We start from the raw sequence: 119,494 nt of genomic DNA on the forward strand, positions 1-119,494 counted from the left end.
AAAAATATTTTGCTAAATGAATGAATTAGTTACTAAATCAGGAATGAATGAAGGGAAGAGAAGCTCATGATCTGGAAATGTCAAAGGATTAAATGCTGAAACTTGTTTATGATCGCCAAACGTGATTTCTTTGACAACAGAAATAATTGTTTTCCTAGTTGCCAACTAAAGACTTTCAACACATGGAAATGTGTCCTAGATGGATATAGTACTTGATCCCAGGAAAGACAAGTCCTACTGCGAGCAGCTGCCTGGGCTGGTCTGGACTAGAATGAAGTGAGATGAGCCGCAAAACAGCCTATGCACACCAGCCTTCCCTGGAGGGGAACAAAGCTCCTGCCTTGGGGTTCTGAGTCTGTTTCAGAGTTGTCAAAGGAGTCATCGTAGAGCCAGATCTGGAAGTCTGTGATACTATTACTTCCTGATTTTCTTCTTTACTCTCCATCTCTGCACTCTTCTTCCCCTAGCATATAACAAACACACAATCATGGCCACTGCTGATGTCTCTTAGGCCAGATTCAAACCATGAGTCATCTCCAGGACTGTCCCCGTTCCCATGGAACACAGGAGTCGAATTGGAAACTCTTACAAAGATAGCATGGAACTAAGTCCTTGGCTCTGAAACATTAGACTAGTTTTTGGAAGTGGCTTAAAGGAAAGAAACAAATGAATTTCATTCCAAACTTCTATTTTTTATATGTCTTTGGGTGGGGTGTATGGTGAAAACTCAATTAATGGGCATTGTCAAACGGAGTAGAACTCCCACTCTGGTCAGCTCACAAATGGAGAGCACAAGTGCATAATGTGTGATCGCTCAGATAGGTTGCTTTGCCTGGGTATTTGAAGGCTACTCAAGGAATTTCAATAAAAGTAAATTGCTTGCTCTAAAAATGGAAGTGTTAAATTTTTAATGTTATGAAAGAAACAATTGAATGACTCAGAGCCTTCAGTTTTAGGATGATTAAGAAACCCCAAATTGTTAAGAAACACTAACCTTTAAATGAAGCAGAATCCTCTGAGCAAGTTAAAATGTTCGTTGCTTGTGCTCCCAGGGCCCCAAGAAAACAGAGTGAAAATAATTAAAGCACAGTTGTTGCAACTTTGGCAGCACTCATGATTTTGGAGATGATCTTCAGCTTCAGAGAGCTCAGAACGCTTCAGTTATGCACTGGTTTAATTAAATAGAATATTAAGTCAAAATGTGTCACTTTGGAGGGGCTGCTGTTTCCTAGGGGTGTATTCAATGAATAGAGTTTTTAGTAATTAGAATGAGATTTTCCTTCTGAAGTGGCTTTTCTCAGCCAGACGATGATGCAAGTTCCTACTATCAGAAAAGGAGAGTATAGTAACATGTTATGCTAAAATGGAAGAATCAGTATGACTTTAGGGTTTAAAAAAAGACACATTTTCTAGTACTGACACTATTAACTCTGCTTCCACTGCAACAGCAGCAGCAGCACATTTACTCATCACAACTTTTGGTCCCTTATTACTTACTATTCTCTACCCAAAGGAGAAAGGACTCATGCAGGGTGCCTACTTCCACATCTTGAGACAAGAAAAATTGGGATGATTTTAGAACATCACATCTTGCCAAAAAGCAAGAATGCTTCTAAGGATTCCAGAAGCAGAGGGGAAAGGGCACGGCAATGTGCTTGATGGTCTCCTGCTGTAAAATAGAGCTTCAGTGAACAAGAAATGTTATTGGGAATATAATTAGGACAAGTTGGATCTATGAAAGGCCATGAATTTACAATACCCCAAAAGAAATATTGACATAAATCATACAAAAGATAATCGTAGTACATAAACAGGTAGAAGAGGATATGGTTTATTTGTATCGATTTTAATAAATGAAAGCGTGTGTTTCATTTCATTAAATTTATGAATATTTATAAAGTATGGATATATAGTTGCTTCTATGTGAGTGAAAACAGGGACGTCTGGGTGGCTCAGAGGTTGAGTGTCTGCCTTTGGCTTAGGTCATCATCCTGGAGTCCTGGGATCAAGTTCCACATTTGACTTCCCGCAGGGAGACTGCTTGTCCCTCTGCCTGTGTCTCTGCCTCTCTGTGTCTCTCATGAATAAATAAATAAAACATTCAAAAAATGAAAAACAAACAGAAAAACAACAGCAACAACAAAAAACCCCAGTGAATACAAGCAACTGTGAAAAGTCTCAGAAATTGTGGAGCCTGTACAAAGGACAGGAAAGATTACTCATTTATAGCAGTCACAGTAAAAACGGGGAAGAAAGCGGTTTAACATCAAATCATTACAGGTAGTCATACATAAGACGGAAAAAAAAGTTCAACTTTTTTTTAGTGATAAATGAGCCATATGTCCTAAAGGAAAGGTAACTATGCCTCTAGGTATCTAAGCCTCTTGATGGTCCCAACTAGTTATAATGAAATAATAAAAAGGAATAAATATGGTTTTAATAATAGTACCAGACGAGTGGATCTATCATCACAGAAAAACATGTTACTTAATACTAGCCAAGCAGGACTTTAAAAGTAAACCATTTTGAAGGAAGATACCGAGTTGTAAAATAAAACAAAACAAAAAAACTAAAACACATGCTAAAAATGATCTTGGAAAGTTTTACTAGCAAGTGGAGCTGATAAATGGATCTAGACTGTCAGCAAGAACCTCTGTCCTGTTGCCCGGGGGCTCAGGTGTGACTCACATCAGGTCTCACGCTCAGACCAAGAATTAATTGACAAGCCCCATCTTATAAATGGTCTGGCCTGGGGAATATTCTTTTGGGTCTGCGAAGATCACTGCAAAATCCTGGGAAAGTGTCCAAATAATGAAATAAAAAACCCTAGAAGGATATTGAAATAAAAAATAGCTATGACCTGACAACAGTATGAAACCAAGTAAAGGGAAAAAAATGAAGAAATAAGATAGGGCCATTTGTTGATGTCTCAGAAATAATTTCAGTGTGATAATACATTTTATAATTGTGTGTATGTTTCATCAACTGTTTGAAGGATTCAAATGTTTTTTAAAATCAGCATTAGTAATACATACACCCATAATTATAGTTTAAAATGTTTAAGAGAATTAATTAAATTGATTTTTTAAACAGATTTATTTATTTATTTTAGAAAGAGGGAGAGAGAGAGAGAGAGAGAGAGAATGAACAAGGGGAAGGCCCAAGGTAGAGGAAAAGAGAATCTCAAGCACACTCCATGCTGAGCAAGGAGCCTGATGCGGGGCTCCATCTCATAACCCTGAGATCCTGACCTGAGCCGAAACCAAGAGCTGGACATTTACCTGACTGTGCCACCCAGGCACCCCATTTTTAAATGCTCAAAAAATTTAGTTTTCAGTGATACTTAATTAGATATATAAGTTTTAACAATCTGAGCGTTAAACAAAGTTTAAATAGTTATGAGTATTCCTTCCATGTCCCAAAGCTCCTGGGCATTAAAGAATATAAACATAATGAGAGGGACATGTGGCAGGAGTCACTTAGACTGATGACAATGCTCAGTGGGCAATGGGATGAGGAAGAGGACAGGAGGTCTTCCTTGTGCCACATTTATTACTTCAACTGGGCTCATGGGTGAAGAGGTGTTTACAACATTATACTCCATACATTCTTCTGTGCTGAAATATTTCATAAAAAAACAAATTTGCAATTGTACTTGAAGGAAGAGAAACTCTCCCTGATAAGAAAGATGGTCTTAATCCAAAAAGAATGACTAGACTGATTCAAATTACACTGAAAAATGTTCACACCTTGTAATCCTAACTCCAAAGGCAGAATTTTACAAGTTCAAAGCTATTTTAAGATATTGTAATAGCTATGTACGGTGACAGATGGTAGCTCCACCTGTGGTGAACCCAGCATAATGTATAAACTTGTCAAGTCACTATGTTGAACACCTGAAACTAATGAAACTGTGTCAACCAGATGCCAAAAAAAAAAGCCATTTTAACAACTGGCCAAGTTGGATAACTCCATTGCAATTAGCTATATCATTTGGTTCTAATGGCATTAACCATTACATATACATTAACCTATTACACATCTTAGATTTTCATGAGTTTGTTTAATATAATTTCCAGAAATTAAGTCACAGTCCTCTGCAGACTCTCTGTGCTTCAAAAACTATATGTATCTGTGGGAAAACATTTGCTGTGCTAACAATGTTTCATTTGCTGGATTAAACAAGCAAGTTACCAATAAGTCATTTTTAACTTTTAAAATTCCAGTATTGTTAATGTCCAGTGTTCTATTCGTTGCAGGTGTACAATATAGTGATTCAACAATTCTACATATTACCCAGTGCTCACATCATGCTAAATGTACTCTTAATTTCCGTTGTCTATTTCACTTGTCCCTCCCGCTCCCCTGTGGCAACCAGCAGTTTGTGCTCTATAGTGAAGAGTCTGGTTTTTTGTTTGTCTCCCTTTTTCTTTACGCATTTGTTTTGTTTTGTAAATACCACTATAGTATTTGTCTTTCTCTGACTGACTTAATTTCACTTAGCATTATACTGTCTAGACCCATCCGTGTTGTTGTAAATGGCAAGATTTCATTCTTTTTTTATGGCTGAGTAATACTCTATACACCTATTGTTGGACACCTGGATTGCCTTCATACCTTAGCTATTGTTGACAATGCTGCAATAAACACAGGGTTGCTTATATCTTTTCAAATTAGTGCTTCTGCTTTCTTTGGGTAAATACCCAGTAGTGGAATTGCTGGATCCTATGGTAACTCTATTTTTAATTTTCTGAGGATCCTCCATACTGTTTTCCACAATGAATGCACTCACTTCCATTCCTACCAATAGTGCACAGTCCACATCCTCGCTGACACTTCTTGTTTCTTGTGTTTTTTATTCGGGCCATTCTGACAGGTGTGAGGTGCTATCTCATTGTGGTTTTGACTTGCATTTCCCTGATGATATAAGTTGTTTTTATATTAATTTTGGGATGCAATAGCCATCATGGAAAACAAAAATACAGCTACTTCACAGCAATAACCTATTAGTGCAATATAATAGATTAACTTTACAAGAGAAGAAAAATATGAAAAATGTAGATCTAGTGACATTCCATACCTTTGCAATGGGCCAAAGCTATCATTTCATGGGCTCAAAATTGTGGTCCACCTGGGTCACTGAGTGGACTATTGTCAGCACCAGGAGTTTTGTTACTAAGAGCCACTTAAAATGGGTTCTTCTATAGCAGCCTTCAGAGAGAAGCTCTGTCTAGAAGGCATTGGTGGGGCTCATGTCTGAAAGCACAGAGTCGGAGTCTTTCTTTACTTAAAAAAAATAAGACTTTATAGAGTTGATATTTAGAGGGCACCTAGGTGACTCATTTGGTTAAATGGACAACTCTTGATTTTGGCTTAGGTCATGATCTCAGGGTCATGGGATGGAGCCTCGCATCTGCGCTCAGGAGGTAGTGTGCCTAAAGATTCTTTCTCTCCCTCTCAGTCTGCCCCTCCCCACCCTGCTCCCAGGCTTGTGCTCTCTCTATTTCTCTCTCTTTAAAATAAATAAATATTTATTTAAATTGTTGCTATTTGGTTTAGCATGGATTTCTTTGCATTAATTTGGATTTTTAAAATAGTGCACTAAAATGTATTATTATTTATTTGATTACTGAGTTTTTGTGAATCCCCCTCCATTTATGCCTGAGACAAGTGCCTCACTTTCTCACTCCGGACTCAGCACTGGTTGCATTTGCTCTTTCTACAATTTGCATCATTATCCAAAGGGGGATCCTGGGAATATTCCTAGATCCCTCATTCTGAACCATCTCTCACATCTAAACAATTTTCAAACTTCATAGATTCTACTCTCCCTCTCTCTCATTGCTCTTCTGTTCTGCATTCCCACAGTCCTGTTTTATGTCTCCTCTCTTCCCTCCAAGATGACTGCAAAAGCATCTTAACTAGTTTATCCTAACTAGCCTACCTGTCTTCCTCTGAATCACTGCCAGTAATATCTTTCTAGAAGGCAAATGTGTTCACATCACTCTCCTGCTTCAAAGAGGGACGCCTGGGTAGCTCGGCAGTTGGGCATCTGCCTTTGGCTCAGGATGTGATCCTGGGGACCGGGATCAAGTCCCACATCAGGCTCCTTTCGGATACCCTGCTTCTCCCTCTTCCTGTGTCTCTACCTCTCTCTGTCTCTCATGAATAAATAAATAATTTTTTTTAAATTAAGCCTTCAAAGATTTCCTCCAGCTTTCAGAACATCCTGAGCTCATTTGCAGACCTTCATAGACTGGCCCCTGCCTTGTTCTGCAGCTCATTTCCTGCCCTAGACTACAAACACTCCCCATTGCATCGTGCTGCTGCATGTCACCTGGCATACTGTTTGTACATACTGCTCCTTGTCTCTGGAATGCCCTTACCAACTCTTTATCCAGCTGACTCCCTATGTTTTGAAACTCACCTGAAGAATATTTCCTCTGTGCCTGGGTGGCTTAGTCAGGTAAGTGTCTGCCTGTGGCTCAGGCCATGATCCTGAGGTCCTGGGATTGAGCCCTGCATGGGGCTCCCTGCTCAGTGGGAAGCCTGCTTCTCCCTCTCCCTCTGCCTCTGCTGTTCCCCCTGCTTGTGCTCTCTTTCTCTTGCTCACTCTCTCTCACTCAAATAAATAAATAAAATCTTAAAAAAAGAGAGAGTATTTCCTCTGGAAAGAATTGGCTGCCAACGTCATTGAATTTATTTACCTAGTTTCTGCATTTCCAAAGTACTTCATATGTCCATTTACCATGTCTTTCATCATGTTATGCTGAATTCATTGATGTACTTGCTGTAATTAGACTGTTAGGTCCTTATGAACAGAAATCATGACTTTCTATCTTTGTTTCCCATCTACTAGCAGAGTGCTGGGTACTCAGTAAATATCTGTTTGAGTAAAAGAATGATATAAAAGACATAATAATGTATGGTATACAGTAGTTACTCAAAGTATTGGTCTTCCTTTTTCTTTTTTTGTTTTTGTGCTCAACTACCCTAATAATAAGTTTAGAGTTATCATTCTCAATTACCAGGTACTTTCAAGAACTGACACTGAAGTAAAGAATCTCAAGGCCTTTGTTGATGCTATCACAATGGGTTGAAGGCTTTGTTTGAAGGTATTCAACTTAACTGAACAAACTGGGTAATGCAGTGTGCTGGTCCCTGCAAGCTAAAGGTTGGATAAAAAATTATTGCAGATCTCAAAGAGTTTTCAATCAAATATAACCAAGTATGACAAATACTCACTTTATGCTACTATAAAGCATACTGCAGCAAAGTACCACAGGGTGCCATCCAGAAACTATGGGAGTCACATAACCCGTACTTGTAGAATCAGCGGAGTGAGATGCTGGGGAAGAGCACACCACACGGAGGGCACAGACATGCAGGCGGGAAGCCACCGAACATTTGGAAGCAGAAAGCAGGCCCAATGGGGGTACATATAAGAGTGGAAGGAGCAAAACCTACAAAAGTGGTTGGGAATATATTGCAGAGGGTCTGGGGTCTGAGGGTTTTTTTTTTTTTTTTCAGAGTCCACTTTATTGAGTGCTGTAGCATTTACACAGGTCAAGGGAGGCAGGCGATGGGCCATGGCTAAATAGACCCCCTCTCCAGGGTTTCTGCTTGAGCGGGATGAGGACTAGTTGGTTCAGGATGGTACAAGCCACCCCTTCTCCTCCCCCAGGAGAGGCCCCCTCCCTCCCACAGAGCTACAGCAGCCTGGGCTTTTTTTTTTTTTTTTTCCATTAATAGTTGGGTTTATTTCACCAGTGGGTTTGAAACTCTTGCCTTAGGCAAGAATACTACAGTAATTATACCAGAAATAGACAATTTCCTACACTGTCAAATATATAAAAGTTCCTCTTGCACTTTTCTCAACACTGATCAACAAGCAGATGCAGTCCACATTTGCTTTGATCAATCTACTGAGTTAACCCAAGCTTCTTCTTCAGAGACTCTGGCATTTCAGGTGGAGGTGGGCGAGGGAGCCTGAAGTAGACCTTCACAGAGTCATAGATGAACCACTGTAGTGCAGTCAGAGTGCCAATCATGATGATATGGGCAAAGAGTCCCTTCCATACACCTTTAAATCCGAGTCTCTGAAGGACTTGAGAAGCACTGCTACCTTTCTCTTTATTCAACACCAATACCACAGAATCAGCAGGATGAGAAACAACTGCACAGAAGACTCCAGCTATATAACCTGCTACAAATGTTACAACCAGTTGCTCTGCCTTTGAACATTCACTTCTGGGCTTGGGAACCACAAACTTATATAATGCTTCAACAGTACGTTCAAAGCAGGCAAATTTCATCATGGTGTATGGTATCTGTCTCATCCAGAGAGGAGCAACCCCCTTGTAGAATGCTTTTAAGCCTTCTTCCTTATACATTTTGGGAGCTGCATCCCTCAAGATGTTGGCATAACCTGGTTGGGTTTGAATTCTAACCTTAGCAGCTTCCATAGGAGCCAGGGCAATGTCAGCAAAGAATTCAGCACTGGCAGAGGCAGCCAAATACAGTGATGTGCGCCAGAGATAGGCATTCTCCTCTCCATGTGAGGAATCTGTGCTTGACCTAAGGCAACAAGAAACCACAGAAGGTTTTTGAGCAAGGGAGTGTGATAACCAAAGATTTCCCTAAGACAGGTTGCTCTGGTGGTAGTACTATCATGGATGTTTACTATCTAAAAGGGGTCAAGCCATTGCAAATTACTTCAAAAAAAATCTTACAAATACACTGAAAACTGTTCCTCTCATCGAAAGACTAAGTTAATGTGAGAGCTCACACTTTTTTTAAAAAAGGAACTATATACTATACTAAAAGCTTTTAAATTTAGGAATATTTCTTGGGCAACATATGAGTTTTCTTGAGTTAGAAGGAAAGGTTGATGGAAAACTGTTGCCTCTTGTCTACCGAGCTGGTGACTTTCCATTCCTCCTACCCAGGAACAGTCTGGGGTCTAGAGGCCTTACCAGTCATCCACCTAAATCCAACAGTCAACACAGAAACTGGCTAGAATTTGCCTCTCCTTTTCCACTTCTACCAAGATCCTAAATGTGGCAATCTCTGTGAAGAGACATGAAGGTGAATCCATTCCTAGAACCCAGAGTCACCGTTTCTGTAGAGCGTGATGTGTTCAAAGTAAAGCACCAGTGGTGTGCACAAACTATTTGAAAATACATGCATGTGGGCTTCACCTTAGGAAAATCTGATGTAGAAATCTGTTTGTAGAAATCTGAAGACATAGTTAAATAAAGATGTGATTCTTCATCCTTGTTTACCTTTGCATTTAAGACAATTAGATAAATATACAGCTTTTCGAGAACAAATGAGAATGAAAAACTTGGTTTTTCTTTACTTCAGCTGTCTTAAAAATCTCAGGTTACAAAGGATCAGGTGACACAAGGATAAGGAGACACAACAGTAAAAGGAAGAGGGAAAACTGGTCAGAAGCTTTTGAATTATTATTACTCCCAGGAAAAGAACTTCTGGAGCAACAGAGAAGCAGTGTTCAATGATTCTCAAACACCGCTGTAAGTTAGAATCATGAAGAAGTTCTGTGAGGGGCACTTGGCGGGCTCAGTCAGTAGAGGGTGCGACTCTTGGTCTCAACGTTGTGGGTTCGGGCCCCATATTGGGTATAAAGATTGTTTAAAAATAAAATCTTAAAAAAAAAAAAGAAGTTCTGATGAAGATTCCTAACTCTGGGAAGCGAACTGGGGGTGGTGAAAGGGGAGGAGGGCGGGGGATTGGGGTGACTGGGTGGCGGGCACTGAGGGGTCACTTGACGGGATGAGCACTGGGTGTTGTTCTGTATGTTGGCAAATTGAACACCAATAAAAAATAAATTTATTATTAAAAAAAATAAGTTCTGTAAAAAGTGAGTGTTCCTGGGCCCCATCTCTGGAGATTGTTTCCATAGATCTTGTGGAGTGGAGGAGAGGAACCAGTTATCTGCATTAAACACACGCACGTTGTTTTGATACCAACATAGTATGGGAACTGCTAAAAAAAAAAAAAAACAAAAAAAACCCCACTCATCTCCATGTTTCCCAAATCTCTAAGCACGCAGCTGTCTTTTTATATTTGTCTTAATAAAAATATTTGTCTTTTTATATTTGTAGTATTTTCTAATGGGAGTGCTTGCTTCAAACCCTTTATGATTAGAGTAAAATCCTTCCAGATGGTTGAAACTCCAAAATCTTCACATTCTTTCCAGTTTTATAATGGGCTGACATAGGCTCATGGAAAATTAAGAGAATAGAAATGAAAATGGAAATAGAAATGCCATTAGGAAGATGTGTCAGTCTAGATGCACTGAGCAGCAGATGCCAAGATGGGATGAAATGTGTAAGGTTTTTATTAAGGAAAATGATGTTGTACGGGAAAGTGGGGAGGGGGCTTAGGAAATCTTAGGATCACTCACTCACCAGACACACAAATCTGACCCTAAGCAAAGAAGAGAGAGAGAAAGTTTCAAAGAGGCATCTTACACCACTATATAGTGCAAGGAAGCTTCTACAGAGCTGTCAAGGAGTCCTCAAGGCAAAATAGACCTAAGTTTTTTTTAAAAGGATTTAGATTTTATTTATAGATTCTTCCTGCCTGTGTGATACACAAAATCTTCCTAGACAAAGACCTTGAGAAATTAGTGGCTTTGAAGTTAATTATATTTCCTAAAGAAAATTTCCAACTAACACTGAGATCTTGCAGTATTTTTTTAATTAATAATTAAAACCTCACCCCTGGAGAAGGGAGAATAATCATCATTCCATTAGAGATGCTATACCATTCATTCATTACATTAACAGAGCAAACAAGATTCTAGAAATGGCTCCTTAAATACACAGTGTTGTGATGTTAAGCGCTTTCCACTCTTCTGGCTATCTAATATCTAGATATTCCTGGATATGTCACGGTCTTTGGTTCTCAGATAAATTGAAAAAAGACAGGTAGCATCAATAACAATAATTACTGGTAGCAGTTCCACGGAGTAGATCTGTCTTGTTTCAATTGTTCCATGAGCACCCAGCAACATACTAGGATCTGCCTAAACACTGCCATTTTATAGCTTCTTTTCCTTATATGTCCTCTATTTATCCTCACTGACATGGTGCTTAATGTTTCAGTGTGACGTTTCCAAAGCACTCTATAAAGTGGCTAAATATAACTTGTGTCTAAGAGGAAGGCTTCCCCATAGTAGTCTCTACAACCAGCCCCCACTTTGTGGTTCCAACGTGCATGAATTTCGGTTACCATGGTTTAGGTAAGTAACACCAGTTCTCCAGCAACATAATTCAAATTGCAGTTACCATACTTTATAGTGTGGAGCAATTGCATGCAGTGACTACTACCAGGTGTTCAGTCCACAGATCTCTATGCACGTAGCAGATGTGTGATACAACTGGTGGTCATGACACCACTTTGCTCCGAGTCTATCAGTTATCAGTCCTTGCACATCTGTTGTTCAGTTCTTGCACAAACAGCAAAGTATGGAGTTGTGTAATCCTTTCGTCTCCCAGCAATCAAACTCATATGTCATTTTACAAAAATGGGCAACAGAGGGGTGCCCGGGTGGCTCAGTCAGTAAGACCATCGACTCTTAATTTCACCTCAGGGTGGTGATCTCAGGGTCATGAGACTGAGGCCTGTGTGGGGCTCCACCCTCAGCGGAGAGTCTGCTTGAGATTCTCTCCCTCTCCCTCTGCCCTCTCCCTCCCAGCACACTGCACATTCTTTATCTCTGTGTCTCAAATAAATAAATCCTTTAAAAAAAAATGAGTACTAGAAGGAATTGGCCAACAAAGACGAAAGTGTAACAAAGAAGCAATAAGTGATAAAGCTAAAAGTGAAACTTGGATTGAGCACATGAGTTACAGAAGAAGAGCTAGCAGCAGGAATGGTGACTGTGTTCTCACGGATGCCTCCAGAGATACAGCCAGAGGACTTCAGTGAAGACAACTAAATGGGGAAAGAGGTCGCGATGAAAAAGATAAAGAGGTCCCAGAGGAAGTGAGGCTAGCAAAAAATTCACAGTAAAGGAATTCATAGAGGCGCTACACCACATTAAAAGCACAAAGCATAAAATGTTGCATATTGATTCTAGCTTAGGGATGTGGCAGTTCACCCAGGCTTGCAAGTTCATGACAAGAAGGCAAACACTATCTAAATTATTCTTGATAAATTTTCATAAAGAAATAAAACACTTTAATCTTTAATATTTCTCATGTGCTAAATGTTAGTTTTACTATTCTTAAATTTGTGTATATTTATTTATTTTTTAAGCAGGCTCTGTGCCCAGTGTGGGGCTTGGCCTCACAACCCTGAGATAGAGAGTTGCAGGTTCTACCCACTGAGCCAGCCAGTGCCCCAGTTTTACTGTTTTTTTGTTTGTTTGTTTGCTATACACATTTTTTTGAAGATTTTATTTATTTATTTGACAGAGAGAGAGCACCAGCAGAGGGAAAGGCAGAGGGAGACAGAGAGGCCAACTCCCCACTGAGCAGGGAGCCCTATGTGTGATGCTCTATCAGAGGACTCTGGGATCATGACTTGAGCCAAAGGCAGAGCTTAATCAACTGAGCCACCCAGGCACCCCCACCCGATATACATTTAAAGTGTCAAAATATCAAGTAACAAAAATCACAGAATCTTGTATTCCATTAACGGTTTTCTCTAGTACTAAAACACACTACTTCATTCTATCAATTGCAAACTGTTATTTATTAAGTTTTTATTCAAAGAAGCAACTGTTTAAAAATGTTTCTTGAGAGCAAAATACATCGCAAACCATGTTTGACAGAAAACCACAACTGTTTATAGACCCTCAGAAAAGTCGCACTTGAATATGTTTACCACACACACCATTGTAAGAGTTACTGCATTATACCAAATTTCCAACTGCTTTTTCTCTAGTAAAGTTTAACATTTATGTTGAATACCGCAAATCTGATGCAACCAGGAAGATATTTTTTTTTTCTTTTTTAGAGAGCGAGAGAGCACATGCATGTGTGTGTGGCGGGGGTGCGGGGGGAGGGAGGGACTAGGAGGGAGGGACAGAGGGAGAGGGAGAGAGCATCTCAGGCTGACTCCCCACAGTACAGAGCCCCATGTGGGGCTGAATCTCATGACCCTGAGATCATGATCCCAGTGGAAACCAGGGGTCAGTCATCTAACCTACTGAGCCACCCAGGCAACCAGGAGGATAGTTTCTTAATCAACTAGTTTGGAAGTAGCAACCTTCAAATTTCTGCTCTTTGCTCCATATATTTTCTGTCTTCTGCTGTACCTCCTCTGGAACCCAACTTCCCAAATTCCATTTCTAGCCATGGGTACTCACCGGACCAACATTACTATACCAGCTGTACTGAGGACACCACTGTACTAGTGAGAGGTACATATCTTTTACATGTGCATACAGATAAACAAATGAATGAATGAATGAAGCTATGAGAAGTTTTTTTTATGATAGAGAATATCCACCTTATTTTTTTTTAAGATTTTATTTATTTATTCATTAGACACACAGAGAGAGGCAGAGAAATAGGCAGAGGGAGAAACAGGCTCCATGGAGGGAGCCCGATGCGGGACTTGATCCCAGGACTCCAGCATCACGACCTGAGCCAAAGGCAGATGCTCAACTGCTGAGCCACCCAGGCGTCCCAAACTATGAGAAGTTGATTAAGGATTGTGCTTCTGGACTTCAGGATGGGTGAATTAAAGAGTAAATCTTGAGGCTGAAGGTTGGAGGAAGGTGATCAAAAGGTAAGAAAAGGTGAAAGTTATGAGACAAACAAGCACTGGGGACGGAGTGTACGCCATGATAGTGTAGCTAATACTGCTGTGTGACATGTAGGAAAGTTCTTAAGAGAGGTGATCCGAAGAATTCCATCACAAAGAGAAATTTTTCCCCCTTTATTCTCTTTATCTTTCTAAAAAGAAATTTTATTATATCTATAGAAGATGGATGCTAGCTGAACCTATTATGGTAATCACTTCACAGTATATGTAAACTGAACCATCATGCTGTATGCCTTAAACCTATAAAGTGATATACCAATTATTTCTCAATAAAACTTGAAAAAAAATAAAGAGAAAAGCTTCCCGCTGGGCATGACCCTTGTGCTGTCAAAGCAGCCAATCCTTGGCCAGGATGGAATTCCCATGAGGCATCTGGGACAGTGGCCCTGGGGTAAAACCAGAAAGGGGTGCCAGGAATGAGTCAAAGGGAAAACTGAGAATTTGTCTTTCCCAGTCCCTCCTCTAAAGCATGGAATTTTGAATGATATTCAGCAAGGTATGTTACCCAGGGTTGCCAGGGTGTGTGTGGCCATGAAAATGTGTAACCATGTCTATGTCACTGCCCTGATCTCCCACCATGGACATCACCCACTCCTAGAAAGTGCCCCAAATCTTCCCTTCCTCCTACTTCCCACGCAGCTTCATACTCTTCTCTGTTCTGGAGGCAGACTGAGAAGTTAACACTTTCAAGGGAATAGTTGGTTACATTTCCATGGCTTGGCAAACTAGAAGAATGGTAATTCTATATACAGAAGTTCCTCTTCTTACAAAGAGATAAATAAAGCCATTTCTTAAGCAGTCCTAAGTGACAACGCACCACTGACTAGTGGCTGGGACAGGGCATAAGTGACATGTTTTCCCCATCAGTCATCTTTATTGGTTTCTAAGATGATTGAAGAGCTGCTGAAACATGGGACATTTGGAGAGACTGCTGGGAAGGGGAGTGAGGAATGTGGGCTGTGGCTTGAAGAGGAGTGAAAGATAAGACCACCAGAGGCTAAAATGTGCTCCTTCAAATTCACACAGGAAGCCTCAACCCTCCTACCTTGGAATGTGACTGCATTGGAGATAGGGTCTCTAAAGAGGTGATTAAGTTCAAGCGAGGCCATTAGAGTGGTCTCTTAATACAATTTGACTGGTATCCTTATAAGAAGAGAACACTTGGACCCAGAGAGAGACACCAGGCCTGTGCACAACCAGAGCGAAGACCATGTGAAGATACATGGAGAAAGTGGCCATCTGCAAGCCAAGGAGAGAGGCCTTAGAAGAAACCAGTTCATTAATCTAGAGCTTCTAATCTCCAGATCATGATAAAATAAATTTCTGTTGTTTAACCCACCCAGTCTATGGTATGTTGTTACAACAGCCCTAGCAAGCTAATACAGGTAGGATGGCGCTATTAGAGGCTTGGTAGACCCTAATTAAAATTAAGATGTACCTGACAATTTTTTTTTAAGGGAATTGCTGTCAAGGTCCCCTCCCAAAAAGGAAAGTCTGAGAGGAATTGTCACAGCCAATGGAAGCCTAAGGAATATAATAATTAGCTGTAAGGTAGTATTTAGACGAGATCCTAGAAAGAAAAAAAGATATTAGGTAGAAACTAAGAAGATCTAAAAAGAAAGAAGAAAGAAAGAAAGAAAGAAAGAAAGAAAGAAAGAAAGAAAGAAAGAAGAAGAAAGGAAGGAAGGAAGGAAGGAAGGAAGGAAGGAAGGAAGGAAGGAAGAAAAAAAGAAAGAAAGAAAGAAAGAAAGAAAGAAAGAAAGAAAGAAAGAAAGAAAGAAAGAAACTAAGAAGATCTGAATAAAGTGTGGAATTTAGTTAGTAATAATGTATCAATATTGGTTTGTTAATTATAACCAATACACTATAGAAATGATAGACATTAGTAATAGGGGAAAATGGGGGATGGGAGCAGGATACACAAAAATACTTTGTATTAGCTTCACAATTTTTCTGTAAACCTAAAATTTTGAAGTTTAATTTTTGAAAAAGAATGGGAAGAAATATATAAAATTCTAAGATACTATAATGACAGAAATCTCCATGGTTACCTAGAGGTGGGGATGGAGAGAGCAAATCACCTGCAAAGGAGCAGTTGGGGGGGGGGAGGGGGGGAAGAAACCCTTGTGGTGGAGGTTACAGGATTGCCCACAATGACCAAAATTCATCAAACATTTTAAAAGTGTGAATGTCATTGTATGTAAATGATACCTTCATAAAAGAGGTAATGGGAAGATGTTGAAAGTCTCTTAAGTTGTTGTGTAAGTAGTTTTGGAAAATCATTTTAGCAGCAGGGTAGAGAATGGTTTGGAGATGAGATCAGCACAGAGACAATTGCAGAAGTCCAGGCAAGAACAGGCCAGAGTTTGAACAAAGAGCTAGTGGGTTGACAGGGGTGATTTCAAACTACACTGGAGAAAGACAATGACAATTTAAATAGCTAGTGCTCACACCCATCATCTCTTTTAATTCCTCCAGTCTCTGAGAAGGAGAGGATATTATCCTTGCTTACAGAGAAGAATTGAGTTGGACAAGTTAAGAAAACTCTAAGAGGGGTGCCTGGGTGGTTCTATTGGTTAAGCATCTGCCTTCAGCTCAGGTTATGATCTCAGGGACCTGGGATTGAATCCCACATCAAGTTCTTGCTTAGTGGGAAGCCTGCTTCTCCCTCTACCTCTACCCTCCCTCCCCTTTAACCCTGCCCCCTGCCTCATGCACTCTCTCACTCTCTCTTAAATAAGTACAATCAAAGAAAGAAAGAAAGAAAGAAAGAAAGAAAGAAAGAAAGAAAGAAAGAAAGAAACCATAGGAGCCTGGAGAGATGTCACAAATGAGCTACTGGTGGGTACCCTTCTCTTCCTGTTAGAATTCATTCCAATTGGTTTTCATAATAACCATAGAAGTTATTTTGTTTTTAAAGATTTATTTATTCATGAGAGAGAGAGAGAAAGAGAGAGAGAGAACATAGGAGTAGAGGGAGAGAATCTTCAAGCAAACCCCCTGCTGAGCACAGAACCCAGCACGGGGCTCAATCTCATGCATGACCCGTGAGATGATGACCTGAACAGAAACCAAGAGGTGGAAGCCCCACCGACAAAGCCTCCCAGGCACCCTGAAGTTATTTTTTTTTAATAGATGCCACTGTAAGAATGAAACATCTCAAGGGAAGTGGAGTTTATTTTCATTCACATGTGTTGACAAATAAAATGTGTCTGTGCACACACATGATTGAGGTGACCACATATTATATGGGATGCTTCCTTATCTAAGCATTTGTTTTAAAGCCTGCATCCCACATTAAAAGGTGAAATGTATGTGCTATTTACTATGGTTACTGACAAGTTTAGGAATCAACAAACAACCATTGATTAAACGTGCTGGGTACTACCTAATGTGGCAGACATTTTACATGTTATCTCATTAAACCCTCTCAATAGCCCAAAGGGTAAGAATCAGTCTCATTAGACAGATGAGTAAATTGCAGAGCTTCAGTGACTTACTTGCTCAAGATTCTGCAGCAAGGAAGTGGCTACACCCCATAGGAATTTGAAACCAGAGGTACATGGTCTTGCAAACGTGGGCTTTTCCCAGTGATTAAGAGTAGGGAACCACAAAGAACCACGTGTGTACCTGGAAAAACCATTAAGCCCTTTGCTTTTGCTACCCTTTCCCTTTCGTCACTGCCCCCTCCACACACACACACACACACACACACACACACACACACACACTAAAAAGAAAGAAAGAAAGAAAGAAGAAAGAAAGAAAGAAAGAAAGAAAGAAAGAAAGCCCCACATACATACTATTTTCAGCCTCCCACCAGATAATAATTATAATTTTACAGAATTTCTTTTAACTAATGAGTTATAAACCAGCAGGCTACCAACTGAATCTGATCCTCCGACATGTTTTATTTAGCAAATAATTTTTTAAAAATTGAATTTTTACACAGTCTCCACCAGACCCTATGGTCCAAGATCTGGCTGTTTTGTTCATTTATGTTACCAACCTAGTCCCTTGCAAACATCCCTAGAGAGGTTAAATTAAAACTGAAGCCCAGTGAAAATGCTAGTATCCCTGGCAGAGGCTAATACTTCCAACTGTCTAAAGTAGTTTGTACCTCATTGTGACTAAGTTTAAAAGCTCTCCTAAGGAGAGATTTTGAGATGGAAAGCTAGAGCATCTAAGTAAGGAAAGCAGAGGAGATATTGGGAGCTGGAAGAGTGGGAAATCAGGGGTTTTCCATATTTTTCCCATAATCCTCTATCCACCCCTCAAAGCTTTCCTTTGTCCATTTGCTTAACCTCAAGTAGGAATCCCTAACCAATGATATCCTGCTAGTTAGCGTTCACTATTTTGGAAAATTAAATAACCATAAACATTACCCAGGGCAATAATGCCCTGTAGTAATCTGTAACTAAGAGGTCTAATGTTTCAGGCTTGCAAGAGCTCACTTCTTTTTATATCAAAATATGAAGAGTCTGAGCTTCCATTCTGTATGGAAGGCCAGTATTTTTATTAATAATAATTAACTTTTATTGAGTACAATATTGTATGCCAGGTACTTTGATTTCAAACAAGAACACATCTTGTTTATATATATCTGCATAAATAATCAATAATTTTCAAGGACAGAAGAAGCAAATCCATATTTAGGAAAGAGACATTATTCTGATGAAATAATAATTTTCAGGGTCATAACTCCCACAATGAAGACAAGTGTTGGAAATATTAGTGAGAACAGGATTGCTCCTCATTTTCTTTGATCTTTTTATTACAAAATAGCATCTTTAATAAAATGTCCATCAACCTATTTTTCTAAAAGTAGGAGAACAAGGGAATTGTCTACTCTCAGAGATGTTTAAATTTTCTCCTCTGACAACATGAAGCTAAATCTTTGAAATTATAAGTATTCCACAGTTTTAAAGACCCAGGGCCCAGATAATTAGGGTGAAGTTATCTGAGCTCCCCTCCTTGGATTGGTCTAGAATTAAGACCCTAGGTTTGAGAGGGGCATAAGCTCCATTTACACCTGGCTAAGCAAGTCTTTGAGGTTCTATCTTTTTCATTTTTCATAGTTTTAATAGGAAATTACTTTAAATATCAAAATTCTTGAGATATACAATTGAGAAATTCAGTTGCGATAACAGTGAAACTATTTTTAAAGCATAGTGTTGTAGGGCAGCCCGGGTGGCTTCAGACCAGGGCCTGATCCTGGAGACCTGGGATTGAGTCCCATGTCAGGCTCCCTGCATGGAGCCTGCTTCTCCCTCTGCCTGTGTCTCTGCCTCTCTCTCTCTCTCTCTCTCTGTGTGTGTGTCTCAAGAATAAATAAATAAAATCTTTAAAAAAATAAAATAAAGCATAGTGTTGTACTTAGGTTTGTACTGATATCTGCAATTTAATTGGAAACATACCAAAAAGAAGATGGAACAATGGAGAGATAGAGTAATGGATATGGTGGATACATGACAAAAAAAGTATAGTGAAATGTTAGTGAATGTAAAATCTAGATGATAGTTACACAGGTGTTTGCTACAAAATTTTGACTTTGCTCTAAGTTTAAAATTTTATTTGTATTTTTTAAAACTCTCTGTAAATTTAAAAACTAAAGGTGAAGGAATACACAAATAGGTCAATAGAATCCTTAACCATAGAAAGCCCAGAAACATACCTGTGAATGTATAGGAATGACAGTAGTAATATACAGCAGGGGGGAATAATTGATCATTTATACATAGTGCTGGGAAAAGAAGTTGTCCATAAAAAAAAATTTGATTTCTACCTCAGTAAATTCTATAGTCCAGTCCTTTATAGTGAACTAATCTAATTCTGCTTTTTCTCTCTATTGTAACCCCAGGGCCTGGTTCTTACAGGGTGGTCAACAAATATTTGTTGCATGCATAATATAGGAATGAAGACCTCAGACCTAGAAGATATACTGCAGGTTGTGGGATTCCTGTAAGCTGTGCTGAGCCTGGGGTTGGTAGCAGGAACCAGGGAGCTGAGTCTTGAGGCCTATTTGTCATAAGCTGGGCTAAAACACTATCATACTGACTCCTGATTGCAAAAAAGCAAGTTCAAGGATGAGTTCTGAGGTTGTCCTAGACTTCTTCAGTGGCTGATAGAGCTCCCTGCAAGACTTGCAAGAACAGGGTACTAGAAGATGGCGGAGTAGTAGGGCATCTCAACTCACCTGGTCCCACCAACTTCCCAAGATAACTTTCAAAACATCCTGAACACCTACAAATTCAACCTGATATTTAAAGAGAAAACAGCCAGGAAAGCTACAGAGAGAAGGGTTTTCACTTCTAGCAAGAATCTTCTAGGGTGAAATTTACTTAGGTTGTTGTTGATATCCTTGACTCAGCCTGTTCATGCAGCCACTCTGCCCTGAGAAAAATGACAAGAAGGAAGAATTCACCACAAAAGAAAGAAGCAGAAACAGTACTCTCTGCCACAGAGCTACACAATATGGATTACAATTTTATGACACAAAGCCAATTCAGAACCACAATTATAAAGCTACTGGTGGCTCTGAAAAAAAAAGCATAAAGGATTATAGAGGTTTCTTACTGTAGAATTTGGGTATAATCAGGCTGAAATTAAAAATCAATTAAATGAGATGCAATCCAAACTGGAGGTCCTAACGACTAGGGTTAAGGAGGTGTAAGAAAGACTGAGCAACATAGAAGACAAGTTGATGGCAAGGAAGGAAGCTGAGGAAAAAAGACAAAAACAATGAAGAGACCACGAGAAAAGGTTACGGGAAATGAATGGTAGCCTCAGAAGGAAAAATTTATGTATAATTGGGGTTCCAGAATATGCCAAGAGGGAGAGAGGGTCAGAAAGTATATTTGAACAAATCATAGCTGAGAATTTTCCTAATTTGGGGGGAGAAACAGGCATTCAGATCCAGGAGATAGAGAGGTCCCCCCCTCAAACCAATAAAAACCATTCAACACCTCGACATTTAATACTGAAACTTACAAATTTCAAAGATAAAAAGAAAATCCTTAAAGCAGCGAGAGACAAGAGATCCTTAACTTATACGGGGAGAAATATTAGATTAACAGCACACCTCTCCACAGAGACCTGCAGGCCAGAAAGGGCTGGCAGGATATAGTCAGGGTCCTCAATGAGAAGAACATGCACCCAAGAATACTTTATCCAGCAAGGCTCTCATTCAGAATAGAAGGAGAGATAAAGAGCTTCCAAGATGGCCAGAAACTGGAAAAATACGTGGCCAACAAAGCAACTCTGCAAGAAATATTAAGGGAGACCCTATAAAAGAAAGAGGAAGCCCAACAAAACAATCCACAAAAACAAGGACTGAATAGGTATTACAATGACACTAAATTCATATCTTTCAATATTTACTATGAATGTGAATGGGCTAAATGATCCCATCAAAAGACACAGGGTATCAGACTGGATAAAAAAGCAAGACTCATCTATTTTCTGTCTACAAGAGAGTCATTTTAGACCTAAAGACACCTCCAGCCTGAAAATGAAAGGGCAGAGAACCATTTACCCTTCAAATGGTCCTCAAAAGAAAGTTGGGGTGGCAATCCTCATATCAGATAAGTTAAAGTTTATCCCAAAGACTGTAGTAAGAGATGAAGAGGGACACTATATCATACTTAAAGGGTCTATCCAACAAGAGGACCTAACAATCATGAATATTTATGTCCTTAATGTGGGAGCTGTCAAGTATATCAATTATAACCAAAGTAAAGACATACTTAGATAATAATACACTAATAGTAGTAGACTTCAACATGGCCCTTTCTGCAAATGACAGATATCCTAACACAACATTACCAAAGAAACAAGGGCTTTAAATTATGCACTGGACCAGATGGACTTCACAGATATATACAGAACTTTGCATCTGAACGCAACTGAATCCACATTCTTCTCAAGTGCACATGGACAAATCCGATCTCAGATGATACCAAAAGATTAGGGTTGTCCCCTGCATATTTTTAAACCACAATGCTTTGAAACTAGAAGTTAATCACAAGAAGAAATTTGGAAGAAACTCAAACACGTGGAGGGTAAAGAACATCCTACTAAAAGATGAATGGGTCAACCAGGAAATTACAGGTGAATTAAAAAGATTCATGGAAACTAGTGAAAACGAAGATACAACCATTTAAAATCTTTGGGATAAAAAAAGAAATCTTTGGGATACAGCAAAAGCAGTCCTGAGAGGGAAATATATCGCAATACAAGCATCCCTCAAAAAATTGGAAAAACCTCAAATACACAAGCTAACCTCGCACCTAAAGGAAATGGAGACAGAACAGCAAATAAAACCTGCACCAAGCAGAAGAAGAGAGCTAATAAAGATTTGAGCAGAACTCAATAAAATAGAAACCAGAAGAACTGTAGAACAGATCAACAAAACCAGGAGTTGGTTCTTTGAAAGAATTAATACGAAAGATAAACCATTAGCCAGCTTTATTAAAAAGACAAAAGACTCAAATTAATAAAATCATGAATGAAAGAGGAGGATCACAACCAATACAAAGGTAACACACATGATATTAAAAACATATTATGAATAGCTATACGCCAATATTTGGCAAGCTAGAAGAAATGGATGCATTTCTGGAAAACCACAAATCACCAAAACTGGAACAGGAAGAAATAGAAAACCTTAACAGGTCAACAACCAGCGAGGAAATTGAAGCAGTCATCAAAAACCTCCCAAGACACAAATGTCCAGGGTCAGATGACTTCCCAGGGGAATTCTATCAAACATTTAAAGAAGAAACAACACTATTCAACTAAAGCTGTTCCAAAAGATAGAAAGGGATGGAATACCTCCAAACTCGTTCTATGAGGCCAGCATCACCTTAATTCCAAAACCAGATAAAGACCCCACCAAAAAGGAGAATTATAGACCAATATCCCTGATGTATGCAGATGCAAAAATTCTCAACAAGATACTGGCCAATAGGATCCAACAGTACATTAAGTAGATTATTCACCATGACCAGGTGGGATTTATCCCTGGGATGCAAGGCTGGTTCGACACTCATAAAACAATCAACGTGATAGATCATATGAACAAGAGAAAGAAACAAGAACCATATGATCCTCTAAATAGATGCAGAGAAAGCATTGGACAAAATCAGCATCCATTCCTGATCAAAACTCTTCAGAGTGTAGGGATAGAGGGAACATGCCTCAGCATCTTAAAAGCCATCTATGAAAAGCCCACAGCATATATAATTCTCAATGGGGAAACACTCAGAGCTTTCCCCTAAGATCAGGAACAAGACAGGGATGTCCACTCTCACCACTGCTATTCAACATAGCACTAGAAGTCCTAGCCTCAGCAATCAGACAACAAAAAGACATTAAAGGCATTCACAATGGCAAAGAAGAAGTCACTCTCTCCGTCTTAGCAGATGACATGATACTCTACATAGAAAACCCAAAAGCCTCCACCCCAAGATTGGTAGAACTCACACAGCAATTTGGGAATGTGGCAGGATACAAAATAAATGCCCAGAAATCAGTGGCATTTCTATACACTAACAATGAGACTGAAGAAAGAGGAATTAAGGTATCAATACCATTTATAATTGCACCCAAAAGCATAAGATACTTGGGAATAAACCTAACCGAAGAGGTAAAGGATCTGTCCCCTAAAAACTACAGAACACTTCTGAAAGAAATTGAGGAAGACACAAAGAGATGGAAAAATATTCCATGCTCATGGATTGGAAGAATTTATATTGTAAAATGTCAATGCTACCCAGGGCATATTACATGTCCAATGCAATCCTTATTAAAACACCATGGACTTTCTTCAAAGAAAGTTGGAATAATCATGTTAAGATTTGTGTGGAATCAGAAAAGACCCTGAATCCCAGGAGAATATTGAAAAAGAAAACCATAGCTGGGGGCATTACAAAGCTGGATTTCAGGTTGTACTATAAATCTGTGATCATCAAGACAGTGTGGTACTAGTACAAAAACAGACACATAGATCAATGGAACAGAATACAGAACCCAGAAATGAGCCCTCAACTCTATGGTCAACTAATATTTGACAAAGCAGGAAAGAATATCCACTGCAAAAAAGGACAGTCTCTTCATAAAATGCTGCTGGGAAAATTGGATGTGCAGAAGAAAGAGACTAGACCATTCTCTTACACCATTTACATGGATACACTCAAAATGGATGAAACAGACAAAATGTGAGACAAGAATCCATCAAAATCCTAGAGGAGAGACTAATGTGAGACTAATGTGAGACTACATGTGAGACTAAATATGAGACAAGAATCCATCAAAATCCTAGAGGAGAACACAGGCAACACCCTTTTTGAACTTGGCCACAGCAACTTCTTGCAAGATACATCTGTGAAGGCAAGGAAATGAAAAGCAAAAATGAACTATAGGGACTTAATCAAGATAAAAAGCTTCAGCACAGCAAAAGAAAAAGTCAACAAAACTAAAAAAAATCTACAGAATGGGAGAAATTATTTGCAAATGATATATCAGATAAATGGCTAGTATCCAATATCTATAAAATACCTACCAAACTCAACACCCAAGAAATAAACAATCCAATCATGAAATGGCAAAAGACATGAACAGAAATTTCACAGAGGAAGACATAGATATTGCCAACAAGCACATGAGAAAATGTTCTGCATCACTTGCCATCAGGGAAATACAAATCAAAACCACAGTGAGACACCACCTCACTTCAGTGAGAATAGTGATAATTAACAAGACGGGAAACAAATTTTAGAGAGGATGTGGAGAAAGGGGAACACTTTGCACTGTTGGTGGGAATGCGAACTGGTGCAGCCACTCTGGAAAACTGTGTGGAGGTTCCTCAAGAAGTTAAAAATAGAACTGCCCTACGATCCAGCAATTGCACTGCTGGGGATTTACCCCAAAGATACAGTTGCAGTGAAATGGCAGGACACCTGCACTTCAATGTTTAAGCAGTGATGTCCATAATAGCCAATCTGTGGAAAGAGCCTCGGTGTCCATCCAAAAATGAATGGATAAAGAAGCTGTGGTCTATATATACAATGGAATATTACTCAGCCATTAGAAACTACGAATACAAAAAAAAAAAAAAAAAGAAACTACGAATACCCACCATTTGCTCCAATATGGATGGAACTGGAGGGTATTATGCTCAGTGAAGTAATTCAATTGGAGAAGGACAATCATTATATGGTTTCACTAATATGGGGAATATAAAAAATATTGAAAGGGATTAAAGGGAAAAGGAGAGAAAATGAGTGGCAAATATCAGTGAGGGTGACAGAACATGAGAGACTCCTAACTCTGGAAAACGAACCAGGGGTAGTGGAAGGGATGGGTGGAGGGTGGGGTGACTGGGTGACAGGTACTGAGGGGGGCACTTGGTGGGATGAGCACTGGATGTTATACTATATGTTGGCAAATCGAACTCCAATAAAAAATATATATATTTTTATATATGTATTTATATATATTATATATATATATATATATATATATATATATAAAAGACTTGGAAGAAAATAATTTGTCACTATTTACTCCTCCTTAAGGCTATAGATAAGTGAGATAGGGTAGTAGGATTTGGGTTGAGGGGAGTGAGGATGAAATAATAATAATTTAGACATAAATGATGTAATATGAAAATTATAGATTACATATACATAAAATATGTATTACAGATATATGTATTACAGATGTACAGACATATGCTGCATTGTGTGTGTAAGCGTGTATGTGTGTATGTAAAGAGATAGTATTCTTAAAAAAAAAAAAGAATTCTATTATGAACTTAGCCAGATCTTATATTTTCTTTATAGTCCCAAAAAAGGAGAGCAAGTTATTTTACAGTGAGTCATATTTGGCAAAAGATACTTTAAACTACTTTCCTATATTGATTTGAAGATTTTTGTAGTCAGGATACGCATTGTACTCTGATGCTAGTAAATCATGTGCTCACTGTCAGCACACCAGTGATAAAATGGAAAAGCTGCATGTGAATTATAGATAAATACTTAGAGTTTCCACTTGACTTGCTAAATCAATCAAAGTGTATTTTATTCCATTTTATCAAAAACATTAGTATTTACATTTCAATACAGTCTGACATTTTTATAAGTCTACTAAATCTTAAAAAGCAGAGAAATAACCCAAATAAAAGTACTCTAAAGAACTTCAGTTTTTCCCCAACATAACAACACATTTTCTTTCTAGTGATTTCCTCACCTATCAATAGAAAGCTCTTTATTTTCATAAGCCTTAGAACTACCAAAGGCAAATGTGCAGAGTACAAATCACTTTTAGAAACATCAAACAAACATATCCATTCTAGTGTTGTGAATGCGGTTTGGTGCCTAATAGGTTCATCTAGCAGAAAAGTTATTGTAACACTATTTTACTGCCAGCACTATTTAATTACTACCCATAAATGATATATTTACAGTTCCAGGGTCTTGAAAAAAAAAGGCCACAATTCTTATAAGGATTGCATTTACACAGCTTTGCCATACTCAATTATGTTGTGTATTTGTACAGCTGAAACCTAAAGGTGATGATGCCATTGTCTTGATTAAAGTAGCATGCTCCTGCAGGCTTCCCTGGAAGAGACGTGTTATGACATGATTGGGATTAGGATGACAGAAACTCACCTTGACTGAAAGAGTCTTCCACTTTAATCCTGTCCTTAACTGAGATGTGTATGATAAAATATCAGATTATATCACTAACAATTATATTATCAACAATATTCCAGGTACTCCAAAGTAAGAGAGAATTTTTCATGACACTTCTTAAAAAAAGATTTTATTTGTTTATTCATGAGAGGCAGAGACACAGGCAGAGGGAGAAGCAGGCTCCCTGTGGGGGAGTCTGACGCAGGACTCAATCCCAGGACCTGAGCCAAAGGCAAACACTCAACTGCTGAGCCACCCAGGAGTCCCTTTCATGACATTTCTAAATAAGATTTGCCCTGACTTCAGATCTCATGGAGTGGTAGTAATGAAAAGAGCTGAAAGGCAGGTGGGCAGTAATGACACACATCAAGGTTCAAGCTTTCAATGTTTCTTTAATATTGAGAATCACATTTAGAAGGAATCTTTTATGCCTATCAGTTAGAAAAGCTGGAAATACCTGAACCCTGGGAAAGTATTCACTGAAAATGAATTTTAAGTTGTCTGCTTTTCAATTCAGCTATTTAGACATTTGATTTTCATTTTGTTTTTGGTAAAGAAAACAGCAGTTCCTACTATATTAAAAATCAAGTCTTTGAGGGGTCTGGGTGGCTCAATTAGTTAAGCATCTTCCTTTTGGCTCAGGTCATGACCTGGAGGTCCTGGGACAGAGCCCCACATTGGCCTTCCTGCTCAGTGGGGAGCCTGCTTCTCCCTCTCCCACTGCCTGCTGCTTCCCCTGTTTGTTCTCGCTTTCCCTCTCTGTCAAATAAATCTTTAAAAAAAAAATCAAGTCTTTGCAGAGACACACAATAAAAAGACTTCTTAAATGCCCTGCAACATTGGTGTAGTGGATCTTGCGATATGCCACCCAAAGCCTCAAATTCCCCATTTATGATGAAGTCTGGTGGTGATTCCCAGCCTCCCTGGGAACTGCCCTCCACAAAAGAGAGCTGCCTCACCTAGGATCATGACTCTTCATCAAGGGTAACCAACATTCAATGACTAGACTTTTGTCTCAATTAGAAGAACTCTGATGGGCCATCCCTCCTCCACAGCTTTTCCCATTTGAGGTTTTCGTTGCAACTGCATCATGATTCAAATTCTCTGCTTAATGCACTTTGCTCCTTTTCTTGCAGGTGGCTTTCCCGAGAGTACACTCCAATTAACCTCCTGAAAGCAAATTTCTGCCTTAAAGACTTTTCCCCATCAAACCCGACCTAAGACATACGGCAAAAATTTTTGGCAGATTTAAAAAGAACTATTTTTATACCATTGTAGATTATTGCTCTATTAATTTGGTTTCAGCAGATGGACTGGCTGCAGTAAAATTCTTGTTGGTTTTCCTGTGGCCCAGGCTGCTTATTCCTAGGGATGGAGACCTGGTTGCATATATGTTTATTTAAGAAGGAATCTGAAAAAATTAAAAAATTACAGAATATGGGATCCCTGGGTGGCTCAGCGGTTTAGCGCCTGCCTTTGGCCTAGGGCACGATCCTGGAGTCCCGAGATGAGTCCCGCGTCGGGCTCCCGACATGGAGCCTGCTTTTCCCTCTGTCTGTGTCTCTCTGCCTCTCTCTCTCTCTCTCTCTCTATCATGAATAAATAAATAAAATCTTTTTTAAAAATTGCAGAATATATACAAGACTTTTAAAAAAAAGAATTAACAAGCTTGTCAAATCACTGTAAATACATGAATATGAGACTCTTCAATTATGTGAATTCTCCTTACAGTTGTTATAATTACATGTTATAATAGATATTTAATACTAACATATTAATTTTATATATTTAATATATGTTAATATATATTCAATACTTCACATGTTAAATATATATTATCACATATAATTGTTAATATTAGCTGAATAAGAATGAAACCTAGGGCATTGAAGACATGACCAGGATATACCTGGTCAAACCACAATACATCCGGGATCCCTGGGTGGCTCAGCGTTTTAGCGTCTGCTTTTGGCCCAGGGCATGATCCTGGAGTCCTGGGATCAAGTTCAGCATCAGGCTCCCTGCATGGAGCCTGCTTCTCCCCTGCCTGTGTCCCTGCTTCTCTTTGTCTCTCATGAATAAATAAACATTTTTAAAACCCCACAGTACATCCACCCTAACGTTGTGTAGATGAGAGGCAGATTTTGGACAAGATCTTCACTGTCATCTGATTTCATTTTCAAAATGTTGGGAAATTTCTCCAAAACATCTGTTCTTTGTGTTCTCATGGCACTGCTTTTACAGAATCTATACCTATGATTTGTATTTAATTTTAACTCCTCCACTAGACTAGGACTTCCTCAGTGAGAAATTATTCACATTTGTATCCCACCACCTCTTGAGCAGAAGACCATAATTAATAGTCATTCACTGAATTCCAATTTTAATCAGTATAGGATTTATTAGCACTTATGAGATTCTGAGCACTGAGCTAAAAACATTGTTAGAGAAAATGAGTCACACTTACTGCTCTCAAGGAATTTATTATATTCTTGAGGTTAAATATACTTAAACATCTAGAGTGGCCAATTAAGTATGGCAAGTTGAATATTCACTTTTATCTTTGATTCCCCTGATGCTCCACTAAAATAACAGTAAAGAAATATAAAAGTCTCAACACCACAAGTGAATAAGAAAACTTGAAAGAAAATCATCAGTAAACAGGATTTCAACAAAATGTTGAAAATCTGTAATAGCCTGGGTGGCTCAGTCCGTTAAGCTTCTGCCTTCGTCTCAGGTCATGATCCCAGGATCCTCAGATTGAGTCCCATGTCTTCGGGCTCCCTACTCAGCTGGAAGTTTGCATCTTCCTCTCCCTGGAGAATGCTAAATAAGCAGAATGCTCCCTCTGCTTGTGTCTCTGCCTCTCTCTCTCTCTCTCTCTGTCTTTCATGTCTTTCTCTCACTCAAATAAATAAATAAAATCTAAAAGAAGAAGAAGAAGAAGAAGAAGAAGAAGAAGAAGAAGAAGAAGAAGAAGAAGAAGTATAACTTCCTAAATAAGCTGGAGAATGCTAAAACCTAAGCTTGCAGGGCAGAAAGCCAAAAAGTAAGTCAATTCTGCACACAGAATACAGAAAGCCTCAGGAATTGTAGACGCCAGGAGGCAGGGATGCAGCATAGAGCTGAAAAATAGGAAGAATTAGTTGAAAGATTATATAGGGAGTGTTAAAATGCAACTACTGTTAAAATGCCCAGCACAACAGAAGGAAGAAAACTCACTTTCAGAAGAAATTGAGCCAGAGAGGCCATGGACTCAGAGACACCAGACACAGCTCATGTGGTAAGTGAACTGTCTTGCTGAAAACAGGGAGATGAAAGTATACAAACTGAAGGTTGCAATCACCCAATTCTATCCATTTCAAAGAAAACTGGCCACCAGACTTATGTTCACCTTGCAAGAAATTGGAGAATTCCTCTGTGGAGAAACTAACCAGTTCAAAGGGGTTGTCTATGTAAAATGGCATTCATCATTTCCCTGATGAAGTTGCTAGATCCTGCCCAATCACAGGGTGGTGAGACCCATTGATCTACAAACACAATCTGCATGCACAGAGCTTCCAGTAAGTGTTTTAGATTTCTACTCAAAGATGTTAGAACACCAAGGGTCACACACATTTGAGAAAATGCTCTAACATGAGTGAGAGAGAGAAAAAAAAACAGAAAATTTAGAAAATGGAAAAAGACTAAAGCAAAAACAAAATAACAAAATAGTTCCTCAGAATAAGAATATATTGCTCTACGAAGCAAGGACAAATTTAAATAAAAACATTTGTTTAGAAAATACAAATTTAGAAAATGTATATGTATATATATGTATATGTATATGTGTGTATATGTATGTGTATATATGTATATATATGTATATATACATATACACATTTCAGTTTGGGATCAACATACCAAAAACATTAGGATATCAAAGAAATTTAATCACATATATGTGTACACATACACACACACACACACATACAAAACCTAAGAGTTAAAAAAAAGATTTAAAAATAAATGTGAGAGAATCTTCCAAAAAGAACAAAAACCAGAGATGGCAAATAAGAAAGACAAGAGAAGAATAGATAAAAGGAAACTAAAAGCTGCTTGGAAGAAAAATGCAGATCACATACAGAAGATCAGGACCAGAAGGAATCAGACTTCTCAACAACAACAAAAGTAAGAAGACAGTTTAAAAAAAAAGCTGTACTAGATAAACAATGTAATTATAAAGCACAATTTAGCTAAGCTATGAATAAAAATTACTTAGAATGTAAACAGTGGGGGTATTTGGTAGTCAGTTAAGTGACTGACTCTTGATTTCAGCTCAGTTCATGATCTTGGGGTCATGGGATGGAGACCCGAGTTGCGCTCCATGCTTAGTGTGGAGTCTGCTTTATATTCTCTCCCTCTGCCCCTTCTCTCTCTCTCTCTCTCTCTCTCTCTCAAAATAAATAAATTAAATCTTCTAAAAAGTAAAAGAATGTAACTGTATGCTAATTAACTAAAACTGGTGATGGAAATATATTGGGAAGGTAAGGGAAGAAATTATGTGTATTGATTCAGATAAGGGGCAGTAAAGAGTTAAAATTTCATTTAATAAGAATAATAAATCAAAAAGCAGTAATAAAAGAATGCTATTTAGGACATGGAGGTAAATACCAGAAAAACTGCTATGAGAGTTAAAGTGATCACTCTGAAGAACAGAAATGAGGATTGGAGTGGGTGGAGCAAGAAACTTCTGTTTTTTATTGTTGTAATTTTACTTTTAAACTATGGGCATGTGGGGCAGCCCAGGTGGCTCAGCGGTTTAGTGCTGCCTCTGGCCCAGGGTGTGATCCTGGAGACCAGGGATCGAGTCCCACATCAGGCTCCCTGCATGCAGCCTGCTTCTCCCTCTGCTTGTGTCTCTGCCTCTCTCTCTCTCTCTCTCTGTCTTTCATGAATAAATAAATAAAATCTTAAAAATCATAAAATAAACTATGGGCATGTGTTGTTTTGATCAAAACATTTTTAAAATATGTTCTAAAGAATTAAGATATGGCATCAAATAGAATGCAGGGTTTTTCTGTCTGATTTTTGAAAAAAATCTATTCTGAAAAAACAATTGTAGAAGGTGGCACTTAGCTTTGCACAGTGGCAGTATTGTAGCCAATGAGGTTTATCTGAGGTGCGATTATTGCTAATTGCAGAAGGTGGCACTTGGAGAAGGATGAATAGGATTTGGGTAAGCATAAGGTAGAGAAATTCAGAGTGAAATCGCAGGACTTTGAAATTAGCAAAATATAAGAGGCAGTGAAAAGGCCAGTTGCCAGGAGTCAAAAAAGTAAGATATTGAACAGTGTGAAAATCCTATTTAAATAAGTGAAGTCAGATGGTAGAAGGCTTTGGACACTTCTAAGCAGAAGAATTTGAACTTGATTAAGTAAGAGAAAAGAGAGTTGCTATAGGTTCTTAAATAATGAAATGATGTAATAAAAGCAAGGTTTTAGGAAATTTAATGTGAAAATTATTGTATGTGAAATAGTGGACATGGGAAGAAATTGTCTAGTCTCTTTTACCATTGTATCCTCGGCATGTATCTCAGTGTCTACCTCAAAGTACAAGTTCAATCCATAGTTACTGAATGATCCAATGGGAAAGAGCTGGGCACTGTCACAGTCATCCAGGCATGCAGGAGTAAAGCCTGAGAGTAAAAAAACATAATAGAAATGGAAAGGAACAAGTGTCTCTTGTGCACATTTCCCCCCTTTTTTCAGAGATAGAGTGTGCATGCGTGTGTGAGCATGCATACACGAGCTAGAGAGAGAGGCAGGGGCAGAGGGAGAGAGAGAGAGAGAGAGAATCTCAAGCAGGCTTCTCACCCAGCATAGGCTGATGGGGGGGGGCTCGATGTCACCACCCTGAAATCATGACCTGAGTGGAAATCAAGAGTCAGACACTTAACTGACTGAACCACCCAGGTGCCCCCCACCCCCACCCCACCCCCTGTTGTGCACATTAAAAAAAAAAAGAAATACAAAGAAATACTGTAATTTCCCATTCTAAATGTCCATTTAAAAAGTCATTTCACATTAAATAAAAAACAAGTTTTCCTATAGTAATAGTGCTATAAACAATGGTTATATTCTTAGGCCCCCTCCAACTATAATTAATCTAAAATATAGTCTAATCTAAGTATATATATATTATGCAAAAGTAATATTTTATAGAATTTTTTTCAGAAGATAAATTTTAAGTTCCAAGTTGTGAATTTTTATGCCAGTTGTCTATTTTCCATGTAACAAAATTTTCAAAATTGAGTAATTATTTTTATGACATCTCATGATTTTATGGGAGGAATTTGGGCAGGCTGGGTGATTCTTATGTTCCAAGGATGTCAATTGAGATTACTCACTGATATTCATCTGCTGGATGTGCTGGTCAGAACAGTTCAAGGTGGCCTCCCTTACAAGTCTGGTGCCTGTTAGGGATAGTTGGAAGAGTGGGATCAGCTAGGACTATTGGTTAGAGTGCCTACATAAATATGGCCCGTCTAACATGGTGTTCTCAGGATAGTTGGTCTTTTTTTATGTGGTGGTTCAGACCTCTCTGAAAGAGATATAAGTGGAAGTTACACTACTTCTTCTCACCTAGTCTCAGATAGCATGCAGTGTGTCTACAGTTCTGTCACATTATATGGTTATAAGTAAATCAAAGGGCCAGCTATCAAGAAGAGAGGCCTAAATCCAGTTATGCATGGTGTACTGGAGGACCTGTTTTGTGGCTATCTTCCACAATGGAGATTCAGTCTTCTAAATCTGTGCTTACTTAATTCCTAGTCTTCTCTAACTATTCCAAAAAACACAAGAGGAAGGAAAACTTCCAAATTCATTCTATGAACCCAGTATCACCCTGATGCCAAAACCAGTAAAGACACCACAAAAAAAGAACTACAGGCCAATTTCTCTCATGAATATAGATGGAAAAATCCTCAATAAAATACTAGCAGATTGAATCCAACAATACATTAAAAAATCATACACCACGATCAAGTGGGATTTATTCCCGGGATGCAAGATGGTTCAATATTCCCAAAACAATCAATGTGATACATCACATCAATACAAGAAAGGATAAAAACCATATGATCACTTCAATGGATGCAGAAAAATCATTTAACAAAGTTCAACATCCATCTTGATAAAAACCCTCTGCAAAGTAGGTCTAGAGGGAACGTACTTCAGCATAATAAAGGCCTTAAATGAAAAATCCATAGCAAACACCAAACTCAAACATCAAACTGAGAATTTCCCCTAAAGCCAGGAACAAGAAAGGATACCCACTCTAACCACTTTTTTAAAAAATATATTTGTTCACTTTAGAGAGAGAGAGAGAGAGAGAGAGAGAGACAGAGAACGTGACAGAAGGAAAGGAAGTGGGAGAGAATCTCAAGCAGATTCCCTGATGAGCATGGAGCCCAACATCAGGCTTGGTCTCATGACCCTGAGGTGATGTCCTAAGCTGAAATCAAGAGTTGGAAGCTCAGCCAGCCGAGCCACTAAGGCACTCCTCTCACTACTTTTATTCAACATAGTACTGGAAGTCCTAGCCACAACAATCACACACCAAAAAGAAATAAAAGGCATCTAAAATTGGTAAAGAAGAATCAAGCTCTCAATATTGGCAGATGACATAATACTATATAAAAAACCTGAAAGACTCTACCAAAAAACTACAAGAACTGATACATGAATTCAGTAAAGTCACAGGATACAAAACCAAGTGTACAGAAGATATCTGTTGCATTCCTGGGCACCTGCCTGGTCAGTTGGAAGAGCACGTGACTCTTGGTCTTGGGGTTGTTAAAGCCCCATGCTGGGTGTAGAGATTACTTGAAAATAAAATCTTCAAAAAAAATCTTTTTGGCATTAAATCAAAATAAAAAGTTTCTGCACAGTGAAGGAATCAATAAACAAAACTAAAAGGGAACTTACTGAATTGAAGAAGATATTCGTAAATGGCATAGCTGATATAAGGTTAGTATCCAAAATATTTTTTAGATTTTATTTATTTATTCATTATATATATATATATATATATATATATATATATATAGAGAGAGAGAGAGAGAGAGAGAGAGAGAGGCAGAGACACAGGCAGAGGGATAAGCAGGCTCCATGAAGGGAGCCTGACATGGGACTCGATCCCGGTCTCCAGGGTCACACCCTGGGCTGAAGGCGGCGCCAAACCGCTGAGCCACCTGGGCTGCCCCAAAATATGTTTTTTAAAGATTTTATTTATTTATTTGATGGAGAGAGAGAGAAAGAGAGAGAGCAAGCATGAGCAGGGAGAGGGAGAAGTAGACTCCCTGATGAGCAGAGAGCCCAATGTGGGGCTCCATCTCAGGACCCTGAAATCATGACCTGAGGTGAATGTAGATGCTTAACCAACTGAGCCACCCACCTCCCCCAGTATCCAAAATATTTAAAGAACTTATACAACTCAACACCCAAAAAGCAAACAATCGAATTTAAAAATGGGTCAAGGGACGCTGAGGTGGCTGAGTGGTTGAGCATCTGCCTTTGGCTCAGGTTGTGATCCCAGGGTCCTGGGATCGAGTCCTGCCTTGGGTTCCCCGCAGGGAACCTGCTCCCCCTTCTGCCTGTGTCTCTGCCTCTCTCTATGTGTCTCTCATGAATAAATAAATAAATAATGTTTTTAAATTAAAAATGGGCAAAAAACAAGAACAGACATTTCTTCAAAGAAGACATATAGATGGCCAACAGACACATGAAAAGATGTTCAACATCACTCATCATCAGGGAAATGCCAATCAAAACTACAATGAGATGTCACCTCATACCTGTCAGAATGGCTAAAACAAATATGTAAAAAATAACAAGTGTTGGGGAGGATCTGGAGAAAAAGGAACCCTCATGCTCTGTTGGTGGGAATGCAAACTGGTGTAGCCACTGTGGAAAACAGGAGGTTTGTCAAAAAGTTAAAAGTAGAAGTATCCTGTGACCCAGTAATTGTACTACTGAGTATTTACCTCCAAAATATGGAAACACTAATCCTTTTTTAAAAAAAGATTTATTCATTTATTTTAGAGAAAGAGTGTAAGGGCACATATGCTCATGTCCACATCAGTAGTGGGGGATTATGGGAGGGCAGAAGGAGAAGAGAGAGAGTCTTAAGCAGATTCCACCCTGAGCTTGGAGCCTGACCTAGGGTGATCTCATGATCCTGAGATCATGATCTGAGCTGAAACCAAGAGGTGGATGCCGCCCAGGTGCCCCAAAAACACTAATTCAAAGGGATATCCCCTATGTTTACTCCAGCATTATTTACTATAGCCAAACTATGGAAGCCCAGTGTCCACAGATAGACGACTGGATAAGGAAGATGTGAGATATATATGGAATATTATTCAGCCATAAAAAAGAATAAAATCTTGCTATTTTTAACAACATGGACAGAGTTAGAGACTATTATGCTAAGTGAAATAAGTCAGACGAAGACAAGTACCATATGATCTCACTCATATGTGGAATTTAAGAAACAAAAGAGCAAAGGGAGAAAAAAATGAGAGAGACAAACCAAGAAAAAGACTCTTAATTATAGCTAACAAACTGATGGCTATCAGAGGAGGGGATAGAGGGTGGGGGTAGGGAATTAGGGGATGAGGATTAAAGAGTACATTTAATATGATTTTTTAAAAAAGAATGTCTCTGTCTCCACTGTGCCAACATTGGGGTTTTTCTTTTTTTAAAACTTAAGCATTAGTAAACAAAAAAATTAAATCTCAATAAATAATCTGTATCAGTACAAGTACCACTGACATTTTCATAAAAAAGAAGTTGGACTAATGAGTCTCAAACTATACACTCAAGGAAACCTGCTTCATTGCTAATGTTGAATAATGGCAATCTTTCCTATATTTGGAAGAAAAACTGGGATTAACCATTTTTTTTGGTAATCAATCTTTTGTTTCACTATGAAAATAATTTTTTTTGAAAATAATTCTTAAAGCCTGCTTGATATCACTATTCCTAATGTGACAGGAGAATTTTTAGAAATACTTTGTTTTTCACATAGCATTTTTCTCCTTCCTGGTCCTGTGCAGGGTCAGACTCTTTACCTTCCCTTGCCCAGAAAAAAAGTATATATGTCAGATCTGAAAGCAGAAGGTTCTTGCAGACACTTCCTTTTCTGGATTTTGTTTTCATAAAGTCTGAGTTTCCAGAATCTGCTGTGCAGAAGGAAGGAAGAGGCAAGAGTTGCAACTGAAGTGCCTTGAATAGCAGATGTTTCCAGAACTTAATTCCTTGGCCCTTCCATCAACCTCCTTTCCATCACCATACCCATGAAATCTCCTGAGTCACCTTTTTGGAATGTCTACTCCATGGAGAAGAATTTGAAAATCACTGCCCAGACCAATCATTCCCCAGATCTTCTGAGGTAAAAACACATGGGAACGGTGGAGTGGAAGTTGAGGAATGCCAGATACAGACTACCATATTTTTCTTCTTCATATATAGAGGATAAAGGGTGGAGTTATAGGTGATTGGGACTTTTTAAATCTGGGAGTATGGAAGAATGCTGATACTGGTAATCAGCAGAGGGCTAAGATTGGAGGGCTATGGACCGGGTGGCCCACCTGCCACAACCTCCTTCTTTGAGTGACAGTTATTCTATTGTTCACTGAAAACTTTGTTCTCTAAAATTATATACTGTAAGAATCACTGTTTGAAACTATATAAGTAGAAATAAAACATCCTACTCTTGCCTGGCAGATCTAAGACATAGAGAAGCAACCTTGATTGACTTCCAAGACAGGTGCAGAGTTTTGGGACAGGGGGTTTCTGAAGACACCATTCCACATCTATCTTAACTTTGTAGTTCCCAAGGAAACAGGACCTTGGGTCCACTTGTAATCTAGACCTGATGTCAAAGATCTGCTTTGTTTGGAGCCTATTGAAGCACAACTTCATTAAAACTTTACCCCAACTCGAAATACATCACAATACAAGCAGCCATCCAAAAACTGAAAAGAACTCAAATACAAAAGCTAACCTTACACCTAAAGGAGCAAGAGAAAAAACAGCAGCAGAAGAAGAGAGTTAATAAAGATTTGAGCATAACTCAACGAAATCGAGACCAGAAGAACTGCGGAACAGATCAACAAAACCAGGAGTTGGTTCTTTGAAAGAATTAATAAGATAGATAAACCATTAGCCAGCCTTATTCAAAAGAACAGAGAGAAGACTCAAATTAATAAAATCATGAATGAGAAAGGAGAGATCACTACCAACACCAAGGAAATACAAACGATTTTAAAGACATATTATGAACAGCTATACGCCAATACATTAGGCAATCTAGAAGAAATGGACGCATTTCTGGAAAGCCACAAACTACCAAAACTGGAACAGGAAGAAATAGAAAACCTGAACAGGCCAATAACCAGGGAGGAAATTGAAGCAGTCATCAGAAACTTAACAAGACACAAAAGTCCAGGGCCAGAGGGCTTCCCTGGGGAATTCTATCAAACGTTTAAAGAAGAAACCATACCTATTCTACTAAAGCTGTTTGGAAAGATAGAAAGAGATGGAGTACTTCCAAATTCATTCTATGAGGCCAGCATCACCTTAATTCCAAAACCAGACAAAGACCCCACCAAAAAGGAGAATTATAGACCAATATCCCTGATGTATGCAGATGCAAAAATTCTCAACAAGATACTGGCCAATAGGATCCAAGAGTACATTAAGAAAATTATTCACCATGACCAAGTAGGATTTATTCCTGGGACACAAGGCTGGTTCAACACACGTAAAACAATCAATGTGATTCATCATATCAGCAAGAGAAAAACCAAGAATCATATGATCCTCTCAATAGATGCAGAGAAAGCATTGGACAAAATACAGCATCCATTCCTGATCACAACTCTTCAGAGTGTAGGGATAGAGGGAACATTCCTCAACATCTTAAAAGCCATCTACAAAAAGCCCACAGCAAATATCATTGTCAATGGGGAAGCACTGGGAGCCTTTCCCCTAAGATCAGGAACAAGACAGGGATGTCCACTCTCACCACTGCTATTCAACATAGTACTAGAAGTCCTAGCCTCAGCAATCAGACAACAAAAAGACATTAAAGGCATTCAAATTGGCAAAGAAGTCAAACTCTCCCTCTTCGCCGATGACATGATACTCTACGTAGAAAACCCAAAAGCCTCCACCCCAAGATTGCTAGAACTCATACAGCAATTCGGCAGTGTAACAGGATACAAAATCAATGCCCAGAAGTCAGTGGCATTTCTATACACTAACAATGAGACTGAAGAAAGAGAAATTAAGGAGTCAATCCCATTTACAATTGCACCTAAAAGTATAAGATACCTAGGAATAAACCTAACCAAAGAGGTAAAGGATCTATACCCTCAAAACTATAGAACACTTCTGAAAGAAATTGAGGAAGACAAAAAGAGATGGAAAAATATTCCTTGCTCATGGATTGGAAGAATTAATATTGTGAAAATGTCAATGTTACCCGGGCAATTTACATGTTTAATGCAATCCCTATCAAAATACCATGGACTTTCTTCAGAGAGTTAGAACAAATTATTTTAAGATTTGTGTGGAATCAGAAAAGACCCCGAATAGCCAGGGGAATTTTAAAAAAGAAAACCATAGCTGGGGGCATCACAATGCCAGATTTCAGGTTGTACTACCAAGCTGTGGTCATCAAGACAGTGTGGTACTGGCACAAAAACAGACACATAGATCAATGGAACAGAATAGAGAATCCAGAAGTGGACCCTCAACTTTATGGTCAACTAATATTCGATAAAGGAGGAAAGACTATCCATTGGAAGAAAGACAGTCTCTTCAATAAATGGTGCTGGGAAAATTGGACATCCACATGCAGAAGAATGAAACTAGACCACTCTATTGCACCAGACACAAAGATAAAATGGATGGATGAAAGATCTAAATGTGAGACAAGAGTCCATCAAAATCCTAGAGGAGAACACAGGCAACACCCTTTTTGAACTCGGCCACAGTAACTTCTTGCAAGATCCATCCACGAAGGCAAAAGAAACAAAAGCAAAAATGAATTATTGGGACTTCATCAAGATAAAGAAGCTTTTGCACAGCAAAGGATACAGTCAGCAAAACTAAAAGACGACCTACAGAATGGGAGAAGATATTTGCAAATGATGTATCAGATAAAGGGCTGGTTTCTGAGATCTATAAAGAACTTCTTAAAGTTAACACCAAAGAAACAAACAATCCAATCATGAAATGGGCGAAAGACATGAAGAGAAATCTCACAGAGGAAGACATAGACATGGCCAACACGCACAGGAGAAAATGCTCTGCATCACTTGCCATCAGGGAAATACAAATCAAAACCACAATGAGATACCACCTCACACCAGTGAGAATGGGGAAAATTAACAAGGCAGGAAACCACAAATGTTGGAGAGGATGCGGAGAAAAGGGAACCCTCTTGCACTGTTGGTGGGAATGTGAACTGGTGCAGCCACTCTGGAAAACTGTGTGGTTCCTCAAAGAATTAAAAATTGACCTGCCCTACGACTCAGCAATTGCACTGCTGGGGATTTACCCCAAAGATACAGATGGAGTGAAATGCCAGGACACCTGCACCCCGATGTTTCTAGCGCAATGTCCACAATAGCCAAACTGTGGAAGGAGCCTCGGTGTCCATCGAACGATGAATGGATAAAGAAGATGGGGTTTATGTATCCAGCGGAATATTCCTCAGCCATTAGAAACGACAAATACCCACCATTTGCTTCGACGTGGATGGAAGTGGAGGGTGTTATGCTGAGTGAAATAAGTCAATCAGAGAAGGACAAACATTATATGGTCTCATTCATTTGGGGAATATAAATAATAGTAAAAGGAAATAGAGGGGAAGGGAGAAGAAATGGGTAGGAAATATCAGAAAGGGAGACAGAACATGGAAGACTCCTAACTCTGGGAAATGTTCTAGGGGTGGTGGAAGGGGAGGAGGGCGGGGGGTAGGGGTGACTGGGTGGCGGGCACTGAGGGGGGCACTTGACGGGATGAGCAGTGGGTGTTATTCTGTATGTTGGCAAATTGAACACCAATGAAAAATATATTTATTATTAAAAAAAAAAAAACTTTACCCCAACTCCACAGTCCCCTACCCCCCCAGAGCTGTGTAACTCCATCTTCTCCTTTGTTTGGTGAGATGCCCCACAGTTCCTCAGTTGTGAGCTGTTGGTTGCAATGGATCAACAAATCTGTAACTGGTGGAGTATGGATTAATTTCTGGAGGTATGTGGATAACTGGGTGAAGACAGAGAGCACTGTTTGTTTTTAGAATACATTCATTTTGCAAACTAAAATTGAGAACCAGACAAAGGGTTCCTGATTGTCCCTGCAGTTCTCCTTTCCCAGCACTTCAGAGTGACCTCCAGTTGAGAGTCATTATGGTATCCACCTTCCTAAAAAACCACTTCAACTGTGGAGTGGTTTTCCTGAGACATGTCATCCACAAATCGATCTGCCTTTTAAGACCATCTTAAACTCAGATCAGTCGTTCCTTTGGGGTTGAGATGGATGAATCCCACACATTTATTACCAGGCAAGTGGGACTTCCCACTGACGGGGGCCTTACCCCAGCTCACCGTATTTTTCCATATTTGTTCAGTAATCTTCATTCCTTTTTTAAAATATTTTATTTATTTATTCATGAGAGACACACACAGGCAAAGGCACAGGCAGAGGGAGAAGCAGGGAGCCTGAAGTGGGACTCGATCCAGGGACCCTGGGATCACAACCTGAGCCAAAGGCAGACACTCTTTTCTCCGCATCCCCTTCAACATTTGTTCTTTCCTGTCTTGTTAATTTTCACCATTCTCACGGGTGTGAGGTGGTATCTCATTGTGGTTTTGATTTGTATTTCCCTGATGGTAAATGACGCAAAGCATTTTCTCATGTGCTTGTTGGCCATGTGTGTGTCTTCCTCCCTGAGATTTCTGTTCATGTCTTTTGCCCATTTCATGATTGGATTGTTTGTTTCTTTGCTGTTGAGTTTAATAAGCTCCTTATAGATCTTGGATACTAGCCCTTTATCTGATACGTCATTTGCAAATATCTTCTCCCATTCTATAGGTTGTCTTTTAGTTTTGTTGACTGTTTCTTTTGCTGTGCAGAAGCTTTTTATCTTAAGTCCCAATAGGTCATTTTTGCTTTTGTTTCACTTGCCTTCATAGATGTCTTGCAAAAAGCTGTTGTCGCCAAGTTCAAAAAGGGGAGCCCTGCAGCAGTCCGGACGGCTCAGAGGTTTAGTGCGGCCTTCAGCCCAGTGTGTGATCCTGGAGACCGTGGATCGGTCCGCGTGGGCTCCCTGCATGAAGCCTGCTTCTCCCTCTGCGTCTCTATATATATATGACTCTCATGAATAAATAAATAAAATCTTTAAAAAGGGGGAACCCTTTTGCACTGTTGGTGGGAATGTGAACTGGGGCGCTGCAGGAACCGTCCGGGGAGTGAGTCCACTCTGGAAAACTGTGTGGAGGTTCCCCAAAGAGTTAAAAATAGAGCTACCCTACTACCCGGCAATTGCACTGCTGGGGGTTTACCCCAAAGATACAGATGCAGTGAAATGGCAGGACACCTGCACCCCGATGTTTGTAGCAGCAACGTCCACAATAGCCAAGCTGTGGAAGGAGCCTCGGTGTCCACCGAAAAATGAATGGATAAAGAATCTGTGATATATATATGATATATATATATATATATATCATATATATATACACAATGGAATATTGCTCAGCCATTAGAAACGATGAATACCCACCATTTGCTTCAACGTGGATGGAACTGGAGGGTATTATGCTGAGTGAAGTAAGTCAATTGGAGGAGAATCATTATATGGTTTCACTAATATGGGGAATATAAAATATAGTGAAAGGGATTAAAGGGGAAACGAGAGAAAATGATTGGGAAAAATTCGAGAGGATGACAAAACATGAGACTCCTAACTCTGGGAAACAAACAAGGGGTGGTGGAAGGGGAGGTGGGGGGGGTGACCAGCACTGAGGGGGGCACTTGGCGGGATGAGCACTGGGTGTTATACTATATGTTGGCAAATTGAACTCCAATAAAAAATACATATATACAAAACAAAGGCAGACGCTCAACCACTGAGCCACCCGGGCGCTCAATCTTCTTCATTCCTTAACAGAAACTTCCTTTATCTTTCTTGATCCCCTTCCCACGCACTTCGAACGACAGCTTCAACCGCAGAGCCGGGCCTCGCCCTAGGTTCAAATCTTCCCTTCTCTGGCAAAGCGCCCTGAGAACTAGGAACCAATTTTATCTGCCGACCAAACACTTCCTTATTAGGAATACAGCACTGCATTTAAGTTGACTACAACATAAGGTAGTTTTCACAAACCCCGTGACCCCTGTAGAAAGGAAAGCCAAGCGCGTGTGCCCTGGCTCCGAGACACCTCGCAGCCGGCGGAGCCCAAGTTAGGTCCGTAAGGAGCCGCGGGTAAAACTCGGCTCGGCGGCTCCGGGCGGAGAGCGGCGGCAAGGCGGCTGCGCGGCAGGCGGGCGCGGATTGGTCGGCACCGGCCGGGACCGTCGCGCGTGCGCCCTGCTCCTCGCGCACCGCCCATCCCGCCGCCCGGTCGCCGGTCTACGGCCTCAGGAGTGGTCGGGCAGCTGCCGGCGAGCCGGCGAGCGCACTGCCGGGCGGGCGAACGGCGTGCCCGGCCTGCCTTCTCCGAGGAAGGAGGGAGCGATTTCCCCGTGCTCTAGACCCCCTTCGAGCCACAGCAGCGGGCCCGAGCCGAGAGGGAGAAGCTGAGGAGCCGCCGCCTCTCCCCGCCGCGCCGCCGCCGCCGCCGCCATAGCTGCCATGATGGATCGGAAGTGAGCCTCCGGGCGACGGCTACCGGCGCCGGCGCTCCCAGTCCGGGCTCCCCGGCAGCTGCCGCGGGGCGAAGCACGACGCGGAGACCCCGGTCTCTCTCGGCCTCCGCGACCCTTCCCGTCAGCGCGGGCCCGCTCGCTTCCAGACTGAGCGGCGGGGAGTGGCTCCCGGCCTCCCGCCCCGGCAGTGAGGAAGATGGCGGACCCGGCCGAGTGCAACATCAAAGTGATGTGTCGCTTCAGACCGCTCAACGAGTCTGAGGTCAACCGCGGCGATAAGTACATCGCCAAGTTTCAGGGAGAAGACACGGTCATGATCGCGGTGAGTGCCCCCGGCCCGCCCCTCCGTCCAGCTCCTCTGGGCCAGGCTGGACGCGGGGTTCAAAGAGTGGGTGGCGGGGTGTAACATGGAGAGCGGACAGGGGTATCCGCAGCCCGGCCCCCGGCAGCATTTGCAGGTTCAGAGGGCGGTGGGGAGGGATGCTCCTGGATCGCCCCCACCCCGGCCCCAAGTGCCGGGAGAAGGGAGGCTCCCGGTCCGGGTCTGGACACTCCCCCACCTGGGGCGCTGCAGGAACCGTCCGGGGAGTGAGTGGGGTGCACGTCTGCCTGTGTTTGCGCGTGTGCGCGGTTACTGTTGCTTTGGACTACCTCCAAGTTTACTATTTGTAACACGTGCAAGATGGAAGTTCAGCTAGGAATGCTGAGCTTTAATGATCGGCTTTCCTGTACCTTAAATAGTAAAGATACTTAGTTGTATGGAAATGAAAGATTAGCTACTTATGGACTATATTTGCCTCTCGGGAGGAAGAAAATTATCAAACAACTACAAATATGCATGTATTTCCTGAGTTCACCCACCTGCCCTTTGAGTGATGAATGAACGTTCTATGAAGTACTACAAGCGGCGAATCGAGGACTGTTAAAAGACCTGAGTTTTCTTGTGAAATGGGAGTGAGCAGTTTTGTTCAGGTTTCTAGCACATCTAGCCAACTCAGATTGGGTCAAGTAAGTGCCCAGAATTATATAATCTCTTAGTGGGTTTTATGGGGTAACAGTATAGCGAAGAGTGTTAACTTATTGTGTGTGTATCAAAGTATCATAAACCAGGCTTTTAAAAAAATAAAATTTAATCAGTAAACTGGATTTCTTGTTTAGTATTCGATCCCTAGTTCTATCTTGAAGAGAAATTGATTTTGATAATCTCGAGGATGGAGAAATAGTGTCGTTTGGAGTATAAAACATAGCCAGAGTTGGCTGATTGTTGTCAGGGAAACCTAGATGTAAGGTTTATTTTTTATTTTTATTGGTTTTTTTTTTTTGAGGTTTGATATCTGGTATTGAAAGGTCTCTGAAAATATTTTGCATTCCTAATTCAAGATTAAAATGGGTTGTAGGACACTGCCTACAGAATACTGAATTGTGACTAAAAATTAAATTTATATTTCTTGGTAATGCCATTGTGGCAGAACTTTTTTCTACATGGCTATCCTGGTACAAAATCTAAATGTTAATTTTTTTTTCTCCCATGGCATTCCATATTTAGCATATTGTTTGCACAGTTTAGTTTGGAAATAGGACAAAGAAGGTCACAGGAGAAGGGACTTTGATAATTAAAAGCATTGATCTATAAAACAAGACTGAAGTTCTTTAAAAGTTTTTGTGTGACAGTTTGCAAAGTTCAGCTTTAGAAAAATGAATGTTATAGCTCTTTGTTGCTGGGTAGGCTTTTGGCAACAAGTCATTAAATTGCATACGAATAACTGCCAGCTACTGTGTGAAGACTGGGGGGGCTGGTTTTTTGTTAACAAGTTCTTGGGAGAAACTATAAATGACGTGTTAACACTAAGAAGCACAGAAGTAGTCACCTTTTCCTTTAGAATGCTCTCTGACGTGGAATCAGGAAGCTTGCAAGGGCTGGGTTAGTTGGCAAACTGGATACTAGTTTCTCATAGAATTTTTGTGATTATTGAACTATGGCAGTAATTGACACAAAACAATTTTCCTTTTAGACTTGTATTAAGAATGTATTATTTTTTGCAGATTTGCGTCGGTGTTCAAACAAATCTATAAGTATTATCAAGATTCATTTGTAGGAATGATAAGATTTAGGATTCACAAACTATGTTGAGAAAGCAACTTTCTGCCCAAATACGACATATGAGGAGTTAAAAGAAAAAAATTAATTACCACAGGAAGCACACTTGTATACTAGGTTATTTCCTTTGGATAAAGTTCTTAAAAGTTCCTTATTTAAGTTTCTTAACAATGTAAATAAATTTAAATGATAATAGAAATAAAGGATAGGTGATTGAATTGTGAATCAGTAATACACACTTGGCCTTTAGGTAAACTGGTAACCATTTTTAGTCTTTTTTCTTTTTTAAGTTTAAGCAGAAATACAACGAAGTCACATGGCCCTAAAGGGGCCATGTTTAGTTCATATTTTCAAGAACTGGTCTTTTGATATACAAAGTCATTGATTACTCTGAGGTCTCAATTTTTTTAATGAATTTTTTAAGGCTGTTTGAAAATTTATAAGGGATAGCTGGGAGAGTGAAATTTGAAAATCTTTAGGTAAAGTCATGTCTTGGTTTGTTTTGTTCATTTTACTAAATCCTGATTCAAAATCAACAGTTTTAAGAAGGAATTGCTGCAATGCGGCATTTAAAACTAAATTATTTTAAACATGTTTTTAAAACACTTGTACACGATCTTCTGGTTAAATTAAAGGACAGCTATTTTAGCTTATAATGTTACTGAATGAGAGATATAATCTGTGCTCCTATAGAAAATAATTTTTAAGGATTCTTATTTTCATCTAAGTTCAGTTTCCAGTATTTTTTCCAAGCTTTTTTTCCTGTTATGTCAGTGGTTTTAATAAAATATGATCCCGTGGCAGGCAAATCTTGTAATCCTATAGTGTTTCTCTGTGTGTACAGCCTTTTATAAAGATTTTTTGGGTAATAAAGTGCTTGTTGAAGAGGTATAAATATCATATATTGAATGAAATAAATAGATTATTAAAGGAAAACCTTGACTTGATAAAGATAGAATTTGCTTTAAATAAGATAATTTATCCACAGCAGGACAAGAGAAACACCTTATGTAGTTGAAATAAGCCTGCTGAAAACTCCAGAAAAAAATCAATGGAAAAAAATTACTTTTTTGCATCGTAAAAGTGAAACATGCCTTTTTGTATTGCTAAGTGTCTTAACTAATCATCCTTCCTTATATGGTATACTGTAGAAGCTGTCAGAACCCAAAACAGGCTGTTGTAGTTAATTGAAATTGGAGGAAAGTAAAATCTAATTAAATCATCTTGTCCAGTTCCTTGCCTACAGCTCAATACAATTTCTCTTTTCAAATGAATTATGATACAGTGTTTGATCCTGATTACCTTAAGAGTGAAAATTAAAAGAAGAAGCGAGGGTGCCTGGGTGGTTGTTTTTGGCTCAGGTCATGATCTCATGGGTCCGGAGAGTGAGCCCTGCCTCAGGCTCAGTGGGAAGTCTGCTTGAAGATTCTCTCCCTATGACCCTTGCCCGCCCAGGTGAGCACCTTGCATACAAGCACGTGGGTGCTCTCTCTCTCTCTCTTTCTCAAATAAATATTTTAAAAAGAGAGAAGAAGCAGCTCTCCTATCTGTACAATTGTGGAATGTTAGCTAACAATCGTAGTCAAACTAAGGAAAATCTGATGTGATCTGATGATCATTGTATTCAGTATTCCAGAGAAAGGTATATTCCTGCTAAGAGAGTGTCCTTTATAACCAGATTTGGTGTTTGGTCCAGTCTCTGCAGATATAAACAGGAACCATTTCACTTAAGAAATCTAATGGATGAATTGCCTGGCTGGCTCAGTCAATGGAATGGATCCTGGGACTTGTGAACTTAGGGTTGTGAATTCCAGCCCTACATTGGGTACAGAGATTATTAAAAATAAAATCTTAGGGGATCCCTGGATGGCGCAGCGGTTTGGCGCCTGCCTTTGGCCCAGGGCATGATCATGGAGACCCGGTGCATGGAGCCTGCTTCTCCCTCTGCCTGTGTCTCTGCCTCTCTCTCTCTCTCTCTCTCTCTCTCTCTGTGACTATCATAAAAAAATAAATAAATAAATAAATAAATAAATGAATGAATGAATTAAATCTTAAAGAAAAATTTAAGTTATAGTTGCAGTTCAGATATAAGCTTATTTGTATTTGGTTTTGTCTCCTTGAAGCCTGAGTCAGATGTGAATGCATCTTATGACTTGGAGTATCTTTGAAGTCTCATAAAAATAAGACTACATAATGTACATTTCAAGGCCAAGAACCAGGTTTTTAAGATATGGACATCCAGATCATGAATTTTCCTTGGCTTATTTTATTTGGAAGATTTTTAAGTTAAGAGATGGCCCTTCATTGTAGACCATTACAAGTAGTAGTTACGTTTCACGAGTCTTGTTTTTCATTCCAGGGAGTCATGATCAGTTAGTAACTTCATGGTTAGATCTCTAATTAAAACATTTACCTTACTTAACAGAATTAAAGTTTAGTTTTGGAATTAAAGTAAGATTTTTGTCAACTTAATGCTTAGCACTTAAGTTAATTTTTGATTTAGCAATGATGTAACATCTAAAAAAAAATCTCTGAATCCAGCTTATTTTTTAGTTTGCATATTTGCCATAAGGAATGCTATAGTAAACAGCTGCATAAAGCACTTTTTAGGCAGGTTTTACTATTATCCACTGGTTTTGGTATATCTATTTCTAAATGGTTTATAACAAACTTTTTATTGATGACTTAAAAATGGCAGTGACTTCTATAAAGCTCAGTATTGTTTGTTCTTTATATTTTTAAATGTTTATTTTAACAAAATTTTATTCTTTTTTTTTTTTAACAAAATTTTATTCTTTTGGAGGGATGCAGTGGTCTTCATAATATTACCTATCTTCTATTGGTTACTTTGTTTCATGCAAGCAAAATTTGCATTAATCATTATTTAATTTTTGTTTTCATAGTACTTTTATACATTTTTTATTTTTATTTTTATTTATTTATTTATTTTTTTACATTTTTTATTAAATGTATATTTTAGCTACTTTCAGTCTGTTCTTGACTCCTTTACCAACTTACGAGTTCCTTAATGCTAGAGATTGTCTCCATTTCAATTCAGTGAATATTACTTGACCATTTATATTAGATCCTAGCATACAGTTTCTTAGTTTTGTTTCAAGATTCTACCCAGCCTTATTCTCTGTTCTTTGAACCCTACAGTCTGTATAAATTAAATAACATTTTTAAAATTCTTTTTTTTTCCATTTTTAAAATTCTTTTACTCATTTATAATATCTGATACCTTACAGATAATACATGTTTGCTGGATACATGAAGAGGAAAATTTACTTTGCATGTAGAAAAAAAATAGTGTGGTTTATCTTTGGCTGGTGATTGTTATTTGATTGTACTTGTGTTTTCAAAATTGTCACAAATACATCTTGTACAATCAGTAAAAGATTGTCTCTTTTTTAGTTGTACCTGTAAAATTGAATGTTAATGTCTTTGTAGAATCTTAGCAAAAGGACACTTTTATGTATCCCATAGTCAAAGAATAATCAGACATTAAGATGCCTCCTTTCGGGCAGCCCCGGTGGCCCAGTGGTTTAGTGCTGCCTTCGGCCCAGTGTATAATCCTGGAGACCCAGGATTGAGTCCCACGTCTGGCTCCTTGCATGGAGCATGCTTCTCCCTCTGCCTGTGTCTCTGCCCCCCCCCCCCCCTCTCTCTCTGTATGTGTGTCTCTCTCATGAGTAAATAAATAAAATCTTAAAAAAAAAAAAAAGATGCCTCCTTTTAATTGATACTAAAGTAAAGTTATAGTATATTCTTTAGGAATGCTTTCAGCTGCAGAGGGTAGACAATAGTGGTTTAAATAAATAAACAACAACAAAAAAAAACTCTTTAGACCCACAGCCACATTTCTGCTCTACTTTGTCATTGGTTGTCTTTCAGTTTTGCCTTGACCTCACAGCTCAATGTGACACAATCACTCCCTTCTTGATAATTTTTCCTTGACTTGCATGGACACTGTACACTGATTTTTTTTTTTTTCATTCCATTCCTCTGGTTCATTCTTCAGACTATGTTATTTTTCTAAATGAATCCTCAGGATCCCCCTGAAAAGGGGACCCACAAGGTCAAAACTTTTCAAAATAACACTAAGATATTATTTATCTTTTCACTATGTTGTCATTTGCGTTGAATCTTTGCTCCTTTTACTTTCAAATTATTTTGCTTTCTTGCATCCTGCAGGTTCCTTTCTGTCTTAGGATCTTTAGGTATCCAATACCTAAGCTACTTCCTGCACTCACCCTCCCATGACTAGTATTGAAGAGACAGGCAGTGAGTTAGGTGCTACTCTTTTTCACTTCTTAAACATCCCTTCTCCAGAGTGGTTCCCTGGCATTCTTCTGCCCTCTCCCAGATGCAGGTTCTTCTCTTATATGCTCCCATGGCACTCTGTTGCATGAGTCAGAATTCTAGTCGTTTAATTATTTGATGTTTGCCCCACTATTACCTTCCACTAAAGCAGGGGGTATGTCTGTCTTGGTCATCATTCTAGCAAGATGTATATCTAGTATATCATACATTCCATAAATATTTGTTAAATGAATGAAATGATTGAAAAATTTGGTGTAAGATGGAAAGCTTAATGAGAATAGTAGAAGGAGCTCTGAACTGACAGGAGATTTGAATTTAAATTTAAATTTTGTCATTAACACCTTTTCTACCTTTCAGGATTCTAGTTTTCTTACCTGCAAGATGATATTATTGAAATTAGAGTCTAAGTACTTGCCAGAGTAGACACTCATTAAATAAAAATTCATTCAGCAATATTTGAGTGCCTGTTGTAATAGACCTAGGCCCTGGAAATATAACAAAGACTAAAATAGACATTTTTGATTTTGTGGAGTTTATTCTAGTGGATTTATATTTGGTGATCCCTAGGGTCCTTTCCGCAAGATTCTATGACATGAAGTAATGCATAGAAGGTACCCTATTTAGAAAGTTAAATATATGATGACATCTTTAAAGGGACTTTCAAGAAGTGTCCATTCACCTTTAATTTCTGTAGTTGAAACCCTTTCTTTCTGTTTTTCAGTCCAAGCCTTATGCATTTGACCGAGTATTCCAGTCAAACACCTCTCAAGAGCAAGTGTATAATGACTGTGCAAAGAAGATTGTTAAAGGTAAGGATACTTAACCTGTTGTAGTCTCAACAATAAATGAAGTTTTGTTTGGGATCTTTGCCATTTGCACTTTTTTTTTTTCTTTTCATTTTAATGCCCCCTCTTTTTAGTTAATTGTAGAAGACAGTTTAAGTAATACAAAGATCAAATCCAATTAGTAAATACATTATTGCTCAGATTCCATGATCTAATTTATATACAGTACCTAGTGAAGGCTATTATAAGAGTGTTAGTGTTACATATTTGTTCTTGGAAGATGCAGTTTTATTAGATATTCCCAGGAGAGTTTCTAAAGTTAGCAGTTCTGGCAATACACCAGCATGAGAATGAATACAAAACGGTTAGGCGGGTTTCTAAAAAGTAGTAGAAAATAATAGAAGTCTATCATTCTTCCATTTCCATTGTTCTTCTCCAAAGACTCCTCTTGTGTTCAACAGTAAAACACTTGAGGAATTTACTAGAGGTTACCAAGGGTGAGAAAAGTGTGTACATTCCAGTTAATACTATTAATTTATATTAACATTTTTCTGGGTTTATATTTTCCAAACCCGTAGAACCCTAGAGCTGAGAGGGTATGAGTGATTTTCTGGACTTCGAGTTACTACAGAAATCCCTTTTGTCAAAAGGATCTTATAGTTAAATAGCATTTACTTTGTGATATAATTTACTCTATCTCTGGTCAGCTCTAATTGTTAAAAAGTACTTCTTAGATTGAGGCAAAAGCCTGTCTTCTTAGAGCATTCACTAGGGTAGAGGGGATGGGATTCAGTATAAAGGTGGACAGGTTAGGGTTAAGTAGGAGCATAAACAGTTCATCCAGTAAGTGGAGAAAAGGTAGAGATTTTGAATGCACTAAATCTCTAAGTGTGATGGAAGAAAATGTAGGTGTTCTCTTCATACTAATTTTGTTTTGTCTCTGATACAGGGTGCAAAGTTACTCCAGCATGAGGATGGGATAGGGGGTTCTAGGAAAAGGAACGAAGTTGTCTGGCAGTAGAAGTGAGTGAATTAGGGAAATGTGGCAGTATTGCCTGGCAGCATTGCCAAGGATCCATTTTGAGGTTAGCTGCCAGAAGAGTCAAATTGACCTAGTTGCGGTTTTGCTAGGCAGTTACAAAAGAGGGAGAGAAGGGCAAGACAATTGAGGATGGGGTCAAGAGAATGATGGTACAAGTGAACTATAGAATCTAAGGTGAATGAGGGGAAGGAGAATATAGGTGGGGGGAATGGGTTTGAGGGACAGTAAAAAGAAGTAAGATTAGTGTGTTACAGTCTGAGTGGGGTCAAAGGTTTGTTGGATTCTGGGTACTAGAAGGAATAATAGGAGGTAGTACATAATTGACATTAGGGAGGCAGTGTCAGTAGTAATGAAAAGGTCTAGAGTATGATTATGGAGTTGGCATCTGAAAGAGTAAAGGACAAGATCATGGAGATAGCTGGATCCAGGAACTGAGAGACCAGGGTATTTTAGTAGGATTGTCTACTACATGGACTTTGCAACCACCAAGAATTACAACATGAGTGGTATTAGTGAGAGACCATGGACTGGATACTGAAATAGTCATGGAAGGTGATGGAAAATTAACTTGATTCTATAAATGATTGTAACAAAGAGGAACAGGGAGTGTCATCTTTTGTTTGTAGGCATCAAATAGTTTTCCAGGTAGATCTGTTCTAGAACGTAATTATATTCTTTGATTTTGACATACTTTTTTCATCAGTTCAACCTAAGATTTTACATTAGTTTTTTAAATAATATTAAGGTATTGATTCATGAACTCATCGGCAATTTAAGTGTACAGGTAGGTATTTTTCTCATCTGCTGTAGCCAGCATTAAACCCCATTCCACACTTAAATATTGGAGTTTTTTAATTTGAATATAAGCTTTTAAGCTGGGTTCCATCTTATTCATTTTAGCTCTTGATTATATTTTGAATTTTGTTTTTACAGTTATCTTATTAGATATGTATGTTGGCTATCAGTGTATTTGATACACCTAATATGGTGTCAAGGACTTTGAAATTATGTTAAACTCTTTATTTATAGACGTTGTTATTTGAAAACTATTACTTCACATCATTTATAAAATGCTTAATGGGATGGTCCTTAGCCTGGTCTTCTAAAAACTGAATAAGGTTTTTGGCTGTTAATTAAGTCACACGAGGTATTCAGCTGACTTCACATTCTCTTATGCAGTTACCTAGTTTTTAGTTTGTCAACATATGAACAAGGATATGATGGAAAACTTGGATCTCTTTATGAAGTCATGATACACCAGGCTGGTGTTTCCCCTAAGTATTAGTTGGGTGACCCTATCCAAGCAGGAAATGAGGTTAGTTCAACCATAGCTTTTTTTTTTAGTGAAATTTTGGTGACCAAAAATTACCTTACCATTTTTCCTTTTTGAAAATGAGTATAACATTTACCAAGTTAGTCATTTTCTATTGTTTTTGTTCTCCATGGCTTTTAAAAATCAGCTGTGGTAGCTGAAATTTTTATCCATGGAATGTGATTCTCTTGTGACTACAAACTTGAGCTCATTTAAAATCGTTCTTTTGCTCTTACCCACCTCAGTCTTAAAGTCTGTCTTTACAGTGGTTATTATGTTCCATTTTGAAGATAATATTGTAGAAGGTGGTAATAAAATGATCATTGCTTTGTCTTATATTGTTTATTAACATTTTATTCTCTGGGCAGTGCAAGTCTAGTCAGACATTAGTCTTTTTCTGAATATTTTAAAAGCTCTTTTTAGGAGCTTAGTTTTTGTTTTGTTTTGGTTAGACTTACTTAATCTGGGCTTTCGTTTTTCTCATACTATTCTAGGGATTTTTATCTCACACATCCTTGGCCATATAGTGGGTTTTCTTTTTCTTTTTTTTTTTTTTAAGATTTTATTTATTTATTTATTTATTTATTTATTTATTGAGAGAGAGAGAGAGAGAGGCAGAGACACAGGCAGAGGAAGAAGCAGGCTCCATGCACTGGGAGCCCGACGTGAGATTCGATCCTGGGTCTCCAGGATCGCGCCCTGGGCCAAAGGCAGGCGCCAAACCGCTGCGCCACCCAGGGATCCCGATGACATCATTCTTTTAGTGAAATTTCCCTTCTCTTCTCAAAACTTAGGTCCCTTAGATTTCACAGCAAATTCCTGCTTTACTGTTTGGAACTGAATTCTGAATAGCAGTTCTTTTATCTTCAGTGTGGATAAGAACGTGGGCTTTGAGTCAGACAAACCTAGATTGAAACTTAGACCCTGCTACTTTTAGCTGTGTGACTTTTAGCAAATTACCTAACCTTTCTACATCTGTTTCTTGTTTTGCAAAATAAAGGTGCTATGAAGATTTTAAAAGGTGATGCATGAAAAAGAACTTTCATCCAGGGCCTGGTATAGAGAAGCAAGCACACAACAGTTATCAATTGCTGTTTGTTTCCTCTCTTCTAAGAAAATTAATTTTTCTCTTGATTTAATCAACCATGTTGTGCTTGGGATAATTCATAGCCTATAGTATTTTCACTACAAAATTAGGCTTCAAGCAACTATTACAATGGGAAGTTCTATCAATGTGTCTTTCCAGCTTCTTTGCTAGATTTATAATTTATGTAAGAAAAGTATCACCTGGCTATGACTTACTCCTTTTATCTTTACCCAAATGCTCTCTACCCCTTTTGAGGAGACTAGATATAGTAGGTAATGAGAGTCGTCCTGGAGAAGATTATGAATGTGGAGAAGTTACCATTAAATACATAGATTTAAGGAAAGAGATGAGGTGGGGATAGGTCGTGGGTGCTTGGTGAGATAGGACAGAAAACCAATTAAATACATCACAGGGTATACTTGGGACAGTCACTGGCAAACACATCCAGTGAAAGGCCATAGTTAGAAACTTCTGGTAGGCAGCAATTAGCAAAATGATGGGTGAGTTGGTATTTCTTCTGAAACAGATTTGAAGAGCAGGCTGCCAAGGATGACCTGAAGCAGCTAGTATTCTCTGGGCTCCTCCTGACAGTTGGCTAAAGTACTGTTTCTTTCTTTCTTTCATTCATTCATTCATTCATTCATTCATTCATTCATTCATTTTGATTGATTGATTGATTGATTGATTCATGAGAGACACAGAAAGAGGCAAAGACATAGGCAGAGGGAGAAGCAGATTCCCTGCAGGGAGCCCAAGGTAGGACTCAATCCTGGGACTCCGGGACCACGCCCTGAGCCAAAGGCAGATGCTCAACTGCTGAGCCACCTAGGCAGGCATCCCTGTTTCATAAATTTCTATACAAGTTTATATATATATATATAAAACTTGATTTTGTACAAAGCTATTTCCCCTTTCTGTAGATTCATTAGATAGGTTTTCTTTATTTTTTTTTTTAATTTTTTTTTAGGTTTTCTTTATTTTGAACGAGGCTTACCCACTTGTATTCTCTAGTGAATTCCAAATCTGAGTGATGTCTTTTCACTTCCCTGTATGAAGTAGTTGGCATTTATTCAATACTTGCTATATGCTATGCATCATAACAGGCATTCATAGATTTCCTACCATAGCTTCCTGACCTGAACTGTCTGCCACTATATTAACTTACAATTTTTGCAGATGTGGCTTGCCATGTATTTATTTTAGTTTCTGTGTTTTATATAATACAGTGCAGTGGTTAAGAGTATGTCTTTAGAACCAAGACTGTCTGGGTTTGCATCCCAGCTCCATCTTGCCAACTGTGGAAGTAGAGGCAAATTAATCTCTTTGTTCTTAGTTTCAGTGTAGTGGGACTAAAAATAGTACCTTTCACAGGGTTTTTGTGAGGATTATATATTAGTATATGAAAAATTATTATAGCCTGGCACAATGTATACTCTCAAATGTTAGCAATAATAATTCCATATGAGGACTTTCAATTCTTGTAGCCTTCTAAGCCTTCCCCTTTGCCAGTGAGGAACTGAAGTTCAAAGAGATAAGTGACTTTTAGACAGTGTTATGCTATTGTCTTGCTTACTAAATAATGTTTTTCTTTTTTACAAAGTATGAGAGAAGTGATACTTGTCCATAGTTGTTCTTCTCTGTTTCTCACAAGAACAGCAAATGTATGTTTTTTTTAATTTTTTTTAAATTTTTTTTTTTATTTATGATAGTCACAGAGAGAGAGAGAGAGGCAGAGACATAGGCAGAGGGAGAAGCAGGCTCCATGCACCGGGAGCCCGACGTGGGATTCGATCCCCGGTCTCCAGGATCGCGCCCTGGGCCAAAGGCAGGCGCTAAACTGCTGTGCCACCCAGGGATCCCGCAAATGTATGTTTTATAGAAGGAGGGAGGCTTTAGAAAAATGCTGTGTGTTAGTAATGGTAATAATCATTCAGTAAGCATTTGAGTTCTTACTAAGTGCCAGGCACTGTAAGGAGTTGAGCACAGTCCTGGCCTCAAGGAGTTTAAAAGTTGCTAAAGACGGCATATAAATCTATTGGCAGTTGCACTATGCAGTGATATGTATAATGTTTAAATGTAGATGTTACAAGAACACATAGGATGAGACTCCTCCAAATTTATTTGGGAGTAGTTGTATAGTTAGGTTTGAGAAAAAAAGTAAAGCCTAAGCTAGTCTTAAAGGATGCACAAAGAGTAGGAAGGAGGAGGGATCCCTTTCAGGCAGAGATGGTACATGTGCCAAGACATACCCACATGAGAAGAGTGTCACAATGTGTGGGGAACAACATACATTATGGTGTGACTGAAATTGAACCATCTGAAATTGTCAGATTTGATCATTTTGACTGACACAGAACAGCAGTATGAGAGGAAGGGTGGTGGAAGGTAGAGCTGAGAAAAGCAAACAAGAGCCAGGTCGAAAAATGCCTAATTTTTTCTCATTACAGATGTATGCTTTCTAGGATTTTCAAATAGATGAGTGTTGCTTTTGTTTTTTTATTTTTTATTTTATTTTATTTTAAAGATTTTATTTATTTATTCATGAGAGGCACACAGAAAGAGAGAGAGAGAGAGGGAGAGACACAGGCAGAGGGAGAAGCAGGCTCCATGCATGGAGCCCAATGTGGGACTCAATCCCTGCTCTCCAGGATCACGCCCCGGGCCAAAGGCTGCACTAAACCACTGAGCCACTCGGGCTGCCCTGCTTTTGTTTTTTTAAATATCCATGCTTAAGATAAAGACATTTCATTGTATATAAATTTTAACTCAGGAATAAAACTAAAAAATGAATCCTAATTAACGATACATATATGGTAAAGTATTTAGGTGAAAGTGTGTTGAAGTCTGCAGTCTACTTTGCAATGCATTAAAACAGATGTATGGTTATATACATGATTAAACATTAAAATTACAAAATGTTAAGATAGAATCTTGGTGATGGTTATAGGGTGTTCACTGTAAAATATATTATCTTTATTTGTATGTTTAGATTTGTTGGGGATAAGTCACTATAGAAAGCAGAGGCAGGGCTGGATTTGAAGGTAGGCAAAAATACTTTCCTAATTGATAAAAACGTTTATTAAACTACTTCAGTGATAATGTGGCATGTCTAGAAAACACCTCATCAGTCATTGTTAATATCCCTTGCACCAAGTGCAGAGGATAGATCATAGCAGGTGCTCAGTAAATATTTGAATGTTGTATATTCCGTAATATCTGTAATCATATGAAATTTTTAAAGTTACGCTTGAAGTCTCCAAAACAAATGTATTGCATATGTTTATTATCCTGGGTCCCCTCATGTTAGAATACAGTTTCACATAACCACAAATATTCTGTAATTCCCTATGGACATATGCTACTTAATGTGATCTTGAGAAAGTCATGTGTTAATTCACTTACCAATATTTATAGCTATAGCAAACCTTGGATTTTATCCTTAGGTTTTACTTGACTGATTAAAAGATCTTAAGCAGAAGGTATGATATAGGTATACTCAGAACAATTATATGTAAAAGAAGTAAATTGGAAAAGATCCAGTACTTTTTTTCTCAAGATGATTTCTTGTTCAGAAATACTGCAATGCCATCTATATTTTTGAAGGTGGTGAAGGGGACAGCAGGAAAGATAGAATCTAAAGCCAATGTGGGGCTTGATCTCACGACCCAAAATCATGATCCTGAGCCTAAATCAAGAGGTTGAATGCTTAACCATCAGAGCCACCCAGGTGCCTCCAGTGTCATCTGTTTTAAATGTGATTTGAGAGCTCTTAAAATTTAAGTACCTTCTTTTTCCCATTAATAAATGTTTCTGTAGGAAATCTGTTAATATCTAGTACCCAATGTTGGGATTGTTCTTATTCTTTTTTAAATAATCAATTTAAGAAAAAGAACCAGGATTGTCCTGCTTTCTCATTTACTTAGCTTCTACTATTTCCAATAGAGGCTTCTCTTTTTACTTTGGCTTCCTTCTAGAATAAATTGTAGAAAAAAGATAAATCTTGGAGTATACACAAAGCTAGAAAAAAGATTTATTTTTAATTTCACAGAGAATTTATTTTTGAGGTACAACTGGGCTTGTTATGCTTGTATAGGGAAGACTGTTCTTTGGATTTGTAAGCTTTAACCACCACTTAACCGCTAATCACTAGTCCTGTTTATAAAAGTGAATTCATATCTGTATGTAAATTTGCAGAACAATTTTTTCTTTCAGGTCACATAAAGGTTTGGAATACAGGTGTAAAGGCATTTGAGATCTACACTTCCATAAAAGGTTATAAACAATGGAATTTAAAATTTGTGTTTTATTGACCACAGAAAGTAATCTGGGCTGGAGAGAAAATAATTGCTCAGGTGGATCATCACTAAGAAAATACTACTGATGTATTCTTATTTTTTTCTTCAGTATCTTTATAATAAATCTTTCATGAATTGAACTTCGACTTTGACGGAATCTTTCATGTTAGTGTAAAAAAAGTCCATCTTCCTCACCATTCTTCCCACAAATATTTTGTTTTGCAGATTTGATTATGCTGAGGAACAGGGTTAATATCTATATTAATTTTTTCAGAATGTTTTCTAACATTCTTAAGTAATTTCTTAAATATCTCGCTTAAGGAAAAAAAATCCCCTGAGGTATAAAATTTCTTATTCTGTCATAGATGTACTTGAGGGATACAATGGAACAATATTTGCATATGGACAAACATCCTCTGGGAAGACACACACAATGGAGGTAACATTTCATAACTATACTTGCATGTGGTTTGCAAAATAGTATATTCAGTTATTATTTGGTAAATGATTTTACCATGCTTAAACATCTTTATTTACTCTTTATTACTTTCTCCAGTACAAATAATATACAGGTAACATCACTATTGGAATTTAATCAGTTCTGGAGTTTGAATAATGAAGTTATATACTTGAAATCATATTTAGCTTTGTTTTATCAGCATAACCACAATATATAGCATTTTAGAATTAGGGAATTTTCTACTACCTTATAATAATGAGGAATTTGAAATTTTGAATGTTTTAATGTTTTCATTTCTGTTCAGAGCAATTAATTCTCTTCAAATACCTACTACTCTTCTTTAATATGAATGTCTCCACAGTTATCAGTGCTGCTATTAATAAGATGTGAACCTGTCCAAACTTTGCATCTAGAAAACAGTGTATTTGTTATCTTATGCTGTTGCTACATCTTTTATCATTTATCTGAGCATTCTGTATAAATGCTTATTTTATTGTAATAAATTCATATTACTCATTTCCATAAAGTTACAGAGAACAAAAACATTTCTTGTATTTACGTGGATTTGACCTGAAGGAACAATAAAGACTTACATGAGTAGAAACAAACCTTTCAAAAATATGTTCGTTGCACAAGCATGGATAATCTAAATCTAGTGATTAAATAAAAGGCTAAGATCAGTTGATAACCCTTGTTGACCTGCAGTATTTATGTGTAACTTACTAATACATAATAGTTGAATTGGATTTTTTTAGATACCTTGTAGAGTTGTTTTCACCAAAAAATGGCAACAATTACAATTACTATTCTCTATTGACTACAAATTATAGGTTGAAAGTTTTTACTTTTAATTCATACTTCTTAAAGTCTCATTTTGTTTTCTGTTTAGGGTAAACTTCATGATCCAGAAGGCATGGGGATTATTCCAAGAATAGTGCAAGATATTTTTAATTACATTTACTCCATGGATGAAAATTTGGAATTTCATATTAAGGTAGAATCCTTGGGGAAAGATTGTATTTTGTTTTATAGCTAGAATAATTTTATTCCAAGAAATAATAAATGCTCTTCCTTTTTAAAAACTATTTTATGGAAATTATAGTAGAAAAATCATTAGAATTAGTAAACTGGGGTTCTTCTGCCTTTAGATGACCTTAAACAAGATCACAAACTCTCTTTTGTCTTAGCCTCCTTCTCTATAAAATGAAGGAGTTTATTACTGAACTCAAAGGTTCTTACTCTTCTCATGAGTCTAACTCATTTTAGATGAGGATATGTAATGGAAATTGCTTTTAGTTACATGAGCAGTTTAGATAATTCAGATTATGCCATTAGAACATAAGCTGTGACTGAGTTGTTGATAACTCTGCCTTCTTGTCTAGATCGTGTTTAGCCCTCAGACCCCAATAAATTTAATGAACAAATGAATGAATTTAAAATTTTAATTGATTTTTTTTTCCCTTTATTTCTTTGCCCTTCAGGTTTCATATTTTGAAATTTATTTGGATAAGATAAGGGACCTGTTAGATGGTAAGTTAAATTCTTTTATCATTTTAAAAAGCACATTACTTTTTTAATAACAGATATAAGGCCATTTTTAAGTAACCAAATGAACTGGACTTAAATTATAAGAAACAGGTGTATTTTAAAGTTAGTTGAATGCCTTTGACACGCTGAATAACTTCTTTAAAAAGCACATATTTATGGTTGCTTATGTTTAAGTAGTAAGTAGAAAATTAGATTATAATTAGAAGTCCTGAGTCCTCGTCTTCTCTCAGCAGCTGTCAGTTAGATTCATTGCCCTGGGAAACTATTAAACTACTCTGGTATAATGTTATTTTCAAAATGTAGGTAATAGAGGTTACCCTGGACCTCAAATTTTATATTGCTGCATTAGTTTCTGTTTAAATCTCCTACTGTTTCTACAGAGTCTTTTCTTTAATAGTGATGTGTCATTTTAAAAATTTACCTATTGTTATTAGGCCACTTGGGAAGAGAAATAATCAACAATTAGCTCTTTCATAACTAGTTTTAGAGTTTAGGAGAATGTTACTGATACTTTTTTTTTTTTCAGTTTCAAAGACCAACCTTTCAGTTCATGAAGATAAAAATCGAGTTCCTTATGTAAAGGTATTTATAAAATAATACAGAATGCTTGTTTAAAAAGTAATAAATTGTCAATTGTCAATATGGCTATTGACATACTTTAAAAAATTATTTTATAGGGGTGCACAGAACGTTTTGTATGTAGTCCAGATGAAGTTATGGATACCATTGACGAAGGAAAATCCAACAGACATGTAGCAGTTACAAGTAAGTAAAATGTCTTAACACTAGTTAGGCACAAAACTGCCTTAAAATACCTTTATCAACTTGATTAATTATATTGGATTTTTATGTAAATAACGCTTTAGAAATTATTAGTAGGGAAAGCCGTGTTTGTTTATAGTTGTTTGTGTAATTTCATTGCAGATATGAATGAACATAGCTCTAGGAGTCACAGTATATTTCTTATTAATGTAAAACAAGAGAACACGCAAACGGAACAAAAGCTGAGTGGAAAACTTTATCTGGTTGATTTAGCTGGTAGTGAAAAGGTAAAATCTTTATATTCTAGTAGATACTTAAGCATTTTTATAAACTTTAGTTTGAATTTGGACTTCAGCATTGTTGTTAACATGTTAAAAACTATTAAATCAGATTTGAGAGATTAAAAAAAAAGAAAAGCTTTGATGCCAGTGCTTACGATTACTTAAACTGAAAAACTGGTTCCAAATTACTGTTATTTGTGCCATAGTCCAGTTCAACCCCAATAGGTGTTACCTTTGACTTCAAGTGTGTTTTTATTGAGACTTTTGTTCAGTATATGTAGTTATAAATTTTATTAGGTACCATCTTCCAATTTTTGATATCTATTTTACCATACTGACAGTGGGGCTCCCTGTGAAAACTGGTAACTATCCATTAGTCTTCTGGTTTGGATGTACCTACTTCTTTTCCTTTCAGTGATTATTTAACTATCATAGACTATACAGTAAACTAATCTGATTCTAGTTTATGTGAAAATCAAAATAAGTTCAAATGTTTTAATGTTGATCTCTGTAACTATTTTTGCTGTTTTGCTAATTTTGTTTCTTCTGATTGAAGTAACATATCAATTCCCTTTTACTTAAGTCTTAAACACATCCTTCAAAGCCTGTCTTTAATTTTGTGAATTCTGAGAGGCTGTTTCTTCAGTCAACAATGCTAAAATATTACTTTTATCCTATTTTTAATACATATATTTCACATTTTTAAAAGAAGTGAATTTGCTTATGTATTTAAAATCAGTAACAGTTAAAATATCAAGAATAAGCTTTAGCAAATTTTAAAAGGTTCCTCTCTTAATGAAGCAGAGGAGGTTAACAAATAGTATATTGTAAATGTATCCGTAAACTTATTATTTTCAGGAACATAAACTAAAAATAAAATTTGGTATCTCCTTAATCACATTCTTCTCATGCACCTAGTTACTTGACCAAGTTCTCAGACGATTAATACTTAAGAAATAGTGATAGCTTAGAGTAAATAATTGGTGAATAAAATCATGAAGCTTTTCATTTTATTGTTTGCTGGTTATTGGTGACCTCTGAACTTTTTTAGAAAATCATTTAAACTTAAAATTCTGTTTCATTCTTTTGGAATCTTAATGTGTATGTAGGTTAGTAAAACTGGAGCTGAAGGTGCTGTACTAGATGAAGCTAAGAACATCAACAAGTCACTTTCTGCTCTTGGCAATGTCATTTCTGCTTTGGCTGAGGGAAGTGTAAGTATACATGTCTTCTCTTTCCCTATTGTTATCTTATGGGGGATTATTCAAATATCAATATATGTGTATGCATGGATGTTTGAGTGAAAGATTTGGTGTGTTTCAATCAGTATATGTGAATTAGTTGTCTTTTGGGAATTTATAGTATTTGTATGTAGATTTTAGTTCCCATTTTAATATTAATCAGTTAAAATAACCAAAATTCCTTTGTAACTTAAAGTCCAACATATTTATATAACAAATTTTTATACATAAATTTATTTTTTTATTGGTGTTCAATTTGCCAACATATAGAATAACACCCAGTGCTCATCCCATCAAGTGCCCCCCTCAGGGCCCGTCACCCATATATAACAAATTTTATTGCATAGAAACCCATTGGTCTTTTTTTTTTTTTTCATAGACATATGTTCCATATCGAGATAGTAAGATGACGAGAATCCTTCAAGACTCATTAGGTGGAAACTGTAGAACCACTATTGTAATTTGCTGTTCTCCATCGTCATACAATGAATCTGAAACAAAATCTACACTCCTGTTTGGTCAAAGGTTTGTTAAGAGAATACAAAGTCTAGGGGCACCAGAGTGGCTCAGGTCATGATCTCTGGATCCTGAGATTGAGCCCCAAGTCAGGCTTCCTGCTCAGCGGGGAGTTTCCTTCTCTCTCTGTGCTTCTCTCTTTCTCAAATAAAATCTTTAAAAAAAAAAAAAAAAACCAGTCTAAATGATAGATAGGTCTTTTGTTTATTAAGTCTAGGAAAAGTAGGTAGATATTCAAATCAGTGCATATTGTTAGTATGCCAGACACAACTTTTTAATTGAGAGATAATACAAACAAGGTCCATTTTTAAAGGTGCTTAGATTTGAATTATGAAAGTCAGATGTTAACTTTACTCAAATTTATTTGAGAAGCTTTAATTTAGCATTAAAGAAAATAAGTATTTGCATCAGATAATAAAAACTTGACAAATATAATTCTGTATTAGTCTGTAGACATATGTGACAGGTTCATATAATGAGATAACCATTTATGAATTGGTTAACCTAGGAGAGTCAAAGATGATTTTATTTTTGACCTTCAACAGTAATTGTTTTTATATTAATTTAGCCTTCCAAATGAATTGGGGAAATATGGGCCCTTGTTCTTTATCCTTATCAGGTTGATTTTTAAATTTTAAGATAATCACCAATTTGTGACTGACCCAAATTTATTAAGCTTGTGAATAAGCACTATAGTAATTATGGTTCTTTGTATTTAGTCATAGAGATAATTTAACAAGAATTGTCAAGTTAAATTACTTAGCCAAAAATGCCATATGTGTGTATATATAACAGAGATCTGTAGGTATCAATTGAAAATAATTAATTTTAGTCAAAAATTTTTTTCTGCAATTACTTCTCTTAGGGCTAAAACAATTAAGAACACAGTTTGTGTAAATGTAGAATTAACTGCAGAACAGTGGAAAAAGAAATATGAAAGAGAAAAGGAAAAAAATAAGACCCTGCGGAACACCATTCAGTGGCTTGAAAATGAACTCAACCGGTGGCGTAATGGTAATAATTTATGAATGTGTCATTTTGAGTTTGTTGAGTATGAATATAAAGCTATTTTACAAACTTGAGACTCTGTTATGAATATAAACTATATCCGTTTTTACTTTTTAAGCATTAAGGATCATCAATTAAAAATGATGAAAATCTTTTAAATTCTGATTTTACCTGACATAATAAATAGAGGCACAGAGGCCATCTTAGAAGCTATAAAAGTCAAGATGGAAAGGTTCCACAGTGGGGTAGAAGCAATAAAATTTACAAGATTTGGTGACTGGATTTAGAAGATAGGGATGAGTCAAAAGTAATTGTAGCTTCTCAAATCTTGGACTGAGCAGATAAAGTTGGCGAGAGCTCCTGAAATTGAATAAAATTATAATTTGTTTTAGACAGGTAGATGTTTATTAACCATGTTATTGCCTTATTTTAGGAGAGACAGTGCCTGTTGATGAACAGTTTGACAAAGAGAAAGCCAACTTGGAAGCTTTTGCAGTAGATAAGGATGTTACTATTACCAATGATAAACCAGCAGCCACAATTGGAGTTACTGGAAACTTTACTGATGCTGAAAGAAGAAAGTGTGAAGAAGAAATTGCGAAATTGTACAAACAGCTTGATGACAAGGTAGCTTGTTGTTCATGTTTTGTTTTGGAATGTTATGACATAGGTATTTTTATTTTTAATTTTAATGTTATGGATCCAGGGAACCTATATATATCTACCTTAGTTTCTTTTGAAAATGATTGTTAGGTTGACCCTCAGATACATTGGTTTGAACTGCATGGGTGAATTTTTAAAACAAATATAGTACAATAATATAAACAAACTTTCCTTAGGATTTTAATAACATTTTTTCTCTAGCTTACTGTACTTGTAAAAATGCCTTATGTAACCCAGTAACGTAAAAATGTGTGCTAATATGTGTTAATTATCTTTATTGGTAAGCCTTCCATTCAACAGCAGGCTAGCAACAGTTAAGTTTTTGGGAAGTCAGAGGTTATATATATGTGGATCTTCAACTCCATGGTGGGGGCGGTTAGCACCCCTAACTCTCACATTGTTTTAAGGGTCATGGTATTGATAAAAAATACAAAATCACAGTTTCTGTTTCTGTGCAGGAACTGTGTATGAGACATACTTGTGTTTTCTTCTCTTCTTTAAAAGAATTTTCGAAAGAGAATTAGACCTTGGGTCATTGGAGAATCTTAATGAAATGATTTCTCTAAGAATCAGGGATCTTAGACTCAATAATAAAGGTGATGCAGGAGATTAGGGAACAAAATAAAGTGGAAATAATGTTTTCCTGCTTTAATTATCTCAGCTTTATTGTGAAAAATAACAAATTATGAATCAAGAAAGGGAAAAACGAGAGCAGTAAAGAGACTAGAAGTAAATAGTTCTTGTTTTGTTTTTATTTTTAGGTGGTGTTTTATGTGTATTTTAAGCAAATATGGCAGGTTTGAAGTAACTGCATTGCCATTATTTCAATAATAAATTTAAACATGTTTATTATTTCTTAGCATTTAAACAAATGACTAGCCTTCAGCATTTTTTTAGGAGATTGAAATAAGCTATGTTTAATTTGGAGAAACAGTTTTGAAGTATTTTGGTCAGGGAAATAATAATCTTACAATGACTTGTTACTTTAAAATTCTAGGATGAAGAAATTAATCAACAGAGCCAATTGGTAGAGAAACTGAAGACACAAATGTTGGATCAAGAAGAGGTAAGGTGAATATTGTACATATTGCTGTCAGAAAAGCTTACAGTTTGTCATGACTATTTAAACATAAGAGATGGAAAAAATAAACATAAAAGATGAACCAACAGAGAGCTCAGAATATCCTGGAGTACATTTGCAATATGGGAGTACCTTTAATATGCCCATGCTTCACTGTGGATATGATACATCATGAGTGAAGCAAAGATTGACTTCCTCTTAAGGTTTTTCTTTTTTTAAGTTTGAGTTCTATCTAACTGGAGAGGAGAGGATAACTTTTCAGTACTATTCTTTAATATAGTTCTACTGTACTTTTTAACTGTCTTCTACTCTCCTTGTTTTATATATAGTGCTGTTTTATCTCCTTATTCTCCCCAAAACCTGTCTTACTAATCCTTGAGATGGACTTAACTATACTTTTAAACTGTCAGTTCCTTTATGAAGAGTATTTCCACATGGAAATGAAGAAATGTAAAAAACAGTGTTTTATTGTTACTTGTTCACTTAAACACTCAGAAACAGGTTTCAAGGGATGATTGAAGAAAAAATAACTGAATTGCTTTGACCTATCTTTAATAATTATATAATTTGAGGTATGACCTACTGTGGGAATAAGGATGTCAGTGAATGAAATCTTTTTTTACTCCTCTTTTACCATGTCTGCCCTCATCGAACCAGCTGATTTTTGCCTTCTTTACTTTCATCTTAGTTCTTTCAAGTTCTCTAGTTTGTCACCTGGTTTAGGACCCTCAATTTATCTTACCTGGCAGAACAGAGGGGTAATTTAAAAATGATACTTCATTTAAGATTTGGTTTGGATATGGAGGCAAAGGTTACACAGCTTCAATAAGGAAGAGATAGCCACCATCAGTCAACATGATCCTGGTCACATCACCTTTGTACTTCAATTATAGCATGTTTTCTCAAAGAGGGCACTAGTAACATTTACACAATTCTTCATTATATTATTCTGTGCTGTGTGTTACATACAGGACCTTTAGCATCCATGGCCCCTGCTTCTAGGTGTCCTTAGCATTCTGCCCCATTAGAAATACTCCTACAAATTTCTAGATGCTCCTACTTGACAGCCACTGACCCTCTTCTCCTAACTAGTCTGTTGGCTTCTCTGCAGTCAAATTATATATGTTGATACTAAGTTTTCCTGAGGCATAGGTCAGGTGCCACCCTTGTTGACCAAAGAAGATCTGAACTTTTAAGCATGTCTTCTAGACAGCTACTAATTTTTTTGTTCTGTACTCACTGTTCATGAACCTAGTATGCATTTTGTTTTCTAATACATGAATTTGCACATAACTAAAAATCTGCCAATTCTAGCCTTCTTCATGAATAACTCTCTTGTTTTAAATATTACCAAGCACTTTGTCATGTCCTGTCCCTCCTTTTTGGCTCTTAGTTAACATTCCATCCTGTATTACATTTATTTATGTGTCTTTGTTTCTTCTATTAGAGTCCTCAAAGCAAAGTCTTTATTTTTTTATTTTTTATTTTTTTGCTGTCATCCACAGTGCCTGCACATAGTAGATAGTCTATTGAATGAATAAACGTTCACACAGTTAATAGCATCCACATTTTATTCCCTTTTTGTTTAGCACATGGTGAAGCAAATAGATTTTTTAAGCCTTTATACCTTTTTAAAACCTCTGTATACTTCTATTCTTGTATGTAGCTTTTGGCATCTACCAGAAGGGATCAAGATAATATGCAAGCTGAACTGAATCGCCTGCAAGCAGAAAACGATGCCTCTAAAGAAGAAGTAAAAGAAGTTTTACAAGCCTTAGAGGAACTTGCTGTCAATTATGATCAGAAGTCTCAGGAAGTGGAAGATAAAACTAAGGAGTATGAATTGCTTAGTGATGAACTAAATCAGAAATCGGTAGGATATAATTCTGTTTTCTTAATACTTTAGTACAAATATTCTTCATTGAAATTAAGTAACTTCTTTTTATCTAAGCTCAGTGCTGATAGTATCCATTCTTAAGCATTTCCAAGCCTCAAATTCAGTTTCTCCTTTATATAAATCCTTAGAGGTGAAGGAAGAAGGTTATCCTTTTAGGTCCTGACGGTCTGTTAAAAGGTAATTAAAATGCCATTTGAAGACTTGTTGGCTATTTTTAATATTCTAAAGTTAAAGAGAAAATAAGTTAGCTCCTAGTTACTCAATAAAATTATTAGATGATTGTTCAAACTGTAAATTAAGAAATGTGCACATAAAAATAAGAGGATATATAAGCTCATATAATTTTTTTAAATATTTTACTTATTCATGAGAGACACAGAAAAAGAGAGAGAGAGGCAGAGACACAGGCAGAGGGAGAAGCAGGCTCCATGCAGGGAGCCCGATGTGGGACTTGATCCTGGGTCTCCAGAATCATGGCCTGAGCTGAAGGTGGTGTTAAACCGTTGAGCCACCCGGGCTGCCCTATAATTTGGTTTTTGTTTTCTGTTACATTCCTAGCTCCTGGAGTAAAGCCTACCTAGCACAATATAGAAGGCTCTTCTTGTAATTCTGCCATAGATAAGGGTCTTTATTTGTTATTGCTATAAAGCAGGATTTGCCACCTTCCTAGAATGATGCTAAAGGTAGTATCTAACTGTGGGATTGTGATTGCTATACTTGCAGCATCACCACAGATGAGCTGTCTTATTATTAATGTTTTATTATTGTCAGTACCAACTTCTTGTCCAGAAATTGCATCTAGAGTTGGACTCAGGATCCGTGTTCACTACTATTTACCTATCCATGTTCACCTATCTAAAGGAAAGCAGTCAAGAACTATTTTTAAAGGTTTCATGCCCCTGATGCAAAATTCATTTTCCCCTTTTAATCTCCAAAGGTACAGTTTAATAGCATGGAGATCAAAGTGCCTTTATAATTCTTACTATTAAGAATTATTGAGTTGTATTAGCAAACCTAATTGCTATTTGGAGAACAATAGGAGTTTTTTAAAACTCCACAAGCTGTAAGTTGGTCTTCAGTCACCGATTTTAGTCTTTAAGACAGTTGTGGGTGTGTCCCAGTTATGAAGCTGAGTCTGTCAACGCTATGTTGGTAATAGAAGTTGGGAAAACCTTACAGCATTCCGCATCTTTTTATTTTTTTATTTTTATTTATATTTTTTTAAAGATTTTATTTATTTATTCATAGAAACAGAGAGAATGAGAGGCAGAGATACAGGCAGAGGGAGAAGCAGGCCCCATGCAGAGAGCCCGACGCGGGACTCGATCCAGGGTCTCCAGGATCACGCCCTGGGCTGCAGGCAGTGCTAAACCGCTGCGCCACCAGGGCTGCCCTCTGCATCTTTTTATATGTGTACAATATTGTTACTCACTTGTTAGAGAAGATACATAATGATTTAGACTTTAAAGCATGCTATCTTCTGGGACTTGAAAGATATCTGGTATTTTAGATTAAACTGGATAAGCATACAACTAATATTCAGAAACTTAGGGAAATGACCAGAAGAAACAATAAACTGAAATGATATCTTTACAAAAAGCTACTGTATTCTTAATACAACTTCCTGACTTTTAATATCTGACTGTGTTATAATGGTAAGATTTATTTTATTTATTTTTTAAGTTTTTTTTTTTTTTTTAAGATTTTATTTATTTATTCATGAGACACACACACACACACACACAGAGAGAGAGAGAGAGGCAGAGACTCCGGCAGAGGGAGAAGCAGGCTCCATGCAGGGAGCCCAACATGGGACTTGATCCTGGGTCTGCAGGATCACGTCCTGGGCTGAAGGCAGGTGCCAAACTGCTGAGCCACCCAGGCTGCCCTAATGGTAAGTTTTAATGTGGCCAAATTGGGTTGGACTTCTCAAAATTGTGGTGACTTTGTTGCTGGTCAATTAGCTATTATTATAAACTTAGAGTAGTTAACACTCAATAACACTACTTCATCACTATCTCCTAAATAATTGCTTTTATATCATAGTATCAAAGTAGTAGTAATTATCAGGTAGACTATTTTCAATGACTATGTATATAGAAAGGAGATAAAACATACAAACCATCTAGAAAGTTCATTACTATTCTAACATTATTTTGTTTGGACTCCGTTTCAAAAGATAAGCCATACTATGGTAATGAAAGAAAATTCAGGCTAATTACCTTAGAAGTTTCTCCCTTCTAGGCAGGAAACATTACCCAGTCTCAAATATTAGGGAAATGGTACAAATGACGTGCTCTTCATAGAGCATAATATGGCTACTTTACAGACTCTCTTAGATCTAAAATATTTTCTAAGTTTGAGCTAGGAGCTATCCCGGAACTCTGTAGATGAGATAGTTCAGAAACTGAAAGTAGAAAATAATGCATTTTTTTGAGTCCTAGGTAAACTGAAATACCTGTCAATATTCAAAGTAATCTTTCATTTAATAGGTTTAACTGTATCTTTTGTTTTGGATTCTGTTAGGCAACTTTAGCAAGTATAGATGCTGAACTTCAGAAACTTAAGGAAATGACCAACCACCAGAAAAAACGAGCAGCTGAGATGATGGCATCTTTACTAAAAGACCTTGCAGAAATAGGAATTGCTGTGGGAAATAATGATGTAAAGGTAAATAAAATAGCCAAATGCTACGTATAAGTATCAGTAGACAACTCATACTTCTGTTTACTGCTTACTTTTTACAAAGTTCTTTTCACATCCATTATCTCATTCACAACAGCAATGTGTTATAAATGGTATTTAACTTCATTTTAAATCAGGGAGGAAAGAAGAAAAGAGGCACTCAAAAGGCATAATCAATAAATATCATTTATCTGGATCCCATGTTTGGTTCTTTTCTCCATCATGTAAAGATTTTACATTTAGAGGTTATGTTAATAAATTACTGTACATGAAAGTGTATAACTGGGACAACAGCAGAGATTAGCTCAGGGAGTAAAATCATGAATGAATGAGTCTGGTTGCCTTTAAATGTTTGAAAAGATGAAAGATGAGCACTGCTTGTTAATGTTTTTAAAGTTTTATTATGAAAAATTTCAGACATAAAACAGTAGAATAATAGCATGAAAGAGTTAGTAGTCAATATTTTGCTATACCTGTTTTAACTGTGCCTGTTTTTCTTCTCAGTCTTTTTTAGAATACTAGCATTGGTTATTTTAACATTGGGCATGTGATAAAAAGGAAAGATAGTGACCTGGTAAATTAAATGAAAACTTAGACCAAAAAAAGCAAACTAAGACTCTCAATTGCAAGCATATGTACGTAACATGAAAGATTGAATGTCAGAGTAGGTATTTGTGTGGACTTTATCTTCTTTATTTTTTTTTTTTTAAAGATTTTATTTATTTATTCATGACACAGAGAGAGAGAGAGGCAGAGACACAGGCAGAGGGAGAAGCAGGCTCTAAGCAAGGAGCCTGACATGGGACTCAATCCCAGGTCTCCAAGATCACACCCGGACTGAAGGCGACCCTAAACCGCTGAGCCACCGGGGCTGCCCTATCTATCTTCTTTTTAATTTTTTTTATTTATTTTTGATAGTCACAGAGAGAGAAAGAGAGGCAGAGACACAGGCAGAGAGAAGCAGGCTCCATGCACCGGGAGCCCGACGTGGGAATCGATCCTGGTTCTCCAGGATCGCGCCTTAGGCCAAAGGCAGGCGCCAAACCGCTGCGCCACCCAGGGATCCCCCTATCTATCTTCTTTATTAAAGCTTAGTTAGGTAATAATGAGAACAAACTTATACTTGGCTTTTTTTTTTTTTTTTTAAGATTTTATTTATTCATCAGAGACACACATACACAGAGGCAGAGACATAGGCAGAGGGAGAAGCAGGCTCCCTGCAGGAACCCTGATGGGGGACTCGATCCCAGGACCCCGGGATTACGACCTGAGCCAAAGGCAAATGCTCAACCACTGAGCCACCCAGGTTGCCCCTATACTAGGATTTATAGTTGACAGTCTACAAAGAATGAGAAGCCCAGTTTAACAAGATATGAAATCAAAGTTTTCAATACAGAGCATGCATTCCTTCTGTCACTTATTCAAAGCTGCTGTGTGTTGATGGCAGCAAGGATTCATTTTCCTCATACATCATTTCTTAATGTTGGCTCATGCCATTGAGACAAAGGAAAAATGTTAAATACTGGGTGACTCGACCTGTTCTCTCTTCAGTCTCTTCTCTCTTCAGAATGTTCCATCTGTACATTCTGCCCTATTCTGTTGAGAGTAAACTAATATGATAGATCTGTGTGGGGTTTTCTTTGGGGGATGGAAAAGTAAATTTACTTCATAGCATTAAACACTAAAGAGGTGTTCAAAATTTACTCTGTAGATTTGCACTTTCTTTTTAGAAAAATCTTTTCCATTTTATGTTCAACTAGCCTTAATTTAAGTGAAAAAGTGGTAAAGATAGAGAAAAGAGTAGAAATGGCTTATGCTTATGTTCAGTGGCAAGAACCAGTGATAGAATGCAGGTTCCTTGACTCTTATTACTGCTTTTTTCACTTTACCGTTAGAGCATTTTGAGAACAAATCGGCCTTACAAATAGGTTTAAAAACAAAACAAAACAAAACACCAAAACTGGATTCTCGATATTTTTTCATTTGTATGTAATTCTTTCCTCTTAACATCATCATTAAGCACTGCTTGAGTTTTATTAACTTTGTTTTTTTTTTTTACATTATGGTTCACTCTGTATTGTATGATTTCATGCATTTTGACAATTGCATTTATATAGATCCACCCTTACAGTATAGTTACATATCTAAAACAGTTTCATCTCTGTTTAAATAAATAAAATAAGATTTTATTTATTCATGAGAGACAGAGAGAGAGAGAGAGGCAGAATCACAGGCAAAGAGAGCCCGATGCAGGACTTGATCCTGGGACTCTAGGATCACACCCTGGGCTGAAGGAAGGCACCAAACTGCTGAGCCACCCAGAATCCCTAAAAAATCCTTCTTGCTTTTTGTTCTGTTCATCCCTCTCCCCTGAACAGCAGCCATGGTCTTTTGAATATTTGTATAGTTTTGCCTTTTCCAAAATATCATATAGTTGGAATCATATAGTGTATGTCCTTTTCAAACTGGCTTCTTTTTCTTAGCAACATTTAAGTCATTTTGTGACTTGATTGCTCTTTTTTTTTTTTTTTTCCCCACCAAATACTCTACTGTATAGATGTACCAGTTTGTTTATCTGTTCATCTATCAAGGACCATCTTGGTTCCTTACAATCTTTGGCAATTATACATAAAGCCACTGTAAACATTCATGGGCGAATTTTCTTGTGGACATAACTTTTCAATTCAGTTAGTGGAAAAATACTTAGGAGCATGATTGCTAGGTCATATGTTAAGAGTTAGCTTTGTAAGAAACCCCCCAAGGTGGCTATAGCACTTTGTATTCCAACAATCTAACAATGTTACTCCACATCCTCACAAGTATTTGATGTCATCAGTTTTGTTTTTGTTTTTTTTTGTTTTTTTTGTTTTTTTTGGTTTGAGTTGTATAGCATTGTCTCATTTTAATTTGCAGTGGGTTTTTCTTATCTAGAGTTTTAAAGAATTCTTTGTCTGTTTTAGGTAGCATCCTTTATCAGATACATGTTTTACAAATATTCCAATTTGTGGCCTATCTTATCATTCTCAACATTGTACTTGTACAGAGCAGAGGTCTTTAAATTTTAATGAAGTTCAACTTACAGATTTTTTCTCTCAGCATTGTGTTTTTGGCATTGTATCTAAAAACTCATGATCAAACACAAGGTCACCTAGATTTTCTCCTTTATTTTGGAGGTTGTTGGTTTTATATTTACATTTAGATCTATGATTCATTTGAAGTTCATTTTTCTGCAAGGTAGAAGGTCTGTCAAGCTTCATTATTTTACTTGTGGATAGATAGTTTTTCTATTACAGCTTATTGAAAAAACTATCTTTATCCATTGAATTGCCTTTGCCCTCTTGTCAGAGGTCAGTTGTCTGTGTATGTGTCTGTACCTGGGCTCTCTGTTCTGTTCCAGTTACCTGTCTGTCCTTTTGCCAGTATCACACCATCTTGATTACTGTAGCTTTAGAGAAAGTCTTGAAGTCTCTGACTTTGTTGTTGCTTAGTAGTGTTTGGCTATTTAAAGTCTTTTGCCTCTCCATTTAAACTTTAGAGTCAGTTTTGTTGATATCCATAAAATAAATTTGCAGGGATTTTAATTAAGATTATATTTAAATTTGTAGATCACGTTGGGAAGAACTGAGATCTTAATATGGAGTCTTTCTATTCATGCATGTAGAATATCTCCCGTTTATTTAGTTCTTCATTGGTTTGTCATATTGATTTTATACCTATTTTATTACATTTATGACTAAGTATTTCTTTTTTCTTTTCATTCTAATGTCCGTACCATTGGGTTTTAAATTTCACTTTCCCTTGTTTGTTGCTGGGATATAGGACAGTTACTTTTTTATGTTAATCTTAAATTCTGCAGTGTTAACTTTGATGGCTTATTCTAGGAGTTTGTTTGCTTAAACAATCGTATCTTCTGCAAACAAAGACAGTCTTATTTCTTCTCAAGCTCCCCTTAATTTTGACACTGAATATTGTACTGGAATTTTGTAATGAAATCCATGAAACTTACGGAATGTACAGTCACCATGATATTTTTCCTTGTCAAGCTTGAAAGTTGTCCTTTCCCTCTCCCTAAACATTATTTAAGTTTAAACTGAGCTTGCATATGATTAGCTTGCATATGAAGAGAAAATCCAGAAATTGAAAGAGGCAGATGCCATCAGTTTTGCTTTTGTTTAGGCTGCATTTGTTTCCCTTGTAAACATGTATTCAAGTTTTAGAAAATAAGAAAAGCAAAAATTAAGTTTTATTAAAAATAATGTTTAATGAAAGAATACTCCATACTTTTTATTTTTTTTTTCCATACTTTTTATGAATATCAAGTAATATTTATTTGTTTAAAAGATGCCAGTAACCACAAACTGGGCATTTTTGTTTTTAACTTTTTATTTTACTTTTTTCTTATAGCAACCTGAGGGAACTGGCATGATAGACGAAGAGTTCACTGTTGCAAGGCTCTACATTAGCAAAATGAAGTCAGAAGTAAAAACAATGGTAAAACGCTGCAAACAGTTAGAAAGCACACAAACTGAGAGCAACAAAAAAATGGAAGAAAATGAAAAGGAGTTAGCAGCATGCCAGCTTCGTATCTCTCAAGTATGTGTTACAGAACAAAGTTCCTTTGTTGTTTGAATAGCCATGTGTAAATTGTAAAAATTTTAAGAGAAATGACTTTTCTATATGTTATTTTGGGTAACAATAAAAAGGTTAGTTGATCTAAAAAAGTTAATTTTCCTACTTTGTGCAATGAGATGAATGAATTTAACTGGGTTATATTTACTTAAAATGTTACATGTAGAAATTTACTTAGAAAGATGACTGATTTGGCTATTAAAAATCTAGATGAATTCTAGGGTAGACAAGTGCAGGACCAGTTTTCTGGCTTTGGCAACTGAATGGATGAGGCCATTCACCAAGGTAGGAGTTGTAGTAGAGAAAGAAAGAAACATTAGAATAGTAAGAATACATCATACTTCAGCCTTCATTACCTTAGTTTTGCAAGTGTTACAAGCTATACAGTGGATTGTTTCATTAATCAAATACTTTATCATTGTATTATTATATATTTAAATATATAGAGAAAACTTGGTTACTTTCAAGTTATCCTTAACAATAAAATTTGTGCATGAGTTATTTTTGTACTTCATATTAATATGTTTTTCCCAAAAGCATGAAGCCAAAATCAAATCATTGACTGAATACCTTCAAAATGTGGAACAAAAGAAAAGACAGCTAGAGGAATCTGTCGATTCCCTCAGTGAAGAGTTAGTCCAGCTTCGAGCACAAGGTATTAGCTTTTGAATTTTTGAGTTCTACCTATATTAATTCTTTTAGTATAATTGTAGTAAACTTACATTCACACTGATAGAGAATAAGAATATGGATAACTTAGAATGTAAACAAATAATACATTTTAACGTTGGCTTTGAAACCCACTTTTCAAATTGTGTTTGAATATTGAAGTGGCCAATCTAGGAATTTCCCACAAAGTTATCAGGGGGTGTGTGCATGTGTGTATAAATCTTAACATAGGGGATGTAGAAAGCTATTTTAGTCCCTACCATGCCCTAACCCATCTGTTCCAGGATTAGGCAAAGAAAATAAAGGCAACCATAATAGCAATATAAAGGATATAGCTATATTATTAGTCAACATGAGCTGAGAGCAAGATTTACTATGTAGCATTTAGATAATTTAAAGTCAAGTACTATTAAGAAACAGATCCCTCATAAAACCTATTTGCTCCTTGGTTTATTGGAAGAACGTTAAGGCTTATTTCTTCTGTTTTTTTCTCTCTACCCAAACAGAGAAAGTGCATGAAATGGAAAAGGAGCACTTAAATAAGGTTCAGACTGCAAATGAAGTTAAGGCAAGTTTCATGTAACATTGGCTACTAATGACTTAAGCCCATTATTCTTAATCTTGGTTACTTGACTTAAATCCTTTTCCCCCCAATAACTTTAGCAAGCGGTTGAACAGCAGATCCAAAGCCACAGAGAAACACATCAAAAACAAATAAGTAGTTTGAGAGATGAAGTTGAGGCAAAAGAAAAACTTATCACTGATCTTCAAGAGTAAGTATACTTTTTCTTCACTCTTAAGTTATTAGAAGCTAATTCAGAAAGATTGACTATTTAATAAGAAGAAATAATAGATTACTGACAGGTAATATATTCTTACTAGAAACATGCATTTTTTCATTGAAATTACTATTTTGACTTGAATGTAAAGAATCTTTTCATTTATTAGCAAAACCTCTAAGTTCCAGATGAAATTTTTAAAGTTAATTTCCTTTTTAGAAATTTCTTAACAGAGAAAAACATTACTAGAAATTAATGGAGTTTAAAAGGTTGAGATTTTTTTAAAGCTTTTATTTTAATTCGATAATTTTTTATTTCTTTAATATTTGTCTTAGTTTTTCTGAAAGACTTTCGCAATTTCCATAGCCATATGCATACATAGCCTAGAATTTATAGAAATTGGAGGTCTATAACTAATCATGATTTGAGTAGGAACCAGAGGAGAGTAACAAAAAATGATGACAAATTGTGGTATATGGGTCTTAATACCTTAATGATACAGAATGAGATTCATGGTTTCAAACCAAAATATGAAAAACACTATATATAACCAGAAGTAGCCAGATCTTCTTCCTTTCTTTTATCCCCTTATGGGGATAGGATAACAAGTCATCCTCAGTATTTCAGTAGTGAAATTACAGAATTTAAGGATCTGAAAAAATTTTAATGGTGCCATTCAGAAAATGACATTGATATTATGTTTTTTTCTTTTGTCAGCCAAAACCAGAAAATGATGTTAGAGCAGGAACGTCTGAGAGTAGAGCATGAGAAGTTGAAAGCTACAGATCAGGAAAAGAGCAGAAAACTACATGAACTTACGTGAGTAAATGTTTTAATTCAAGTTTAAAAATAAAAATTAAAGGTGCCTGGGTGGCTTCAGTTAGTTGAATATCTGCCTTCAGCTGAGGTCATGATTCCAGGGTCCTGGGATTGAGCCCCACATTAGGCTTCTTACTCAGCAGGGAGCCTGCTTCTCCCTCTCTCTGTCTCATGCTGCTGCTTGTGCGTGCATGTGTGCGCACTGTCTCTCTCAAATAAAATCTAAAATAAAAGTAAAAACTGGGACGCCTGGGTGGCTCAGCGGTTTAGCGTCTGCCTTTGGCTCAGGGTGTGATCCTGGAGACCTGGGATCGAATCCCACGTCTGGCTCCCCGCATGGAGCCTGCTTCTCCCTCTGCCTGTGTCTCTGCCTCTCTCTCTCTCTCTCTCTCATGAATAAATAAATTAAAATAAAAACTAGAGGATTACAGGCATTGCTCTTGGTTGTATTCAGTAGACGTATTTTTAAGTTTGTATAGGCTGAAGTGTATTTTTCTTAAGCCTTCTGAGTTGATTTAATATATACCTTAAAATTTGCAATATATTGTACTTTAACAAAAGCAGGATCCTGTATTTTTTACTGATGGTTGAGATTCAGATTTCTGTGTATTAACCTGCTTGCTATTTCTGTGCCACCATAATATTTCAAGATTCACTATAAAAATATACTTTAAATGACACTAAGTTATTTAGAAGGTTTTGGGATCTGCCATACAGACTGACTTTTTTGTCACCTTTGATCTTGGATAAAAGAACATTATTGTTCCAGCCTTGTCTTTTGAACAGAAACTTTCAACCATTTACTTTTCCTAACGTGCTGACAGTTTAGTCAGTACTCAGTTTTCTAGAATCTGAGCAGGTAGAAAACTCATGATTATAAGTTTTCACATCGTGAATTTATGAGTTATGATTTAAAAAAATTTTTTTTAAAGATTTTTAGTTTATTCATGAGAGACACAGGCAGAGGGAGAAGCAGGCTCCCCATGGGGAACCTGATGCGGGACTCAGTCCTAGGACCATGGGATCATGCCCTGACCAGAAGACAGATGCTCAAACACTGAGCCACCCAGGGCGTCCCATGAGATAGGATTTATAAATTAAACTGTTACTATTAGGATGGTCACATGTCAGGATCAGCTTATAGTTGATTTTATACAAACTCTGCTGAATCTGCTGAATACCAAAGTTCTATTTAGAATAATTTTAATTAAAATACGTAAAGTGTTTTAGTCTTCAATAATTTATAATTCTCAGTTAATCAGAATTATTTTGGATAAACAGTAATGTGTCCTGCTATATGGCATATTCTAAGAACCACTTCTTCTTGTTTGAATTTTGCTACATTTTATTCCATCTCATCCACTGCTATAATAGGAGTTTTTTTTCCCTAATAAACTATAGATCTAGAATAAGATTATTAGAATTCAAAATAGATGTATATTCTGTTTAGGGTCATGCAAGATAGACGAGAACAAGCAAGACAAGACTTGAAGGGTTTGGAAGAGACGGTGGTAAGAAAAACTTAAAAATAAATAAGATAGTGGGATGTTGAATGGGTTTCCCCTTGGTTACATTAAATACTTAAAGACTACATTTCAAAAACATTGCTGTTCTTATTTAAGGCCAAAGAACTTCAAACTTTACACAACCTGCGGAAGCTCTTTGTTCAGGACCTGGCCACCAGAGTTAAGAAGGTAATAAAATAATACTGAAGAGGTTAGTTACATAAATGGTGCTTACTATGTTTAATTGCTTATATCTGTAGTAGAAGTAATTTTACGTTGTCACAATGATTTTTGTGTAGTTAAGGTTAGATTTTTTTTTTTAATCTTTAAATGTTTTCTTAGTATTTATTGACTTTCTTTTCTTAGAGTGCCGAGATTGATTCTGATGACACTGGAGGCAGTGCTGCTCAAAAGCAGAAGATCTCTTTTCTTGAAAATAACCTTGAACAACTCACAAAAGTGCACAAACAGGTAATAAAGAGTCTATTTTATGGTAGCTGCAACATTGTAAGACAAAAAATTGAGGAATAGCAAGTGTTTGAAGATTTCAGAGGCCTAAGGATTTTTCATACCTGAGCCGTTGTATTAATTATATAAATAAATCACTAGCAGTTTTTAGGACAGTTAATATTTTAACAACCCTTTTATCAAGAAGTCAATGAAAATGGGTGTTATTATTTATTTCTCCTAGGATTTCCGGTTTGTCAGTTTTTCTCATTTTTTTATTCATGGTGATTTTTAAATCTTCAGTAGATAGGACTTTGCAGTTAAAGTACAATCTTTTTTCTTTTGTCATTCATTGCCCCAGAATGTGTATTTGTATGAAATGTATAAAATAACGAGGCAGTTTGTTTTTTTAAAAAATTGTGCTTACTGTGTGGATCTTTGTTTTTGTTGTTTTGCTTTTTTGTGGCTTGATACATGATTTGATTATTTTTAATGTTTCTCAGCATATTCAGTTGTACATCTTTTGTAATTGTAAATACGATGTTTGCACTAGAGTAAAGGGAATTTTAGGCCTTTTTGCTTTCTAGACTTATTTTAACACTTAAAATGATACTTACCAGTTAGTACCTTACTGAAGAGATCTAACACTGTGTTATAGCTTATTGTCATTGCCTAATGGAGAGACCAAATAATCTTCGCCTAGACCCCCCAAAAATTGAGGGAAATTATATCTTTGTGAGAAACATATATGGATGTATGTACTCTTTGCATGTTGCTGCCTAAGTTAAATTCGCTAAATGGTAAATGTTAATATTAAATGTAGTTTTACTTTTTTACTAAAGAGAAATTATGAAATGTTGATATTTTTTCAAATCATCCTGTTAAAGCTAAAATCCTTATTGTCTTAATGTACCTTTAGTTGGTACGTGATAATGCAGATCTTCGCTGTGAACTTCCTAAGTTGGAAAAGCGACTTAGAGCTACTGCTGAAAGAGTGAAAGCTTTGGAGTCAGCACTGAAGGAAGCCAAAGAAAATGCATCTCGTGATCGCAAACGCTATCAGCAAGAAGTAGATCGTATAAAGGAAGCAGTCAGGTCAAAGAATATGGCCAGAAGAGGACATTCTGCACAAATTGGTTAGTAGAATACCTTAAAACCATTTAAACTTTGCTTGGTTTGAATGTTTTTACTTACTTGAAAACAATCTAATTGGTTGATTATGTGTTGTCAAGTTGGTATTTGTCTTTATTTCTAACTTACCAAAGAGTGGCATTGTTGCGAATAACAAGCAAAATGAGGAATAGCCACATTTACAGGACAAGAAGATAAGTAAGAACTAGACAAGCATGCAAGAGTGATCAGAAGAGGTGAAACTATAGAGATGAGTATTCTTAAAGACTGACTTGCAAGAAAATAAGTTGCCAGGAGTAATATGACATGCTTCAGAATAAATCATTCATACAGGAATAAGGTTTTTAAGAGAATAGGGATTATATAGGTCCTGGAGAAAAAGATACAACAGAAAAGAGAAGACTTAGTAACAGAAAGGCAAAAGGAAAACCACATTTGGGAATTCTTGTGAATCGAGAAGAGACGTCTCCTAAAACATCACTACAATCATGTGTTAAGATTTATCCTAAAGTCACTTTTTGTTCTTCATGTTAGCTAAACCTATTCGTCCCGGGCAACATCCAGCAGCTTCTCCAACTCATCCAAGTGCAATTCGTGGAGGAGGCGCATTTGTCCAGAATAGCCAGCCAGTAGCAGTTCGAGGTGGAGGAGGCAAACAAGTATAATCTTTACACGTTACCCACAGGTTCGTAGTTTATATCTGGCTTTTGAATCATAGTTCTACATGGAAATGTTCAGCCATTGGTTGTTAAATACTACTTTTTTTTTGGATTCTCATATTAACTGGGTTCTTTTTTAATGTATGTGATTATAAAAATAACTTGGCATGATTTCTTTTGGTCTTTTTTCATAGTTCAGATCATACTCTATTTTCAAATTTGTGTTAACATTTGTAAACTAACCTACTGGATTATTTTTCAGAGCTCTTATAGTTAATCTAATAGATATACACCATGGATAATTATTCCCTTTTATTAGACATAGGATTAATTTATGTCAATTTTTTCTCTACTTAATATAAAATGTCTCACATTTCAAATTTCATATATGGAAATTTCAGTTTGGAAAATTTCAAGTGTGAAATATCTTTGTGTCCCCTCACCTTTTAGGTTATTTTTAGATTCCCAGAAGTGAAATTACAAGAAAGCAGAACATTTCTAAGGCTCTTGATACATGTTAATACACTGCTCTCCAGCAAGATTAGGACAGATTGCCTCTTAGACAAGGATACTGTCCATTTTTATTGTATCATTGCCAGCAATTAATATTGATTGATAGTTCTTAAGCTTCTGTTTTAATGGTCCAAAATAAGTATCTCTTTGATTTATTAATAAGAACTTGAATTTTTTTTCAAAAAACTTACCACAAAGTATGAGATATATATCATCCAGAAATACCACCCAATATATTATGTATATCTTTCAGGTGCTTTCTTTGCATATTATGATTTTTAAATTAATCTTAAATTATTGAATACTCTAATAATATACTATTTTAGTACATATGTTTCTTTGTAGCCTGCTTTTTAATTTTTATTTATTTTCTTAAAGATTTATTTATTCATGAGAGACAGAGAAAGAGGCAGAGACATAGGCAGAGGGAGAAACAGGCTCCTCACAAGGAGCCCAATGCAGAACTTGATCTCAGATCCCAGGATCAGTCTTTTTTTTTTTTTTTTTTTCCAGGATCAGTCTTTAAACCAAAAAGGCAGACACTCAACCACTGAGCCACCCAGACGTCCCTAGCCTGCTTGTGTGTTCTGAACATTTTCTTAAGCAGCACAACTAGTTAATTAATAAGCTGCCTAGTATTTCATCATAGAGCAGAAACTCTGGTTTTTGTGGTTTAGAAAAGTCCCAGATACTGTGCTTTGGATACTAAAAATACTAAAATAATTATGATGGTTAACTGTTTCAGACAAATACTAAAGCAAGATGCAAATAAACTGACTTTTTTTACTTTGACATATTGAGTAAGATTGGCTCTAAGTTTGAGTAGAGAATTAAGCGATATTCTGAAGGAATCACATTTCCCAACAATCTAATGAAATTTTTTGTCCACACAGCATAGGATTTTAAAAGAGAGTGACATTGTGAAAAGAATATAGACACTGGAGTTCCATCTAAGTTTGAATCCTAACTTTTCTACCTCCAGCAAGTTACTTTTTTAATATTTAATTTCTTTCTTGTTTTGACTCCTTTTAAATTAAGCATGAAAACAAATTATGTATTTATGGTCTAAAACTAATAATTTCTATAAAACAACTTTTTTTCCATAACCACAATAACAGTATTGTACCTGATATTATAATAATATTTTATCTAATTAGATAATTAGTATTATCTTAATACATACTCAGATTTCTCTAATTTTTCCCTCCCAGTCCTTAACAGCTGGTTTACCTAAAACCAGCGTATAATCCGCAACCACTGTTTACATTCTGTTAGATCTCCTAGTTCTCTTTTAATTTAGAAAAATTCCCCTTTTTAATGACATTGACTTACTGAAGAGACTAGGCCAGTTATCTTGAGCATGTGCTTCCTCTGGATGTATGTTGTGTGGTAGCCTTGTTCCTCTGTTTCCCATATAAGGAAAGCATTTATTAGATGGAGCATATCATTTTTAACAAGACTGTCAAAGTAATAGGTGTTTAATCTTGTGTTACATATAGTAGATAGTTTTCCTGCCAATTAGAGATGGCCTCTGTTTTTCCCCATTTGAAGTAATGGCTTGTTGAGCCCCTTTGTGAAATAAAAGTTACTCTTGAGAATTATACAAGCTAAAATGTTGTTACCTAGGACAGAGCAGGTGTTCAGTAGAGGCAAGCTGTCTTTTCTGGAAGTGTAAGTGAGCAAAGGGATTTTTAAAGCGTAAATATAGGTACAGATAAAAGTTTATTCTTTTGGGGTATTGTCCTCACCTCACATTAGAATTCATGTGTGGGGGCACCTGGATGGCTCATTTGGCTAAGCATCCAATTCTTGATTTCAGCTCATTGTCATGATCTCAGGGTCATGAGATCAAGCCCCACATTAGGCTTCATGCTCAGTACAGAGTCAGATTGAAATTCTTTCTCTCCCTCTCCTACTCCCTCCACTTTACTTGTGTGTGCGCTCGCTCTTTCTCTCTCTCTCTCTCAAAATCTAAAAAAAGGGAGGTGGGGATTCATGTGTAACCTTTGAACTCCTATCTCATTTGCAGAGAGGATAGACCAGGGCCTTTTGTTAAATATAACTAAGTTGTAGCATTTCACTGATCCCAGTGTAGTGACACTGTTCAGCACATGAGGGAGATAGCTAACCTAGCCAGACTAGGTTTTTAAGACTTGAAGTAATTAACTATAAAAGTATAATTAATTACAGGTTTGTTTCATTGCTGATCCAAAGGATTGTGGTTTTTAGTTTTTAAAGCCTTACATCAGTCAGTCTTAAACCATGATTGAGGAGTATATAAGCCTCATTAGTTATAAGTTGTTGGAAAATTAAATAATATGTAGAGAAACTTTTAAATTATTTTTTAATTATCAAGCAAAACATTTCAAAAACACTGGGTTTGTTTCTGGGAAGATAAAAATGTATGAATAATATTGATTCTTTTAGAACCCAGTTTTATATGGCTGGTCTTCTGGCTTGCATAATACCTTGACAAGTTGAGTTTTCCTAAACACATAGGTAAATAGTTTAATACAAGGTTGCCCCTGGGTAACAAGAGCTGGAATTGCTTATTTCACTGTTACTTTTCTTACTACGTGTACCTCTTATTTATACTATCCCTCTCCCCCTCCCCCACCCCGACTTTTGTTTTTTACAGCTATCAGGAATATAACATTGCTAGATCATGGTCTTTGGCTTAAGAATGTCACTGACTGTTGACTTTCATTTTATTAACCGTCCTTTTTTTTTTTTTTTTTTTAAACAAAATGTAGGGATGCCTGGGTGGCTGAGCAGTTGAGCATCTGCCTTTGGCTCAGGCCGTGATCCTGGAGACTCGGGATCGAGTCCCATGTCGGGCTCCCTTCAGGGAGCCTGCTTCTCCCTCTGCCTGTGTCTCTGCCTCTCTCTCTCTCTCTCTCTCTCTCTGGGTCTCATAAATGAATAAAATCTTAAAAAGAAAAATGTAATTCCTACATAGGCTCACTCATAACTCTCTTGGGGAGAATAAAAACAAAGGACTGACGTTTTAAGCATTATACTGTTCATAACTCTACTCAGAAGCTAAATATAAGGAAAAGGGATCAAATCATTTAATATTGGCATCTTTTTAATTTGAGAGAAGTGGCTTAAGCTGTTGGCTAAAGTGTCTCTAAATATATTGGTATATTTGTTTCATTCTCATTATTTCAAACCAGTTTTGTATAAAAATATTTTCTCTGTTTCACCTATTTTCAGGCATTGAAAATAATTGAAGTATGAAGAGGATGTAATATCAAGCAGAGTCATTCAGTGACTATAACCTCTACCCCCTTGAGAATTGTAGAATTGTAACTTTTTTTAAATGTATAAATTATACCTGGCCTGTACAGCCGTTTCCTACCCACTCTTCTTGTAAACTCTGCTGCTTCCAAACACAACTAGAGTGCAATTTTGGCGTCTTAGGAGGGGGGAAAATGACAGTTTACAACTGTGGTCCTATTTATTACACAGTTTGTCTTTCGTGTCTTAAATTTAGTCTTCACTGTGCCAAGCTAACTGTACCATATAGGATTGTGCTTTTTGTACTTTTTGTCTGTTTGTGTTTATTTTTTAATCTCAGTTTAAGTTACCTAGCTGCTACTGCATGTTTTTCTTTTCTTAGTAAAATGTCTTCCTTACTTTAGGGAAAATGGAACATTTAGATTAAATCTCTTAAATTTCACCACTTACAACACTACATGCCCACAAATATATCAGGTCAGTACTGTACTTTAAAAATCCCTTGAAATGATTTCAGAGTTAAAATTATTTGTATTGTGTCTAAAGTTTGCTTCTGAAAACTACTGTTTGAGCACTGAAACCTTAAAACTGCATAACGAGGCGTTTGAGACTGAGCACGGCTACTTAATTTTCTTCATGAAATGCCTGTTGCCGAATTATCTTGAATAGAAATATTTTATAATGTCACAAGCAAATCTGTCTAAGAAAGGGTTTGGAGAAGGACTTCCATTTCTCTTCCCAATTCTGTAATCAAAATGGTGTGATGGAATGAAAATACTCTGCTTCATCCTGGTGATCCTGTTAATTAATATAAGAGTTGGACAGATGTTTATTTGTCATCTTAATATGGTGAAATGAATTAAGATACTACAGCATTAAACAGCATTTATATTGTTAGTACTGTATTGGTTGATTTAAATTGATAGCCTATGGAAATTGAGAAAAGTGTGGAAGAACTTAACAGTGAACTTAAGAATCTATAGGTGAATTTTGGTCTGAAATCCCTGAGGTGTTTTTAACCTGCTACACTAAGTCATACACTATAATTTATGCTTGTTTAGTCTAGAAATAGCAAATTGCAAGTCACTGATTAATTATCTTCAAAGAAATTTTGTTGGCTATACCCATAATTTTGTAATTCGTACTAGGTGTACCTGTTTTTGCCACTACTTCCTCAGCTGATTAAATGACGTCAAAACTTTATTTTCGAAAGCTCTAAACGTAATAGGGAGATAGATTTCAATATTTGCTTTATCTGTGTGTGGGGTGACTGCACCTATATGAGCAGAAATTTGCAGAGAATGATGATTTAAGGTGATTCAGTAGAGAAAGTTGGAAAGTTCTGTGTTAGGATCTGGCTGGCAGAATTAACTTTTTGAAAAAGTTTTATACACAGATATTTGTATTAAATTTGGAGCCATAGTCAGAAGACTCAGATCATAATTGGCTTATTTTTCTATTTAACTATTGTAATTTCCACTTTTATAATAGTTTTGATTTAAAAGATAAATTTATTTATTTATTTTTTTAACAGTCAAAAATCCTTGCTGTTGCAGTCTGCGACCTTTAAAATGATTGTGTTGCTTTTAGGATTGGTCAAAAAGAAACACTCCAGAAATTGAGATGAAACCTTGGTATGCAGCAAGATTGAAGTAATACAGTTAACTTAAAAAAATAAAAAAAGTGCTATAGCCTATTTATGGGGATAGTTTTCTAAATGGAGAAATACTGGGCTGCATTCACATAGACATTTATATTTTGTTTTCAAAAGAAAGCTTGCTCCTTTGGCAGTATTCTTAAATGAAGCAGAATTTTTTTTCTCTTTTATCTGAATATGGTAGTTTCATTGTAAGATGTATCACGGGTATTGGTGCTGTGTAACAAACAAATGTAATTAGCATGTGGTTCCGAATACACATTGTTAGGGTTTTTTAAATATCGAAATGGTTCTTTTCTATTTATAATTTCAAACTTTCACAAGTGTACAGAGAATTTCATAAATTACTTTTCAGTGAACTGCTCTTTTTGCTATGGTAGGTCATTAAACACAGCATTTACTCTTAGAAATGAAAATTTCTGATCCTCTAGAACATTGACGCTTATTTCAATTTGCAGTCATTTTTTTTTTTTTACTATTAACGTTCCTCTGAATGGTATTGATAAATGGTTCAGAAGAGAAACTCAGTGAAATAAAAGTAATATTTATTCATGGTGATCAATTAAATTATTTGCCTAACTTAAGCAAGCTACTGTTCATAACTTTTCCATTTGACATGATGTGACAGAAAAGAATCTGAGTATACCTGTGGAATATGTTGGTTTATTTCCAGTGCTTGAAGATACACTCAAAGCTAATTGGTTTGGGAAGACGCCATATAATTTTTAAGTTAACCTGCATGCTGTAAATGTGTTTCATGTTTAAATAAAGTGGAAAAATTTTTTGAAATGTAATAACTTTCTTAAAACTTATTTGATGAAGTATTAGGTTGATTTTATATGACTAAATGGCCTCTTGTCTTGCAGATAGTGACTTAATAAGTTGTTATATTCATGTGTATTTTGTTTCCTGATGTATTGCTTATTCTTTGGACAGTGGGTATTAAATATGTAGGCTGAAAATTAAGAGCCAGAAATGAATCCTCTGTCTCACCTACATTATTTTAGTGTAGCCTCCCTGCTACACGATTCTGTTCACCTGAGCTTGATTGTTATTCACCTTTATAAGAAGTGTTTGTTTTTCAATACTTACTCAGTGGTCCTGAATGGTCATTCAGGCCTAGCTGGAGAAAACTAAAGAAAGATTGTTCATGAATTCTAGTGGTGATTTGGCTTTTTGTTGGGGCAGGGCGGGAGGGTAATCTTAAATTCTTAATTATAGAAATGTTTAATCATATATAAAAGTATGTGATAAATGAAGATTCAAGTACCTACCACTCCATTTCAACAATTAATCAGCTCGTGGCTGATTTGATCTATAACCCCACTTATGTGTCCCCTTCCCCATTATTTTAAAGCAATCCTAGATACCATTTGCATTTTATTCATAAGTATTTCAGCATATATATTAAAATACATGCTCCTTAAAACATACCATTATAAAAAAAAACCATACCATTATCGCACCAAAAAAATTTCAACGTTTATAAACTGAATCAAGATCCAGTTAAAATCCATGTATTACAGTAGTGTCCCCTCCATTTCTTTCTCATTTTTTTCAAATGAGGAAAACAAGTTATTCAACCTGTAGAATCCCAATTTTTTCTGATTGCATTCCTTTGATATTAACTCCTCTGTCTCTTGTATTTCCTGTCAATTTGTTCTGAATCCAAATACTTCATCAGATTCAGAGTTTTTGCTTTGTTGGGAGGGGGCAGCATTAATTCATAGGTGGTGGTATTCTTCCATCTGGTGGCACATAATGTTGAGTCTCTTACTGGATTATTAGCTGCCATTGATGATCAGTCCCTTTATCCATCAATTTATTAGGGGTTACAGAATAGCAATATTCTAATTTGATAATTCCTTCATTTGCTAGTTGGGATAGAGAACTTGGCCCTCATCTACTATTTGGTTACCCAGTGGTATAGTTTGTGTAGGAAAATCAGAATAAATGATTCTTTTCCTTTACTTACAAGTTTCAAAATGTTCATTTCATTGTCCTCTTCCAATGGTGACCAGTTGTGCATTTTTTCCTTGTTTTTGTATGTTATTTGGTTATTATCCTTAAGTGTGCTCCATGAGCCTCCAAGTCGTTTCTGCTTCCCCCACTACCACCCTTTTTGGAGAGATTTAAGTGGAAACAGACACTGGACCCTGGTGCAGTCTCTCTTATCCAGGCCTCCAGTGTGCTAGCCACTTCTGTCTCATCTAACTCAATAAGCTTAACAGTCGATGTGATGTTCTGTGGAGTGAGCAGACATTCAGAGCTCTTCAGACTTAGGACCAAGGGTAAGAGAGTTTACATGGCCCCGGAGCAAAGTTGTACATGCATGTTGTCTGCTACATGTAAATGTACGCTGTTCTTGGTCCTCTTGGAATCTGAAAGGAACACATTATATATTGATTTGGCTGGAAGTTGTGCGAAGGGAGGGCACAGTAGTTTCAGAGGCTTCTGTTTGGCCACTGGCATAGCCTGTATCCCACAGGCCAAAGTAGCATGGAGGGAGTCCTGCCACTAAGTATGTCAATTCTAGTTACACATGCAGGGACAGGGAAATGACTCGTGAGTCTGCAGAACATATGCAATTTTTTAAAAACTATTTTATACATTGCTCATCATGATAAGTGTACTCTTAAATCCCCATCACCCCTTTTCACCCACCTCCCCTCTGGTAACCATCAGTTCTCTATAGTTGAGTATTTCTTAGTTGGTCTCACTCATATTTCCTTGGTTCATTTTCTTAAGTAACACAGATAAGTGAAATCCTATGGTATTTGTCTTTTTCTGACTTTGCTTAACATTACACTCCCTAGCTCCATCCATGTTGCATATGGCAACATTTCATTCTTTTCTATGGATAAGTAATATTCTATTATATATATACATATGCATATGTACACACACACTACATCTTTACCCATTCATCTATCATTGGACGTGGGATGTTTTCATAGTTTGGCCATTGTAAATAGTGCTGCAGTAAACAGGGGTGCATGTGTCCCTTTCAATTAATGTGTTTGTATTTTGTGGGTAAATACTCATTTGTTAGTACAGTTACTAGGTCATAGGATAGTTCAATTTTTAATTTTTTGAGGAACCTCCGTACTTTCTTCTATAGTGACTGCACCAGTTTGCATCCCTACCTGTAGTTCAAGAGGGTTCCTTTTCTCCACATCCTGACCAATACCTGTTTTCTTGTGTTGAATTTAGCCATTCTGATAGGTGTGAGGTGATCCTTCATTGTGGTTTTGATTTTTATTTCCCTGACAATGAGTGATGTTGAGCATCTTTTTATGTGTCTGTTGGCCATCTGTATGTCTTCTTTGGAGAATTGTCTTCTGCATATTTTTAAATTGGATTATTTTTTAAGTGTTGGGTTGTCTCTTTTTTTTAAGACTTATTTTTAGAAAGAAAATGGGCAAGTTAGGGGAGGGGCAGAGGGAAAGAATCTCAAGCAGATTCCCCAATGAGTGCAGAGTCTGATGCAGTGTTCTCAACGATCCTGAGATCATCATCTGAGCTAAAATAAGAGTCAAGCACTCAACTGAGGCACCCAGGTGCCCCATATCAGTTCTTTTTTTTTTTTTTTTCTTTATATTTTGGATGCTAACCCTTTTAGATGTCACTTGTCTCCCATTCATTGTGCTGTCTTTTAGTTTTGTTAACTGTTTCCTGTGCAGAAGTTTTTTATTTTGATGTACTGCCAAAAGTTTATTTTTTTCTTTTATTTCCCTTGCCTTAAAGCACTTAATTAGAAAGATGTTACTGCCAATGTCAAAAGAAAAACTGGCTGCTCTCTTCCACAGTTTTTATGGTTTCATGTCTCACATTTAGGTCCTTAATCCATTATGAGTTTCTTTTTTGTGTATGGTGAAAGAAAGTGTCCACTTTCATTTTTTGCATGTAGCTGTCCAGTTTTCCCAACACTATTTGTTGAAGAGACTTTTTCCCATTGCATATTCTTTCCTCCTTCTGGGTTTTCTGTTCCATTGATCTGTGTGTCTATTTTTGTACCAGTACCATACTGTTTGATTACTATAGCTTTGTAATATAATTTGAAGTCTGGAATTGTAATATCTCCAGTTTTGTTTTTCTTTTTCGAGATTGCTTTGGCTATTCAAGGTCTTTTGTGGTTCCATACAAATTTCAGGATTGTTCTAGCTCTGTGAATAATGCTTTTGGTATTTTGATAGGGATTCCAATACATTTGTACATTGCTTTGGGTAGCAGATGTTTTAACAATATTCTTCCAATCCATGAGCATATGCAGTTGTAATATGTGCACTTACATATACATTTATAACTTGGCCAGCACTTCTGTATTACTGTACCTATATATGCTCTCCTCCCCTGCACTCTTCCCTCCCATCGTGATGCTTCAGATTTCTGGGTGTCAGTGTCAGGCCCAACCTCTGTCCAACAGCCCTCCCTCAAAACATTTGGGTATCCCTCTTTCTACATTATACAGTGCTAAGTAGATGGCCTTAATTCCTTTGGGGGCCAGATAGGCAATTGCTTTAGTCTGTGCATGATGTGTTGTTGCCAGGTTCTTCCTTCTGGATACTCAACCTCTTCATTGTGTGTTTTGAGTTGGAAAACTGGCTTGGCTAACTGGGGAAGGGATTGTGACGTTATTAGGGCAACTGGCCTCAGCTTCTTTGTTGTCTTCCATCATTAATATTCTGATGGTAAAAAAAAAACTGAATACTATTTTTATTGGCTGCCCAGATATGTTGCCCCTAGACATACTGTGTTCCATTAGTCCTATCCATAAGTTCTCTGTGAGTCCAGCTCCCTTGACTTCCAGGTCAGCCCTGCTGCACAGTATGATAATGGTATCCATCTGTCTTCTGATAGTTAGGCACCACCACCCGGCCTTTATATTGGCGAGGGTGGGGAGAATTTCATCCTTTCCACTGCTATCAGTGAATCTAGTTCTATAACCGCCTTATTTACCATAATGCATCAGGCCTGCCTTACAGAAGAGAGCTACCACTGAACTTTTTTACTTTAACAAAGTGCATGTGGGCATCTTGTATCCCTCATGTGAGAACACTTCACTGCCTTATTCTCCCACAAAACTCCTAACTCCAGAGAAATCAAATAGAGGACCACTGTACAAGATGCCTAAACAGTCCTCTTCCAAAGTGTCATGGTCATAAAAAACAAGGAAAGGCAAACTCAAGTCACCAGAGACCAAGATTTGACAACTAAATGCAGTGTGTGATATCCTAGATTGGATCCTGGAACAAAAAGACATCAGTGGTGAATAACATACCAGTTAATTACTTGGTTTTGATGCAGTGGTGATGGAAAATGTTAACATCAGGAGAAACTGGGTAAAGGGCATAAGGGAATTCCCTCTATTACCTTTATGACTTTGTAGTCTAAAATTATTCTGAGATAAAAAGTTTATTTAATAATTTATAAAGCCACAAGAAATGGAGGTGACAGCAATAACATCCTGGATTCTGGAAAGCAAAACTTAGCAGACCCCAGAAACCTGACTCCTAAGCCAACATTGAGGAATGCCAAGAAGCAAACCAATATCCCCCCATAGAACTGCCAAATGTTCATGAATATGACCTCAGGTACCAGCAGAAGGAGCCCGAATATAGGACTGACTGATTGCCAGATGGGGTCTTCAATACTACACAACTTGGCATTGCTTCTCCAACATCCTTGTGTAAGCCTATGTGTCTCCTTAGAAGGAATAAAACAGAAGGTCTTTATGCTAGTAAACACCAGGAAGAGTTGAAGGTAAGGTGACCTACTGAGGAGGAGTAAGGAGCATGACAATTATCAACTTACTGCCTTTCATCCCCAAGTTCACTTTAATTGCTATTAGGAATTGAATTGTGCCCCCTTCTTCAATTCCTATATTAAAGAACTAACCCCTAGTACCTTAGAATGTGACCTTAGTTAGACAATGGGGTCTTTTCAGAGGTAATCAAGTTAACGGCCACCAGGATGGCTCTAGTCCAATGTGTCTGGGGTCCTTATAAAAGACGAACTTGACACAAAGACAGGGAAGATGGTGTGAGGAGACACAGGAAGAACGCGGCCATCTACGACCCAAGGAGAGACCTGGCATGATCCTTCCCTCACCCCTCAGAAGGAATCAACTCTACCAACACCCTGATTTTGGATTTCCAGCCTTGTCAGTTGTGATACCTTAAGTTTCTGTTAAGTAAGTTTGGCTGTGGTACTTGGGTATGGCAGCCCTAGCAGACTAATACAATTGCTACACTGCAATATTGAGCTGGACCCTCTAAGCATATGTCCTTTTCTCCTTTCTTAGCTACCATACTTTCGTTTGCTTTTTCTTGTTAATACCATACCGTTGTCGGTGGTGTGTTTGTTGTGGTTTCGGGTGGAGACATCCAGTGGCTCTTAGCCTCCGGGTAGACAATCTTTAAGTGACCTTGCAGCCCTGGCCCTGTGACCGCCTCTCTGGCCAGCAAATGGACTGACAAAAGCCCTGACTTCCTCTGTGAGCCTGCCCTTCCGCCTGTGGAGAGGCATATCCTGCCCAGCCATCTTGTATCCCAGTGACATGGATTCTTTCCAGTCCCAGTCATGGTTCCCTGCTTGCCAGCCTTGTCCTGACTGCAATCCAGGGAGATGGTTTCTACTTGCCTGGGAGCCCTAGCAAACTTCACCATCAGGTGAGCTGCAGGTGAGCTGCAGTCACACCTTCACCAATGAGATCTGAATCCCAGACATGGGGAGAGGGGGCCCCCTTCCAAGTTTGTTCCTTTCTCAGGTACTCTGCTTTTAGCCCTAGAGTGTTCTTTATAGTTGTCTGTACCCATGTACACTTAGTGCCTTTGGGCTGTGACTGATACAGAAAGTAATACGAAAGTCTATAATCAGAATATTTAGAACTTCAAGCCTGTCCCCCTCACTTGGCTACCTGAATGCTGGCAGCCAGGCTATGTTGCCCATCCAGGAGATAAGAAGATTACTCTGAAAAACTGGACAACTGTAATGGCGGTACCCAAGGAAAAGGTTTCAGAAATGTCAGTCAACAAATCCTATTTATACGAAACGGTTGCTTCCAGTCAGTTTCTTTGTGTCTCCTTAAATATATACAAACAACCAAGGATCATCAAGCATTTGAGGAAAGCCTTTAAAGTTAAAGGATCAAAACAAAAATGTTTTAAAGAATAATAGAAAAATAAGTCTACAAGGAGAGAACACTTTAAAGAGCTAGCACTAATTTCTCAGGTTGTGAAATAGTGGTGAAAAACTCAGTGGAAGGGTTAGAAGATGAAGTTGAAGAAATTGCTTACAAAATAGTACCCAAAAGAAGTTGGAAAATAAGTTTGAAGACTAGAACAAAAGGACTCAGATGTGAATAATAAACATTCCACAAGGATGAAACAGATAATCAATGAAATCATTGAAAATTGAAGAAAATTTAACTGAAGGCCATCAGTTTCTAATGCACAGCACAATGGGTACAAATAGACCCACCCTAAGGTACACATTGTGATATCCCAGTACAGAGAAGACCTTTAAAAAAAAAACAAAACCCCAAGATTTCACACAAAGGATTGAAATCTGAATGCATCAACACTGGAAATTAGAAGAAAATGTATTACTACCTTCAAAATTCTCAGGGAAAATTATCTTAATTTGTGTAAGGGTAAGTTTAAAAAAAAAAAAAAAAAAAAAAGGCTTCCAGACACACAGTTCTCAAAATTTTACTTCTTAGTACCCTCTATTGGGAAACTATTGGTCAGCCAAAATGAGAGATTAGACTAAGAAGATGTGGGACATACAGAAGTGAATCATGAGGTGACAGATAAAGAGCAACCAGTCCAGATCGGAGCCAGTCAGAAAGCTACCAGAGAGAAGTTTCCAAAACAAAACAGAATAGCTAGTGTGTTTGAAGATTCGGAGAGGAAATTTATATAACTGAAGAGTAGTTGAAGGTTGACTAAATGATTGATACATAGAACATCGTGAAAATAAAATTACTGATTCAAAAAAGAATCCTGAGAAAGGAGAAGTCAGCACCGTATATTACATAACTCAGCCGTGATTGGCATGTTTCATTGTCATAGTAATGTAAACATGGATTATTAACTAAATTCATGATAGGACCTCACTGAGAGGAAGAGGGGCTAGAGGGTGTGCGTGCGCTTAACCATGAATAATCACGTAGGGATTTGGAGATGAAAAAAATGAAAGTGGCTACTTCTGGAGAGTGGGAAACAGGTAAGGTAGGGCAGGGGACCACTTTTTTGCTTTGTTTTATTTTGATTTGGGGGTTTTTGAAGCAAGTTTTCTAGAGCATGTTTGACTTTTCAGGGCTCCACTTTATCTTCTGTCTTCAGTGGCTTTCCTTTGAAGATGGCTTTGTATGCTAGCCCCAGGTTCTGGACCTAACAGAATTTAACTTGCTCATTTAAAAAACAATTGTCATTTGAAAACCTCAAGGTGACTCTTCCATCTCTTGTCACTCTATCATTCTTTGATGCCAAGTAACCTTTTCTAGAGTTATAAATATAACATCTGGTGCCGCCTTCAGCAGCACATATACTAAAAATTGGAATGATACACAGAAGATTAACATGACCCCCTGCACAAAGATGACAGGCAAATTCATGAAGCATTCCATATTTTTAAGTAAAATGTTTCTGAGTTCAAATATATTAAACAAATACAGATAAATATATCTAAAGAGTTTATTTTAAATTAAGCCTTCATAATCACTGACTACATATGAAAATAAATCCACAAGTTCTCTCAAATTAAACAATTATTGAAAGTACTTTTTTTTAAAAGTACTTCTTTATTAAAGAAATGCTTCCAAATATTGAAAATTAGAAGTTTTCTTACTGTGGTAAAAGGCACATAAAATAAAATTTACCACTAATTACTTTTAGGTGTACAATTCAGTAGTGTTGGGGAAGAAGTGCTTTTTAAAGAAAATGTAAGCAGAAATTAGCTCAGGGTTGGAACTATTTGTATCATGATCTATATCAATGTATTTATTTAATGTTCCTCATTTCATATTAGCTTGAAGAAATGATGTTAACATTATAAACTTTCAAATGTCTCCACTGTAGGTAAGATCGAAGCCTATGAAAACTATTTAAAATATTCGAGAAATTAACTCATTTTTTCACCCACTTAACAGTTGGGAGCCATTTGAAATAAAAAAAAAAAAAAAACAGTAGTGTAACCAAATCTAAGCAATCCAAAATAAATGCCCATTGTTTCTTGAGAGAGAGACAAGACATCACCAGTATGAGCTACAGAAAACACCCACGTTAACATCTTGGATATATTATTTTCTTGCTGAATAAAAAGTTAGGCACACAGCTTTTCTATACAATAACTGGAATTGTGCACAGTCTCCCTCCACACTGCTCTGAAAATGAACTTTTGTTTTATGCAGATGTAGGCGAATTAGAATGAACAAAAGGCACACATGAAGGCTGAGAACATTTAACTGAAAAGGAAAAACAGCTTTTTCTTCCATTACACAGGAGACCAGATGTAAATTGTTTACAGGCTGTTTTGCAGTGGGCAGGTTAGAAGGTTCCAGCTGTCCTGTCTTTGAAAGTGGCTATCCCTGGCAAGTATTTTCTGACCGCTCCTGCCAAGGTTCCTAACACAGCCTTTCTGAAAGGATAAGCAGGAAGAACCCCCTTCTGGAATCCTCTGGTCCTGTATCAGTGTCGAGGACCAACTTATTCCCACACCCACTATTGCAATAGTTTGCTCATTTCAAGGTCTGAGTCACTTGCTAGAGGATGGGTCCACAGGTTGCTGATGGGGCTGGGAAACTCCTGCAGATCCTCTAACAGAGCTTTTATGGGAGAAGAACACTGCATGACCCTTCTTTAAGAAGGCTGTTGGAGGGGCAGCGGGGTGACTCAGCAGCTGAGCGTCTGCCTTCGGCTCAGGTCGTGATCCTGGGGTCCTGGTTTCAAGTCCCGTGTTGGGCTCCCTGCATGGAGCCTGCTTCTCCCTCTGCCTGTGTCTCTGCCTCTCTCTGTGTCTCTAATGAATAAATAAATAAAAACTTTGAAAAAAGTAAAGATAACATTTTTAAATCAACCATATTAGCTGCATGTTGCAAAGATAGGCAACCTGAAATTGTAAGATATTTTCTGCTTATCAAATAAGCAGGAATAAATAATAATTCAGCGAAGGTATAGAGAAATAGGCATTCACATATACTATTAGTTAATATTTGTAAAAACCTTAGAACAGTTGCCTAGCACATAGTATACTTTACATAAGTGCTTGTTAAATAAATATTGGTAGGTATTTATTGGTAAAAAATTTGGGGAAGACAACTTACCAACAATGGATATTAAAATTTTGTATGTGTATATTCTGATATCCAGCACATTTGATTCTAAGACATTCCACCAAAATTCTCAAAGATGTATTATGTAGAAAGATGTTCAGGGAATTACTGTAATCATGAAATTTGAAAACATCACTGCCATCTTTCATGGTGTGTTTCTCCTCAGGTGGGTAGGAGGGTGGCCACAGCAGTTCCAGGGAGCACATTCAGATCATCAACATCCAAGGGAAGAAGACAGTGTCTTCCTGGGGCTCACTCCTAGGACTAGAAAAACCCTTCCCAGAAGCTTCCCGGTAGACTTCCTCTCTGTTCTCACTGGACATTTCTGGGATCCATGAACACTCCCATGCCAATTTCCAGCAAAGGGAATGGCATTACTCTAGCCCAGTGGTTCTTTTTTTTTTTTTTTTAATAATAATAAATTTATTTTTTATTGGTGTTGAATTTGCCAACATATAGAATAACACCCAGTGCTCATCCTGTCAAGTGCCCCCCTCAGTGCCCGCCACCCACTCACCCCCACCCCCCGCCCACCTCCCTTTCCACCACCCCCAGTTCATTTCCCAGAGTTAGGAGTCTTCATGTTCCGTCTCCCTTTCTGACATTTCCCACCCGTTTCTTCTCCCTCCCCTTCTATTCCCTTTCATATTGTTTATATTCCCCAAATGAATGAGAACATATGTTTGTCCTTCTCTGATTGACTTATTTCACTCAGCATAATACCCTCCAGTTCCATCCACGTTGAAGCAAATGGTGGGTATTTGTCGTTTCTAATGGCTGAGTTATATTCCATTGGATACATAGACCACATCGTCTTTATCCATTCATCTGTCGATGGACACCGAGGCCCCTTCCACAGTTTGGCTACTGTGGACATTGCTGCTAGAAACATCAGGGTGCAGGTGTCCCAGCGTTTCACTGCATCTGTATCTTTGGGGTAAATCCCCAACAGTGCAATTGCTGGGTCGTAGGGCAGGTCTATTTTTAACTCTTTGAGGAACCTCCACACAGTTTTCCAGAGTGGCTGCCCCAGTTCACATTCCCACCAACAGTGCAAGAGGGTTCCCTTTTCTCCGCATCCTCTCCAACATTTGTGGTTTCCTGCCTTGTTAATTTTCCCCATTCTCACTGGTGTGAGGTGGTATCTCATTGTGGTTTTGATTTGTATTTCCCTGATGGCAAGTGATGCAGAGCATTTTCTCATGTGCATGTTGGCCATGTCTATGTCTTCGTCTGTGAGATTTCTCTTCATGTCTTTTGCCCATTTCATGATTGGATTGTTTGTTTCTTTGGTGTTGAGTTTAATAAGTTCTTTATAGATCTTGGAAACTAGCCCTTTATCTGATACGTCATTTGCCAATATCTTCTCCCATTCTGTAGGTTGTCTTTTAGTTTTGTTGACTGTATCCTTTGCTGTGCAAAAGCTTCTTATCTTGATGAAGTCCCAATAGTTCATTTTTGCTTTTGTTTCTTTTGCCTTCGTGGATGTATCTTGCAAGAAGTTACTGTTAGCCCAGTGGTTCTTAAACTTTTTTATTGAGACCAGTCCGGTGCTTAAAAATTAAGGATTCCAAAGGGCTTTTGTTAATATGAGTTATATTTATTATTAAAATTTATAAATAATTATTTATTAAAAAATAACAACAATAAACCCATTAAGGGTAGCCCTGGTTGCCCAGCAGTTTAACGCCAATTTCAGCCCAGGGCACGATCCTGAAGACTCGGGATCAAGACCCACGTCAGGCTCCCTGACGCTTCTCCCTCTGCCCGTGTCTCTGCCTCTCTCTCTCTCTCTCTCTCTCTCTCTCTCTCTCTGTGTGTGTCTCTCATGAATAAATAAATAAAATATTTTTTTAAATGATGTATTTTTTAAAAATAAATAAAAATAAAAATGATTTATTTTAAAATAAATAAACCCATTAAATGTTAACATAAGTTAACATAGCTATATTTTCCAAAGGAAAAGCATTTTTATTTTTATTTTTTTAAAGATCTTATTCATGAGAGAGAGGCAGAGACACAGGCAGAGGGCGAAGCAGGCTTCCTGTGGGGAGCCCAATGCAGGACTTGATCCCAGACCCCAGGATCACAACCTGAGCCAAAGGCGGACGCTCAACCACTGCACCACCCAGGGTTCCTAAGGAAAAGTGTTTTTAAAATAAAAATTGGATGTATTTAAGGTATATATGATGATTCGATATACATACAAGTGGTGAAATGATTATGACGAACAAGCTCAGAACATACCTGTCCTCACATAGTTACCATGTGTGTGTGATGAGAGCACCTGCTATCTGTTCTACCAGCACATTTGCAGCATTCAATAGTTTTATTAACTGTAGTCATTTGCAAGTTAGATCTTTAGACTTACTCATCCTACATCCAACTGCAACTTTGCACCCTCTGACCAACATCTCCCCATTGCCCCCACTCTAGCCCCAGGAAACCACTTCCCTCCTCTCTGCTTCTATGTATTTGGCTTTTTCAGAGTCAAAATACAAGTGAGATCATGCAGTTTTGTTTTGTTTTTTTCTGTGTCTGGCTTATCTCACTTGGCATAATGTCCTCCCGGTTCATTCATGTTGTCACAAATGGAAGCATTTCCTTCTTTTTTTTTTTTTTTTTTTTTTTTTTTTTTTTTTTTTTTAAATTTTTTTTTATTTATTTATGATAGTCACAGAGAGAGAGAGAGAGAGAGAGGCAGAGACACAGGCAGAGGGAGAAGCAGGCTCCATGCACCGGGAGCCCGACGTGGGATTCGATCCCGGGTCTCCAGGATCGCGCCCTGGGCCAAAGGCAGGCACTAAACCGCTGCGCCACCCAGGGATCCCCATTTCCTTCTTTTTTAAGGCTAGAGAATATTCCATCACATGTATGTACCACAATTTCTTTATCACTTCATCCGTCCACAAAAACCTAGGTTGTTTCCATGTCTTGGCTCTTGTGAATAACGCAGCAATGAACACGAGAGTGCATATGCTTTCATGGGCGGGGTGGGGGGCAGTTTATACCCAGAAGAGGGATTGCTGGATCATATGGAAGTTCTGTTGTTAGACATAGTGAAAGCATTTAATGAGAACAGTGGTCTTGTTTTCCATTTTTGCTTTACTTTAATATTTGGCTTAGTGTAAGACAGTTGGATTCTCATATATGCTTTTGCACTCATTCAATCTGTTATAATCTGCTGGTAGTATTTTTTTAAAAAACTCTTGCCTCACTCAAATATGTAGCTGGAGAAGGGAGAAACTCAGAGACAGATGAAAAGGGTTTCAGGAAACCCCAGGGGCTCTGGCTGCATTTTGAAGCCTCTGCCCTGGGACGCCTGAGTGGCTCAGCGGCTGAGCATCTATCTGCCTTCGGCCCAGGGCATGACCCCAGGGTCCTGGATTGAGTCCCACATCAGGCTCCCTGCAGGGGAGTCTCTGACTCTCTCTCTGTGTCTCTCATGAATAAATAAATAAAATATTTTTTAAAAAAGAAGAAGAAGCCTCTGCCTTAGGCAAGGAGGCCCACCCCAGGGGAGGAGGTAGACCATTCTCTCCTATCATAGCTGTGAGGAGAGGGATTGGGTACGTGAGCCGTGTCATACTCTGCTAGGAAGGAGAGAGAAGAAAACAGATACCCTCAGAAAGAAGGGAGGATACTGATGGGACAACCAGCCATGCCCCTCTATAAACTTTTCTCTAGAACACATCTAGAATAAAGTTTGGATGTTTTTGTTTCTTGATTGTGGTAAAATACGCATAACATAAAAACTTCCATTTTAACCATTTTTAAGTGTACAGTTCTGTGGCACCAAGTACACTTACACTGTTGTGCAACTGTTACCATGACCCAGGACTCTGCATCTTGCCAAATTGGAACTCTGTCCCTCCATCCCCATCTCACCCGGCCCCTGGCAGCCACCATTCCACTTTCTGTCTTCAAGGCTTTGATGACTCTAAGGACCTCATACAAGTAGAACCACAGAACCAGCCTTTGTCCGTTTATAACTGGCTTATTTCACTTAGCATAATGTCCTTCAGGTACATCCATGCCGTAGCAGTCCAGAATGGCGTTCCTTTTTAAAGCCGAAGAATATTCCAGTTATATGAGTACAATACTTAGTTTATCTATCCTGATGATGGACATTTGGGTTGTTTTCACCTTCTGGCTATTGTAAATAATGCTATTATGAACATGGGTGTACAAAGAGCTGTTCAAGTCCCTGCTTTCAATTTTGGAAGAATGCCTCCATTCCCAATAGAATTATAATTCTATTTTTAATTTTTTGAGGCACTGTCATATTGTGTTCCATAGTGTCTGCACCACTTTACATTCCCACCAACAGTGCAAAGGGTCTCAATTTCTCTACATTTTCACCAACACTTTTTATAATCAATATATATATGACAGTAGCCATCCTAGTAAGTATGAGGTGGTCAGAGTAAGCTTTTTGAAACATAAATCAGATCATTTCATTTTCCTGGTAAAACTGCAGTTTTACAAAGCTGCCTTGTAAAATTGAAGATCTTTATTATGAGGGCTGACCAGGCCCTGTTGATCTGGCCCAGCTTTCTTCTCTGACTTCATCTCTCTGACTCTCTCCCCTTACTCACAACCCTCCAGCACATGAACCTTACCGCCTTTCAAACATGCAAAGAGATTTCCATCTCTCAGCCTTTGCATAGCCTCTTCCCTCTGCCTGAAAACCCCTGGAAACCCCTACCCTTCCCAAGCTCTCTCCTCATTCAGGTCCCAGCTTAAATGCAGGGGTTTCCTAAGTGCTGCTCCTAATCACTATCCTGTCTTGTTCCAGACTTTTCACAAATGCTTCTTGAGCACCTAATATATTACAGGCCCTATTCTAACTGCTGGGGATATAATGGAGAACAAAACACATTAAAATCCTTACCCTTGGGGCACCTGGGTGGCTCAGTCAGTTAAGCATCCAACTGTTGGTTTCCACTCAGGTCATGACCTCAGGATCATGGGATTAAGCCCTGCATTGGGCTTGCACTCAGCTCAGAGTCTTCTTGAGATTCTCTCTCACTCTCCCTTCCCCTCTGCTTCTGTTCCACTTCTGCTCACATGTACTCTCTCTCTCTCAAATAAATAAAGAAAATCCCCCCTCCTACTAGGCTTATATTCTGGTGATTATCTACAAAGCACTAATCCCTCCTGCAGTTATCTTGTTCGTTTTTTCCAATGTTTATTTCATTGGCTGGTCATTTCAGCATCATTTGTAAAGCAAAAGTTGGAAACACCCCAATTCCTGACAACGGGAACTGGTTTTAAAAATTATCATTCAACTTTATAATATAATGCCATAAGTCCGTTTTGAAAAATGAGTAGGCCTACATGTACTGCCACGAAGAAATGACCAACACATACGTGTATCAGACACACGGATATATGCCTTCCCAGTTCCCTTGGCACCAGCACCTGTCAGACCTTCAGCTTCTTGTTCCACCTCAGTGCATGGTTTTAACCATCTGAACCCAACCTACACTTGGGCTAGGACAGCAAGTCTTTCTCCTGTTGCTGCCACTACATAAACAGGCCAACCACACGCGCAGAGTTTCCACCTGCTCCTGCTACTTCTGGACTCGGTTGAGACCACATGGCAGGGTATGGATTCTGACATTCCAGATGGCCACACAAGAGGACAGGTGATGCCACTTGGATGTGTGAGGGTTAACACCCCAAGGGAAATATTTGCCCTTACTATCTCAAAAAGCTTTTTTTTTTTTTTTATTTTTTATTGGTGTTCAATTTACCAACATACAGAATAACCCCCAGTGCCCGTCACCCATTCACTCCCACCCCCCGCCCTCCTCCCCTTCCACCACCCCTAGTTCGTTTCCCAGAGTTAGCAGTCTTTACGTTCTGTCTCCCTTTCTGATATTTCCCACACATTTCTTCTCCCTTCCCTTATATTCCCTTTCACTATTATCAAAAAGCTTTTATCAAAAAGCTTTTTTTCACATGGTTTACATCTATCCATATTTATCATATTCAAAATTAAAAATGAGAACACTTTAAAGTATTTGTTAATTTTAGACATCAATAAGAACTCATTATATGCAAACATAAATAGCATATTTTATATAAAAACAAATATATCTTCCAGGACAAAAAAAGTAAGCAGGAAGAGCATATTGCTCTACACATTTGCAGGTCTCTTTAAAGTCTGGTTTAACAGAAAGCTCAATTCTCAGAACTGCTTCTGCATTCAGTCTGTTACAGTATCTTGTTTTGGTTTAAGTTTGTGAAGAAAATCTGGCTTCATACAGATGTGTAGTTGGAAAAGGTAGACAGCATTTTCAGATAACTGGATATTCTTGATAGATACCAAACCTTGACAAGTATTAGTTTCTGAAAGTTCAGCTGCAGTGTAGAATCTGAAATCATATTGATGAACTCTTTGTCCTCCACTTTATTACAATCCATTGTTCATTTGTACTTTGGATGGATATTTCACCCATGTGTGATATTGATCTTGCAGACACCTGAAAGAGTCTTGGTGATTCTCAAAAGTTCATGGGCCACACCTTGAAAACTGATGACTTTCTACTTACTTTTACTTTTTATTTATTTACTTGTTTATAGTTTGCTCCTCTCAACTCTCCCCTCTAGAATGTAAGCTTCATAGGAGCAGGAACATTGTTCATCTTGTATCCCTTGCGCTTGGAACAGTGTCTAGCTCACTGAAAGTACTCAATAATCACTAGTTCACTGAATGGACCTCAGTGATTCTGTAAGAGAGGTATCCCAAAAAGTTATCTTATCACTTCATGCAAGTGGTTCATGGTTCTATATAACCTTGAGACTACAATAGATTATTTTCTCAGGATTTTAAAAAAACTGATGTCATAAAGGTAATTTAAAACTAACTAGCTTTGTTTTCAAGTTTTTATTCAAACTCTAGTTAGGGGCAGCCCGGGTGGCTCAGCGATTTAGTGCTGCCTTCAGTCCAGGTCGAGATCCTGGAGACCTGGGATCGAGTCCCATGTCAGGCTTCCTGCATGGAGCCTGCTTCTCCCTCTGCCTGTGTCTCTGCCTCTCTCTGTGTGTCTCTCATAAATAAATAAATAAAATCTTAAAAAAGAAATAAACTCTAGTTAGTTAACATACAGTGTAATTTTGGTCTCAGGAGTAGAATTTAGTGATTCGTCACTTACATACAACACCCAGTGCTCATCACAAGTGCCCTCCTTAATATCCATCACCCATCTAGCACATCGCCCACTCATCTCCCTCCATCAACTCTCAGTTTGTTCTCTATTGTTAATAGTCTCTTATGATTTGCTTCCCTCTTTTTTTCCCTTCTATGTACATCTGGCTTATTTTTTAAATTCCACATATGAGTGAAATTATTATGGTATTTGTCTCTCTCTAACTGACTTACTTTGCTTAGCATTATACTCTCTAGCTCCTACGTGTTGTTGCAAATGGCAAGATTTCATTCTTTTGGATGGTTGAGGAATATTTCACTGTGTGTGTGTGTGTGTGTGTATGTGTGTGGGATATCTTCATCCATTCATCAATGGACATTTGGGCTCGTTCCATAATTTGACTATAATAATAATGCTGCTAGAAACATCAGGGTGCACGTGTCCCTTCAAATCAGTATTTTTGTATCCTTTGGATAAATACCTACTAGTGTAATTGCTGTATCATAGGGTGATCCTATTGTTAACTTTTTGAAGAGCCTCAGTACTGTTTTCCAGAGTGGCCGCATCAGTTTGCATTCCCACCAACAATGTAAGAGGGTTCCCCTTTCTCCGCATCCTTGCCAACATCTCTTGTTCCCTGTGTAAAACTAGCCTTCAAGTTTATAAATGTTGCCCTTAAGAAACAATTTGTGACTTTCAATAATAAATATTTCCATATACATTAAATAAAATACACTATAATACAATGTCAACTACCCTTTATGAAATGTGTGGTACAAAATTCTACATGTAAGAGGGATAGGTCTACCTAACCAAAGTTTGTGAAGCAATTCTTCCTTCTTTAAGGGTATAATGGAGAAAGAAGAGTAAATGAGATTAGGCTAAAAGATTGTTGTCAGAAAAAAGATAGGGGCGCCTGGGTGGCTCAGTTATTAAGCGTCATGATCCCTTTGGCTCAGGTCATGATCCCAGGGTCCTGGAATTGAGGCCTCCACAAGGTTCCCTGGTCATGGGGAGCCTGCTTCTCCCTCTCCTCCCCGCTCATGCTCTCTCTCACTATCTTTCTGTCTCTCAAAAAATAAATTAAAAAAAATTTTTTAAACATGAAACCAAAATAGTAATAAGAAAAAATTATGTCATCTTTCAAGAATACCCATAATATTCATGTATGCATGTATGTGTTTTCTGTCTACTTCCAAAACAATCCAAAGAATCTACATAATAAAATTTGGCTTCACGAGGTAGTTTAGACACTTGTTACTTGAAGTGTGGGCTCATATCAGCAGCTCTTGTATTTCTTGGAAGTTAGAAATGAAGAGTTGCAGGTCCCACAGACCTACTGTACAGATGATATTTTCCAAATATAGCCACTACAATATGCTCCATTCCACATGTTGTGAAGTTGATTCTTCTCCTATAAAGTGATGGGGGCAAAGTCTCTTTGCCTTAAAATTGGGAAGACCTTTATGACTGCTTCAACCAATAGATTATGTAGAAATGACACTACAGACTTTGTAGTAAAAAATAAAAAAGACTTCTATTTTTAAAAAATATAAATTTATTTTTTATTGGTGTTCAATTTGCCAACATACAGAATAACACTCAGTGTTCATCCCGTCCAGTGCCCACCTCAGTGCCCGCTATCCAGTCACCCCCACCCTTCGCCCTCCTCCCCTTCCACCACCCCTAGTTTGTTTCCCAGAATTAGGAGTCTTTATGTTCTGTCTCCCTTTCTGATATTTCCCACTTATTTTTTCTCCTTTCCCCTTTATTCCCTTTCACTATTATTTATATTCCCCAAATGAATGAGAACATATAATGTTTGTCCTTCGCTGATTGACTTATTTCACTCAGCATAATACCCTCTAGTTCCATCCACGTTGAAGCAAATGGTGGGTATTTGTCGTTTCTAATGGCTGAGTAATATTCCATTGTATACATAGACCACATCTTCTTTATCCATTCATCTTTCGAGGGACACCGAGGCTCCTTCCACAGTTTGGCTATTGTGGCCATTGCTGCTAGAAACATTGGGGTGCAGGTGTCCCGGCGTTTCATTGCATCGGTATCTTTGGGGTAAATCCCCAACAGTGCAATTGCTGGGTCGTAGGGCAGGTCTATTTTTAACTCTTTGAGGAACCTCCACACAGTTTTCCAGAGTGGCTGCACCAGTTCACATTCCCACCAACAGGGCAGGAGGGTTCCCCTTTCTCCACATCCTCTCCAACATTTGTGGTTTCCTGCCTTGTTAATTTTCCCCATTCTCACTGGTGTGAGGTGGTATCTCATTGTGGTTTTGATTTGTATTTCCCTGATGGCAAGTGATGCAGAGCATTTTCTCATGTGCATGTTGGCCATGTCTATGTCTTCCTCTGTGAGATTTCTGTTCATGTCTTTTGCCCATTTCATGATTGGATTGCTTGTTTCTTTGGTGTTGAGTTTAATAAGTTCTTTATAGATCTTGGAAACTAGCCCTTTAACTGATATGTCATTTGCAATTATCTTCTCCCATTCTGTAGGTTGTCTCTTAGTTTTGTTGACTGTATCCTTTGCTGTGCAAAAGCTTCTTATCTTGATGAAGTCCCAATAGTTCATTTTTGCTTGTATCTTTTGCCTTCGTGGATGTATCTTGCAAGAAGTTGCTGTGGCTGAGTTCAAAAAGGGTGTTGCCTGTGTTCTCCTCTAGGATTTTGATGGAATCTTGTCTCACATTTAGATCTTTCATCCATTTTGAGTTTATCTTTGTGTCTGGTGCAAAAGAGTGGTCTAGTTTCATTCTTCTGCATGTGGATGTCCAATTTTCCCAGCACCATTAATTGAAGAGACTGTCTTTCTTCCAATGGATAGTCTTTCCTCCTTTGTGGAATATTAGTTGACCATAAAGTTGAGGGTCCACTTCTGGGTTCTCTATTCTGTTCCATTCATCTATGTGTCTGTTTTTGTGCCAGTTCCACACTGTCCACTATGTGACTTCTGAGGCTATATCATAAAAATGCCATGCACTTTCACTTTGCTATGTTGGGACACTTCGTGAAACCCAGCCAGCATGCTGTAAGAAAGTCAAGCAACATTCTAGCTAATGTAAGCAAAAAAAAAAATAAATAAAAAATAAAGGTTGTATAATAGGGGCTTATGAGCACTAGGAGGAGGAGTTCCTGGCTTGGGAAAGGGCAAGGGTCAAAGAAGTCTCAGCCCACCCACTTCCACATTCACTGTGCTACCACCACAGTAAGACTATCCTCCAAAAGATCAACCATTCTTGTGCTGCCTCCTTGGTCAGAGTCCTCCAGGCTCCCATAAGTGATGGTAGATGTGAGATGGGTAAACTAAAATTTGCCGTCCTGTCAAGATTCCTCAATGGGGGAGAAAGACTATTTCCCATAATAAAACAGGGATATTATAAGGAAGTAGGATGACGCTGCATGGGGCTATAAAAACTTGCCTAAGAAGACAGAGCCACCAATGGTCACTAATTAACCTGAGGGTCACACAGCTAGCAGATGGCAGAACCAGCTTGTGAACCTACTGCTCAGGCTCTGATCTTAACTTCCTTCTTATGAAAAGATTGTTGGATAATCCATAAATATTTCCTTAGGATAATAAATCAAGAGAAGTGGAACTGAGGGAGTAAAGGCTTTTGATACATAGTGTCAGTAGCTCTCCTGAGAGCACCAGTTTATACAGCCCCCAGAAAGAAGTTAAAGGGCCTATTTTCCCATACTCTTGGGTCATACATGAAGTTCTTACCTTTATCAGAGGACCTTTGCCAATTTATCTGGTGAAAAAAGATATACCTTGATTCTAGAAGTCCAATGTGCTATCCATTGCACTATGGAGCCAATACCTTGGTTTTTAAATTTGCATGTTTTGTATTATATTATAGTGCTAGCTATGTTTTATTATTTTTTACTATGTGTAGGTCAAATGCAACAGGGTAAAGACTCCTGTCATTTTGTTTGTTGCTCTATCCCTAGCATTTTTTTGAGGGGGTGGATAAGGAGGGAAACATCCGTGAAATAAATTTGATAACATGATTCACACTTCATTACAAATGATTTTCCAAAATTCACAACTTTCACATTTGGCTGAGCTAAAAAGAAGAAGAAGAAGAAAAAAACCAATAACACTAAAAAAGGAAATTTCAGTTGATGTAAGTAGGCCAGACCACATGATCTCCCCAAATGAGAATTTAAGTGAGTCATTTCTCTAGCTGGGAAAATATTTTCCTTAATTTAAAGAGTCTAAATAATTTACCTAATATGATGAACAAACCCTTGGGTCAGGTTCAGAAAGCCTTCTATCAACTGGTTTAATAAAAGTCACACACCTAGCACCTAACAGAGTGCCTGATACACAGTAGTCACTCAATAAAAATTTTTGGACTAAACAAATAAATAAATGAGTGAATGTTCCAGGCATTGAGTTCAGCACTTTATGTGGGTTATCTCCTTTAGATCTCACAAAACCCTATGCTTTAGCTGGTATTTAAACCATTAATACTTTGACTAGTATGTCTGACCCAATGGACACTGCCAAGGCCTTGCTTTGAAACTCCAGTTCAGGTGCTCTAAAGTAAGACTGCCCGACTCCCTTGGTTTTTTTCCCCAAATGGATTCCTTGTATAATACATGAGCTATATTGTAAGTCAAATCACACCAAACTTGTTGAAAATGTGCCCATCCACTTTCCATGATATAGTAATAGAAGAAACTTAATTTTTGTAGGAGTCTTTTGATTTTTTATATTATTTAGAAAAGGTCCATTTTTAAATCTAGCTTTCTGATTCTGTGCTTGTGCCTTCAACACTTTCGTAATGATTTTCTGCTCCTCAATATTCTTGATCCTGTTTTCTGCTCCTCAACACTCTTGATCCTGTTATGGACACATTTAGCAACCATGGAAGCACCGTAGTCCTGGATGACATGTTTTTTGGTTTTAGACAATCTCATAAGAACTTTAGATATCATGGCATAAACCCTTTGAAGCTGACCTGAGCATGCCACATGTGGATTTTGTACTGCCCCACTCTTCTTGTTATAAAGGTAAACAGTTCTAATACCAGAGGCTCAGGGTAGCCTAGTTTTGTTGGCCACTGTATTGTAAGGTAGCCTATAGGGTATGTTAAATGCTGGATCATTTGAATGCCTCTTGACACTCTCCCCAGAAGGGAAAAATCAGAACCTAATTTTATTTATAGAGGTTGGAAAGAACTCTCCATATATTAAAAACATTAGCTCTAATCCTTTGTCATATAGTTTGCAAATGCCTTCCATTATTTTTATTTGCCTTTTAGTTTTATTAAGGTATTTTTTGATTGTAAATATGTTCCCTTTTTTAACAAAATCTATCAGTCTTCCCTTTTATGTTTTTTTCTTTGCTATTATACGTAAAAGTCTTTTCTACTTTAGGTAGGCTAATAATCATACATAATAAGCATTTCTTGATAGAATGATCTGGATGTAGAATAAAAACTGGCTTTCCAATGTAAAATCAAGGAGGTGGTGCACAGAATCTCTGTATTTCCATGTAATGGCACTGGATTAACTTTGCAACTGCTCCAAGGCAATCTACTGCACTCAAGGGTCTAGGATGTCAAAGTTCTTGACTTTGGGAGAGAAGATGGAAGCATCAGTTCTGTTTCTTCTCCAGATTGGCAATGTGCTCTCTGAAAAGTATCTATCATTACAAATACTACTTCAGTTCCTTGGAGTCAATGACTTTGGGTGTGTTAAAAATGAAATATCAGGATTCCAAAGTGGAGCCACTTGTGCTAAACTCTACATCAGCAAGCCAAGAGAGTTAATACTTAACCTAAGTGCAGTTTCAGCTGCACTTTTTTCTTTTCGATTTTTGTTTATTTTAGAGAGAGAGTGAGAAAGCAAGTGTGTACATGTGAGACGAGGGGCAGAGGAAGAGAGAGAATCTCAAGCAGATTCCACATTGAGTGTAGAGCCTGACATGGGGCTTCAGCACGTGACTCTGAGATCATGACCTCAGCTGAAATCAAGAGCCAGATGCTTAACTAACTGAGCCACCCAGGCGGCCCCGACTTTCCAAGGATGATAATCCTAACCAGTTGGTCTGGAGTGTCCTGATCGGCATTAGTGAGGTAATTCATCAGATGGATCCTTTTTGTATCCTAAAGGAAAGTGTGCCTGAAAGAATCCACTCTTTTCCCTCTTCTGCCTATAAAAGCCTTCCATTTTGTATAGCTCCTTGAAGGCCCTTTTGTATTTGCTAAATTGAATTCATGAATCATTGAATAAAGCCAATTAGATTTTCAAACTTAGTTGAATTTTGTTTTTAGCACTGTAGGCAATAAGAAGGTATGTCTGTATGAGCATGCAATTTTCTTCATAAAGCTCCAAAGGACTGTAAAACTTAATAGCTTTAAAACAGTTCTCTACAATAGTGTAATATTGTTATATAAAGAAGGAAAAAACCTCAACCAAATGAAATATATGTTAAAATGGAATTTTCTATGCACATGAATGAGAATTTCCTAGGATGAATGAATTTGTACCATACAATGAGTTAACTGGTAATGAGTAGTATGTTCCAACTATTCACTTAATTCCAATGAATTGCAAGTAAAGGGCCCTGCTTCCGGGCCCCTGAGAGAAAACCTGGAGCCTGAAGGTGGCAGCCAATGAAGACCCCTGACCTCCTCTCATTCCAGACAGCAAACCTACAGGTACATATACACTGAAAGAGAATGGAGACCTAGCTGAAAGAGAATGGAGACAGGTCTCTCCACAACGAGGGTTAAAAGGACCACATTGAGACAGATTGGAGAGGCAGAGGCACAATTTCACCAAAACCCCAGCCCTGTGCAGCGACCCATAGGAGGGGGGAAACCTCACAGGGCTGCAGCCCCTCCCTGAAGAGTAAGAGGCTCAGGCCCCATACCAAGCACCTCAACCCTTGGGATCTGCACCAGAGATGAGACCTCCAAAACATCTGACTTTGGAAATCAAAGGGGCTTACACCTGGGGAGTCTTGGGGCTAGGTAGATCCAAGATAGATATTCCTTGGAGGGGCTTATACGCAGACACAATCATCCCAGGAACCAACACAAAGATAGCAGTTTGAGAGGTGACTGGATCATATGTGAAGGGCATCCATTTTCTAACCTTAAAGGATCTGCCAGAGGGGCAGGGATGAGTCAGGACATTCTTTGGGGATGGAGGCACTGGCTAGTGCCATTTTTGCACTCTCCCTCTACCCTGCCAGTGCAGGCAGACATGTGTGGACATGGCCAAGGGACAAACTCCACACCCAGTGTTCCCACATCTCCTCAAATCAGTGGACATGCCTAGCCCTCATAATTCTGGGAAGGCAATAACACTGGGGTACTGCACAGATAGCAGACTGAAATGTACTGTTAGTGTGCATGAGAAAAAGGCCCATCTACTTGTCCTGGAGTTTCATTCATAAGGACAGCCTTCAAGTTTGCCCCACATTAGATGCTACAGATGCACTCTCGGGGAACATAGGCAGGAAAACACCACCTTTGAGCCCTCCCTTAGTCTCACCACAGCTCTCTGGCACCCCCCCCCCCCAGGAAAAGAGTTCAAAGTAATAGTCATAAAGATATTCCCTGAACTCAGGAGAAGAAAGCATGAATGCAGTGAGAACTTCACAAAGAAACAGAAAACATAAGAAAGTAGTCACAGAGCTGAAGAATACAATAACTGAACTGAAAAACAAAAAATACACTAGAGAGGTTCAACAGCAGACTAGATGAAGCAGAACAAACATGCAACCTGGAAGATGGGTAGCATCATTCACCCAAACAGAGCATCAAAAAGAAAAAAACCATGAAGATAGCTTGAGGGACCTATAAGGCACATGAAGCAGAATAAGGTTTGCATTAGAGGGTCCCTGAAGGAGAAGAGAGAAAGAAAGGGGCAGTAAACCTATTCCAAGAAATAATGGCTGAAATTTTTCCTAACCTAAGGAAGGAAATGGACATCCAGTCCAGGAAGCAAAGACAGTTCCAAATAAGATGAACCCAAAGAGACACACAGAGAGGCACATTATAATTAAAATATAAAAAGTTAAAGAGATAAAAAGAATCTTAAAAGCAGCAAGAAAAAAACCAACTTGTTACATATAAGAGAACCCCAAAAGACTGTTAGCTGATTTTTTAGCAGAAACTTTGCAGGCCAGAAGAAAGTGGCATAATATACTCAAAGTGCTGAAAAGAGTGTATTTCCAACCAAAAATACTCTACCTGGCAATATTATCATTCAGAATTGAAGGATAAAGAGTTTTCCAGACAAGCAAAAGCTAAAGGAGTTCATCACCACTAAACTGGCCCTACAAAAAATGTTAAGAAACTTCTTTTTTTAAAATATTTATTTATTTGAAGGAGGGGGCATGCATATGCAAGTGGAGGGAGGGGCAGAGCAAGAGGGAGAGAAAGAATCCTAAAGCAGACTCTTCTCTGATCATGGAGCCCAATACTGGGCTTGATCCCAAGACCCTGAGATATGACCTGAGCCAAAATCAAGAGTCAGCCACTTAACTGAATTAGCCACCCAGGTACCTTAAAGGGATTTCTTTAAGTTTTTAAAAGGCACTAACAGGAAAATACATGAAAGTAAAAATATCACTGGTAAAGAAGAATATACAGTAAAGATATTAGATTAACTCCTTATAAATCTAGTATGAAAGTTAAAAGAGAAAAGTAATAAAATTAACTACAGCAACAATTATTAGTTGAAGGATACACAAAATAAAAAGATGTAAAATATGCATAAGAATATAAAATGTGGGTTGGGGAAGCAAAAATGTAGAGTTTTCAGAATGCATTTAAATTTAAAATGCTATCAACTTAAAATAGAGTGTTATCTGTATAGGCTGTTATTTATTAACATGGTAATGTTAATAAATGGTAATAGCAAATAAACAAATAAATGGTCATGGTAACTATAAAGCAAAAACTTACAGTAGATACGCAGAAGATAAAGAGAAAGGAATCTAAACATAACACTAAAGAAAAGAACCAAGCCACAAGCGAAAAAAGCAAAAGAAGAATAAGGGAATAGAGAGGAACTACAAAAAACAGCCAGAATGAACAAAATGACAATAAGTACATACTTATCAATAATTACTTTCTAAATACAAATGGGCTAAATTTTTCAATCAAGACAGAATGGCTGAATGGATAAAAATCAAGACTCATCTATATGTTGCATTCAGGAGACTCACTTCAGATCTAAGAACACACGCAAACTGAAAATGAAGGGATGGAAAAAGATATTTCAAGCAAGAAAGCTGGTGTAGACAAAGTACATTTTAAAACAAAGACTGTAGAAGGTCATTACATGATAAAGGAGTCAATCTAGCAAGAGTATATAGCATTTGTAAATATATATGTACCTGATACAGGAATGCCTAAATATGGGATCCCTGGGTGGTGCAGCGGTTTAGCGCCTGCCTTTGGCCCAGGGCGCGATCCTGGAGACCCGGGATCGAGTCCCACGTCGGGCTCCCGGGGCATGGAGCCTGCTTCTCCCTCCACCTATGTCTCTGCCTCTCTCTCTGTGTGTGTGACTATCATAAATAAATAAAAATTTTAAAAAAAGGAATGCCTAAATACATAGAGCAAATATGAACAGACCTAAAGCAAGAAGATGACACCAATACAATAGTAGAGGATTTTATTTTTTAATTTTTAAAAATATTTTATTTATTTATTCATGAAAGACAAAAAGAGAGAGACAGGGACATAGGCAGAGGGAGAAGCAGACTCCTTGCCGGAAGCCTGATGTGGGACTCGATTCCAGGACCCCAAGTTCACAACCCAAGCCAAAGGTAGATACTCAATCTCTGAGTCACCAGGTGACCAATAGTAGAGGATTTTAATACTTCACTCTCATTAATGAGATAGACTACTCAGACAAAATCAGTAAGGAAACATCAGCCTTAAACGACACATTAGACCAGATGGACTTAGTACATATAAATAGAACACTTTATACAAAAGCAGCAGAACATACATTCTTCTCATGTGCATATAAAATATTCTCCGAAGGATGCCTGGGTGGCTTAGTGGTTGAGTGTCTGCCTTCGGCTCAAATCATGATCCTGGGGTCCTGGTATTGAGTCCCACACCTGGCTCCCTGTGGGGATCCTACTTCTCCCTCTGCCTAGGTCTCTGCCTCTCCCTCTGTGTCTCTATAAATAAATAAATAAATAAATAAAATCTTTAAAAATATATATACATATATATGTTCTCCAAAATAGATCACATGTTAGGCCATAAAACAAGTCTCAATACATTTAAGACTGACGTCATATCAAGTATCTTCCTGACCACAATAGTGTGAAGCTAAGAATCAGTTACAAGAAGAAAACTGGAAAATGTCACAAATATGTGGAGAATAAACAACATGTTACTGGACAATGAATCAATGAAGAAATCAAATAGGAAATAAATTTTTTAAATGGAAATAAAATAATCCCAAATCTATGAGATAAAGCAAAATCAGTTCTAAGAGGAAAGTTCATAGTGTAACAGGCCTACCTCAGGAAACAAGAAAAATTGTTCAATAAAAATATTCAAATAAACAATCGAACTTTACACTCAAAGGAACTAGAAAAAGAACAAATGAAGCCCAACATTAGGAAAAAGAAGGAAATAACAAAGCTATGATCAGAAATAAATGAAATAGAGATTAAAAAAACAATAGAAAAGATCAATGAAACAAAGAGCTGGTTCTTTGAAAAGATAAACAAAATCGACAAACCTTAGCTAGATTCACCCAGAAAAAAATAAAATTAGAAATTAAAGAGAAGTAGCAACTGATACAGAAATACAAAGGATCTTAAGAAACTATTATGCACAATTACATGCCAACAAACTCAAAAACACAGAATAGATAAATTCTTAGAAACAGACAATATTCCAAGACTGAGTCATGAAGCAGAAAATCTGAATAGACTGATTACTAGCATGGAGATTGAATCAGTAATCAAAAACCTCCCAACAAACAGAAGTCCAGGACCAGATGGCTTCATGGGGTGAATTTTATTAAACATTCAAAGGAGATTTATACCTGTCCTTCTCAAACTCTACCAAAAATTGAAGAAGGAAGTCTTCCAAACTTATTGTATAAGGCCAGCATTACCTTGTTACCAAAACCAGACAAGGACATTATAAAAAAAAAATTACAGGCCAATATCTCTGATAAGCACAGACGAAAAAACCTTCAATAAATTATTATTAGCAAACTTAATTCAATAATACATTAAAAGGATTATACATGATGATCAAGTGAGATTTATTCCAGAGATGCAACTATTGATCAACACCCACAAATCATTCAACATGATATACCACATTAACAAAATGAAGGACAAGAATCATATGATCACCTCAATGGATACAGGAAAAGCATTTGACAAAATCAACATCCATTTATGATAAAGATTCTCAGCAAAGTGGGTATACAGGGAATGTACTTCAACATAATAAAGACCTAATATGACAAGCCCACAACTGACATCATACTCAATGATAAAACACTGAAAGCTTTCCACTAAGACCAAGAATAAGACAAGGATGTTCACTTTTGCCACTTTTATTCAACACAGTATTGGAAGTCCTAGCTGTAGCAATTAGGCAAGAAAAAGGGGGAAAGTGTACCCAAATTGGAAAAGAAGAAGTAAAACTATATCTATATATGACATGATTTTATATATATATATATATATATATATATATATATAGCCCCAAAGATTCCACCAAAAAATTGTCAGAATAAATGAATTCAATAAAGTTGCAGGATGCAACATTAGTATACACAAATCTGTTGCATTTCTATATGCTAATAATGAACAATAATGAACTAGCAGGTGGAGAAATTGAGAAAACTGTCCCATCTATAATTGTGTCAAGAAGAGTTAAATGCCAGGGAACTTGGCTTGCTCAGTTGGTGGAGCATGTGACTCTTGGTCTTGGGGGTCATAAGTTTGAGCACCACCTTGAGCATAGAGATTACTTAATAAAATAGAGTTAAATACCTAGGAATAAATATAACCAAGGAAGTGAAAGACTCATACAGATGAAAACACTGATGAAAGGAATTGAAGAAGACAAATAGTGTAATGATATTCCATGCTCATGGCTTGGAAGAATTAATATTATTAAAATGTCCACACTACCCAAAGTAATCTACAAATTCCATGAAACCTCTACTAAAATTCCAATAGCATTTTACACAAAACTAGAATAATTCGAAAATTTGTATGGGATCACAAATAACCCCAAATAACTAAAGCAATCTTCAGAAAGAAGAATAAACCTGGAGGTATCATGCTCCCTGATTTCAAACTACACTACAAAGCTATAGTAACCAAAACAGTATTGTATTGGTATAAAAACAGACACATAGATCAACAGAACAGAGTAAAGGGCTGAAAATAAACCCACATATACATGGTAAATTAATTTACCACCAAGGAGCCAAGAATATACAATGGGAACAAGACAGTCAATAAATCATGTTAGGGAAATTGGACAGCCCATATGCAAAAGAATGATATGCCACACACACAAATTAGCTCAAAATGGATCAAAGACTTAAATGTGAGACCTGGAACGATAAAACTGCTAGAAGAAAAAAATAGGCAGTAAGCTCTTTGACACTGGTATTGGCATTGCGTGTTTGGATCTGACTCCAAAAGCAAAGACAATGAAAGCAAAAATAAACAACTGGGACTACATTAAATTAAAAAGCTTCTGCACAGCAAAGGAAACCATCAACAAAATGAAAAGGCAACCTGCTGAGTGGAAGAAAATATTTACAAATCATATATCCAATAAGTTAATATACAAAATATATAAAGAATTCAATTCAATAGCAAAAAAAAAATCCAATTCAAACATGGACAGAGGATTTAGGCATTTTTCCAAATAAGATCTACAGATGGTCAACAAGGACATAAAAAGATATTCAAGATCATTAATCATCAGGAAAATGTATATCAAAATGGCAATGAGACACCACCTCACAGGATGGCTATTATCAAAAAGACATTAAATAACAAGTGATGGCAAGGATGTGGAGAAAAGGGAACCCTTGTACACTCTTGGAGGGAATGTAAATTTGTGCAGCCACTGTGGAAAACAGTACGGATGCTCCTCAAAAACTTAAAAATAGAACTACCACATGATCTACCTATTTCACTTCTGAGTACCTGAAGAAAATGAAAACACTAATTTGAAGAGACTTATGCACCCCTAAGTTCCATTGCAGCATTACTTGCAATAGCCAGTGGAAATAACTTAAATGTACATTAATGGGTGAACGGGTAAAGAAGATGATATATACTATATATACTATATATACAGTATATATTATATATGTTAAGTCACGTATGATATATGATTTTTAATATATACATACAGTAGTAGTCTACCTTGTGCATGTGTGAATGTGTGTACACAATGGACTACTGTTCAAACATAAAAACAAAGGAAATCTTGCCATTTGCAACAATATGGCTGGACCTTGAGCACATTATGTTAAAAGAAATAAGCCAAAGAAAGACATGATTTCACTTATATGTGGAACCTCGTGGTTATCTGAGAAGAGACGGGTGGGTGAAATGGGTGTAGGGGGTCAATTGTACGGTGACTAGATTTATTGTGGTGATCACTTTGTAGTGCATATAAATATTAAATCATTATGTTGTACACCCAAAACTAACATAATGGTATATATCAATTTTACTTCAATTAAAAAAAATATATAACCTGTAACCTATAAGAAGATGGGAGGCATATTTTAGGCTCACTTTGAGACACTGATCTCACAAAATACATAATCAAATCAACTTTGTTTTGGATTCTACATTGAGCACCCTAATTATCTGGCTACAGTTGTATCTTATAGAAATAATATCAAAGGTTGTGTTGTTCTGTGTGTTATATAATTATCAAATCACCTTCAGAAAATGTGTGGGAAATATCAGAAAGGGAGACAGAACATAAAGACTCCTAACTCTGGGAAACGAACTAGGGGTGGTGGAAGGGGCGGAGGGTGGAGAATGGGGGTGAATGGGTGACGGGCACTGAGGGGGGCACTTGACGGGATGAGCACTGGGTGTTATTCTGTATGTTGGTAAATTGAACACCAATAAAAAATTAATTTATTAAAAAAATCACCTTCAGAACTTGTGGGGCCTCCATCTGTCATATTTGAAGAAATGAAGTTACAGCAGCAGTGTGGGAGTTGTGTGATGACACGGTGGAATAGTAATTAGCTGCTAATTAGAATTTTCTGAAATATTAGGGCAATCATCACAGGAAAATCCCACTCAACATTACATGTAAATTAAAAATGCCCCAGGGTAGCTATTAACTTCTGAAAATAGTAGCAGGTATAAGTACTTCAGTTGAAGGTAATCAACATTTCTATTACCAACTCAAGCTTTCAGAGGTTACAACTTGATAGTTTTTATTAGGCAACATCAGTTTGGTGTTTATACCCAAGTTTATAGATGTATACATTTTAATATCTTTTAGTTTCTTGTAAAACTGCTGCTAATGAAAATTGGCTTTCATAAACATCGTTTCTTAAATTTAAATTTACTTAGCTAACACGGTGCAATATTGGGTTCTGCAGTAGAATTCACTGATTTATCATTTACATACAACACCCAGTACTCATCCCAAGTGCCCTCCTTAATAACCATCACCCATCTAGCCCATCCCCACACATCTTCTTCCATTAATCCTCAGTTTGTTCTCTGTCATTAAGAGTCTCTTATGGTTTGTTCCCCCCCTTTTTGTCCCCCTTCCCTTATAGTCACCTATTTTGTTTCCTAAATTCCACATATGAGTGGGATCATATGGCATTTGTCTTTTTCTGACTGACCTATTTCACTTAGCATAATACACTCTAGCTCCGTCCATGTCATTGCAAATGGCAAGATTTCTGTTTTTTGATGTCTGAGTAATATTCCATTGTATTTATGTATCATATCTTCTTTATCCATTCAACAGTTGATAGACGTTTGGGCTCTCTCCATAGTTAGGCTACAGTTTATAATACTGCTATAATCATTGGGGTGCATGTACTCCTTTGAACTTGTATCTTTGTATACTTTGGGTAAATACCTAGTAGTGCAATTGCTGGATTATAGGGTAGCTCTATTTTTAACTTTTTGAGGAACCTCCAAACTGAATAAACATTATTTTGATATTGGACTTAGTCCTCTTTTTTTCCACTTGGTGATTTCTTTTTAGGCATTTCATCAGGGAGAGGTACTTAGGTAACCTAAAAACATGAAGACATAAACAGATCTCAGAGACAAATTCATGTTGACCTTCTATGGACCTTAATTTCACGGTGATTTATTTCAAATCTTTTTTTTTTTTTTTTAAAGATTTTATTTATTTATTCATGATAGTCACAGAGAGAGAGAGGCAGAGAGAC

The 119,494-nt window shown here is 37.4% G+C and overlaps 2 protein-coding genes, 1 non-coding gene and 1 pseudogene across 3 annotated transcripts; 3 read left to right on the forward strand and 1 right to left on the reverse strand.

The window, feature by feature from the left end:
• Positions 1-7,725: 7,725 nt before the first annotated feature.
• Positions 7,726-43,161, reverse strand: LOC140633121 (solute carrier family 25 member 3-like). The gene is made up of 5 exons (XM_072825146.1): positions 42,936-43,161; positions 32,051-32,175; positions 11,881-11,964; positions 8,976-8,986; positions 7,726-8,577 (listed from the first exon to the last, which is right to left on the reverse strand). The coding sequence occupies exons 1-5, from the start codon at positions 43,159-43,161 to the stop codon at positions 7,923-7,925; spliced, it is 1,101 nt and encodes a 366-aa protein (XP_072681247.1). The 3' UTR covers positions 7,726-7,922.
• Positions 31,615-31,683, forward strand: LOC140634571 (U4 spliceosomal RNA; annotated as a pseudogene).
• On the forward strand, positions 43,126-87,704 carry KIF5B (kinesin family member 5B). Its single transcript, XM_072825463.1, has 26 exons — positions 43,126-43,739; positions 50,560-50,647; positions 58,725-58,798; positions 59,709-59,813; positions 60,301-60,349; positions 60,894-60,949; positions 61,045-61,132; positions 61,292-61,416; positions 62,520-62,624; positions 63,031-63,176; positions 64,033-64,181; positions 64,609-64,802; positions 65,836-65,904; positions 67,586-67,792; positions 70,343-70,486; positions 74,906-75,094; positions 75,668-75,785; positions 76,306-76,367; positions 76,463-76,572; positions 77,296-77,397; positions 78,848-78,908; positions 79,020-79,091; positions 79,269-79,373; positions 80,269-80,485; positions 81,015-81,165; positions 84,869-87,704. Exons 1-25 carry the CDS (start codon positions 43,614-43,616, stop codon positions 81,143-81,145), a joined length of 2,892 nt encoding a protein of 963 aa, XP_072681564.1. The 5' UTR covers positions 43,126-43,613; the 3' UTR covers positions 81,146-81,165; positions 84,869-87,704.
• Positions 87,705-95,078: 7,374 nt separating this feature from the next.
• LOC140634509 (U6 spliceosomal RNA) lies at positions 95,079-95,187 on the forward strand. Its single transcript, XR_012031956.1, has one exon. It is a non-coding gene; the product is annotated as a U6 spliceosomal RNA (small nuclear RNA).
• Positions 95,188-119,494: the final 24,307 nt, after the last annotated feature.

This window comes from Canis lupus, chromosome 5 (assembly GCF_048164855.1).
Source record: "Canis lupus baileyi chromosome 5, mCanLup2.hap1, whole genome shotgun sequence".
Taxonomy (NCBI): Eukaryota; Metazoa; Chordata; class Mammalia; order Carnivora; family Canidae; genus Canis; species Canis lupus.

What these genes read in the sequence shown, in the direction of transcription:
- LOC140633121 (XM_072825146.1), bottom strand. Translation starts at nt 43,161, where the DNA reads ATGGGCGGTGCGCGAGGAGCAGGGCGCACGCGCGACGGTCCCGGCCGG. An exon ending in CTTTCTACAGGGGTCACGGG is followed by an intron (nt 32,176 to 42,935) that starts GTTTGTGAAAAC and finishes TTTTACTCTCAG; the next exon opens with GCTTTACTCCTGCATGCCTG. An exon ending in TACATGCCGAGGATACAATG is followed by an intron (nt 11,965 to 32,050) that starts GTAAAAGAGACT and finishes TTCCCCATTTAG; the next exon opens with TTGTCTTCACTGAAGTCCTC.
- KIF5B (XM_072825463.1), top strand. Translation starts at nt 43,614, where the DNA reads ATGGCGGACCCGGCCGAGTGCAACATCAAAGTGATGTGTCGCTTCAGA. An exon ending in TGCAAAGAAGATTGTTAAAG is followed by an intron (nt 50,648 to 58,724) that starts GTAAGGATACTT and finishes ATTCTGTCATAG; the next exon opens with ATGTACTTGAGGGATACAAT. An exon ending in AGACTGCAAATGAAGTTAAG is followed by an intron (nt 76,368 to 76,462) that starts GCAAGTTTCATG and finishes CAATAACTTTAG; the next exon opens with CAAGCGGTTGAACAGCAGAT.